The sequence below is a fragment of the Pollachius pollachius genome, assembly GCF_949987615.1.
Source record: "Pollachius pollachius genome assembly, chromosome: 5".
Lineage (NCBI taxonomy): Eukaryota > Metazoa > Chordata > Actinopteri > Gadiformes > Gadidae > Pollachius > Pollachius pollachius.
This window is the reverse complement of record NC_136938.1, coordinates 22,974,750-23,077,249: the sequence shown is the minus strand read 5'-3', so window position 1 is coordinate 23,077,249 and position 102,500 is coordinate 22,974,750. Positions and strand designations below refer to the sequence as shown.

General features: G+C 45.1%; 4 protein-coding genes across 6 annotated transcripts; 3 read left to right on the top strand and 1 right to left on the bottom strand.

Annotated features, from left to right (window-relative positions):
* The first annotated feature begins 17,936 nt into the window (after positions 1 to 17,936).
* Positions 17,937 to 25,300, top strand: hdgfl3 (HDGF like 3). Its single transcript, XM_079737297.1, has 6 exons — positions 17,937 to 18,117; positions 18,726 to 18,802; positions 19,523 to 19,661; positions 21,122 to 21,283; positions 22,619 to 22,753; positions 23,171 to 25,300. Exons 1-6 carry the CDS (start codon positions 18,034 to 18,036, stop codon positions 23,195 to 23,197), a joined length of 624 nt encoding a protein of 207 aa, XP_079593423.1. The 5' UTR covers positions 17,937 to 18,033; the 3' UTR covers positions 23,198 to 25,300.
* Positions 25,301 to 25,985: 685 nt separating this feature from the next.
* Positions 25,986 to 34,993, top strand: rbbp7 (RB binding protein 7, chromatin remodeling factor). 2 transcript variants are annotated; one of them, XM_079737295.1, is made up of 12 exons: positions 25,986 to 26,144; positions 26,313 to 26,460; positions 26,843 to 26,988; positions 27,735 to 27,908; positions 28,104 to 28,219; positions 28,498 to 28,658; positions 29,019 to 29,145; positions 29,489 to 29,566; positions 29,726 to 29,802; positions 30,153 to 30,210; positions 30,742 to 30,852; positions 31,208 to 34,993. In XM_079737295.1, exons 1-12 carry the CDS (start codon positions 26,129 to 26,131, stop codon positions 31,274 to 31,276), a joined length of 1,281 nt encoding a protein of 426 aa, XP_079593421.1. In that variant the 5' UTR covers positions 25,986 to 26,128; the 3' UTR covers positions 31,277 to 34,993. The 2 variants fall into 2 exon arrangements, with proteins under 2 accessions (XP_079593421.1, XP_079593420.1); XM_079737294.1 differs by having other exon boundaries at positions 27,732 to 27,908.
* Positions 31,957 to 42,837, bottom strand: txlng (taxilin gamma; the record flags this gene model as incomplete). Its single annotated transcript, XM_079737293.1, has 11 exons — positions 31,957 to 35,460; positions 36,063 to 36,158; positions 36,372 to 36,464; positions 36,812 to 36,886; positions 37,244 to 37,363; positions 37,793 to 37,987; positions 38,443 to 38,613; positions 40,372 to 40,463; positions 40,657 to 40,804; positions 41,465 to 41,578; positions 42,730 to 42,837. 11 exons carry the CDS (start codon positions 42,835 to 42,837, stop codon positions 35,041 to 35,043), a joined length of 1,632 nt encoding a protein of 543 aa, XP_079593419.1. The 3' UTR covers positions 31,957 to 35,040.
* Positions 42,838 to 44,280: 1,443 nt separating this feature from the next.
* ccdc102a (coiled-coil domain containing 102A) lies at positions 44,281 to 87,979 on the top strand. 2 transcript variants are annotated; one of them, XM_079737291.1, is made up of 10 exons: positions 44,281 to 44,399; positions 62,853 to 63,368; positions 64,094 to 64,510; positions 67,860 to 68,092; positions 68,478 to 68,586; positions 73,222 to 73,338; positions 74,629 to 74,838; positions 79,441 to 79,611; positions 80,707 to 80,810; positions 86,244 to 87,979. In XM_079737291.1, exons 2-10 carry the CDS (start codon positions 63,003 to 63,005, stop codon positions 86,371 to 86,373), a joined length of 1,857 nt encoding a protein of 618 aa, XP_079593417.1. In that variant the 5' UTR covers positions 44,281 to 44,399; positions 62,853 to 63,002; the 3' UTR covers positions 86,374 to 87,979. The 2 variants fall into 2 exon arrangements, with proteins under 2 accessions (XP_079593417.1, XP_079593418.1); XM_079737292.1 differs by having other exon boundaries at positions 44,290 to 44,394.
* Positions 87,980 to 102,500: the final 14,521 nt, after the last annotated feature.

Sequence of the window (102,500 nt, the reverse complement as noted above, 5' to 3'; positions counted from 1 at the left end):
GTAATTAAATCCTTTGTGTTATGCAATTATAATCTGTCCTCAAATAACTCGGTGCACTAGGTGTTGCAGTCTCTCTCCAGTCACCGGTTTATTCAACAAGTGAATGAGTCATTATCTAGATCCTCCACATGCTAAAATGACTAATTATGTGATCTAGAGTGTTGGTAGAATATGCAGAATAGTTTCAATTTATCCTGTTTTGAAGCCTTTAAATGTGAAATTTCACTGTCTAAGAGTAGCACATTTGTCTGATACTTTTTGGAATGACCAACTTCTAATTTGGAGTTCTTGAGGATCACGCTTGATCTTGCACACAAACTACATGTGTTTGCTCCTTTGTTGTGAAAGCAGTGTTCATCATAGACCAACCAACCCTGACCCCCACTTTCACTTTCAAACACATCCCCCACCCCCTGCCCCCCGACACACACACACACACAAACACGCACAGACACACACCGAACACGTGGCTTGGCCAGACCTGTTTCCTGTCCAGTTCTTCCTATCAACTCTGCCATCACAGGCTGACACCCAAGCACTTCAAAGCGGGAAGGGGGGGGGGGAGGGGGGTGTACGTTTGATGCCTAACATCAATATGCATTTCATCCTGCATCACTTTCACCACACCACTCCGCTCCCTCTGCACTCCTTCTCCTCGCACTAATTGCCTTCAGGGTCAATTAGTGCAAATTATTTGCGACCTTCCCGGAGGTTAACAATCAGCTGGTCGTCGAGCGCGCCCCCCCCCCCCCCCCCCCCCCCCCGCCCCCCTTCTCCCCCTCCCACACAATCCCCCCAGCACCCCTCCGGACACCAGAGCCCATACATATGAGCTCTGTGCCTTGGATTCTTCTAGAAGCTCTCTGGCTTTAATGGCGGTGCAACTCAAGGCACGCCAACGCTCACAGGCCTGCATTAACCATCAAATGCACTGTGTGTGTGTGTGTTTGTGTGTTTGTTTGTGTGTGTGTGTGTGTGTGTGTTTTTGAGAGCGTGTGTGTGTGCGTGCGTGTTTGTGTGTGTGTGTTTGGTGTGTCTGTGAATACATTCCTGAGGTTTGGTGGTGGTGGTAGTGGTGATGGTAGTGGTGATGGTGGTGGTGGTGGTGGTGGTGATGTGGTCGTGGATTTGGTGGTGATGTGGTCGTGGATTTGGTGGTGATGTGGTCGTGGATTTGGCGGTGACGTTGGTGATAGCAGTGGCGGTGATGGTTGTGGAGGTGGCGGTGGTGGTGAATGGGGATAATATTACAAATCCATTGTACTTAGCGCTTTTCGAGGCACTCAAAGGGCTGGTGGTAGTAGCGGCGGGGGTGGTTGAAGTGTTGGCAGGGGTGGTGGAGGTGGTGGTGGGGGCGGGGGTTGTGGTACTGGAGGTGGTGGGGTTGGTGGTGTTACTGCTGCTTGTAGTGGTGATTGTGAGCGGGGGTGGGGGGGGAGGGCAGCAGGGGGACTGCTGGTAAATATGTTATTCTAATTTGTCAGGCTGTGTGTGTAAATGTGCGTGTGTGAGAGTGCGTGTGTGTGTGTGTGTGTGTGTGTGATGTTTGGTTAATGCTGCCAGGGCCATTTCACCACGCTTCCCCCCGTGTGGAGCAGGCATCTCGCCGTCCGCCAGGCAGATCAAAGCGGCCGCGGCCCCCGGATCAAAGCTCCATATCGGGCCGCTTTTGGTCACATCAGCGTTGTTTACATGAATGCTAAAGGGCAACTCGTATCCAATATTACCCACTTTGGGAGATATATGTGTTGAATCAAAGTATTTTGATGTCACTTTTGAAGTGGATCTTTGCATTCGGACGGACGGACGGACGGACGGGGGGGGACGGGTGATTTTTTAAATCGCCTCGTATTTTTTTTTGTAAGCTCTTTAATAAGATAGCGGAGCCGCCGCCTAATAGAGGATGCATCTGTTTGCATCCGAATGCTTTCCCTGTCCGCCCTGTATCAAACCGCGGCAGCAGCCTGCAGGTATACATGTGTCTGCACGGAGCTTATCCCCAGCGAACCAGGCCCCCACCCCCACCGACACAACCTCACCCCCCAGCCGTTTCTCCACAGGGTCCACGGTACACTTTCCCAACAGCTCTTTCTCAAGACTTATTCTAATCAAAATAGAACTGAAGACAGGGATATGGGAGGTTTAACGGGATCACTCCCAGGGCTTCAATACCCGACACCCCCCACGCACACACACACGCACACACACACACGCACACGCACACACACACGCGCACACACACACACACACACACACATTCAAACACACACAGACTCATTCACTGCTCACACATATGCATGCCTCTACAACACACACACACACACGCACGCACACACACACGCACGCACACACACACAAACGCACACACACACACACGCACACACACACACACACACACACACACACATACCAAATGAATATGGAGGAGAAAGTGCATTGGTGTGTTTGTTTGTCTGTGTGCATGTTGTGTGTGTTAGTGTGCTAGTGTGTGTGTGCGTGTGCGTGCGTGTGTGTGTGTGTGCAGACGCTGGTGGGGTTTCAATGACCTGTGAGCTTGCCTGCTGTTGGGCTGGAGGCTAAACCAGCCCGCCCCCACCCTCTCCACCATCACCCCCCCCCCCCGCCCCTCTCCAATTCTAACTGGATTATGGAGCCTGTTGTCCCGCCATGCACCGGCGGACGACCCCAGACCAGCCCTCCCCCCCACGCCGACCCCCATCAAGCCCTGGTTTACCTCACTTTCATTAAATGGAGCGGAGCCAGGGACAGTCAAATGACAGGCGGGTCACCCCTTTTCTTTAAGTGACCTCGTGGTTTTCAAGATTATCATTTACAGAGGTGATTTCTAATAGACGTCCACAACCCTTAGCTCACCGCGTCTGAAAGAGACTGACAGGGATTTTAAACACTTTTCAAACTACCTCCTTCTTATTGGCAGTGACCGCACCACAGGGCAGTTTATGAGGAAGGGGGGGGGGGCCTGGATTAGACCCCCTCATGTTCCAAGCATCATGAGGTGGTCTGTAGAGGTCAGCCAGGTGTATATGAGTATGTTTGCATGTCTGGCCCCTCCCCTGGTCTGGTATCTTCAGCAGAAAGGGCTGGGATCTGTCCAACTGGAGATCTTCTCTCACCCGTCAGCACCTACACTCAGACTAGGGTTCTATGGAGCCAGGGGTGGGGGGGAGCTGTAAACGAGGGGTGCAATGTGGAGTGTAGCAATACCATCTCTCTCCCATTTGACATGGATTCCCTCTTTGTCCATCTCTATTCAACCCTATTTCTTAATCTCGGTCTCTGTGTTATTTTCATCGTCTTTTAGTCCAGCCATTTCTCTCTCAATATCTCTCTCTTTCTCATTCTATCCCCCTATTTCTAGATTCAAGATTGAAAGGGCTATAATGGCGAAAGAGTACACTGAGCTTGCCAAGGAACAAAAAGTGAAACCCTCATCCTCATTCTCTTGACTTCTCTCTCCCCCTCTCACTATCACACTGTCTCTCTCTTCTCTCCCTCTTGCTCTTTACTTCTCTCTCCCCCTCTCTCTGCCACTCTGTCTCTCTCTTCCCTCCCCTCATTCGTCCACCAGAAGCTGACCCCTGACAGGAAGCTATGAGTGCAGATAAGTCTGCCAGGACTCTGCAGGAATGTGGGGGTCCAGTGAGTTTTTCTTGGGGTTGGCAGGGTGATTATGTGTCTGTGTGTGTGTGTGTGTGCGTGTGTGTGTGTGTGTGCGTGTGTTTGTGGGTGCATGTGTGCGTGCATGCGTGCGTGCGTGCTTGTGTGTGTGTGTGTGTGTGTTAGTATGTGTATGTATGTGTGTGTTTAGTAAACTACATCTCACTCTATCTCCTCAGGAACTCGCAGCATTGCGCCACATCCACATGCACACACACACGCACACACACACTAACACACGCACACACACACACACACACACACACACACACACACACACACACACACACACACACACACACAGAAGCATGGTCCAAGAGACAGACGGCCATCCTCTCTCTCTCTCTGTCTCTCGCTCTCTTTCTCTGTCTGTTGGACTTCATGACCGACAGACCATAATAATGGGCAGAAAGCCTTCCAGTGGAAAACCCTCGTGCCTTCTCAGGTTTTCCACAGTCCCCCCATACAAGGTAGTGGACCGCTAAACATCTTCCCCTCCACAGCCTTTAAACTACAAGTCCTAATTGGTTTATCGACGGCGTTCTGCACCACAATATTTAAGTCATGTTTTCTGTTTAATTCTCGCTGGAATAGTTTAAACAGGCTACAATGGACACAATATGGAACTGTGTTTGTGTTTAACATTAGAACATAAGATTTGACTCCTGAAAAAACTGATAAATCTAAGTTTTTGTTTTTTTATTTTTGCATTTTTATGCTTTATTATAGAGTGAGATAGCCAGGGAGGTATGGGAGACAGAGAGGAGGACATGCAGCAAAGGACCACGCGCAGGAATTGAACTTGGGTCGCCGCGAGCAGGACTAAGCTTTAATGGTACGCCCTCTACACGGTGAGCCACCGGGGAAAATCTACTCCAGGAATTTGTGCGTTACAGCAACAGAGTGCGACAGGAAATAACAAAATATTGCCAAAATAAAGATAAAAAAATAAATGCACTGACAAAAAGGACAGATAGTTTACATGTAATATAAATAAATACACTTTACTATGAATTCACCATTATTCATCAAACTGGAACAAAGAAACTGCTTTTCTGGTCTTATTTCTAGGATGGACCACCTCCATCTATTCATCCCATGATGGCCTGTTGTGAAGACTGGAATCCCATAATGTCTGGTATGACTCACCATGCCATTAGTGCCACTCAGAGGCTTATGTCAACAGGAAATGACAAACCGGCCCGATTCCACTTCCACTTCAATGGCTCCTAATCAAATTAATACGATTGTTATCTTATCTATATATCGTCTGGAGATTTGATGCACAGTAAGCATGTAAGCAATTTCAAAATTTGTCATAGATATATTCAAATTATTGCACTTTTCAAATGAAATGAAATGAAAATGAAATGAAAGTTTTACTTGTAAGATGTTGGAAGGGTATTTACAGTACTTGCTATACTAATTAGGTAGGAGTATAGTATGACTCAATATTATACTGATTTTGTTGTCTAATGTCATTAAGTTAAACCAATTGTAAATGAAAGAATGGAACTTGGTTATCGCAAAATGATACCAGAGTAATCTCACTTGCATCAACCCTGTTAAAGGGCTCGATCCACCAGCAGATTTAAAATCTGACCTTATACTGTCCGAAACGACTGTGTATTGGACTGGTATTCTGATATCTCCAACCACTGTAGATAATAGCATGCTTGGTGTGGAATTGCGTTACCTTTACACACATCCAGTCCATACCTATATAAAGGCATGAGCACGTTGTATACATGCAGACCTTCGCTCCCAGAAGCTTTAGCCGTGGTAAACCTCGGCTTAGAGTTCACTTCGGCATTTCAAGGTCCCGTGTCCGCTGACTGACAGCGCTTGCTCTGGAGGGCTCGAGTGGCCCGGGCGCTTCGGAGTGTAAAACCGTAAAGGCTACACCGGCATTTGCCCGGCTGGTTTCAGATGTCATGAAGAGAGTTGGCCACGCAGAAAAGCCACCCACAGATGCAGTCTGACGGCCTCACAACCGCCCCCAAGCAAAACACGCACACGGGAATGCCTGCTCGCGCAACCGGAAGAGGTGACAAAACACATCAGGTAACGGCTTACCCTTTTTACTGCCGCGCCGATACCCGAGCACCCGTGTCACAGATGCGCGATGCGTTTGCATCACGTGTAATTGGTCATCGGAGGTGACGGGCATCTGCTTGTTTTCCTGTAGGCGGGAAAGCGGAGCGGGTGAGAACGTGTTAACGAGAGGGAGGTGGCGCTCACTGGTCTTTTAGATTGCGTGACAGATGCCCGAGCCGCCAGCACAACGGAGACGAACCTGTGAGGGGAAACCGAGCTGTAAATATTGGCCTTTCTGAACGGGACGTCGCCCCTCATTCTCGGTGGCCATTAAAACAATTAGGTGTTCATGCGGATGATTGACAGATGTTGATGAGGAAACACGAGTAGTGTAAATGTTTTGATGAACTCATTTGTGGTTTTTTGTCCGGTACATTTTAATCATGGCAGAAACAAGTCAGAAAACGTTTAAAGATAGCCTTGAAGTAATTAACTCAATCAAAACGGTACTCAACCAAAACAGTTGCAAAAAAAAAGCAGCCACCGGTGTAGTGACATGATCAAAAAAGGTTTTGGACTGGTACAAAAAAAAAAAAAAAAGCACTTCAAAGAACATGACGGGATTTATGCGGTTACATTTACACAAATCCTTCAAATGCTGACAAGAATATTGAACCAACTGTCACCTGGATTCAAATGCACCCGAGCGGCATTGATCAACTGAAGAGGGATAAAGAGCGAAAGAGAGAAACAGGCGTAAAGGTATTATAATCAGCTACAGTTTTGTTCTCTAGGCACACGTCCTTGAGATTTCTAATGGGGAGGGTTATTTGAGGGGAGGAGAGGGAGGGGGGAGGATACAGGGACAGCACACAGTCATTAAATCTGCAGTCCGATCGAAATCTCACATCACAGCCAGGGTCACGGCCGTCGCCAAACTCCCTTTGCTTTCGCAATCGGTGACATTACGCTGAAATATTAAACACTCGTGCGCTCGTCTGCCTCTTTTTTATCCGTTTTCTTTTTTTTCTCTCTCCACGTTTCGATGTAGTGCTCGGGAATATTAAAGCATAATTTATATTTCAGGAGCTTGACACCTTGACATTTTTGGCACCCTTGTTTTGAATTTCAGCATGCGGTTTGACATGTTTGTATTAATAACATTGTGATCTCGGAGGGCCATGCCCGGGGGCTACTTGAACAAGACTGCTAAAGAAGGGGGGATTTCAAAAGGAATTCTAGAGCAGCCCAGGGACTTGTCAAAATCAGCCCTGATACTATCGCCCCTGATCCATTCCATTACGCCTCAACGTGAGGGGGTGGGGGCGATGGGGGGTGCCGGGCGGTTGTAGGGGCCGGTGGGTGTGGAGCTGGGGGACCGCGGCTGCTGTGCGCCTGCGTGCTAGTCCTGTGTGCGTTCGCTGGAGGATCAGGTGTGTTGATGGTTTGTTGGGGAATATATCTGCCGGAGTGGGGGGAAGGAGTTGCGCTTGTGGTGACCGTGGAGGATGGTCCGGTACAGGCCGCTGGCTCTAGATCCATCCGGAACATGATGAACAGAATCAGACCCTGCAAGCCCCCCCCCACCCCCCCTCCCGAAACAGGGAAAGGCCTCTCGCGCCCTCCCAAGGCACCACTATGGCGGAGTATCATCTGACAGCCACAAAGGCAGAATCTCTGTTTATCCCCTTTTCCAAACGGCTGAAGGCACATCTTTTTCCACGGTTACACCATCCCAGACGCGAGCTGGGCATTGAGCGAGCTCTGCCTTGTAGTGGCCTTCACCCCTCGCTGTACCCCTTGCAATGAGTTTTTCTTAGCCAGCTTAGCGGCTGAACTAGATAAAGTACGGTAAAGTACTGTGTAGTAAAGTGGGTTTGAACATGGCCTTTGAGACACTTTGGAAACAAATGTAAAAACCACCCTATAGGTCTCCCTTTTTATGGCCTCCTATTTTATAATCAACTCAAATAAATACTCCCACTAAATCAATCCTGCTTCACGGAGCCAGTTCTGTCCACTCATTAGTGGAAACGTTTGTGTCCTCACTGCCAAATCCATACGGTTTACTCCCAAATCCCGGGACAGACTTTTACCCTCTGAACCTGGAACGCCCAACTCTGGCACATGCTATCAACATCATCTCTGCATCACATTTTCTACATTCCCCCTGTTGAGCATCCTGACACGGCAGTAATGCCCAACACGTTATCTCCTGGTTATCCATTTACCGGCACGAGCCAGTAGGTGGCACGGGGCAAAATGCAATCATTTAATCTTAAGGGATGAAATACGAGTGTTGATGCGCTATTAGTATCACACGGACTGGCAAGGAACAAAGCACAGGGTTGAGTGCCAATCAAACACTATTGGGTTATGGAGACTTGACCCACTCTGCTGGTGAGTCTACTGTTACTGTTGCCTATTTCCTTGAGGCAGACATTTTACAGCATCCTGTGTCCTTGCTTTATGTTTTGTGTTTCAGAGTCTTCTGCGCAGCGGTGTAAATCGGGTTCGGTATGTCAGGAAACCATGGGCAATCTAGAAATTTGTAGAATGAAAAGAGGGAAGAAATAAGAAAATTCCGGCTTTTCTTTCCATATGAAGCTACACATGCACTCTGAACCTCTGGCAGGGGGAAGATGTAGATTCCCATTGTGCATCAGTTTCTCTTATTGGTTACCGACCTTCACATATCTTCGTTGTCTCCTTCCTCCTCTCCACTACCCTCTACATATTAAAGGACAAGGCAAGCGTGGATTTGTCTCATGCCAAAATATAATTCTGGAATTGTATGAAATATTTAAAGGACGAGGCCAAGCCACAGGACAGCCATGATAGTTAAGTATTAATGGACAACAATGGAGTATAGATAGGTAGAAAGATAGATTGATAGATAGATAGATAGATAGATAGATAGATAGATAGATAGATAGATAGATAGATAGATAGATATTCCTCCTCCTACCATTCCAGTGAACGATAAATGTAGTTGTTTTGCAAAATGTGTGTCAGCAAACGACAACATCCAAACATAAAGTGAGTCACATTGCTGAATCATTATTACAGACATAGATGGAAAATGCCATATTTTTGTGTTATTAAAATTGGATTTACTCCCAATCTATAGATCCCTTAAAAATAAAAAAATGTGTTTGCCACATCTGCAATCGAACTGCGTTTACATCTCATCCATCCATCATCAAGCCGAATCCCCAATCCTCATTTATTACTATCCTCTACAGATTGCCGCAACACCTCATATGACGTTTTGACTGAGACAGGCCAACGCCAACACGCTCTCCACATCCACCGCGCGAGCAAGAGCTTTTTTTTTGCGTTTTTACATAGATTGGTTGAATTGAATTTCCGAGAGTCCTCCAGTGGGAGTCACCAGAGGAGAGCTAATTCTCTTATCCACATCGATGCAGAGCCCACTGCTGGGCTCACTGAACAGGGCCGTGGACCTGCTGTTCCCTGGCAGGATCCGCCACAATCAATTACACAAGCCTTGTTAAATACCCCCGTCAGTCTCCGGATCCTCCCCGCTCCACGCTCACACAGAAACAAAGTTTACACAGAAAAAAAATAAAGGTCCAATAAAAGAGAGAAGCGACGCTGAACGCCGGCTGAAGAGGAACCGAACCTCGGTGGGATTCTGTTGTTCAGGTTTGCGCGGGGTGAAAAAACGGGACAGGCTTCTAATAAGGCGGGTGTATTGCAAAGTGGTGCCGCGAGCCATCGGTGGCTTGGTGAGCAGTTAACCAGGCGGTGGGAAGGTGGTAATGATGGGGCGTGTGTTGGATGGTTGAGCGCTCGCCTGAGCTCCCCTCCGCAGCGGGAACCACATAGCTGTGCTGCTCCCTTTCATCCTGACCGTTCAGCCGGCATCCCCGGCCCCCCGTTACACGCACACACACACGCACACACACACACACACGCACACACACACACACACACACACACGTGCACGCGCACGCACACACGCACAGACACATAAACCTAGGCTTTGTGTGTTCGCCTGGTCTCACACACATACGCGCGCACGTACACACACACACACACTCATACATACATGCACATACACACACACAAGTACATACACACACAAGTACACACACACATACGCACACACAAACACATGCACGACACACAGGCTCTTAAACACATGCATGTACTCATGTACACATGCACTCACATGTATGCAAGTATTTGTAACATGCACATAAACACCTATCAGAATCAGAAATACACATTGATCCCTGGGGACCATTGGGAAATATGCACAACCGAGTGCAAACACATGCGTACAGTATCGCACACACAAACACCCACTGCCTGGATGTACATTCAACATACATGCATATATGAATGCATGTACACACATACAGATGGATGTAATTAATATGCATTTACATTTTCTGCTGTATACTATGTTCGCCGCAGAAAAGTTTTTTGCAAATGCTTGATAATTGGGTGATACTTTACAATAATAAACCATTACTTACGATAGCTAATGGAGTAATAAACATTATCATAGTATAAGCAAAAGGGTTAGCGTTAGTTGGTTTCCTTAACATGAACACCATGATCTAACATAAACACCATTAGTGAATGATAACTAGACCATTAGTTAACTGTTCATTAACTCTTAGTTATTGCTTATCTTTTAACTTACTGCGGTAATTAATATTCAATTGATATACCCTTATTGTAAAGTTTCTACCAACAACATTTATTGTCATAAAACATTTGTTTAGATAGCCAAATAATATGTTCAGCTTACCTTAAAGCTAAACATAAAAAGTTCCGTTTTGATAAATATATATTCACAATGAAACATGTTGTTTATGAACTGCCAGTCCTATTTTATCTTACAACACAAATGTAATGGAAGGAGCTTTTAAAGAAAACTATCTGGTGCCAAACAGGCAGCCAGTGATGAAATTCTTTCAAAAAGCTTTGAGTCTTATAAGTGCAATTTCGTTTGGACTCCACTTTGGACGGGCTGCTGCATTGTGGGTACTTCACTCTGTGTCACCGTGTTTTCTTGCGGGGGAGAAAATGAACTTTTGTGCAGCGGCAGTGCCTGGGAGATGAAGAGACGCCTTGTCTTTCACCATGTTCTGTAAAGCCGTCCACAGACACGGCCCTTTGGGTTTTGTACGTAGCGGAGATGGTTGTTTTTCTTTTTTTTCTGTGTTGTGGACAGCGGCGTTGAGACTGGTTTAAGTGGCTGAGTGGAACTCCCTATTCATGGCCATGCTCAACGCTCTCCCAGCCCACCCCCCATCCCCATACTCCCCCCACCCCACCTCCCAATGGCCTCTGCTCAATCTCGGGCTCCCGGTGAAAAAGAAACAAAAAAGGGAAGAAACAAAAAAAGAAAAACGTTGTCATGGGGACCCCTGACCCACGCCCGCTCCGCATCCACTCTGCGCCGGGCCAGCCAAGCACATGCCTGAACAATTAACTCCTGCACCGCCATCAATCCAGCCCCCCGAAGCGAAGAAAAGATGAAGTCACCAAGGTTCAAGCGAAAGAGACGTGTAAAAACATAAGGAGAAAAGGTTTTCTGAAGAAAGAGGGAGAGAAATGCTGTGGGTAGGGTGGGTAGGGTGGGTAGGGAGGGGGGTTGGTTTTCCGTCACTCCAGAGTAACTGTCGCTGGCGTGACAGGACACGCTATTGAGAAGCCTTCATTCATCGGTGGGTCGGTGAGTGGGAGCGCGGCGGCGGAGACAATGGCCGGGAGTCACCGGGGTTATGTTTATCCTCAGACCGGAGCGCCGGGAGATTTATTTAGAAGTAGAAAAAGCCACGGTGGATTTAAGACGCGGCAAGTACATCTGCTTCACAAACCCGCCGCAGAGCAGGGGAGCAAGAGTCTCGGTATTGATTACTGTCATGCGGTATACGGCGGTGGATGGTTAGCGAGGGGGGGGGGGGGGGGGGGGAGAAGGACCCGGGCTTTTGTCTGGAGCTCACTTCTCCGAACCAAAGAGTGGCTGAGATTTTCTCTGGTCCCTAATGGTGCCTGAAAGTTTCCCTTAAAAAAACACACCTGCTGGAGAACTTCTTTAAGTAACTGTGAGGCGAGATTGACGGAGGAGAAGGACAGCAGCACCGAAAAGTATACACAGAGGGGAAAAATGGGTAAAGTTAGGATGGAAAATGGATTGTCTTATTGCCCTTTTCCGTGTAAGCAGGCTAGCAGGGAGTCTTCAAGGTCGCTGCTACTTGGTTTGAAACCGTGTCTCCAGGAGGCTTTTCCGTCCAAACAACACCGCCCATTCAGCCTTTCTAGCCAGGCGCGGTTTTACTAGCCTTTCTATCTTTTTCAGACATATTCATTCATTCATCCAACCAACTCTCCGTCTATCCTTGTTGTTACCCCTCCGTTTACTCTCCATCCATCCATCCGTCCCTCCATCCATCCGTCCATCCTTTTTTAACCGTCCATCCTCTTGCAGTCCATCAATCCATCTATCCATCCATCCATGCTTTCACAAGTCAGTTGTGTGTGTGCGTGTGTGTGTGTGTGTGTGTGTGTGTGTGTGTGTGTGTGTGTGTGTGTGTGTGTGTGTGTGTGTGTGTGTGGGGGCATGTATGTTGGGAAAAGGGGATAGTGGTGTGTGTGTGTGTGTGCGTGGGGTGGATGGGAAGGGTTGGGGGGGTGGGTTGGGACAAGGGGATAGTGGTTGGTGTGTGTGTGTGTCTGTGTGTGTGTGTGTGTGTGTGGGGAGGGCGAGGCGAGGGTGTTAGCTGCCAATTAATGCCAATCAGGCCAGCGGTGAGCTGATGTGGCGGCAGCGATGCGGAAGGGTGTGGGAGCCAGGGACCACCTGGCTGGGGCCTCACAGCGGGCCCCTACTGCTGTACCTGTCAGTGCTGCCTCCCACCACCTCATGTTCTCCACACCGAGGAGCTCGCCCAACTATACTGCCAGGCCCTGTGTCCTCTATGGTTTATTAATGCAAGGGCGGTGTGTGTGTGTGTGTGTGTGTGTGTGTGTGTGTGTGTGTGTGTGTGTGTGTGTGTGTGTGTGTGTGTGAGAGAGTGTGTGTGTGTGGGATGGAGTGATCCTCCCCCCAAAGTACAGTGTGTCTAAAAGAAAGACGAAGGTAGGAGAAAAAGTAAGCGCGCACGATGCTGTCACGCCCCCCCCCCCCCCCCCCCCCCCCAAGCTCAAGATCTTGCCTGAAATTAGGCCTGATCTCCGGGCTAAATAATGCAACAGCTTTTTTTTTTTTCTTCTTCTTCTTCTTCTTCTTCTTCTTATGTGAAAAAAAGTTGCCTCTTAGCGCTGCCGCCGCTGCTGCCACTGGTTGGTACCGGGACAATAATGCCACCTGACAATCACTCCCTGCAGGCCCGCCTGTGGCCCCGTGGAAAGAAGACCGGCACGCTGCGAGTGATTGACAAGGACAAAAAAAAAGAAAGAGAGACGGAGCGCTCCTGTTTCCGTTTTTTTTTTTTTTTTTTTTTGTCAACCGCCGTCGTGGGATTTGAGAGCCAAGGATGAAACCGTGACTTTGACTACAAGAGAGCAGAGGACTTAAAGCATGACAAGTGTGATTACAATATCCGGGGAAGTCGTTTAAATGGGAGTGCAAAGGTAAGCGCGCACGCGAGTCTCAACAGGACATTCAATTATTTATCACGGCAGGGAGAGAGAGAGAGAGAGAGAGAGAGAGAGAGAGAGAGAGAGAGAGAGAGAGAAGAAGATAGAAAGAGAGAGAGAGAGAGAGAGAGAGAGAGAGAGAGAGAGAGAGAGAGAGAGAGAGAGAGAGAGAGAGAGAGATAAGATAGAAGAGAGAGAGAGAGAGAGAGAGAGAGAGAGAGAGAGAGAGAGAGAGAGAGAGAGAGAGAGAGAGAGAGTGAGAGTGTGTGTGTGCGGGGCCGGCTCATCTCAAGGCCAAACTGCTGCATGTCTTCAAGGGTGGTTGGATGGTGAGGGGGGGGGAGACAGCGGGGGGTTGCACACAGACCCTCCGAGCAACGTGCCGACATCCCTGTTTAAGCACAAACACATCGCTTCTGAAAGGCAAGAGTGACAAGCCACTCGGCTGCTGGATCCACTTAAGCCACATCCTCAACTTATGACACTTTGCCTGGTGCGAGGTTTCCCCCCCACAGACGTCTCAAAGTTATTCCGTCTCTCTCTCTGCCGTGTTAGAAACAGGCAATCACAAGCCAAGTAAGCTGTGATTAATGCCACTCTTATGCATATCAATGCATACTGTGTGTCCATTGGGACTTCATGTGTGTGTGTCTATCTGTGAGTGGGTGAGTGTGTTTGTGTGTGTGTGTGTGTGTGTGTGTGTGTGTGTGTGTGTGTGTGTGTGTGTGTGTGTTGGTATATGTGCATATATAAGTGTGGGTGTGTGTGCGTATGTGTGCAATTTTGTGTGTCGCGCTCCCATGAGTTCCTTGATTATTATGCCTAAGTTGATTGTTCAAATAGACTGTCATGTGTTCTCTGGGCGGAATATGATCTAGGTGCAAATGAAGAATTACAAATGTATCCATTAAGAGAGTCAGATAACTGGTGTGTGCAGCCACCTGCGCTAAAAGCATTCTTACACACACATTACACACACATTGTCCCATTGAATCCTTTAACTCCTATAAATGTGTCTTCACTGTGGCCATTTGTCTTCTATCCTAATTTACAATGAATGCAGAGAAGAAGAACTGTACGCAGCTCTAAACACTAATGAGTTCTTGAGAGGGATGATGCTTGCAGGGAACTTTGGTTTGAGGCTCTCAATGAGAACATATTTTGACCTCCCTTCTTTTGCTAGATCGTAACAATGTTCATAGTTTAAAAAAAGGCCCAAAACAAAACCAGGGACATGTCGGGTCCTCCGAGTTGTATCTTAGAGCAAAAAGGGGCAACGGTCATGAAATGAAAATGGAACGGACCCTGCCTGTGATGCCATCCTACCTGTATACATATCATTCCCTGGATGCACACAGAACCACCAAAACCCATGTGCCCACATGTGCACAGCCAATGTACCAGATGTGCCGGGCGGCCAAGCTCAGTGGGCCGTGGGTACCAAGGGAGTATCACTGGGGTATCGTTGCACACACACACACACACACACACACACACACACACACACACACACACACACACACACACACACACACACACACATGAACACACACGCGGTGGCGAGCGGACACACACACCAGATGCTGCACACACGTGTGTGTGTGTGTGTGTGTGTGTGTGTGTGTGCGTGTGTGTACGTGTGTGTGTGTGCACCCACGTGCACTCTCAGGCGTCTCTACCAGGGGTGGGTGGGGGGGATGGGGTGAGGTTGGGTGGAGTGGAGGGGTAGTGCTGCGGGGAAATAAGCACCTGTCATGTGCCAAGTGAAGTGTTAAGTGCACAAATTGTGGAGGCGAGGGTGATGTTTCCGGAAGGGTGACAGCTCTGGGTCCGGGGTGCCATGTCAGGCCCTGGCATATCATGGCGAGCCCTACCCCCCCCACCACCACCACCACCACTACCACCACACACACACACACACACACACACACACACACACACACACACACACACACCCCAACCCCTGCTGCCGCTGCTGCTGTGGGGCACAATGGCAACTATTATTTACTGGCTGTCTGCCTCATTTCCCCACATATACCCTGGCTGGGACATCACACGGGACATGAGAGAGGGAGAGAGAGAGAGAGAGAGAGAGAGCTGGTGGGCCCATAGCGCTGTGAGCCAGTGTCATCGCTGAGGGGGTGGGGGGGGGGGGGGGGGGGCAGCAGTGGCAAAAACAATCTCATCCGAAGCGTTTACATCGTTTATTCAGTGTCAGCCGCAAACCAAATCCGCTGTTGTTTCACCGCTAACCCGACCCCCCTCAGGTGGGGTGGGGGTGTGGGGGTGTGGGGTGTGAAGGGGGCACAAGCGGGGGCGCTGTGGGAAGGTACGACGCACCCAGGGGTGTCAAAGGGTGTCACCTCCCGGACTAACGCTAACGCCACGCGAAGGCCTATCTGTGGCTCGTGTGAATCGGGGAGATGTATGATAAATTGCTCCAGCCGTAGGGATGGGGTCGGGGGGGCGCTGTGTGACTGGTCGCGCGGGCATTGTTATGACCCCGCCACCCTGAAGGATCATGGGAGCTGACAGTCCACTGCTAGCAGCCGCGCAACTCAAATGTATCTGCATTTTTTTGCATCGGTGAACATTAGTCACAAGGCAATCAGAGAACACAACAAACCGAGTTCGACAAATAATTTTCACTTTTCAAATGTGACAAACATTTCAAGGACATTCGGGGAATAAAAAATGCCAAAACTAACAATGGTTCGGGGTCTCAGGCAAAATGCATTGCAGACATGAATAAAAAAGGAAGCACGAAGAATTTGTAACGCTTCCAAACCTTCCACATGCTTGTCACTGGGTCCACCGCCAAATTTGTTGGAATTATTTTTCACGGCACACAAGGCCAAGACAAGGGAAAGCCATACTTAGACAACCGAACAGATCAGCAAACATCTGTTTTCCGGATCCCAACGTTACGTCTCTCCCTCTCCAATTCAAAACACATGTGGCTTCAAAACATACGCAGGTGTGCATATGTTTTGAATAGGGTCAAAGTAGTTTTCTTTCTGTGACAAGTGCCGATGCTTTGCAGTGGGGATTCTATAGGCGCTCTTACAGGAAATACTTCTAGGCCGAGAGCTTTTCAATAGTGGCCTGACCTATTGTGGACAAGGTGTAATGGCCTGCATTGAAAAGTGTGTAAGCAGAATCCACCTTGGTTCATTCATACCAACAGACCCACATATAGAATGAGAGTAATGTCTGTATTCATGTTTTTATTTTCCTCATTCTGGAAGGCTGAATGGCTCAATGTGACAGGCATCCGCAGTGTAAGCAGCGGAGAAGAAACATCTGTTCGGGAGAGATGAGAATCACATGTGCTGGTGACAGAAAGACATGCCCTTCAGTTTTACCATGCGTTTGCTACCACCTACAGCACGGGATTATATAGTAAATCTGCTTACATTGTAAAGGGTCTTAAAAGACTTCAGAAATTTTCATTTTTTACTGCCATCTGCGGGTAGACAGTATGAAATAAAACATCGATTTTAAGCACGGCTAAGAAATAGTAGGTCGTGTGCTGCCATCTATTGGTGCACCATTTAAGATACAAGGCGTTATTGTCTTAACAATTATTGCATATAAAAAGAATGGACTTCATAAGTAAGAGAATAAAATATAGAGTCAAGAAAGAAAATTCAGAATTTAAAAAAACATATTACCAAGTCAATAAAAACATAGCAAGTCCCCACTTTGTAATGATGTAATTGATATGTTTACACAGGGCTCCTCCTAAGACAAACACAGGTGTCACTAATATAAATATTTATGTAGTAGACTTAACTAGTGAATTTAACACTCATTGGCCATTGCTGGTGCTTTGACACACATACATTTCAAACCTTTCGACCTATCCAATGTTAATCTTTCGGGCAATACCTGCTTTTGCACTGCTATTACACCTCAGTGAATAAGGTCAAGGTGTATTGACCAGACATTGGTGAGGTCCCAGAGGAAAGGCTGGTGGGCTGATGTTATTCAGTGTCAAAGCCTGGGTCTGTGGAAAAATATCAAGCATCCATTGCTACATCCTCCATGAAAGGTTTTTAGAGATGAACTGGTGAGAGAAAGACGTATGTCAGAGAGGGGATGAGGATAGGTGTGCTCGATGAAAAGCAGACAGAGCTAATATAATAATTGTACTTACATGATTATTTACATGATTACTGCTTCTCAAATGTATAATGATGATAGTCATAATGATCTCAATTATAAAATAATCAAATGATTACAATTATCATCATCATTCATCCTCATTATCAAAGTTAAGTCTTTACTCATTTGAATTTCTTGTCTAAAATAGCGAATCTGGCCTATTTTTCAACAAACCTAATCATTCTGTCCAGAACATTCTGGGCAGTAGTTGTCTAGGAGTAACATTTGTCATATTGTTATAATTTCCGAGAGACCTGCCAAGGCTTCAGGTTTCAGAGCCCTGATGACAGATGTCGCAGGCTACGGCCATTCAAGGACACGTTTACGCACGTTTCTGTGCGCAGGATGATCGCCTTTTTTTTCCCAGGCCCTTTCCGCGTCTTTTTTTATTATTTATTTCCGTGTAAACTGCAGCCTTGATATAAAAACATTGATGGTCGATAATTTACTCCGGTTTTGAGGGCCAAGGACAAGTGCGAGAATCTTTCAAATACAACCCCTGAAACCCTTGGATCACTAATCGACTACATGGCTCGACCACGGCCGCGGGAATACAAGGCAGGAGATTTGGTTTTTGCCAAAATGAAAGGATACCCACACTGGCCGGCGAGGGTGAGTATGCACCGCAGCCTGGCCGAGGGGAAGGGAGGCGGGGTTGCCTGAGACAGTCTCATCGCCGACGATGTTTGAATACATGGATGCTACTGGATTTGCCTAGCGTTGTTTTACGACCCATTTCGAAGTAATATATCGTTGATGTAGACACACCACTTTATGCCTTTTTTATGGACGTTGTGTTTATGGGGAAGGGCTAGAATGACAACAGTTTGAGGCAGCATCGTTCGACACTGTGCAACACAACATTTCGTATTCAATCTTTCTCTATTAAGTATCCATAGTCAAGATATGTTTTTATTCTGCCATTTTATATATGTGGACCTAGAATATGCATGCACATTTTTAATGCATGGAAATCTCCACAAGTAACCCCTGTCGTTAACATGTGCAACATTGTATGATAAAATATACTATCATTCTGCTACTTCTACCCCATTAATAATCCTGTCGGCATAATAAAGTCAGTTTCTCACAATGCATTTTGGACCATTGCCCACAACAGGATCCTCTCCTCCACTGTCCCCCTTGCTTCCACTTAAGCACCATGGTCCCCCTCTTTCTCCCCCATTTTCATGTATCCCCCACCCTCTTCTGCCTGTCAGATTGATGAGCTTCCAGAAGGGGCTGTCAAACCACCTGCCAACAAGTACCCCATTTTCTTCTTCGGCACGCATGAAACGTAAGTTCTAAAAACTGCATCTAAACAGGTGAAAATGAACGTGAAGGTGTATGTAGCAGCAAGCTACCAATGTATATGGAACGATTTTAAGACGCTGTTTGGTACAAAAGCATGCTATTACCTTTGGGTCCCTGAGCTTTTCTCCAACTTACAGTGATTTAACCAGGTTTAAAAAACGGGTTGTTATTATTGTTGAGCAGGTTGCTTGAGGATGCCTACAAAATGTGGATGCTGAAATGTGGACACTTTTTTCAGGTCCATTAACCTAAACACTAGGCTATCCTGTTCTGTGCTACTGCTTCCAATATCATTCATTAATGCCAAGATTCACCATTACACCATTACCATAACAAAGCGACGATTGCTGCACATGCTAGGATCTGCTTGCATTTAGCCCAGTTTAAACTCAACAACACTGTTTCATTAGCCCAGTACATACTCAACAACACTGTTTCATTAGCCCAGTAGATACTCAACAACATTGTGTCATTAGCCCAGTACATACTCAACAACACTGTGTCATTAGCCCAGTAGATACTCAACAACATTGTGTCATTAGCCCAGTAGATACTCAACAACATTGTGTCATTAGCCCAGTACATACTCAACAACACTGTGTCATTAGCCCAGTACATACTCAACAACATTGTGTCATTAGTGTCAGACTAGAGCAACACACAGATTTAACACCACTATTCTTATTTGACCCTCTCATCCCAGTGCGTTCCTGGGCCCAAAGGACCTGCTGCCCTACAAGGAGTACAAAGACAAGTTTGGCAAGTCCAACAAGAGGAAGGGTTTCAACGAGGGCCTATGGGAGATTGAGAACAACCCCGGAGTCAAGTTCACCGGCTACCAGGTCTGCCGGGGGCCCGCTATGTCTCTGATTGAGAGAGCAAAGACATGGGGGAGTTAGAGGCAAAGAACGAGAGCTAGTGCCAGAAGGGGAGAGAGAGACCGACCACTGGGAGGATAAATGCTAACTGAACTGTTGACTACAGCCAGAAGTTTATTTTCATTCACAAAGGGGTCCCTATATAGCAGTGATTGTGTTTATGAGATTATCAGGAATTCGATTTAACTCTCTTCTTTGAGTTTTAAATGCCAGAGTTTTCGGTTAGGTGGAAGCTAACCAAGAGGACTCAAAGCTAAATATGCACCATTCCCTAGCTAGGGAAATCGTTTGTCTATTTTTATCCCTGACCCTAAACTTGATTTACTCCTGCTATATGTAAATGTTTGGCTACTTCCACATACTTAACTAAATTGCTTTCTGTTGCATTCATTTGGTGGCAGGAAGATCTTCTGTGTTTAATTTAGTGGTCACTCTCTTCAAAAGAAAAGACTAGCTGTTAGATCAGTTTATTTCAGTTAAGGTTAATAGTTGGATGTTGTTAGGTTTGCGTTTATATAACTGCAATCACATAACTCTAGTGTTACGTCTACGATGTACGATGTTGGTTGGTGCTTACTGTGCTGCTGCCAGATCCTCTAGCCCAAGGTCAATAGAGGTTGGATTGTAATCTAGTTATGTACTCATATGAACTCGGTCAATATAGATAGTGGCTGTGTCCCAAACAGAAGTCAGCTGCATGCAGCCTTGCTGTCTAAAGAGTCAGTGTCCTTTGGAGGTAGTGTTTTAGTGTGAAGTAACCTGTAAGGGGGGGTTCTGGATTGAGACAGACTTTCAAGGCAGCAATGCATCAGAATGTTATGACGTTGCCAAAATACCATCAGTTACAACGGTTATACTACCACCTGTTTGTCATTTGGACTAAGTGCTTATTTCTTTACTGAGGTTTTTCCCGTTTTATTAGAGTAGCATTATTCATTTTTGAAGCATTAGTCTAAAAGTCAATATAACTTTCATTTGTACACAAGCTTGAGGCTATTGCTGGCTTTTGTTTTCTTTTTGTCTGAGCAGTGGAGCAGGCGCAGGGGATTGTGGGATATCTTGACCAACAAAGGATACATCTACGCTGCCTTCCAAACATGCCTAGTCAGAGGCCCATGACTTGATGCTTCCTTGACTCCGAATGCTTCCAGAATAAGCAGCATCTGGTTCACAGCATATATGTGCATTTCAACAAGCGTACACATGCAACCAATCATGTAGGTGATGAGACAGACCAACACTGGCTTGAGCTCATCCTTGTTCCCCAGTCACCTCCTTAAGGGCTTTCACTGAACCAATCTTTGACGCGTCTACGAAACTGTCCGCAAACGTAAGATCTCAGCTGTTTGGTTGTGTGTCTGCTTGTCTGTCCACATTATAAACTAAAAACATGCACACACGTGCACACTCTCACACACACACAGGCCATGCAGCAGAGCTCGTCCGAGACGGAAGAAGGGGTGAACGCAGTGGACGGCAGCAGTGAGGGAGAAGAGGGGGATTCTGTGGAGGAGGAAGACGACAAGGAGAAGCTCAAGGGAACAGACAAGGCCGGGTCCAAACGGAAAAAGACAGCCGGATCAAAGGTACACACAGCTCCGCCGCCCTCCCCACTTCCAAGCCATGTGACCCATAATGCACCAGGAGGCACTCAGATGGAATCAGCTGGTCTTAGGCCAGAGGGCTGGTGGATACAGCCTCTACATTATTTTCATGTTTTGTCAATGTTTGTTATGCTGTTAATATATGGTATTGTAGCTATTATCCTACAAGCTGAATGACAAAGGGAAAAGAAGGCTGGTAGAAAAAAAGGCTTCCTCAAAGACATTATTATCAGAGGGACAAATCCAGACCAACCCTAGTGTCATGTCCCATTGATAACAATACATCTCCTACAGAGGCATCTCAACATGTGGGATCCAAAAGATGAGGGAACGATTAGTCTATTTCCATTTTAACCAAAGCTTGATAGACACAGAGTGGCTTTCAAGCTTGGTGTGGCTCAACAGGAAGGTGGTGAATTTTCATTTAGTTTCAATCCTCTTCATCACCAGGCACCAGCTTATCGATTGTGGTCCTGTAGCCTGCCTCTGCTTCACCTTGACAACACTGAAAGCCCTTTAGATTAAGAAGGGAAAAGGGGGCTTGCAGTGCCATAGTTGGTGGCTGCCAGCATTAACGACGGCGCCACAGCCGACCGCTGTAACTGGGAGCCGGCTGGAGAACTCACCCACATCACATTCTGCTCTCTGCTTAGCAACCACTGTTGCTTAGCAACTGGGTCCCATCAGGCACAGTACATGTGGCGCATATGAAGGAATGTGGCTTTTCTCCTATTTGTGTTTGTCTGTGTGTGTGTGTGTGTGTGTGGGGGGGGGGTTACTGTAGAATTCTACAGATTTCTACATATTTTCAAACGTCATAACTAGCTGATTCGCCTAAAGAGGTGTGTGTGTGTGTGTGTGTGTGTGTGTGTGTGTGTGTGTGGGTTCATAAAGTACAATACGAGGGTACATATTGCTCATCACATGAGTAGGTTTCCCTTCTCTCCGTTCTGGGTGTGTCTATGCATAGCGTACTCTGTAGTACATGTCCCCTTTTTGTGGTTGCATGCCACCAATGAATTCCAATGAATTAGATTGGATAGAAGGAACCCCTTCCCACCAGCATGATGTTCTCCTTCCTAGAAGGCGGAAGCAACATTTTGACCTGCGGTCATCTGCGGTCAACCTCAGGCATGGAGAACCCCCGAAGGACCCATGTTCCAAACAAAGACCGGCTCCATGTGTGGACATGGAACCGGTCTACTATGGTTCCATGTTCACACATGGTCTACTATGGTCTACTATGAACAACACTGACCAAGTGCATGCTTCGACCCTCCGTCCTGTGGTAATGTCCTGCGCCCCTCTCTGTGGCAGAAGTCTTCCAAGCTGTCGCGCGTGTCGTCCGGCGAGGACGACCTGGAGAAGGACGGGAAGGAGGGCGACCAGAGGAGCAACTCTGCGGGCGGGGAAATGGACGGGGGCCTCATCCAGAGCGCCACTGACAATAAGGTGGGCTGCCAGGCCATAGGTATCGACTAATAGGTCTCAGGTCATAGGTATCCCCTCAAAGGACCAGGACCCTGGTTTGGTGGGTATGCACTACTTATTTCATTTAGGAATAGTTAATTTACAACGTTTCCAGAATGACAATATAAGTTATGTGTATGTAACACAATAACTCAATAGTCATAGCACACTCTTGATTTTAGATTATTTGTATTCATCTATTCGTTAGTATGCATCCTGCTATTTTGCATAATTGGGTGTAATTATCTGTTATTGAATCAATGTTTCAGATATTTGTATCGAAGATGTGCATATAATTAACAATGGAAAGAATATGATCTGGTTGTAATTCATGATGATTGGCCAAAATGTTCATTGTAATTATTGTTAATTCATGTCTATCTTCTGCGCATTTCACAGAACCAGTTGCTCAGAGAAGAACATTAGACACTCAGAGGACAACACCTGAGAATTCATTCTTTGTACAAGTAGTATTGGAATGGGATGATATACACACTGTTTGTTCCATAAGCACCATCTGCTGGCCGTTGACACTAACACATGCGCGTTGGACTTGTGGATTTCATCCAAAAAAACTAAACAGAAAGATGGGGTCAAGGCCAGGATAAACAAATATATAATTTTTCATCAAAGACCAAACTGTTAGAGTTCAATTTATATTAAGTTAAGTGGCCACTAGCAACGCAAAATCCACTGTTACTGTACTAGGTAATTGGTAATCATTTGATGTAGGATTGTTGTTTGCTGGCTGCAAATCGTAACTTGTAAGTCTATTAAACCAAATGAAAGAATGTGGCTCCAGGGTATTAGCACAAATAACTTCTCCTGTCATCTCTGAGGTTTCTGTTTTTGTGTCAGCCTCCAGATACCAAGACTTAAGGAGCCAACTGTTTCAAAAGAGTGCTGACACACTGGAGCAATTTAGTATGTTTGCTGTCATTCAAACATTTAAAACCGTACTATTTTGCAATATTGACAATGATATTGATATTGACCCTTATAGGCTATTATTATACCATATAGGAACAATTGAATGCCTTTACTTTATGAAAAAAACATTATGAACACACCATAATGTTGACCAGTTGCATGCTACAACATCACTTCCTGTCCTAGAATCTATGATTCCATGACTGATTGTCCACCTAGACTGCGAAATTGATTTCTCGCCATGACACTCATCGGGAGATCGTCATGTGGAAACGATGTGTCTCACAACTTTATCTTCAATCTGCTCCATGTCCACTCCAAATAAACGGAACAGAAAAACTGCATCCCAGACAGAAAAATCTGCTTTCAATCAAAGGCAGCAAACTCTCAAATGAATTCTAGTGTGTCGTAACTCTTGACTTATTTAACCACATTTGTAATATAAACTCAACTCAGCCTTCATGCCGGCCCCATCACGAATCTCCATTCACCCATCTGTCATCACACCCTCACTGTGTGCAAACATGTTTCAAATGTCCTCCGGTATGAATATATACAATATTATAGACAATATCACAGTTATATACGTTGGTTTTCGCAGTGTACTGACACTCTAGTTGTAGCTTGGAGTTCCTTTTTTTTCACATGATTAAAAATGTAAGGGTCTTTCTTCTACTATTACTGTCATATCATTACAGTGTCCATCCCACATTACTATCCTTCATGTAACCAGAAAAAAACGAATGGAAAAGTACATAGATTAATGTATTATGAAGTGTTGTGCACAACCGGGTTACACATTGTAACTCAAAGAAATTTAAATATACCGGTATATTTTACCTTTGTTGTAGAATAGAGGACTTCTATTTTACTCAGACTGCTCTAGGCATCATCTCATCTTTTTAACAAATGTTATATATATAAATATTATATATGTTCTTCTGTGTAGCTGTGGAATATGTCACTGTATATTGATGATTATAATGATTTTTATAGTGGCATGCTGAAAAAGGGGGTTCATTTTTGATGGTGGCTGTTGACATTGTCCTAAGTCAGGCGTTACGATTTTGTAAGAATTAGAAAACGTGTATTACATTTTCTTTCTCATCGCAAAAATCCCACATCAGACGACCAACATATAGTGGTTTTAGTTGCTCACAAGTGTCGTCTATCTACAAAACACAGATATATCCATGGCTGGATCTAGAAGCCACAGGGCCCCCGGTGGCCCTTTAGGCTAGGGTCTCCCCACTGGGGTTAATGTATTCACTTAGTACAAAACAAGTGTGTGTCCATCTAAGAGATGTAATAATGCACTAGGAAATGCAGGCAGACTGACCCATCAAATGGAAAAAAATTGGACACCTCTAGGTGATGCACAATGCACTAGTGAGTTTGGACATCTGTACTATTGCAAAATGTTGTTTATTTTGTCTTTTTATTGCAAGCATTGATTTAAAGATAATTTGTTTAAGATGATGCTGATGCTCCATCTTTAACAAAAGAAAGATGCCTTTATTTGCCTCCATTGCTTTTCAAAAAGGAAACTGCTCTTTTTCATTGATTTATTTATATATTTTTTATGATAGTTAAAACATTGTGTGGTTGTACCATACATTTTCAGTTCATTATTTGTTATGCTGTATTTGAAACATGATTTACATTTCAAAAGTTTGTAGTTGACTGTTTTTGCTGTTTCTGGACAAGATTTTTACAGAATAAACTCATTGGAATGCATCATGGTTATGTTGTTTTGGTATTTTTATATTTTTAGTTTATTGACATTAGGAATCCACTATATCACTACTTCAGAAGAGATTACAGAAATGTTTATATATATATATGTATAAAATAATAATAATAATAATAATAATAATAATAATAATAATAATAATAATAATAATAATAATAATGACCTATAAATAAACTATTATTTACTTGAAATAGGTTTAGTTAAAGAGAAAGAGGGTATAGTCAATAAAGGAGGTCTTTCTATTGGCTAATAGAGAGCTGTGTATACAGTATATATAAATAAATATGGCAACAATTCCAATAAAATGCATAAATTCGAACTTCATTGATTTTTATGTATTTAATTATATTTTTTTATCGTCAAAAATGTAAATTACTTAATTACTTGAAATAATCATAAAATTATGATGTTTCGCACCAAATTTGTTTTAAGGGCTGAAAACAGCTTTTTGCGTTCAGTCTGCGCAAGAAGTACGCAGTTCTGAGCCTTGCTGGGTTCCATACACACGCATGCGCAGTCATCTAGTCCAAATACGCGCTGAAAAGGAAAGGCGAGTTTTACTACGAAACCATCGAACGATAACTGGATAATTACGTTTTTAGCCCTTTTATCTGGTTGTTACTTTGCTTTCGGGCATCGTAAAATACTCCCCAAACAGACGCTGAGCGAGGAACATGGCGGATAAAGAAGGTGCGTTTGGCGAGAGCTTCATGGCCCATGTCTCCATGCGTGCCGCTTTGTGCACCACAATGGTGTGATGTGATGTTGTTAGCGTCGCATGCTAACTGGCGTTATCGAAGGCTGCTCCCGCATACTGTACATAAAACTACAACCCCTTGTTCTACCTCCGTTCCACAGCAGTGTACGATGATGCGGTGGAGGAGAGGGTCATCAACGAAGAGTACAAGATATGGAAGAAAAACACACCGTTCCTCTACGACCTGGTCATGACGCATGCGCTGGAGTGGCCCAGTCTCACCGTCCAATGGCTGCCTGACGTCAACAGGTATGTGTACTGTACCTGTGGTCACCTGAAGCCCTCACCTGTCGTCACTAGACAAGGTCGGATGTGTAATGCTGGCTATACTGACGCACCAATGAATAAGGGAGTCTAAAAGACAAACCACCACAACATAGTCCCATTCATCGAGGCCAAGGTGACTTGACCCTGTCTATCTATAATCGATCTATTATTGATAGTAGGCCTTAAGGTTTCTTTTTCATCTTAACCATAACATGTTCTATATACTGCAGTCTTGTCTGTGGGGTTCAAGCAGAACTGTTGACACACACACACACACACACACACACACACACACACACACACACACACACACACACACACACACAAACACACACCAGTCTGAGTTGTGTTGGTACCTCTGCAGGCCGGAGGGGAAGGACTACGCGGTCCACAGGCTGGTTCTGGGGACCCACACATCGGATGAGCAGAACCACCTGGTGATCGCCAGCGTTCAGGTCCCCAACGACGACGCCCAGTTTGACGCGTCGCACTATGACAGCGAGAAAGGAGGTGACTATTGCGCAACATCATCGCATAGTAGGAATAACTCAACTTTTGAATTTACTTAACATGGGTTTGATTAGCATGCAATTATAACAGGTGGAGCTGGTTAGCTATTTATTTCCCAGAATTATTATATGTTTAGAGAAGGTTAAGTCCATCACAGTCGACTACCAGTGAGTTGTATAAACTTGTCTTTGAGGCTAGTTAATATGTAAACACGGAGTAACAGTTGGTTATGGAGTGTTGTTGTTAAAGTGTTTTTCATCTTCTGTTTCTCAGCAGGTATGTTGAAAGTTCTCCTACCGTTTCACACGGGTTGCTGGTGGCTGCACTGAAGTTCCCATGATGCCGTTGGTGATGGTCCCTAGAGGAGCCATTTGTTTAGATGGGCTTTGGAATACAACTCAATGAAAGGCAAAAATAAACCCAGGTTGAGGTTCAAAAGGTGGAGAAAGGTTTTTCTAATTGACCTTGTGATTAGCTGACACCATCTTTTCTAGTCACAAAATGTTCTCTATGGGGTTTTATATTTCTGTTCGACAATTTTGTTGGATGAATAAAAAACGTTGGTGCCTCTTCAAAACCAATTGCACATCATTTTAGAAACATTACTCATGAACTATTTACTATTTAAGTGAATTAATATAACTGATGACTGAATACTAACAGTTAAATTAGTGAGAGTCGTTTTCACCATGACCAATAGACTGGAAGGGGTTGATTGTTCCTTCTCCTCTGCCCTTCTTCCCCAGAGTTCGGCGGCTTCGGCTCGGTCAGCGGGAAGATTGAGATCGAGATCAAGATCAACCATGAGGGCGAGGTGAACCGCGCCCGCTACATGCCCCAGAACCCCTGCATCATCGCCACCAAGACACCCACCTCAGACGTGCTGGTCTTCGACTACACCAAGCACCCGTCCAAACCAGGTCCGCGCACGCACTCACGCACGCACGCACGCACGCGGTAGGGTGCAAACCTGCTGTTGCTGATCAGCCTTATACCCTGGTACCAAGGGCTGTCCCTTGCCATAGGACAGCCAGCCAAAGGAAACGTTTTTGGGCAGTGCTGACATCTTCATGTTTCTGAGGGGCATGCATGCCGTAACGCCTAACTTCTTCCAGATCCCAGTGGGGAGTGCAGCCCGGACCTCAGGCTCCGGGGCCATCAGAAGGAGGGCTATGGTCTGTCCTGGAACCCCAACCTCAGCGGGAACCTGCTGAGTGCCTCTGACGACCATGTGAGTCAATACCCCCCCACACACAATATAATTTGTGTAATAATGTGTGTAAAATACATTGTTATAAACAGATCCTTTGAGGCTACAGATATTGTAGGTAAACTCACACATAATTGTACCCTCAATTCCTGTTCGGGACTTACAGTGTACATCTTATAACATGAGGATGGATAGGTCAGGTCAGTGATCAGCCAGAAAGGTCACAATCTCAAACTAGCTTTCCTTGCTCCCAGACCTGTGCTGTGGGCTAAATAAATAACCCCGCCTTGTCTCGTCAGACCATCTGCCTGTGGGACATCGGCGCCGGGCCCAAGGAGGGCAAGATCGTCGACGCCAAGACCATCTTCACGGGCCACACGGCGGTGGTGGAGGACGTCTCCTGGCACCTGCTGCACGAGTCGCTGTTCGGCTCGGTGGCCGATGACCAGAAGCTCATGATGTAAGTGGAGTCCAGAGGGAGTAAATGAGCCCCCCTGACTGACAACAAGAGGGGTTGGAAACAGTGTCTACAGGTTCAAAGATACATTTTGCATCATGCACAAGGATCTCAAACACATTGAGATAAAATAATGAGAGGTGGGGCTTGATATAGGGGGGCGTGGTCTCAAAGGCGCCGGTACAAAGTTTGAATCTCCAATTCTACCCGTCGGCATCCCCGGGCAAGATGTATAATCCCTTCCCGCTTTTTCATGACGCGTGTCTGAATTCAATATCACTTGAGAGCCTGATAAATCAAAGAATAGTAAATAGCCGTGGTTCCTGATTTTTTTAATACGCTAAAGCCTGTTCTTGTGTACAGCTGGGACACGCGCTCAAACAACACCTCCAAGCCCAGCCACTCTGTGGACGCCCACACGGCGGAGGTCAACTGCCTGAGCTTCAACCCCTACAGCGAGTTCATCCTTGCCACTGGATCTGCCGACAAGGTAGGATCACAATGCTTGAGTACGGCGGCCCCCTCGGGTCTGATCAGATGAGCAGGGTGGTAGCAAGCAAAGTGTTTCTATATCTGCAACGTTTATCGTTTGACTAAAGTTAGTGACGGTAGACATTTCGTTATGTTCATCAGTAATATGCTGAACGCTTAATCATTTGAAGGTTACGCGATCGAAGCCGTCCCGCCACCTTACTCTGAATAATAGTCGGTTCAAGCATTCATATTGTAAACTAATAAATAATGCACGGTGGTATTCTGTGTCTTATTTCCGTGCATGGGTGAGCGGTTGAGCGTGCATATGACACTGATTTGCATCGCGTTTCTCCTCTCAGACCGTGGCGCTGTGGGATCTGAGGAACCTCAAGCTGAAGCTCCACTCCTTCGAGTCGCACAAAGACGAGATCTTCCAGGTAATGCGAACACACCCCCCAGTGGGACCCACTGCAAGCGGCCCGATCTCTGGGTTTGTGCCCTGGCTTCGGGAACCCTGTAGCCTTGTGGTCGGCAACACCAGTCCTCTGGGCTCCGGACAGGTGGAATGATGTGTCTTCTCCTGCTGTGGTTTGTAGGTCCAGTGGTCCCCCCATAACGAGACCATCCTGGCGTCCAGCGGCACCGACAGGCGCCTCAACGTCTGGGACCTCAGGTAGGAACGACCTGAAGGCCAGAGTCTGCTCAGAGTTTCAACAGAAATTAGGATTACATACAGATCTCTTAAGGCTTCAGTTAATATAGTCAATTAGTCAACTTAGTACTTTTATAACTTTCAAAAATACAGTATATGAATAATTGGGAAGTTAGCATTAGCTTCCCAATTATTAAAGCTAGCAAAATGTAGTGTTTATTTTAACATTTCTCTACTAACTGTACAATGGTAGTTGTAATAAAACTGATGTCCCTCCCCACCTTGAAGAGGCTAACGGAGTGACCCCTTTGGGTTGTGTCTGAGCACGGAGAGCCTAGTACTGATGCTGTATATTTGCATTGCTTCCCCAGTAAAATTGGAGAGGAGCAGTCTGCCGATGATGCAGAGGATGGACCCCCTGAGCTGCTGGTACGTCCCTCGGGCCAACACACTGCACCCCAGGGCTGTATTCAACCACAGAAAATAGATGGATTAAGAAGAGCTCATCTCCTTTATGAAAGCCACACCGGTGTTGGTTTGACTAATGACCATTTGGGAGAGCGACAGCATATCGACGGACCAATCGACCAGAAGGTGTCAGCCCTTCTGCACACCAGGAGCTCACAATAGACTACTCCACCTTTAACCCCGTCGTGAAGGGGCAAGAGTCTCCATTGATGGACCTTTAATAGTTTTTCCCCTCATTGATTTAGGTTGTAAAATACAGTGTTATCTCCCCATCCATCAAAACCTAAGTAAATATTCACATTTCTACCTCAAGTTTATTTTCCACACATTTGAACAGTGGTGCTCGTGAGCAATGCTTACATTTCTTATCCTGGCTGTGGTCCCCGTTCAAGAGTAAATGGTAATATCGAGCCATTCCTCTGCTGCAGTCAGGGCCTTCAGTGGTGTCGCTTTTTTTCATGAATCCTAAGAGCACTTCTGTCTGTCCTGCAGTTCATCCACGGAGGTCACACGGCCAAGATCTCCGACTTCTCCTGGAACCCCAACGAGCCCTGGGTGATCTGCTCTGTGTCTGAGGACAACATCATGCAGGTTTGGCAGATGGTAAGGACGCTCGTTTCTTAACACGCATTCACACACGTACAAGGCCTTCCGATCCAAGCAATTTAGGAAGACCAATCCTGCTCAAATCTGAAAAAAAGGGAAAGCCCTGTATGTTGGACTTGATTGCAAGACATTTGGGAGGTTAAGACACAGTTGTAGTATCATGTTGTCTTAGTTCGCCGCAGAAAGGCCAACCGGCTGTAATTACACTGGATTCGATATTGTGGAACTTGCTTTGTTGAGTGCCGATAGTCACTGGTCACTCGTCAGTTGGGACGCTCCTGAAGATCGTTTTTGTTTGACTGTGGTTGGGACGTTATCCCTGAACCTTCATCTGATGGCCTCCTCTCCGCAGGCGGAGAACATCTACAACGATGAGGAGCCAGACACCCCAGTGTCGGAGCTGGAGGGACAGGGCTCCTAACCCCGCCCTGGGGTCAGGAGCTTCCAGTCCAGACGCAAAACACCCCTGCCTCTAGAAGGATGTGTGAATCGTAATGAATCTAGGGCACATTTGGAAGATGCCATACCTTTCCCTTTTTTTTTTTGTTGCTTATGTACATAGTGAGGGCGGCTTCCTCAAAAAGCGCCTTGGAACGATAAGTCATCTACGTTGCCAAGGTGACCGGAGCACTAAAAAAATGCTTTTTTTTGAAAACCAGACTGAGCTTAATTTCCTTTTTATACTCCCTTCATAATATTCACCTTTTCTTTCCTTCTTCCTTCCCTTTGGTGGGTGCAGCCACACGACGACCAGTTTCTCTTAATACCATTTGTTGATCCGTTGATTTGTTAGCATTTCATACTAATTTAATGCCCCTGAGGTAGATGCATGTTTTGTAAAAGTTTCCATTTACAGTGGTCGTGGCACATTTTCCCCTGCAGCATCTTTATCAGTGTGGGTGCATCGCAATAAGAAACTAACTTTTATTGTGATTTATAAAAGCTATGTTTTTGTTGGACTAAACACTTGCTTTCTTATCTGGACATCTAAGCATTGGCAATCAATTTGTTCATAAAGAAATTAAGGGATGCCGATGCAGCACTTGTCTGTTTCTACAAAGCCCATTAATGTTACAAGATGAAAATAAATCCACGATTGCAAATTCTACAAAATGTTTATTGAAAAGCAAGACAGGACTATAAGAACATTGTACAATCTCCATGTGAGTAGTGAAAGTGGGGTGGGAGGGGTTTGACAATTTTCCGTTTTCTTTTTTTTAATTAAATAAAATAAAGCTTTCTGAAGCCATGGTGAGTTGAGCCTCCTTGTTCACAGTTGCATCTCGCCTGCAGAGGTAGATTCTGACTTTACCTGAGAGTCAATCTGGGACAAAGGAAGATGGATGCCAAAATAAACCCCTTTTTCAAAAAGACAATCCCCATTTTTTTGTACCAGGATACATTTAACGTTCAAACGTCTTATCCTACTTCCAAAATAAGAGAATGGCCCTCCTAGGTAAATGCCAAAAAAAAAAAAATAATTGCCCATCAAATCACTTTCTTAACCAACAGAACAGGTGGAACTAATTCACTTTGCAGGGAATGTTTTTAAAGACCAGAGGTCAAAACGACAGCATTTTTCATGATTGCACGTTGGGAGATACGACAACCAATCCTTTAAGTCGTTAACAGTTCAGACTTCAGACCTGTTGAACGTGTTCATTTAAATAACCAACGATTAACGACTACACTTCCAACTCAAACAGTATCTCTAGAGATGAGTTGGTTCAAACAACTACCCAGGTATGTAGCTTACATCCTACAGAAATGATAAACTGCTGCAGTTTGAGAAGTAATGAAGCAAATGAGCTGGGGGGGCGCACTGCAATACAAAAACGGTAGTAGCCATTCCTATTTCACAGGTAGTACAAACAGGTCAATTTGAGAAGGAAGGTAACTATCGGTGTTAAATCAATTCAAACAAAACAAGTGAACTAGTGGTTGGGGAAACTGCAACAATCTTAACCCGTTTAAACAGCATCACCTCCTATATTCCTGAAGTGTATAAGCACACTCAACATGTAGCCCTAGGAGCATTCATCTGCAGACAGGATACATGAAAAGTCCTAATGGGTGATCACTCAGGATCATGAACATGATAACAGAAATACTGTGCTTGAATAAAACTTTAATCAAACATTGCTGGTCGGTCTTACTAAGTGCAAACTGGGGAGCTGTTTTGGAATGTCTGAAACAGTGATTGGATGCAGGCATTCTGGCTAACAGTTGAGCTACGTTGAGTGTTTGGGAGACTGGCTCTTCTCAGGTGCATAGCTCTATGTTGCAGAAGCATCGATTGGATTGAAACCTCATGAAAGGGGTTGTGTTGTTCGGGGAATGCATGCTCTACCAGAGGAGAGGCCAGTAAAATATGTGGTGGGCCCATCATGTTTAAATCTAGGCATCTCAATCTTTAGCATCCAGACTTCCATACAGGACAGGTTATTTGGAAACTGGTGATGTCCCTTTATAACTGACCAGTGCCTCGGACATAACCAGACATTCACTGAAATCGAACCCTGATTCGAACTGCATGGTCTTACATTCACCACATATCTGTCAAAAAGGTTCCCCATAATAATAGTTCCTCTACGAAAAACAATCAAACCATTCCGGCCTATAATAAATCCTATAAAAACTTTGATTTTGATACTAATTTGAAGTAAAGAAAAATCCACACTCTGCTTTCCCTCAGTATAAATATCAAAGGTGACAAAGCTGCCTCGTCAGATATAAAATAGGTTTTGAACCAGATTATATTTATTCTTATACTTTCCGTAGATGTCCGACATACATTCTTTTCCTTCTCCCTTTGCCCAGTAACTACATATACTGTTCAGTCCGGCAGGAATGAACAAATGACGCAGTTGAGCATGAGAGAAAGGTTAACACAACAGGTTTACAATAACTGGCAGAAAGGCACAGACGGTTAATCTCTCACTCTGGGGCGGGGAATGGGGCTTGAAAAATGACTCCCAAACAAGAGGACAACACATGGCGCTTCAGCGACCGAGCAAACAATAGAAGGAGAAACTAAAGCCCGTCATCAGCTTTCAGAAGGAGGCTTGCCGCTCCAACCGACATTGGAGCGGCATGAAGCCTGACGGGGACTAAAGACGAGACGCCAAAGGACCCAGCCTCACATAAGATACACTATGTCCTCCACTGGAGTTGGCTTGCGATATTGTCTTAAAACTCTGGGATTTTTTAAGATGCTAACTCTGCATCGAGTTTGAGGGATTCACACGTTGGGAGCAATCCTGAACAGACAACACTAAAAACGGGTTCAGAACCACAAGCAGCACCCAGGTCCAGAAAGCCTAGATCTGAAGTGTCTGCAGTGGGGGACACCATGGGGAATGTTAAACTTTAGCCCTTGACATTTTATATTACCGTGTTTGAAAGGCTGATTGGATTTGCATTCACACAATGATGGAATTTGCCCTGATGGCAGCCACACACACACACACACACACACACACACACACACACACACACACACACACACACACACACACAAAGACTGAAGTATTGGAAAAATAGTCTGAGTGGTGGGGGGGAAGGGGTAGCCTGTGGTGATTTTTGATGAAAATAAACCCGGCTCTACCATGAACCAGGGGGAAATTCTGTAAATGCTACATGGCGCAATTTCCCTCAGGATTATACATATTAGAAAAAAACTGGCTACACTTGTAATGGAAATCCCCCTCAAACAAAACACCCAAATTATAATCATGACTATAATTGTCCAAAAGACCCTAAGAAAATATGAAAAAAATAAAATGCTGATTAGCGTAAGAATCAAAGTGCAGCTTCCCTCCGGCTGCCACAGAGTCCTAGGTAAATACGGTTGACTGAAAAAAAAATAGTAATCAGGAGGTACCAAGTGCTTGCTACAAAGCTAATTATCTTAAACCAACGGAAAGCCGGGGGACAAAGAAATGGAAAAGAATAACTGATGCAATTGCTTTACTCTTAAAATGTTTCAAAAAAGAAAATCGGGAAAAAAAACCAAAGGTTCCCTCCAAGGAAACATGGAGAATGCAAGTTCTAGGGACAGACCTAACCAAACAAGTTAATAACTCAACTGAAGATCTGGTGTTTAACCATCTAGGTAGCAGATTCTAAAAGGGACCCATCGTATTACACTGCTCCCCCCCCCTCCTTCACACACAGACCAGCCTCTCAGTCCTGTGCTTGCTGTGTTGCCGCAGTGTGGCCGCACGCAGCAGTAGTATCCGTTCCATCCGCCGTGGCCGATCCGTCCGCTGGGGGTTCCTGCTGCTGTTCCTCCAGTCCAAGAGGCCCGGACGTTGGGCAGGGAGCTTCCTCCTCCCCTTCCCCTTCCCCGAGGCCAGGCGCCCGGGTCTCCGGCGTGTCCTCGGGCGCAGAGTCCTCGTCTCCCCCGGCAGAGGGCTCCGCGGGGCTGGCCTCCGCGGGGCTGGGCTCGGGCAGCGTGGAGACGTCCTCGCCGCCCTGCTCCTCCTGCAGGACGCCGATGCGGGTGTTGAGGTCGTTCCTCTCCTTCTGCAGCGCGCGGCACAGCCTCTCCAGGAGCTCCAGCTTCCCGTGCAGGGCCTTGAAGTGGCCGTCACGCAGGGTTTTCTATCGGAGAGGACCGGGAGAACAAAGACCCTGATGTTTGACATTGTGGGCTCGGCGCAGAGTTCCACTGAGGCAGGAGTTGCGTAGCGTCTTAGCCTAGCTATCTTGTTGCGTACGGGGAATGTGTTAACCAAGCAACTGTAAATGCTTAGCCCTTGTTTCTAGGAATATCTTTACCGTACCACCAGCGATATATTGTTCCTCTTTTTTTCAGACAAATGTACTTTTTGTAAGTCGTTCCGGATAAAAGTGTCTGCTGAATACCCTAAATGTAAAATGTGTTAAAACTAGAGATGGGAGGCAATAGCGTTCAGCGCTAATGCACAGGCATCTCAAGTAACCGATGTTATTTGCACCGATGTTAAATATACACGTCGCCAACTCGCAGCATACACCATAAGGCTGCTTGCTGTGGACGTATCGAGAAGCAAAACAAACTTTAAGGGCTGGTTACCCTACAGTTAAGGCTTGTTACCCTACAGTATAACTTTAGGCTTGTTAGCCAACAGTTAAGGCTTGTTACCCTACAGTATCACTTTAGGCTTGTTAGCCTACAGTTAAGGCTTGTTAGCCTACAGTATGACTTTAGGCTGGGCGCTCACCTCCTCTGCCATGTGCAGCAGGGCGTGGTTGTTGCTCTCCCATTTGGCCCTCCATTGGGTGGTCTCCTTCTCCAGTTTCTTGATCTTCTTGGTCATCTGATGAGGAACAGAACAGTATAACATTGATGTGAAATCAAATTTTTGTTTTTCTATGGTGAGCCTAATTAATTAAGCTTAATCTGAAGCATTTGTATTTTTGGCCGCGAGTCAATTCAGACAAAGCACTGGTTGATGATCCAATTTGAGCATGTTTCCAACACAAATACAGGGGGTGCTGTCGCAGGCTGATGGATCCGACTCGTCTCTTACCTTCTCCATCTCTTGTCTGAACGTTGTGAACACCTCATTGCTTTTGGCCAGCGTGCTCTGGAACTCTTCAAACTTGTCCATGTACAAAGACAGCTGGGAAACATTCTCGCAGAGGTCATTAACAAATACCAGAGAGACTTCATGAGCAATGACCAAGAAGAATATCCTTTTATACTGAACTAGTGCTGTGCGATTCGGCCCACAATTTTTTATCTAGATTATTTTTAATCAACAGATTTAAACCGATTCGACCACTGTTTGCAGCATCTAAATAAATGTTTCTACTGTACAAACAGGGCCCATATCTTTTTGCGACGTAATATGTCACCGCATCTGTGATCGCCTGTGAAAATTGCATTACTTTTGAACTGTTTATCTTTGCAGAGTCTGGTCAGAGGTTGGGTGTGGCACACGATAAGACGTTTGGCCAGACAGCTTACCTGCTGCTTGAGCTGGGTCTCCTGCTCTCTCATCAGCTCACACTTGTGTCTGGATTCTGTGGCATCCTTCAGCAGCTGGTGGCATAACAGGATGCTCAGTTACATGCATGTTGACCGAACTAAGCTAGGCTAACTAGAACTATGTATGTTTTACCTACATAGTTAAGACATACGTTGCCGTTTTCAGCAACACACCTTTAGATAAATTGCTGCATGACAATTCCCATAGATTATAAAAAACATAAAACACCTTGAGCATTCCGACTCATTTTGTATTAAAAAAACATCTGTGTCATATTAGCAATCACCAGCATACATGTCAAATTATGTGTGTACAATTACAAATATATTCAGTTGATCCATAACCTTAGTTGTAATCTCCATGACATGGAAAAATCACACAGACACAGAAAAAGACAGCTTTGGACTTACAAAGTCTCTCTCCCTCTGTTGCTTCTCCTCCACTTCCCTCATCATCTCCGTGATTCTCTGCAGCTTGGCGTCCATCAGCTGCTGCTGGACTTCCTTGTGCTTGAACACTTTATCAATGTGCTGCGAGGGGGACATGCGCAACATGAGTACAGCCGACACCGATCGAGTACAAACAGTGTTTTGGGGGATCTGGGCTTTGCTGCCTGGCTACCTTTTCAAAAGATGTGGAACAATGTTTAAGGGATTAGAGATATTTTCTACGTAGGAAAAAACTATGACATCCATGACATCCATCTGCAGTTCTTTGTGAGACAATACCACACACAATCGTTTGTGTGTTCCCTGCTTAAATATCCTCCCACTTCCAAATCACACGAGCCAACCCCAGCATCCACAATTTAAAAAGGGCAACAAGGCACAGCTTGATGTTAAAGAGTACTCAAACCCTTTGGACCAATGACTGAAATCTGCCCAGACGTTTGGTCTTCTTAGGAATCCCGCTAGAACCCAGCCCCGGCGGTCCGACCCATGGCAGACCGAGAGACGCACCTCCTCGCGGAGCTCGTACTGCTCGATGAGCTTCTTCAGCTTGTCCGCCAGCTCCATGTTCTCCTGCCGCAGCTTGCCGTTGTGGGAGCTGTGCTGCTCCATCTGCATCTCGATGTCGTTCAGGGTCAGCTGGAAGTGCTGCATGGCCTCCTTGCGCTGTTCGTCGTACTCCCGGGAGCGCTGGCCGTTCTCCTCCTGCGGGGGGGGGGGGGGGGGGGGGGGGGTCAATTTACTCACGGAGATGGGTAGGCTTTCCCTGCCAGCCGGGAATGGCTGGCGCTATGTCAAAAGAAGGCATGGTATTCTTGCGTTAAGTGTTTCATATTAAGGAAATCCAGGTCAATATACTATAAAGGCTGGCACATTATTTTATTTCCAGTTCAAATAATGGAGCTCAGTATCCGTATTCACAAAATTATACCCCTGTGTGTTCGGGGGTGTGCTGTTTGCAGGTTCTAATTGCAACATCATCTGCAACATCATGACTCACTAAATGTAGTGAGATCAGGAAACCTATGGAAAATGCCCCGTCTCCACTGTAGCTCCAATATTTATGCTCTGTCTCAGGCAAGGCCCTCCAGATAAATATAAAAGTAAATATATCAAGCGGAGCAGGAGGCAGTGTCTGGGCAGGGCAGCCAGAAGCATACCTTCAGTGTCTTGTTGTGTCTCTGCAGCTCCCGACAGAGGCTCTCCAGCTTGCTGCGCGCCAGGATGGCCTTGCTGTGTTCGCCCTGCAGGTGCAGCTTCTCCTTCACTATCTGGGACTGCTTCTTCTGCAGGACCTTCACCTGCTTCTGGATGCAGCGGCTTTCCTCCAGCTGGAGAGGGCGGAGGAAGCGTGTTACAACGCACGCGCAATACACCAATAATAGACCACTCTTGCCACTGGTCTCACAAATATGGTGGAAAATGTAGACCTTTTTGCCAAACCGGTGTGGTTCTGACCAGCGGTCATATGCTACATGTCAAATAGATCTAACATAACAATCCAGTCAGAATATACATCTCAATTAGGTGTTATTTTGTTGCAAAAAAAAAACTTTAAAAAAAAAGCAGCATATTCTCTCAGACAGTGATGGAAAATGTCAGGTCGAGGGTCAGGCACCATTTTGACTCAATAAAAGTAGTGTGATTTAGGGCTGGACCCGACTTTTCCAGTCAAATCTCATTTGCCCTCGCAACCGATTATTCAAACGATTCGTGGCAAACAAAACACTGATCTGTTTTCCAGTTTTACATGTTTAGTGGTAACCAGATTATAGAAGGAAGTAACAGGTGTGATAAATCCATAGGCTAAATCTGGCACTATATCAGGTGAGGACCGATCGGGATACGATGGAACCAGCGTGGATGTTAAACCAATATTCATGTGATGAATCCAAAGCTGGAAGCAAAAGGCTGTGTCCCTCTGGGTCTAGCGTGTTGAATGCTGGAACCGGGCCGGGCTCACCTCTCTTTTTACCCTGTTTCAACGCCATTGCTTCGGCCTTTAGGATTTAACATCGCTAGACCCACCGCATACTTTCCCATATTGTTCCCTTCTTAAACAGGTAGTGAAATCGTATATATATATATATATATATATATATATATATATAGTAATGTTGTATATGATATTAAACACTGTAATCAATGTGATTTTATCACTGTAAGTGAAATAACACATTCATTAGTCAACTCAAGAAAAGTCTCTTTTTGTCACTGTCTGGCACTTCAATTTAATCCACCAAGGGACACAAGTGGCGAGTTTAAATTGATTGCCATATCCGAGAGTAGATTAAGTTTATCGGACACATAGTTTAACGCTGTGGTGTGTATAGAGCTCTGTCTAGGCAGCGGTCTATTTTGATGTCCACGTCCGAGAGAGGGTTAATTTAAACTGACTCTTATCGTATTACGCCACGGTGTGGCGCATTTCATGAACAACATCCCTCATTATAACCCTCCTACGCAACAGGGGAACAAAAAATGTTCACCAAATTCCTTCTGGGACTCTCAAAAAAAAGACTTTCTTTTAATTCTCAGTGAATGAAAACCGTAAATAGATGCATAGTGTTCTATTTATGCAACATTTTGTTCCTAGAATGCCAATAGAAATTATATACAAAGATTAAATTATTATTAAATGATCTTGATTATCTTGCATAATTTTGTCCTAGGTTGTATATAATGCCTGTATGGCAGCCCTGGTTTTATGAACCTGGCTGCCCCAGTTTTAAATGAAAGCTGGACAATTCTGGCCTATATATTGACCTCAAAAGATGTTAGAAAAGATCTGTGGTTGCTATGGGCCTAAAAATATCTGATTGATGCTTCACTACTAGTAATAATTAATTTCTCTTACTCTGGATTAATATGGAATGAAATTTGGGTTTCTTACTGCACTGAAATATATGATACATATTTTTGCGGTTCTTATAATGCACAGAAAATAAAATAGAAAACCTGGATTACCCGGGGCTCTCTGGGAGGATTCAACTAGTCCACTTTTAGGGTACAGCCCTAGTGTCATTTAGAGACACCAGATGGTTCACTTCTAACTACCTGGTGGTTCGAGCTCTCATCCCAGATCTTACCAGGTCAGCGTACTTCTTGCACAAGGCGGCTAGTTTCTCCTCTGGCGTGGCCAGTGAGTTCAGGGCCTGCATCAGCAGGATAGCTTCTTTACCTGGGGAAAAATATGAAGATAACAACTGTCAGTACCACTTCATTTAAAAGAATGACGACATTTTAAAAAAATTAATAAAAGCTGGTTGACTGGAATTTTGACCAAAACTACAAATGAATCCGTCTCCAGACAAAGAAATAAGTTGAATGTTGACTTGCATTACAACGACTGATAACAGTCCAGGCCAGCCTACCAAAGCCCTTCTCGTCCCTGGTCTTGGCATCTCCTCCGGGGTCCAGCTCGGGCTCGCGCAGGTCGCTCGGGCTGTCCTCTCTTCCCGGGGTCTCCCCCCTCAGCTCCTTGGAGCAGCACACCCCCAGGCTGAACTCACCAGCATCCTCCTGAACACACACACACACACACACACACACACACACACACACACACACACACACACACACACACACACACACACACACACACACACACACACACACACACACACTGAAATATCCCAGGTCAAGAGGGAAACAGGAATGGACCTGCTTGTTTTAAACTTGTGTGTCTGTACATTAAAGTGCTGTGTTAGTTAAAATGCTTGTAGTTTCATTGCACCACAGTCTTAGTGAATACCATTTCATATCTATGGCAGAGTGTTACAAACATTCGCAGTTTGTACTTCCTTCTTCAGCAGCAGAGAGGCAGGGCTTCTCTGATCGGCATGGCAAGACTCATTAGAACAGTAGCGGCCATTACAGAAAGCAGTGGTGTGTAATCCCTTCCTCCTCTGTAGGCGTAGCAGAAGCTATTCAAATTTAGTTTACTCAATTTCCACAAACCCAGAGTTTACACAACTGAGAATTCACACTTGCTAGTCACCACCGCATCAAATTCAAGGGGATTATGGAAATTAGCAATCTGAGTGCAACTATCAGGACTGACACGCATTGAGCATTGCAGTTACCACCACCTGTTGTTATCACGTACAGTAACCGCTACCTTTAAAATCATACAATGTTGTACGCAGTAAGTCTAGCCAAGCTAATGTGACTGAAGCTTACCTGGCAGGGGCTGTCCAGCTCAGGCGGTGAATCATTGCCTCCGACTATTCGTCTGGACGCCACATCAAGTTCACACACACCAGTCGCCTCCATTAGTAATCCAATGTTAATATGCTAAGAGTTCAAAATAGACACAAAGAAGTACACACAGTGTTATGTCTGCTGGGAAAACAAGTACCAAAAGCAGTACAATACCATTCAAATTACACACGCAGTATTACACATACATACTGTCTTACACCGCGAAATTTATTTGGTCTTCAGTGCTTTGACACAAACGGTCAAATACTTTTTTTGAATTGAGTTGGGTTATTAGAAATGTTGTCATACACAAAAAAATACAAACATAAAAATGACACCAACGTGTCCATGCAACAAGTAAAGAATGTACGACACACGGGACTCGTGTTTAGCGATCACGTTACAAACCTGTCCTGCGCCTTCATTGTACACAACACCCCAACACATTTCATTTTCTTTTAAAGCTAATTATGTAATGCTCTTTCTGTCTGAGGCCTGAGGATAACACGAATATCACTAGATACGAATATCACACATTGAACGTCACTTTCCCGTGCATGACAACACAACGGTCGCTTAACGCCTCGAAAGATGACCAAAGACTGTGAAACAGTTTCACAAAACCGAAACTAATCAAGTGAATCCACCAACACTGACAAACTCCCTGCACGGTGCGGAAGTTGAGGACGAGTTAACCTTGGCTGAGTTCAGACTGATGACCAATGTTCAGGGAAGTTTGAACATCAGCCAACATAACCATCCCGAGTGGGATCACGTCCACTGTGGGATCCACTGTGGCGATAACAGGAACCTCGTAATGCATAATGTGTCTCTACTCTCATGTGTTGAGTTGTGCCCACAGCTAACAGCTAACAGCACATCATCTGTTGATGGAAAGGATGTCATGGCTCACTCCATGCTTCATTCTCGCATACGACTAACCCTGGCATTGGCCCAGATGTCACAATGAAAAGTTCCTATTTTAACGTGTGTTATAATAAAAGAGCAAAGCTTTCCCACATGTGCTAGACCTGGCAGCGTGTTGAAGCTGACAGTGCTAAGCCCCTAGCCGCTAGGTGGTGGCTAACAGAGCAGAGCTACACACATACACTATCACTTTCGTAACATTTACGTCGCTGACGACACAGCGAGTTGAAGCCCAGTGGGATGTATGCCCCAGGGCAACATGGTTGTTTTGTATATACGACAGAAATCAAGTGAATACTGCCGGAATGAAGCCTTACCTGCGAGTTGATCTGCCTGGGATCAGAGTCGCTTTTACACTGTGGAGCGAAAACACTTAGGCTCCTCCTCTTCCGGGTGACGTCAAAAGTCGAGACCACAGGTGCCATCGTATTAGAAAAGGTTCCCCCTCGCACACACACACACACACACACACACACACACACACACGCACACACACGCACACGCACACGCGCGCGCGCACACACACACAAAATATATCTTTTTAAATATATATATATGTGTGCAGATACGTACATAATACATATAAATCATACAAAACGTAAAAGTGCAAACCTAACCTACCGGCATCGGTATTATAGGAATATTACACAGAGATAAACAATATACAAAGTGCACAGTGGCCTAATCGGCTATAAATCATCATTAAACATAATTTATAATATGATATTGCCGTTTGCATGCAATTGATATATAAAATTAAACAACACAAGTTTTTGGAATATAGGCTATTACCAACGGAAAGCCCCCTCGTTACTGCCTATTTCATTAATTCCTGTTCAGAAATATGGGGGTGAACAAGATGGATAGTTTTTCCCGTTTAGAGTTTGAATTGTGTGCTTTGGGTCAACAGCTGCTGTACTGCACAAACATTGTGATTTCAAATTATCACCAATAGGAGACAGCAATGTCAATGGAAAGCGATGGAAACGCCAACTCTGTATCCCCGTTTTTACACAAACATGCAGGTGTGAGAAACAGTGGGTCTGCCATGAGAAGGTGTAGGAGGTCGGTTGGCACCCATGCTTTTTTAGAACACCTCAAAAAGATCATGCATATTCCCCCTTAGGGATTTTTTAAAATGTTAAATGAAAATTGTCCGTCAAAGATTTTCTGATTCCAAGATAATGCAACAACAAAGCATCGTTATCTTCGTTTGCGTACGCTCGACTGACATTTGAAATGAAAATCCCTACAGAGAAAGTCTCTGTATAAGTTGCTGGAAATTGTAGAGGCATTGATTCATTAATCATTTATCTCCTATGCATTTGATCTTCTTATCGTTGGAACCCGCGAATTGAATTAAATAATAAGGCTACAGAAACATGGGCAGATCAAACACACACACGCACGCACACACACACACACACACACACACACACACACACACACACACACACACACACACACACACACACACACATTCTTCGTTTTTGGTATGGACTGAGGAGGATTTTATTATTTTTTTGGAATTCCCCATTTTCAATAAATCAAACGTCGCTGAAAGCAATCTTGTACGGGGAGAGACCTGTCCCTCTGCAGCCATCGAGATAGAACAAAGGGTCGGGGTTCCCTCTTTCACCCGGGCACAACTCATCTGCGAGGTGAAGTGAAGCCACCTCCACTTTTACAGTAGTATTTTACACGGGGAGAATCCATGGGTGCTTAGCAAATCACTGAACACCCATTGGCTTTTCCAGCCACTTGTTCCAGCGCTGACAGCTGATTGGAAGGGCTGCCTTGAGAGACCCGCCCATTTTCGCTCCTCTCGGTGAAGCTTCGACTTCTACCCTGAAAAGAAAAAAATCATTCGAGAAGGAGAGCAAACGCCGGGCGACACTAAGAAAAAACCCTTTTCCTATTTCAGCGAGATTCAAGGATTGAAACATCAAGGAAATAAGCGACGGGTTTCAGTCAGGATTCTGGTAAGGTACGTCTTCGTTGTTGTATTCTGTAGCCCCATCTCGGCGAAGTGTGTCGGTACAAAGACACTGCTTGAAACCCTGGTGTCAAATAGCAACACAGCAGAATGTAGGGGACCGTGGTGTCTCTCTTCTCTACGTCCTTGTGTGTGAGCCTCAAACAAGCCTTGTGTACAAAATGACAGACGTGTTTGTACTGTAAAACTGGACCGAGAAACGGTGATTATAACGGGATAGGAACAACATCACTTTCTGAATGCAGCCACACATTGCTTGACCTGAAGTTCTATATTGGACCCTGTTCACTGACTCTATACCAAGTGTATTTACCGTTGAATGGCAAACCAGGACTTAAAATGTATATTTGCGTGTGCGGGCCTATGCTACAAAGTTATTATCCTCCCTGGAATGTCCAAGTAGACAACTACAGACCAACTAATTATCATGATAAGGTGTGTGTGTGTGTGTGTGTGTGTGTGTGTGTGTGTGTGTGTGTGTGTGTGTGTGTGTGTGTGTGTGTGACATATGCTTTCATTGTAAGGGTAACATGCTGGAGATCCCATTGTGTTTATTATTCACATTTTCTTAGTCAATCTCATCAATCTCTCTGGTGTCTGCACATCACCGATGCAAGTGCACCTTATCCAGAGGGGTGTCGTGTGTGGTGTTGTCATGGCAACAAATAGTTTTTGAAGAGGAAAAACATCTGCCAATGAGCTACATTGCTTGAAGTGCAGGCACTGTGTGTGTGTGTGTGTGTGTGTGTGTGTGTGTGTGTGTGTGTGTTTAAATTTGGATGAACCCTTATGCTTTTGTTTTAAACAATTCATTTTCATATACCTGTGTGTGGCAGTAATGCCTTCTGTTGACTCAAATTCACACAGCACTAAGAGCCGCTACCAAATTGTTCTTTGTTTCCCATCCTGTGGGGAATATCAACATCCTGCTTATTCTCAGCAACTCAATTCAGGCCACATCTCTCTAACGAATTGACTTTGTTAGGACCCAACCCCCCTCATCGCACTCTTTTTCCCTTCGTCAACACGTCTCTCTCATTTCCTTCTATTTCTATACTGGCTCGTGTCACTCACTCCCTTGGGCATATTAACACTTAATAAACTTGACTGGTGCATGTACAGCAGCACAAATACTGATTTTTTTTCCCCCCTAACAAACTTTGCTGTCTATTTGTTTTCAGCACCAGTTGTTTGATGGGAGGGGGAGGGGGGGAGGGGTAAACTGTCCAACTGACAGCGTGCCTCTAATCTATATGGGACTCAGTGAATTCCATTAACTACAACCGCTACACACCTACTCCATTCTTTCCAACGTCCAATCTGCAAGCTTCTTGCAGCCCTGATGCATTTCTTAGCACCCTTTACCTTTCTCAGTATCTCTCTCTCCCTCTCTTCCCGTTCCACACTCCTGACATGTATCCCTTCAGCGCCTTAACCTGCAGCCTCCCGAGAGACCTGTAAGTCAAGTGGCTGTCGGTGGTCACAGGGCTTTGCCTGATTTAAATGTGTCTTGTCTCAGGGCGGCGTACGACTTTGTTCTGTGTGTGTGTGTGCGTGCGTGTGTGTGTGTGTGCGTGTGTGTGTGTATGTGACTGAGAAGACCGTGTAACAGTGCACTCTCTCACCTCACATAGTGTCCTCCATTTAACATTGCCAGAAGCAACCTCCTGTGTCTGTGGTGGAGTCTCTTTAAAACGAGGCTGAACGTGATGCACTGTGAGTCCTGTTTAATGCTCTCCTTCAACAGAGTTCAAATCTAGCTTTCATATCCAGGCTTGTTTGTCAGAGGTATTGATTTTCCTCTGTGTTTGTCTCAGCAGCTTAATTATATGACTCTTGTGAATCTGAGCTGAGGTGAGACAATTTCATGGAAAGTGGCGCACCATCGATTAAGGGAAAGGCCAGCAAAGGGTGAACTGTGCGGGTGTCTCCTGTATTGTATACTTGGTTGGAGTGGACGTTGGTCATAGTTAAATTTAGCTTGAGTTTATATGGGACTCCGTAATTATGGCCAGCAGCAGTTTGCTTCTGAGCCGGCAGAGGAATGCTTTTGGTCTACGGTTCTTGTAATTGGGCCCGCACTATCAGGATTTCCCAATGGCTCTTCTATATTACTCTCTTACTCTTTAACTTGTGCTTTTCTTGAAAAGCTGTACTTTTGTGTGTGTGTATGTGTGTGTGTGTGTTTGTGTGTGTGTGTGTGTGTGTGTGTGTGTGTGTGTGTGTGTGTGTGTGTGTGCATACTGGGATATTTGTTTTGTTTTGCCTTCTACTTGAGCTGGCAGATCTCACACATGGTAATTGTTGACTTTTGAATCCTCTCACAGACTTCCTCATTCCAAGCTAGGAGGTTCTCCGTCTAGATGTGTATAGGAACTGGTCCACACACACACACGCACATGCACGCACACGCACACGCACACGCACACACACACACACACACACACACACACACACACACACACACACACACACACACAGTCACAGTCCCACACTCACACACCCTTCCTGTCCCGTTGGAGCTGCTGTGTTACGTCATTGACCTGTTCTGGTGACCTCTTGTTGAGCGATCCTCCAGATGTGGCCAATGGGAGCAGGCACAGATGCCTGTGGTGGGTGGAGCCAATTGGCTTCTGGTTAGAAGTCAAAGTCCTTCCTGAAGTACTTCTCTCTCTGTCTTTAACCTCTCTGTCGTTAATGCACTCTCCCAACGGTTTCCTCTATAGTATTTCCAGGAGATGGATGGAACTAACATCCATAACCTGACATCCATCTTCTTTCCACTAGCATTGGTTTTGGAGTTTAGCTCTTTGCTTATTGCTCATGGCATGATGACATATCTTGGATGGATGTTCTTGTAAACCATATTCCATTATCCCGTGTAAGTTAGAAGAGTGTATGTTAGAAGAGTTATAAATCGCCGCATTATAAAAAAAAAGTAGATCCTGCTTCCCTCAGAACAATTTTAGATTAACCAGTATGGGACAGAGCCGAGGAACACATTTAGGTTTCCAAAATATATTCTGGTCTTTATGAGAGCTTTATGAAAATGCCTTTTTAATAATTTTGTCAATTGTAAAACCAATTAAGTTTGAATAATATTGATGCCATAAAGGTAACTTCCAACACTTTGACAATAACTATGCATATGGGGTTTCAGCAGACCCTTCTCTATTCTTAGAGTGTACGTGCATATTGGGAGGAGTAAGGGAACAGTAGATTTAATCAGGCGTCAGCAGGCCTCAGTTATGGCTGATTTACGACTGATATGTTCGCAGGCCATGTTTCAGCCAGCTGCCTACCATGTCTCTTCTGTGGAACTGTGCGCTAACCTTAGGCTAACAGCAATGCTGTTCCTAGTAGCACTCTTGAAAGAAAGGCAGCATTTCCATAAATGATGAGACTTCACATTGGCGTATCGTCATATTGTGTCAATTAAATATTTGGGCGATCATGCTGAATCTAGATGATTTGCTGCCAACTTGTTTCCCACCTTGCATTTTGTTTCTCTGCTGGGCCATCTGGAGCTCAAGTTGTACCTACCCATTGGAAATCAGAAATCGGTCACAGACCCAAAGGCAGCCTCTTTGTCGGCAGACCAGCGACAGCCAGGGTTATTGACTGCTGCTGTGTTAAGCCTGGCCCTTTTCTCGTTAGGGTTAACCAGAAAGTGTCAGGGCACTGCAAGAGTCGGTGGAGCAACGTCCATGCAAGATTCTTATAGTATCTCTAAGTAAGAACAGTAGACAAAGAGAATAGCACTTATTCCTCTGACTAGATTTTGACCTCCTTGGTCTGGACTTCTTTTGTGGGAAGAAGCAACACAAAATTGAGGAGCATAATCAGGGCAAGGACATTGATTTTTTAGGCCTTCTTTTCAGAGGCATCAGAGCGATCTGTCATGTACCGTCTGCTTTCACTAGACATATTGACAAAAGCTTTGTCAATATGCCACCAGTAGAATATTTTTGGAGTGTCATTTGAAATAGAGTGTGCTTTTTGCTGCATCAAAGCACTGTGCCTGCCACCGGATGATTGGAAGAAATACCTTACTTTTCAATAAAGTGGAGACTAGAAAGGTGGCGGAATTGGGCTTGTTTGAGAGCATGAGACATTTATCTGGGTGGATATTTCCGTGTGAAGTTGGGTGCTATTACTTTTTTGGCACTTTCTTCCAACCTGTCCAGGGCCATAGACCATCTAAAGTCCAGTTGTCTATTGGTACGAATGGTGCCTATTGGTGCCCCCTACGGTGTGCTAGCAGACAGATTTACTAGGCTTTAACGCTCAATTGCCTCTTGTGTTGAACCGACAACACAAGATCCAAGGACCCTCGTGTGGATGCACTTTATATGCCTGAAATATCACACAAACGGCCCGTTATACCCTTTTTCAGTCGCTGCTTCTGAAAGGATTTAAAGTCTGCGGAGGAGGAGAAGATGAGGAGGAAGGTTTACCAGGTATTTCTTTTGCTATATCCAGGTCGGCCGTGTTTTATTCTGGACGTGCTGCTTCATTGTCTCTCTATCCCCTCATTGCCTGCCTGCTGCCGTAACAATGAACTGACCCACTTGGCTGCATGTGAATAATTTGTACTAATATGTTGCTTATGTGCAACACAGATTCAGCATAATCATACATACACAGATGAGCATACGATTCAAACTTTGTCACCATTAAGCTGCCACTTTTAGTGAAATCAGAGACATACATAAATACAATAAATCATAAAAAAACGATCATCATAAAACTAGTCAGCTTACCCAAGGAGGCCTACAGGTAGCCTGTGGGGGATCTCAACCCAGAACCTTTCGGCTGAGGAGTCATACGCCCTAACCAGGAAACCTGTATACCACCCTCGCTATCCTTTCCTTTGTTTCCAAATACTCTTCTTGCACTCTAAATCTTCTTTGCAGTGGTTTGGTCTCATCAGGAGTATTCTCCATCAAGCATTGGCTTACATCTTTCTCCTAAAGCCCCTTTAAACAAGTCAGAGCTGTGCTGTTTCTCTGATCTGCAGAATTACACCTCACAACAAATGCAGGCATCAAACATCTGCTCTAGGCAAAAAAAGAGGCAGAGGAAATAAACAAAGAACTGAATTGCGCAGTATCACCGTTTCATGCAAAGCCGCTTCACTGTTCATTTGAATGTTGTAACACTAGCTGATTACTCTGCAGTTAAAAACTATTGTGCTTTCCATTAGGGCTTACCCCCTTCCACTAAATCACCATTTCCCTCTTAGCCTGTCAAACACAGACAGAGTGGGCTTTGAACTGAGTTTCCTTGTGGGAATAGATTAGGCTAGTAGAGAACAATGTTCACCCTTCAAACATTGGCACGTTTCTTTCAAGCCATCCTGTCAAACACAGCCTGTGGTCACTCAAGCGAAATACACCATGGTTGACCGACAGGAAGTTTTGTGGCAATGGACAAAAAGTTCGATAATCGTTACTCCGGAAGTAATGGTAATCCTTGTATCGTTTGTATCGTTTTACATCCCCTTGGTGGTCTTGATGCGTTTTTTCTCTGTACAAGAGGAAGAAGAGAAGAGAAGAGAAACCCTCAACTTCTTGAATCATCCCTACGGGCAGGCGGTGGGCTAACCACGGCAGCATCCGCCTGCTGCTTTGAAGCTGACGGCAGGCCTGTGGAGCTCTTCCATATTTAGCCCTCCTGTATCAACAGCTGAGCCTCGCCTAGCACGTCACATCACCTGCACGTGCAAATAAAGCCCAGGGGGTGGATCTCAGTGCCACTTGCGCTGCGATTTATTTTAAAGACAAACGAACATGGCAAGGCCAGGGTCAACTGTTTTACCTCTGTGACTCAAAGGAGGCAGAGCATTCTGACAAAGTGTAGAGAGTTTAAGTATCCATATCCTACCCTGACAATAAAGATGCACTAGGGACGATAGCATGGACAAAATCGAAAGATATCTTTGGGACCTGGCTTCATGCAGAGAAAAGGGATTATTTATTGAGACCTCGGATCAGTATTTACAAATTAGTCTCAGACCCTTTAATCCAAAGGGATTTAGTGAATTACCTTGAGATTCATACTATATCATGAGCCCAGAACAGATGGGGGTCAAACAATGTTACCAATTGCCTTTCATACCACCTTCCTCTGAAAGTGCAAATACCTTCTAGTGCTACTAACCTATCCTATCATTCCTTTCTAAGCAATCAGTTTGTTTTCTTGGGCCGGCCAGCACTTTATCATCAGTGACACACTTTTTATCTCTCCCCCATCCCCTCTCTTCATCTTCTCCTTTTCTCTTTCGCTTTCCATCTATCTCTTTCATTCACTCTCTCCCTCTTTTGAATAAATGATGGCTACTTGATACGCCATATTTATTGCTGCGCTGGGCAACAGGGCACAGCTGAAAAACTTGACACCAGTGCGACAAAGAACTGTGCATGAACATTCACATGCAAAGGCGACGCACCCCTCTGCACACACTCTCATGCACTTTCCTCCTTCTCTCTCTATCTTTCTCCCAGAAAAGGCTTTGTTCTCACCTCTTAAAAATGCATGATAAAATCATTATTCCAAACTTTGTGGCTCTGCAGGCTATTCTTAAATGTTAACTGTGTAGAGTCAGGGAAGTAGAAGAGAGGAATAGACGGTAGATTAGGAGGGAAAATGCTCTCTGGGCGGTCTGTTGCATAACATCTGGACGAGAGAAAACAAAACGTAGGTTGGGTGAAAATAGCTACGGTGTGTGTGGCCTGTGTACCGTATTGTCTATTGTCTGTGTTTGACTTGGGATTACGTACAGACATGCAGGGTGTATGCTTTCCTTGTGTGTTTGTGTCAGTGAGCGCGCCTATTCTGTGAGTGAGTAATGACACAGGAATGTACTGTATAATGTTCTTCAGCGCAACCTTTTTCTGCATTACTCCACACCTGGGGGCCCCATGGGAGATGGAGTTCTTTTATTGTCAAAGACTCTACAGACAGACAAACATGGTAACAATCAAGTCAGATAGAAGCAAAAAGAAGATATATTTCATTGCATTGTCGTTGGGACAGCCATGGTAAATATATAGGGTTGGCCAATGATTGACATGGCCAATATCAGTCCTGAATGGCACCGATTTTACAAGCCGATGCTCTGTGTGTTTGACTTCAAACATTGGCATGCCAGCCAACTTCTCCATGGTAACCATACACGCTGGTATGCACAGCACTGCAGGAGACATGGGCCACAGTCTCTGAGGCCGATGCCTGATTGTTAAAGAAAAGTAACAATGATGGGACATTTTATAGGTTTTACAAGCAGGATTAATTTGTGAGTCACATAATGTAACAGAGCAGCAAGTGTAGCAAAATAAGCTTTGGAGGGAGCGATGGATTGCTGTCTGTGAGAGGTCTGTTGCTCTGTGTCATTGTCCACCAATACTTGCTTTCCCACGAGTCTCACCAAGAGAATAGCAGAAACGAATACCGTAGTCTCTGTACGATTATTTCATTCTGTGTCTCTGCTTTATTTTAGATAGTTTTATATAAATAGCAATGTTCATGGAGGTGATACAACATATGTTTTAGCAGTTGGCCAGTAAAGGAAATGGATTGCAATAGTGTCTGTGTGAATCTTGTATTCAGTAGTATAATTCGTTTTTTCCCAGAGCTAGACCTTCTCGATGATGGTGGTGCGTGCCTGTGTGGGAAGTGTGTAGAACAAAGTAGTTGTGAAGGGAACCACCTTTTTTCTTTCATCAGAGATTAAATTGGGTCAGTCTAATTTTAGGAATTCTAATCTTCTCCTTCTTTTCCGTTTTTTTAAATCGACTAATCTAATGAATTGGATTTTGTCTTTTGGATTTCTTTTGATGTCTGAGAAAACTTCCCTGTGATTCTGTCTCTGAGAACTCTTCACCCTGAAGATGATGTCTTTTATTTTGGTTAACGGCAAAGTTGGAGCATGAGCTAAAGTGATGGAGTGTGCTTTTTCAAAGTGAAACATCAGCATTTTTCCCCATATCCAAGGTTATCATTCCTCTATAGCCACTTATTGAACACAAGAAGTTACAGCTTGTTAGAAACATAAACGCCAGGAAGATAACAGTGTAAACGGGGGAAATAATTTCTCATTGCTCAGAGCAAGTTAACTGTTGTGACAAGTCCACAACATTCCAACAGAAATCCGTTGATTTGCGCTGCTTTGACTTTATTTTAATGCAATCAATTGAGGGAAATCAACCCTTTATGAGCAGCTACGGAATTCTACTGAAGGTGAAAAAGATCTTAGTTCTTGTGACTGATTAGTTACAGTGCTTGCCCATTGATTGTCCCTGTAGCTCAAGGTGACTATATTAATTATGGAGGAATAGACCATGACGCAAAACAGAGACAACGTAGCATGATTTCCCAAAATGTACATGCAGCAACATAGAATGCAATCATTTATTGAAAACAAATAATCATTCTTCTGCCAAGCAATATAGTTACTCAAGACAGCAAAATTGTTGCCAAGCAACACAGGCTAGCGAACTTGGTGATTTGCAGCACATTCACCCTAAAAATGAATTGTTATGTGGTCACATGTATGTTTATAGAGTATGGCTTCGAACCAATCAGAACCAAGGATCAGTACTATAAGTTTTAATATGTTTAATAGGAGTTGAACTAAAAGTAGTATGACTGCAAGGGTAGGCTGTGGTGTGTGTGTGAGTGTGCCTGTGTTGGGTGTGGTTGGGGGGATTTATGTTCTGACAACAGCCAACATCAATTCGACTTCAGCCAACATCACATCGACTACAGACCAAAAGAGAAAACAAAATGGCTACCATGTCTGTGTAAGATTGTAAACAGATGATTTGTTACGTTCTTCACAGCGGAAAGGATTAGGTTGTTTAACATCAGTTGACCAAGTTATGTTTGAACTGCAAGAGTAGAAGCAGAGATGCATTCTGTAAAGCCTGCCCCACACCACGCAGGGAGATGGCATCATGGCAAGAAAGATGTATTCCCACTACTGAGGTCTACAGTGTTTGAATTATGTGTAAGCGAAACCTCTGAGAGGACACACACACACACACACACACACACACACACACACACACACACACACACACACACACACACACACACACACACACACACACACACACACACACACACACACACACACACACACAGAGCAGTATAATTGCCTTATTTTTTACTGTGTGGTTGAACCTCTTTAAGACCCAGCCAGCCCCATAGCGTTGGAGAGTTCCATGGACCTGGTTCTCATTTAGACAGTGGATCAGACATAAACACACACACACACACACACACACACACACACTCACACGCACACGCACACGCACACGCACACGCGCACGCACATGCACACACAAACTTGAACACACAAACACAGTCAAAAACCACACACCATCACTCACACACACAGACACACATGATTCCTACTCTGGCAGTTGTTGGGGGAAATCCTTGGAGCAGCTCGTCAGTCCCGTCTCCTCCCCATGTTCGCATCCACATAAATCTACACCGCAAACAAAACATTCTGTCGCCTTTTCAGACTTTCAGGCAGGCGGGCGCATCTGCCGGCTTTCACTCGCAGACTGTGTGCATGTGTGTTTTTGTGTATATTTGAGTGTGCAAGCGCCGATTATTGACCCCTTACATCCTCCCTTTTCTCGCTCCTTCACATTGGGTCATGAGTCAGACGAGCAGACCGTTGCAGCAACAAGCACAAGGAAAAACGTGTGTGTGTGTGTGTGTTGGTCGCTACACTTATGAGGACCAACCCCTGACTTGTGCGTAGACCAGGGTGCATAGTGCAGACATCGGATGGTCGGCGTACGTCGTTGGGTCTGTGCTGATGGTTTTGCGGTGGTGTATGAACAGGAGTTTCAAAGTGCAACACAAGTCATGAGGGTGACCTACATACCAGCGGGTCGGCGGGGACAGATGTTCTGTTCTAAGAGTTTTATTGCCCCGTGGGCCTGCACGTCTGTGTGGGGGTTGCTGCTCTTTATTGCGCCCTCTGATGACACAAGGATGGAGAATGGGTTGCGAGGATGAATGGGAGAGACCGGGACGAGTGAAATCAGCAGAAGGGTGGGCTTCAAAATGAAAACAAACAAAAGCTGGAAGACATAAGCACCAGCCGACTTCGAGACAAAGTGTCACATGTCGCTAGGGAGAGGGCTTGCCCGACAGTCCTTCCAAACCCCCCCCCCCCAAAAAAAAAACACCCCCCACATCCTATACGTGTGATACATGGTGTGAATCGGATTGGGATTTCAAGCTGTACTAAGAAATGTGAAATGACACAATTTGTTATCTCCCAAAACCATCAACAGCAAGCGGTAACTTGCTGTTGATGGTTAAAATAAACATGACCATGGATGGTGGTATTCTGGACACGTAAACTATGCACTGTTGCTTCACCCTAAAGTAAACCTTGGAAACTGGAGCTCAAATATAGTTGTAAACTTCTCTCTTTCAAGCTGAAACACAATCAGATAACCATGTCGACTCTGCAGTGGCGTGTTCCTTCGTAGGTGTGTTAGTACAGTGAAGTGTCTTCATGTGATGTATAGCATACCTAATGCCTTGGATTGACTGGGTGTAAATATAGGCCTGTGGGCTATTCCGCCCCCAGGCTGCTGTCAGCTCTATGTCAACATGCTATTTAGAGCATTTGACGCTCTTGGGGAATTGGTGAAGGCCAATGTCCATCAAAAATACCTTCATTCTTACAGTGGACAAGTCATTGCATGCTGGAGTGTGAACAAATACTGCATGGCAAATATTGGTGCTGTGGATGCCCATAAGCTGTCCGTAAACACAAGGCTTCCTTCCTCCGAAAGCTTGAATACACTTCAGCTCTTTCCAGCTCTGCCCTCTTTCTTTGAGTAGCTTTCACGTTTCATCAGGGACTCTTATTCTAACAGTCATGACAATATCGTAATCCACATCAAAGTCATGTGGCTCCAAATTGAACTCTGCAAGTCCTACTTATTCAAGACCCTCAGGAACTTATTTTATTCTCTCGTTTCTATTTTGGTTCTCCTCCCAAAGGTGAAAGGAGAACCACAGCTTCTACAGAAGCACATAAAGCTGCTTCTTTCATTCCCGTCCCGACTCGTGCCGTGCACACTCCCCGACCTCGCTCGGCCAGACGGGAATGCCATCCATCAGCCAGGAGATCAGCCAATCGATGGGCCATCGGTGTCTTCATTACCCACCCGGAGGCATCGTTAACTAGGCTGGTTGAGGGGAAGGAAGACTGCAGCGAGAGGGGCAACAGGAAAAGAGATGTTCGTGGTGGGATTTGCCCTCACAAACAATTTGTTCAAAACTTTTGGGACAAAATCTTGAGAATAAATTTGTGATTAATGTGTTCACACGAGTTTTGCTTGGTTTGGGTCCAAACGTTTTGACATGGATCTGCATTTGGAACTGGCTTATTGAACAGACCCAGTGATTTGAGATAAAACAGCTGTAATCCGCTGAGAAGGCCTCATCATCACGAGATCTCACAAATGCTAAATAATTTGGTACAGAGTAGACTCAGATATCGTCTATCACAGGCTGAACATCGAAACGAACAACATTGCGCTTGAAGTGGTGTTTAGCTTTCCACCATTTCACAATCCCCTGAAAGCAACGGAAATAAAAAATAATGTGTTTTTCCCAACCAATGCAACGTTGATAATGTTTAAAACAGCATTTCACATTTCAGATCACACACACACACACACACAAATGTGCACACACACGTGCACACGGGCATAATACATATCAAATCATCCAATTACATGACTCATAATTAATAGGCTAAAGATCTATTTTCTTATCTGTAGAGCAAGTGTTGGAAAATTGTTCGGGGAAGAAGGAGCAATCCTTCTTCCCCGAGCAAAAGCTAAATGAACATAAGCTAAATGGACAGATCCGATGTGCTTAAATCTCCAGGCCCCAACCCCATGTACACAGGCTCTCTATCCCATGACTATGTCTCTTTCTCTCACTCTCTCTCTCTCTCGCTCTCGCTCTCTCTGTCTGTTTTTGTAACTGTTGGTCACTATCATGCTCTCTCTCTCTCATCATGAGAGAGTTAGGAGTCTATGTTCATCAAAGTTCTCTCTCTCTCTCTCTTCTTTCATACATGGAGTGCTCGCTGGCTGAGAAGTTCAGTGGTTTATTGTTGTGGTTGGCATGGGGCAGGTGGTCTCTTGGCTGTAAATCATATGTGTCTTATGCCTGCATGAGTTTACAACCAGTGGGGCAGAAGCTGTCATTGGAACCTCTCCCCCTTTACCATCTGCTGTCAGACACACACGCGCACACACACACACACACACACACACACACACACACACACACACACACACACACACACACACACACACACACACACACACACACACACACACACACACACACACACACACACACACACACACACACACACACACACACACAATGTCATTCAGGAGTCAACTATCAGCCAAGTACAGCCAGGTATCCTTATTGGTGTCTCTCAGAACTGAATCAGTTTTTACTGTTGAGACCAATTCTAAGCTGATACCGAGTTGATGAAATCTGACTTTGATCTTTGGTTCATAGTTGTGAATCTAGCAAGATGATGGTTCATCTGAAAAAAATTATGAGGATGTGATCAAAGTAAGGGAACCCTAAAGGTACATTTTGAGAAAATAACACAGACTCCTGGTGATTGTTTAGCTGGGATTATCTGTAAAGGCACAATGCAAATGACATTGTAATATCATGGAATTCTTTCAATTTTCTTTATAAATATTTGTGTCACACCCTCTCCCTCTCTCTCCCTCTCGCTCTGTCAGCAGCGCGCCCTAATAAGCTATTTCTTTGTGATTGTGCCAGATGGGCTGGAGGAGCTACAAAGTGTGTGACACGTGTTAGTGTGTGTGTGTGTAACACACACCCTCTCACGTCTGGCTGGATCAGCAAACATTTGCTGTCTGTGTGAAAATAACTGGCGCTTCAGGCTATCTCTCAAGTCGTCCACGTTCGAGGCCTCGGTGTACCGTATAGTTTCCGATGAATATTGCAGTTCTACCTTGTAAGAACATTTTTACATGCGCTCGAACATACGTGCACACACTTGTGAATGATCTCTGCAGTTTGAAGTGGCTTGACCCTACGGTTTGAAATGGGACCTAACAAGCATAGCAACATGATGCGCTCAGACCGTGTTTCTGATCTTGAAGGATGTCTTTGGGCTTCGCAGCGTCCCTGATGACCATCGCTATGCATCACTACGTGGTTACGGATCGCTGCTGCTCTTCATTATCGCCGCTGAATAGGCGCTCTTCAAACACTCATGAAGTCACATCTTGGCCTTGGTATTTCCCCCCAGGCCTGTCTGAGCGGCGGGTTCTGTTTTGATCAGTTGTGATTCATTGAGGTCTGCATGTTATGCGTTAAGTCATTTGTCTTTCGGTCTGCCGGCCCGTCCTGTTCGCTCAGCGTTCCTGTCTTGGACTTTCTGTGTGGTTTCCCCAGTGAGCCAACGTGTTTCTGTGCAGTTGTCTTGTTTGTTTTTTGGTCCGTTGCATGCTGTGCTCCATTTATTTGTGCACGTGTGCGCGTAGTGTGACTAAATAGTCATTCTCAACAATTTTCTGCAGCAGGACAAACTCTCAAAAATTTGAAAAGGCAGGTGCCAGAAAGACTTTTTATGCATTAAAACTTTACACTATTTAGTGTTGGAACAATAATCCCATGCAACACTGGGAGTAAACACACCTTTGCAGAGCTGTACATCATAGCTGTAACTTATGTTTCATTAAAGTCCTGTAGGACCTGTACATCGTGACACCTCACCGCAACTACCACCGCCATTTTGGAAGCATAGGAGCATGGCAATTTTAGTTATTAATATTATATTGATATTAATGTTTTTCTGCTCGTTTGTTTTGTAATTAATTGTGAAATTATTTTACATAATGGAGAGACATTGCTATGTTTGAAACAGACTCGTTTGAGTGTTTCTTATGCGAGATGTGTCAAAGTAAAGTATTCACGTTGACTTTTAAAGCACCACAACTCTACTCTGAGTATGGTAGAGCATAGCCAACAAAAACTTGGATTATTTTGTTGGCTATAAAAGCCCTATTATATGTGGCAGATAGTTAACACATTCTACAGTCCATGCCATTGCCTGTTAATTCAAGAATAAACAGTGGTTTTATGTAGAAGCTTACATTTTCCAACTTCCCTCCCTAAGTTTGCAGTTATTGCAAGCAAGTCCTCCAGATTTCATATTGGCTTTTATTCACCACTCATTTAAATGCCATGTCTTTGATTAGCCAACTGCCTGGTACAATAAGACATTAGCTGGCTATTACATTACATCACTGGCTGGCTACATCCATCCCTCCACCACCCAGTGCTGTTGTACAAATTGTCCTCTAGATTGATGTTTAATCTCTAACTCTGGGAAGATGCGTGCAAATGATGAATTGGCTGAATGGTTTCCAACCGCAAGCGATGAATTCTTGGCATGTAACTTTTTCATCTCCTCAAAGTCAACGAAGGCTGTAACAATCATTTTAGTGACTATACTTATAATGTTTAGTCTATTGGGATTTTTTGAGAATCTCAAGCCATGGATTGGCAATAATTTGTTGTGTGCCTAAAGCAAAGTCTGTGAGCAAATGGCATCATTGATTGGTTGATATTTATTCATTTAGATTTTTCCAACACATGGGCCAACATACAAGCCATTTAGATTTGTTGCGTTGTATCTGCCATATTGTACATATTTCAAATGTAAAACATGTTGCACGACTTAGTAGGTAATGCATGTCTTCCATTTCTAACACATAATCATTGTATGCACTTCCTGATTCTCTTTTGACATTTAATGACCCGACTTAATTAGAACTCTCATTTATTTTCTCTTAAGTTGGATCATTTAGGGTGTACAAACTTCAATAGGAACAAAGTGACAGTCATACCATAATTGTATTTGCCAATTTGACAACGAGAGAACGCAGATAAGAGTGGTTTTAAGCATTTGCATTTTCAGTTAACACTCAAGGCTAGGATTGAGCTAAACGGTTCACTCTACAGTTAGAACACACACACCTTCTGTTTCTCTTAAACTTCATGTGCTCTGAAAAGCAGTTGACATAAAGGCTATCTGGGCATGCACATGGGAATAACACAGCAAGACAACGTCAGAGCCCGTTTCCAAGGATCAAACAGTTATTTTTCTAGTGCTAGATGTTAATCTCACAATTCTAGTCAAATATGTATGTTAACTTGCCAGTTTCCATAGAGACTGAAGATGAAACTGAAGAAAGTTGTCCCGATTTGAAGGATCTTGAATTGAAGTGCAATCCTGTTAGAGGTGGCGTGTTGTTGACAGTACGGTGTGTGTGTTGGTGTGTGTCTCTTTCCTCACCACACACACACACAAGCATACTTACAGATGGAACTCGTTTGAGAAGGAGATTGATCAAAATGTAACAATATCCTGTTTTTCCCCTTTCATTTCCAGAATTATTTTTGGGCTCGGCCATTCATGACGCCGTCATCTTCGCTGTAATTGTGTTCCGCGCAGTGATAGATCTTATTTTCCTTTCTGCCGTCCCACCCACTCACTCGGCCAACAGACAAAAACATATTGCTCGGAGTGTAACAGCTTCCCCGAGTCCCCATCGTTTCCCCATACCCACCACCAGTCCTTAAGAGCTATAATCATTGTCTGTTCTCTCTTTAGTCCAGGTTTCTTTCCTCTATGACCCACCATGATTGTGGTGTGTGTTTGCATGTGCGTGAGTGTGTCGTGAGCTACAAGTCAGGCATCAGACCCATGACAGATCCATTTGGAATAGTCCACACCATCACAGGTTTTGGGACTTTCCATTTTTGGTTTGGATATTCAATTTTCGGAGTACCGTGTAAATGTAAATGCATTTGGCTGGATGTGGGATGAACCCGGACTCTTTTTGTAGTCCGTTTCTGCCTCATTTTAGGCTCTTGGATTCCAGCAAACTGAACAAAAAGAGGTTTGTTGGGATGAAGCCAGCCATACATAAACCATCACCTACCCATGTCGACTTACCCCACCTCGAAGCTCCATTTCACCCTAACCTTTTGGTCTGAGTCCGGTAAAGGCTCCAGTTATGCTGCTAAGTGGAACCATAGTCCTGCTTCTGTTTCTCTTCACAGCACCCTCCCCACTTTCTTTTCCCTTTTTTGCTCTATATTTCAATATGTGCCTCCTCTTATATTTCCTCCATCTCCTTTTCACCCCATATTCACCCCTCTCCATATTTATGTTGCTTATCGGTGAAAAAATTATGGTAGCTCTCTGAAATAACGACCCCCCCATAGGATACTGCAGGGCTGTATATCACAGATGTGCTTTGAACCGACGACACAGAGGACTTGTTCCCACCAAATCGCTACGGTTTTGTTGAAATATATGCAATATTCAAATATTCCGTAGTAGCTACCTAGCGTTTATTTTTTTTGTATTAGTATCCACTTCAGATATTAAGTGAATACAGGCTTCTTTGTTGTCTTTAACCTTACTTTCCACGTCTGTGCACATGACATATGAGAACTAAGCCTACAGCATATTAAAGCTGGATTTCTGGACGATTTTATAGGGTATTTCAAGGTTTAGCCTCGTAGCCGGGGCCTTAAATAACGACCAAAGTCAAGAGACTCAGACAGGGCGGGGTGAACCGGCATACCTTGTGTTGTATTAGGGGGAATTGATACAATGATTAAACACGGGTGACCGAAGTTTTGCATCTTAGAGTGTAGTTCTAGGATGGCTTCCATGCAGTTGAACTGCGACCTAAATTTGTGTTCCTTCGCTCCGTCTCAACACACAACCTCTTTGTGAGCTTTTCCCTTCCTCACGGTACAGTTCTGCTCACCGTTTTTCTTCCTAAATGGGAGGATGGAGTGACATTCCTGAACTTCCTCTACATCCTCTACATGGCCCGAGAGGAAGGAGAAGCCGGGGACGGAATGGGGGACTACTTAGGGAGGTGAAAATGAACTGATTTGAATTAAACCGACAAAATAAATCATATTCCCCCCAAAAATTGTATTTGGGGGGAAATGTTGTTGATTTAAATTGTATATATTCACAGTCTTTTAGACCGAATGTTACAGAACCAAAGACATTCAAGTGCTGTTTAGGTTACTGGGCATCAGATGAGTTCTGAGAGGAGAAAGAGGAGGAGAGAGAGACACATGTTATAGCCCAGAATTTAAATTGAACTTAATAAACCTTTTAAGCTAGTTTATTTAAGTTAAGTTAACTTGTAATTTAATTGTTAGATGGATGGATACTTTATTAATCCCCCGTAGGATATTATTTGTTGTGTAGGGGTTACACCAACGGTGTAACTCTTACAGGACGAGAGAAAAAATAGAATATGCAAGAGAGTCGGGATATCATGAGGAATACCAGATGGGGAGAATGGGAGAGAATGGCTAGAGAGGGAAGGCGCGTGTTGAGAGGGACAGGGGAGGAAACGGGGCTCGTGACTAATGAGATAACAGGAAGACGGTCCCGAAGATCTAGGCCACGTTGAAAAAAAGACTATCAGGAGAACACAGGAAAGGAGACACGTTTCCTTACCCGAAGGACATCTCTCTCCGATTCAGGAAACACTGGGGTGGTAATCGCCTTTCCCCATCCGCAGTCCCGCCCACCAGAGCTGTCTGTCTGCTGCAAACCCACTGTCTGAAGTCTTGACATTGTTCTGGGAAGATTGGCTTACATGTGTTGCGTCTGTTTATTTGTGGGGCCCTACCGAACAGAAAGCTTTGGATTTTTGGGGGTAAGCAGATCGCCCTGAGGCTTAATGATTTGCTTTTATTGCGGTCGGAAACACTGATTGGTCGACAAAGGAAGCCGTATCTAGTTTAACTTGGAATTAAAAAAAGAGAACCCTGCCAATGAAAGCGAACAATCAGGGGAACTGAGGAGAATAAATAACGATTTGGACTGTGTTTTTAGTACGGACTTGTCTGAGCAATGCTTCAGGCTTCCCACAATCCTGTACATGATCACATTCCAGCTGCTGCTCCAGGCTTCCGCCAATACTGCTTCTGTTGCTATAAGTTGTTGAAATAAACTAGGGAACATGCTATCTAGTACTGACCTTCCTGGTCTATCACTGCTCCTAGATGTTGCATGTCTTAGAGAGATAGAGACCCAGCTTGCATTGTGTGAACAGCTTCAACTGAAATTCCTCAAATGTCTGGGCCCAGTTACCTGTTTGTGTGTTGTAATTTATTCTGGTTGGTTCATCTCTTTGTGTTCTATTGAATTTCCTCCGCTTAACCAAGAACAGACAACGCAGCCTTTCGTGCGTCATGTCATGTCTACCCTCAGTGATCACTTGCCCCACGCTCTCACTTGGATGACTTGAGTTAACTCGCTCTATGTTCTCTGTTTTTCTTCAGGTGTTTGTGAGCGAGACTGAAGATGCTCCCCTGAATTAAGGACAGCCCCCTCTCCTCCTCTCCTCCTCCCCCCTCCTTCCTGCTGAACACGGCCCCTCACCCCCCCACCCTCCCCTCCCCCCCCCTGGTCAGTGTGCCCTTCCCCTCATCATGAACCACACACCCAGCCCCCACCACCTGTCAGAGAGCGGTAAGTCGGTCAGCGCAGGGCTCCTGTGCGGCCTGGGCCTGGGGCCCGACCGAGGGGTCCGCTCGCCCGACAGCCTGGCGCACACCCCCAGCCCCACCGGGGGCACGCCCAGCTCCAGCCCGCCGCTGCTGCTGTCCCCGGGCTTCGGGGGGCTCAGCCTGGGCTCCCTAGGGCCCATGGGGGACCTGGCGGGGGCCGACTGGGAGAGCCGCGAGGAGCTGAGACTGCGGGAGCTGGAGGAGGCGCGAGCGCGGGCCGCCCAGATGGAGAAGACCATGCGCTGGTGGTCGGACTGCACGGCCAACTGGAGGGAGAAGTGGAGCAAGGTGGGGATGTGGATGGAGCAGAGTGTGTGGTGCTCTGGTGGATGTAGCTCGAGTGGATAGAGAGCTGGACCGGTCCGCACACAGGGGGATTTCTTGGCAGTCGTTAAGGGATGGGGCGGCTGAACCGTAATGACTTAAACTAACACACACCCACACACATACGCCCAAATCTACATTTTTTTCCCAACCCAGGCTTCAATAGCGGCGCTCTCCATTACCTAAGACACACACCGTAGCCTGATCCTGTGTTTGGGTTTAAATGGTTGCCAGTTCAGCCCAGTGGTTTTAAGTGTACTTTTCGGTGATGCGTACCTTTTGCACTTTCGGGTGTGTATCGAAATGACTCGTAAGCAGTTTTTCTTGCATTTTTATAGCCTTCTATTATTTTTATTGTTTTTACAGTTTTAAACACTGAGGTACATATTAGTTGAAGTGGTAGTTCAGTTGATTTTATTACACACATGGTAGTGATATACAAAACTGGTGCAGATTCAGGCCTTTCATAGTATCCTGACCGTGTATAAAAAGTAAACCACCACCTCAAACATATTGCTTTTATAAATCACTTACATTCCACCCCAGAGGGCAAAAATCTGGATTGGTTAGCAACTGTGTTGTAGATTTTGCTCTCTGGGGTGGAATGTAAGTGATTTATCAACAGTGTTGCTTCCCTATCAACGTTAGCTTAGCAAAAGCTAACCCCCAGCGTGCTGTGTTGTGGGCAGGTGCGAGCCGAGCGCAACCGGGCCCGTGACGAGGTGCGTCAGCTGCGCCAGCGGCTGGACGCCCTGACTAAGGAGCTGAGCGGCGCGCGGCGCGAACGCCAGGAGCTGGCCACCGACAACGAGGTCCTGCGCCAGGAGGCCCTCCGCCTCCGCGAAGACCCCGTCTCCTCCTCCTCCCCTCTCCCGACTCCTCCTTCTCCTTCGCAACCGCCCGCCGCCTCCTCGCCCGCCTCCTCCTCGCCGTCCCGCGCCCCGGCCCGCGCCGCCTCGTCGTCGCAGCCCTCCTCCCCGGCCGCCCGCTCCTGCTCCTCGTCCGTCTCCGCTCAGAGCCTCGCCGACGGGAAGGAGGGCCCGCCGAGGTCCCCGGAGCCGGAGCCCGTGAGGGACGTGGACGCGGAGAACCTGAGCGCGGCCAAGGTGGGTCCCGCGGTGAAGAGCGGCGCAGGGCGTGGTCGCCGGGACGCTGCGGCTCCTGTAGCTCAAGGGAAGAGCTTCTTGTTAAATAGCTTCCGGGCTAAAGTGTTTGGTTAATGGGGGTTAGCGGTTCACAATGAGGCGGGAGAATGTTCCGAAGCACTGATGGGTTGACGAATGTTCCGAAGCACTGATTGGCTGACGAAGGAAGGCGTATCTCGTTATAAAGAAATAATCAGTTTTGGTATTTTAAAAGAGCTCTCTTCGCAGGAACCTGGCTAAAAATATATAGATAAATGGATTAAATGTATAGTATAGTAAATGTAAAAATATATAAATATGGGTTTTGTGTACCATTAAGATCTTTCTGAAAGAATGAAACACATGTGTGAATGTGAAGTAACACGTAATGTTACCTCATATTCACTGTGAACTTAAGAAACTACATGAACACATGCATTTTGGATGGTATCTCCAGGCACTGTTGAAAGCAGGCCAAGGGACAACCCAAAGGACTGAATTCATTGTGTGTGTGTGTTTGTGTAGTGAGCGGCAATGCATGCTTTGTGTATTTTCACACCTTTCTATCTATCTACACACTCACACAGCCTCTGGTTCAGTTGGCACCTGGCAAGTGCCAGAAATAGAATTCCCCATGTCCCCCTCTCTCTCACACACACACACACACACACACACACACACACACACACACACACACACACACACACACACACACACACACACACACACACACACACACACACACACACACACACACACAATGTACCCCTAGGGGAGCTGAGATGCAGTGGTACTTAGTCTCTATCAAGCTGTTTTTGCCAGACCTACTAACAGAGAAACAAGGATACTACACCCCTGTTCTCCAGCAGTCAGAATAACTACCTTTTGTGCTTCGGTAACTTTCCCCCATGTGCAGTGTGGGGAGGATGGATTCATTAGGTGAAGAATGTATAGAAGACAGGGTAGTCGAGTGGTCGTTATCCAAAACTAATGTTCTGGTTTCAATCCCCAAAAGTCTGCAGTCTACCTATAGGGCACCCCTACCTGCTTGTTAATGGTATGAATGTCACGTTTTAAAACGGAGTGGCTTCATTGTAAGTCGGACAACAGCCTCTGCTAAACGAATAGTAAATCGATGGCCAACTGCCAGTGTCTGTTTCATGAACCCAGTTCTCCAACAGCAGATGAAGCCTTCCTCAGGACTGTGGGAGAAGTATTACTGCACGCAGAACTAATACACAGATTGTTTAATAAATCGCTGATCTCGTCTCTTCTCGTAAAACATCCCCCGTGCGGTTCATCATGGTGCCTGGCTGACAGCACCGCAACCTATAGGATTAAAGTTCTGTCAAACTGGCATAAATCTCGTTGAAATCCAATTTTTGGTCGAAACAGGATTCATAACAGGGCCTAACGCGGTGCCGTAGACGTAAATCTGTCGACTGAAACGCCCCGAACACTAGCTCAGGAGAATATGTCTGAGATGTGTTTGTTAGCATGTGAGCACTGCTAAGAGCTAGCGTGGTAAAACCTGAACGTTTCCGGAGGAAAGACATGGCGAAGACACCGACCTGCATGCCCACTGTATTACTATTGCATCGCGTCGTCCTGTTGGCACAGCAACAATAGCAATGCTATATGTTGTTCTGGATATAATAAGCTCCTAGACATGCAGACAAGTAGACATGCACCATGGTGAATAGGATTCGATACACTTTATCAATCCCTTGAAGGGGGATTGAGACCACAAGCTTGAGACAGTAGTGAGGGAGGACAGAAACATGTGTCTGAGAGCTGGTGTACTGCTGGACTCTTGGGATACGGGATGGTGTATGTTCTGCCACGCCTAGCTGGTGCTGGGAGAGGTTCACTTCCTGGCCAACAAACGTGACGTAACACACACATGAACAAAGCTTTGAGAAAAGCGTGAATACACTGGCATTACCGCGTAGCAGACCACAACAGTCAACCAGGGACGTGCAAGCGGGCCAGAACACCGTTTGCTTTTGTTTGGGGCGTATATATCACGGTAATGCCCAACATCTGTTCCATCAGCCTTTCCTATTGTCCCTGGAACGGTACAAAAAAAAGATACATATCGTATTTGCTTCTAACTAAGCCCAGATTTTCATTGGGCTGGGCAAACATTTGCTCTTGATTTTGGAAATAAAGCCTCTTACCTCCTTAAGACAATGACAGACAACCCAGCCAGACTGTTCTCTCAACCCTTTGAGTGTGAGCTACGATAAGGCTAGTCGGATGTAGTCTGTAGTGTGTGTTTTAAAACCCGAGCACAATAACCCAAGCAGCTCTCGTAAACACACAAAGCAGGCGCATGAATGCAAGAGTGTGCAAAGTGGACGCGCACACACGCACAAACACACAAATAAACAGTCCTTAAAATAATATGTTAACCTCATAATGAGTATGTTGCTGCAAAATGCCTTGAAATACAGAGCAGCTTCACTGCCCATCACTCTTGACCTTCATGCAGCCCCGGCCTGGTTTCCTTGGTAACGCACCCGCAAGCACACACACACACACACGCACACACACACACACACACACACACACACACACACACACACACACACACACACACACACACACACACACACACACACTTGCGTACACACTCACATACTCACACACACTCACATACACACACACATACACCCACACACCCACACACACACACACACACACACACACACACACACACACACACACACACACACACACACACACACACACACACACACACACACAGAAAGAATGGACTGTTTGAAGTTCCCCCTGATTTTTCATTTGTAATAGCCGGGGAGGTCTCTGAAGGAATGCCAAATTACGGCCGTTTCCTGTCTCCCTCCATTTTTCTGTCATGCTCACACAAGTAGAGACACATGTGGCCAGCTGAGCCATGTGTGGGACTCACACTCCCTCTGCTGGCCGTTAGTGGTGACTGCTAAATATTGTACAGTGCTTACTTTGACTGTTTTGATTGAACGTGAACTATGCCTGTTTTGATATGGTTGTCAACTATGCATATGACCTTATGGGATATCCTACACTGACCAAGAACCTATCCCATGCATGCTTGAAATGTTGCAAAATGGAGGTACCTAGTTAATGAATAGGGTCTGCCTAACGAATTGGGCCTTTCGTACGCTGCTGTATTAACTATATTTGACCCGGATGTAGGGAGCATGGTCGCAGTTGAGCCACAGTCATGGATTCTGTGAAAATGACATTTTGGCATGAATTTTAACATTGGATTAAAATACACAATAACCCTCCCCTTTATTTCGTACCCCTCCTCCTCCTCTTGTAGGACCTTGAACTATTGGAGTCGTCGTCGGAGTCCCGGGACCACCCACGCTCCTCCTCCTCATCTTCCACGTCGACCCCAGTCGCGTTGGCAGCGGGGGGGCCGGCGGTACGCCAGGACCGCAGCAGGCAGCAGCTGTGGGAGGAGATCTCCTGCGCAGAGGAGGACACCGGAAAGCTGACCGCTCTGCAGCTACGCCTGGACGAATCCCAGAAGGTCCTGGTGAAGGAGAGAGAGTAAGGAGACGGAGTGCCCGTGTCAGTTTATTGCGTTGTGAGAGAGACAGACGGAAAGGTGGTGATTGAAGTGGAAGGCCGGGGAAGCGATATGATGACTGACACTTAGGTATTTAAGGTTCACAATAAATCAATCCAAGGAGCATCTGCTCTGACACGCATCTGACTCAAGAGCGACCTCTTTGGTCACAGAAGGCTACTACAAGATGATGTGAAAGGTCATTCATATATTCCCTGTAGAAAATGCACTCTTGGCAAGCATCTGTGGGCACCCACACGGAAACTGTCAGCAATAAATCTATTCCATCACCGTCATCGAGCCAAACGTTTTGAGACACCCAGAGGTTTTTAACCACGCTAATGCTAATGCTGCCCGCTCTCCCAGGGATAAGCTGACTGTGAGCAAGAGCATCCAGCGGCTGGAGGGAGAGCTGAGCCAGTGGAAGCTGAAGTACGAGGAGCTGAACAAGAGCAAGCAGGAGGCCCAGAAACAGGTGAGACTCAGGCCCATTTTCTCAATGGTTATTCCTGATATTACATGTCTTTTATTAATCCCGGATGGGATGTACAGGTATCAAGTCAAAAAGTACAGAACAGCGTTAATTAACTCATGGTGAATAAAGAGACGGATTTTATCCATTTTTATCTTATTTTTATATGCTTTCTTTTGTACAAAGAATATATTTTGGTCAGAGTCATATATCACCTATACCGACGATATGTTAAACGTAGATATTACAGTCCACAATATTGATTTTCAATGTGATCTGCATGCAGCTCTTTCAAGGCTGTTTGACTTTTGGAATATGGTGCATTCTGTAGGTCAAGTAAGAAAGAAAGTTAGACTTTTTCTTGCCGCTTTTCTTTATTTTATTCATTATATTCTGCAAGCAACAACAAACAAACAAAAAAAATGCATTCAATAAATAATGTATTGGAATTTAGCAGTTTCATTAGATTGGATGCGCTGCAGTTAATGCATTCCAAGTGTGGCTCCTACTGTGGATGGTGTTGTGCTTGTGGGATTCATACTTTATCACAAAACATTCATTATTAATGCCATGTATAACATTATTCATGGGAACTGTTTCGGTTATTCATGTTCCGATAATATAGAGAACCAACAACACTGCCGAATAAATTTGCCTTAACAAGCCTTCCTACATGATCATTAATTCCAATACTCTGCCGAGATTCATTAATCAAATACCCATTTGCTATTTCCAGCATTGTAATCGTTCTTGTTTGTCTATGAGTGTTTGGACTATGACCTCAAACATAACAATCTACTCTAGGAAAGAACGTTGTTTCCAACGGTACTAGAACTGAAAATAGTGCAGTTCCTGCCACCACCTCTAGATGGGGCCATCGCTATCTTTGGAAACAAGACACAAGCCAAGAGATCATTTATAAAGGTGTGAGAGGGCCTGCTGACATTCCCCATCATTTCTTGTCTGAACATTCCCAAGGGCCTTTACAATTGGCTGTATATCATTTGCTGTGCATCAACCTGCAGTATTCGAGCAATGGCAGCCAGACACACATTTCTCCAGCTGTGTCGTGCTGTTCAGAAGATTAGTTTGTGTCCAGGCACGGCCAAGATAAACAGAGTTTAGTGTACGGCAAAGAAATCAAGATGTCACAGAAGATACATATTCATTTTCGGGCTTGGTCGGCCATTAAACTTCATGTGGAGGGTTGCCATACAAACGTCACAGGCTCAGTGGCTAAACAAGCCGCGAGGGACGGTGTGTGTGTGTGTGTGTGTGTGTGTGTGTGTGTGTGTGTGTGTGCGTGTGGGGGGGAGGCGGGGGGCTTGTTCGCTGTGTTTTTAGGTTGCACGCAATGTCTGGAAAAAGGGTCGAAAGGCTGAGTAGGGTAAGCCACCAAAAAACAACCTTCTCTGATCTCTCACGTCGCAGTAGCCCTAGATAGAGAAAACAGCAGCCACCATGACAAGCATTTAAGAAGAGGCCATCTGGAGCAGATTCTCTCGTCTACGACGTTCTCGAATTTGCATAACAAATCATGTCCAAATAGGTTTTACAGATGTCTAAGTTCCCATTAGCAGCGCCCGCGCCCCAGTTAAAGGACCTAAATGAAGTTGTAATTGCTTGAGAAAACAGAGGCGCTGAAGGAAAAACTTTGATAACGAGCTGTGTGTTTTTAGCCCAGTTGTTGTTTTTGCACCGTCCACATTTAGGGGGATTATGGTTTGCCATCAACAGATGCCTTAACAGGAGGCTCAACATTTAAAATATGACTACTTTAATTATCGGATGGATCGTGTTGTTATGGTGCCGAGCTGCTGGGTAGTGCTTGACTGACACCTGTCATACTGTGGGCGAGTGCTTTGTGTACTGGCTTTCCTTGCTTGTCTGTCATGGGTGACCCCGCCCCCTCTCCTCTCTATCCACCTCCTACGTTTGCTCTGGCACTAGTGACAGACCATCTCATTCCATCTTTCCTTGTTTTTGATTAAACCTGCCACACGTGTCTTTGTACGAAGAGTCAGCAGACAGCCCGATTTCTGAGATGTGTGTTGTCCTTGCCCACCCACCTGTTTGTGAAGCAGGGTTTCATCCTGGCGGTAGGCCAAGAGCATCGCTGGAAACCAATCTTGATCTCCATTGATCTGTTGCTAACCCCAAAATGTTTTCTGTATTCTTCTAAGCGTTTCCCGGAATTAATCTGGGCTTTTTCCTCTTGGAAGTGTTTTGCAATGGCTGTATTTTCAGTGGAATGTGCCATTGTCGGCTCCACTTCAAGCAATTAATGTAAGCCATTGTGTAAGTGTTTCTGCGGTTTACCTTTCCCACAAGGGAGTATATCTGGCCAGGCACTCTGTCGCTTACAGCCCAGCCACTTAATGTTCAGTGCCGCCGAGAGCAGCAGAGACACAACATAGCCGTGGGACCGTAACAAGTCACAATTAATTCCGGCGCGCAAACACATTTTTCCACGTTTATTGGTGTTCTTTGTAATCAGGAATTCTTTATTGCCAAGATAAACCAGTGATTCGAGGAGAATACAACAGTAGGAAATACAAAAGTAAAGTAAAATAAAAAACAGGGACACTGTAAAGGCAAGTTATTCACTCGGTGGAGAGAATAAGTGTGTCTAATTTGTTCTCATGTGACCTGTAGACAGTGGTTACTCGCTCACATTAATAAGCTGAACTGCCTCTGCGCGATGCCTCTATTTTAGAATTTTCTCGCAAATTACTTTTCCATCCAAAAAGTATTTCTTTGCTTTTTCTCCACGCTCGCCGACGGCTGTTTGGTTGTCTGGCAACCGTCCGGCTTTGTATAAATTAGCTTCTGCCTCACTTTGATCTCTCTCCCTGACTGCCACTTAGAATTCAATGACACCACATTGATTAGCTAAATAAAGGCTGCCGCCCCCATGGGTCCAACATGCCGACTGCTCAGGTCTCCGGACGGACGCCTTGTCTGTAAAAGTCAGGCATCCCCCACGGGCAACAACCCCATTGTGACTGACCCATTGTTATTCTCTCTGCAAAGTGTGGGATGAGACGAGTGGCAACAAGCATGGCCACTTCAATTGGATGCAAGCGAGTCCATGCATGCGCCTAGCCTTGTGAATCTATATTTATATTAGGGGCCCACAAAAAAGTAGCCTTTTCCTCTTTCTTTCCTGAGAACTGTGTGTCTTTGGTACACATTGTAGAAGAACTCGCTGGGATTCAAGGTCAATGTCATTTGCGTCAGTACAGAGCGTTCCAGGGTCTGATTTCACAAAGTGTATAGTACTCAAACACAAAAAGGGTTTCAGGGAGTAGAACTTGAGATTGGGGTGGTATTATGGCATTATGCATGGCAATAAACATAAAAATGGCCTCGTCAAATATTTTCCAGCTGACTGCATGGCTGGTATATGAGGAAAGGGGTTTGAAAGTCATCTTTTGAAGGGATGGCACTTCAAAGGGGAGTAGGGCTTCTGAACAACAGGTGGTTTTAAAAAAAGCTGATCAGAAATACATCACCACACTCTCCTCAGATTTTGCCCTCTACGTCTTTCACACAGAACTTCACGGATTCACACACTCACACCATGAAGAGTGGAGCTATTTTCTTTTTTTCCTTTTATCCCTGGTTCTGTTGCTTGCTCAATGCTTTTGTTTTTCACAGATGTACCTTCAGAGATAAGAGCCAGTAATACCAAATATCCAGGACTTGAAAGCCCTGGGGTAGTAGACACACATGCGCACACACATACACATATGCTCACACACCCGCACACACACACGTAAATCATTGGCGGACACAAATAACGTTTTAGTCTCTTGTGAAGATCTCGTAGGGACACAAGAACACACACACACACCGCAGTCATTAATGGACAAACAAGCATGTTTTAGTCATTAGTATGGATCTTGTAAATGTTGTGTTGGCATTGTTCCACCACATTGGGGCAGTGATTGGATGAAGAAAGAGAGAGTGAGAGGGAGATAGAGAGAGAGAGGTTGAGATGGGATCAACAGTGGGAACCTTAGAGGTCAGTGTCTTGAAGATGGAACAGGTTTAATGAAGGTCAGCCAGATGGGAGGAGGAGAATGGACAGAAAGAAAGAGATGGGAGGAGAGGTAGGTGGGATAGTTTGCGGTATCTTTTGATGTGAAAGGGGCCAGCGAAACTGCTCCCGTTGCCATTTATATCAGGAACAAATGTATTTATAGTTCACATTAAGAGATGAGAATATAGAACTCTGGATCTTTTAAATCAAATTGTACAATGCGGCAAAATTGGATTGCTTTTCAGTCGTCCCACCTTGTGATGCAGACATCCTATGCATTTATTTGAACTAAATGGATTTGGGACACACAAGCAGCACCTCCTCCATATAAGACCTGATTTCTGGGTGTACTTATTGTGAGTTTTTGCCCCCTCTCTCCTTCCTCCCCTCACAATCCAACACAAACCCAACCCAACTACCACCACTACACAAACCATCCACCGCCCCAACCACCACCACATCTACACCCAACCAACCACCACCCCATCCCCAAACGAACTCAACCACACCCAACCACCACCCCCAACCACCACCACCACCCCCAACCAAACCCAACCACCCCCAACCCCAACCCCACCCCACCACCTCTGCAGCTGAACCTGCTGAAGGAGCTCCACCAGGACGAACTGGGCCGAATCTCAGAGGACCTGGAGGATGAGCTGGGGGCGCGCACCAGCATGGACAAGAAGCTGGCTGATCTGAGGGCTGAGGTGAGACGCCGACAGCCCTCAGCTGATCGCCGATAGAAACTTCACTATTAACCCGGGCAAAGTATGACAAGAGGTGCACTGCAAAAAGGGGGGGGGGGCGGGGATTTGTCAATCTTGACAGTGAAATGATTTTGAAATGCCGGCCATTATTTGACGCGCTAAGCGCCGTGCACTTTCTCTGACCCATTCCGCTCGCGAGCTAAACGGGAACCACGGTGTCAGCAGTTCTGCATGAGGTGGTTCTCACTTTCACTCTTTTGACACCCCCCCCCCCCAATTCCACTGCATTTATCATCCAATCACCCACATCTACCTCACCCCATCGCACGCGCACGCACACACACGCACACCCACACACCCACACACACACACACACACACACGCACACGCACACACGCACGCACGCACGCACGCACGCACACACACACACGCACACCCATACACCCATCCCCTCAAACATACACCCAATCAAACACACCCAACACACCCACCCACCTCTGAACATCTACCTGACTCTACTACACACATTCACCCGACCCAACTCCACACACACCCAACACACCCACCCACCTCTGATCATTCACCTACCACACCCAACACACCCACCCACCTCTGATCATTCACCTACCACACACACACCCACCCACCTCTGAACACTCACCTACCACACACACACCCACCCACCTCTGAACACTTACCTACCACACACACACCCACCCACCTCTGATCATTCGCCTACCACACACACACCCACCCACCTCTGAACATTCACCTACGACACACACACCCACCCACCTCTGAACATTCACCTACGACACACACACCCACCCACCTCTGAACATTCACCTACGACACACACACCCACCCACCTCTGAACATTCACCTACCACACACACACCCACCCACCTCTGAACATTCACCTACGACACACACACCCACCCACCTCTGAACATTCACCTACCACACACACACCCACCCACCTCTGAACATTCACCTACCACACACACACCCACCCACCTCTGATCATTCACCTACCACACACACACCCACCCACCTCTGAACATTCACCTACCACACACACACCCACCCACCTCTGATCATTCACCTACCACACACACACCCACCCACCTCTGAACATTCACCTACCACACACACACCCACCCACCTCTGAACATTCACCTACCACACACACACCCACCCACCTCTGAACATTCACCTACCACACACACACCCACCCACCTCTGAACACTCACCTGCCACCCACACACCCGCCCGGCCCGGCCCATGCAGATGGAGCGCCTGCAGGTGGAGAACGCGGCCGAGTGGGGCCGGCGGGAGCGTCTGGAGACGGAGAAGCTGGCTCTGGAGCGGGATAACAAGAAGCTGAAGGCGCAGACGGAGGACCTGGAGGAGCAGCTGGCCAAGAAGAGGCGGCAGGCGGCCTCCGCCCTGGACACGGACCTCAAGGCCATCCAGGTGGAGCTGTTTGAGAGGAACAAGGTGGGCGGGTCGCACCACACACGCAGAGTGTGTGTGTGCGATTGTGCGTGCGTGCGTGCGTTTCTTTGTGTGTGTGTGTGTGTGTGTGTGTGTGTGTGTGTGTGCGCGTGTGTGTGTGTGTGTGTGTGCGTGCATCTAGGTTGAGCTGTTCGAAGGGACGAGGTGGGTCTCACATTATACATGCAGAGTGTGTGTGTGTGTGTGTTGTGTGGGTTTGTTAGAAAGAGGGATTGATACGTCTGTGTGGTGTTGAAACTACAGTATTGATCTGGCCGGTGAAGGAATAGCATGCCAAGCATTTAAGACACTGGATACACACACAGACACAGACACGCACACACACACACACACACACACACACACACACACACACACACACACACACACACACACACACACTAGACACACACACACTAGACACTCATGTGATTGATTGTAGATTCATCCCAAGCACAGCCAGGGCCTTGGGCGCCCTTTCTACCAAACTTATTGATGCTCCATCCCACTTCAACACACACACATGTTGTAGTGTATAGTAGAAGTGGGTAGTTTGTGTGTGTGTGGGTGTATAAACGCTTTGGTGTGTGTGTGTGTGTGTGTGTGTGTGTGTGTGTGCGTGTGTGTATTAACGGCTATGTCTGTGATTGTGTGTGCTACTGCTATCTATCTTCTGGGCTGGTTATAGATGAAAGTTATCAAACACCTCAAGCACATCAGACAATTATGGTTTGTGTGTGTGTGTGTATGTGTGTGTGTGTGTGTGGCTGTGTGTGGCTGTGACTCTTGGGTCAATTTGTGTGAGCTTTACCCAAAAGGCTGTAGAAAGAAGCAACACACACACACACACATGCACGCACACAGGCACACAGACAGACACAAGCAACCTCAAGGGACTACTTTATCTCCACGCAGGCATGTGCTGTTGTGCGTGTGTGTGGGTGTGTGTGTGTGTGTGTGTGGTTGGGGGAGGAGAGGTGGAGAGGGGTTGGGGGGTAAAACATCTGGGGAGAGAAGCTGTGAAATGATTTTCTCCCTCCATGGAAGCTTTTTCCACATATGTGCACATTGTTTGTGCGTGTGTGTGTGTTAGTGTGTGTATTTGTGTCTGTGGTTGGGTGGGTGGGTTTTTATTGTATGTGTGTGTGTGTTAGTGCGTGTGAGTGTGAGTTTGTGTATTCATTAGTTTGACGATTCAAAGTCTGTTCAAATAGCCCTATTAGTGTCACGTTTTGCACGTTTCGGCGCATTTGTGTGTCCGTGTGCTCCATGGCGATGGACACGCACTGTGTTGTTCACGTGCATCGTGCGTGTGTGTCCATTGGAGTGTGTGCGCACACGCGTTCAGGCGTGTTCGTCAGGGTAAGTGGCACCATTACCACCTGTCCCCCGGTTTATTTATGAGGCTCTCAGGTTCATTCAACATCACAGAAGGCAACAAACAAACCCGCACACACACACACACACACACACACACACACACACACACACACACACACACACACACACACACACAGGGGAAAAGAGAGTTATGAGGAAGGTGAATGGAGGGAGCGAATAGGTAATCTAGGAGGTACTTTTGAGGGGCTTAGATGATTTCATCCCTCTTCTGAGGAGAGAAGGTGAACCAGGGATGTGAGAGCTGAGGAAGTCCCACTGGGCCAATGAATTATCACAGGCCTGACTCTCTCTCTCTTCCACTCTCTCTGGCTGTCTGTCTGTCTGTCTCTTCCATTCACCTCTTCTCTCCCGTTCCCTTCTCTCTGTCTCCCTGTCTGTCTGCCTCTTTCTCTGTCTTTTTGTCCCTCTCTCCCTCTCCCTCTCTCTCTCTCTCTCTCTCTCTCTCTCTCTCTCTCTCTCTCTCTCTCTCTCTCTCTCTCTCTCTCTCTCTCTCTCTCTCTCTCCGAGTGTTAGGAGGAGAGTGGATTCAGAATTCTGAATTATGGGCAGCATATCAGCAGGAAGGGTAGGCTCTCTCTGCGTACACGATAATGAGTGTAGTTTCAACATGCCCCCTCTCTCCTTCCTCCCCTCACAATCCAACACAAACCCAACCCAACTACCACCACTACACAAACCATCCACCGCCCCAACCACCACCACATCTACACCCAACCAACCACCACCCCCAACCCCACCACCACAACCCCCAAAACCCAACCACCACCCCCAACCCCAACACCACGACCCCCCAAACCCAACCACCACCCCCAACCCCAACACCACGACCCCCCAAACCCAACCACCACCCCCACCCCACGGCACCACCACCCCCGAGACCGGGGGAAAACGCTTCTCCCTGCTGAATTGTTGGAGAACAGAGGAAGTGCACGTGTACGGTTGGCTGTATTCAGCGGGAGGCTCTGTCACACTGTGCGGCTTCCCCGCTATGTCCTACGTGGTCTCGGCCGTGGTCCGTTGTCAACGGGAACACGCCACAGAGCACGGGTGCTGACAGACTTTAGGTTCACTCCAGTCAAGTAGAAACATTTAACAGGCAGGCTGGTAATGTCGCTCACACACACGCACGCACGCACGCACGCACGCACGCACGCACGCACGCACGCGCACACATACAAATGCACACATGCGCACACAGATGCACGCAGACACATACGTAGAACCGAATGACTAAAACGCAAATGGCGGCATACACACACATCCTCACTGTTACATATATATATACACAGAGATGAATGCACACATAAACACCCAGATGGGTACAGATGGAGGGACATTGCCACTAACAGGCACACCACCATTATGCTCACAGCGGCAACTAGCTGAAAATGCTAATGCACACACACAAGATACACTCCCAGAGACAATTGTAAAGAATACATTTCCCAAAACTACACATGACTTGCATAGGTCCGCACGCACGCACGCACGCACGCACGCACACACGCACACACGCACACACGCACACACACAAACTCTCAAAGCAATCTGAGTACATACACTAACAAATGCTATTTTGCAGCCGCTTTTATCCAAATGGTGTAAAATAAAAAAAGAATGTTGTTTTGAGAAAGTTTTCTTGATGCTCCCGTATGTTTTTCTCTCACTGGACTGTACACAGGGATGGGCCGTGATTGGCTTGTGAGTTTGTGCACGTTAAGCGGGGGCCCACTGCCTCTCCACATCCGCCCACACTTTCTCCTCCCCAGATTATCAAGTTGAATTATTGACTAGGATGACCCCACCCCCCCCCCCCCCCTCCCTTCCTCTTCCTAAGCACTCTCAGATCATCAAACTCTGCCAGCATTAAAAAAAAGAAAAAGACCCATCAAAAAATCAGAACACTTATGGTACTTAAGAATGAGCAGTAAAAGCAACTAAAAGCGTATGATGTTGTTTTAATAATACACCTGTGGCATGCTTCCCAGCGCTGCCTCTACCCTTTTCCGTCTAATGGGGGGATAATGGGAAGCCATATCCAACCGAAAGCCTACTGAAAAACAACATGTTAGCATTTCTGCTCTCGCTTTCGGCATTCAGAGAGCAACGCATCAAAACACATCGGAACACTTTTCTGTTATCGGGTGTTTGACCTACACGTCTTTTAATCACTTGATACAGTGATGTCTAATCTCTCCTTTATTCTCAATGTGTTTCCCTGTACTAACATTTGTATATCGACCTATTTGGCCTCAGAGTAGCACATTGAAATTTGTGTTATTGATATTTCCGGTGTATTTGTGTATTGATGGAATGTATTTGATGAATGCAATTTTTGGTTCTTGTGGATATACTGTGTTTATCATTCGTCCAAAGCAACCTAAATTGATTTAGACATATGTTATTGAGGAGCAGGTCGGGAGTAAAGGCTTCTGCCCACTTTTTGCCCCTACGTCTGACTCTTAAAGTCAGGCCACGACCTTGACAATATACGACCAATCTTGACTATCAGTCTTACCTTACCGTCTGGTCGGCGGTCCAAACTAGGCGACTGGGAAAATGCTGGGGGGTTCACACATCTCTGTTAGATTATCCGCGTCTTCTCCGAAAGCTCGACAAATCACGGGGAACACGCCCACTCACGTAGACGCTACTGAGGTCTGCACGGTATATTTGTATAATTGCCGCCGGATTGATTGACACCTCTAATGAACGACTGAGTAGTCTCTGCTGAAACTGACGTTTCAAGCCAGCGTTTATTGCAGGTTAGACAGAAGGGCTTGTTCTGTCTACCTCTGGTACATAGTTCAGCAGCAGTTAAAACCATCTCAAATTAACAAGGAAGGAAATCATGGCTTTCTATCTGATTGTCAGCATTCACATTCGTTATGACGAATGAGAAATGGGCTGTTTGATTCTTTCCATCGCTTATTGCCACCGTTATCGCAAGAGGCAAAACCAGATGTCTCGAAGACTCCCTGCACTGCACAACAATCAGAGCTGACCTCAGACCCCATCCCATCCCTTCGCCCGCCTATAATGAGCAGATCAGACTCATTATCGGCAGGATTGTAGCCTAATGGGAAGGGGCCCTAAGGCACCTTTGCTCCGGGCTTTATACTCTCAAGCCCGAACCCAAGCCTCCCGCCGTGTGTAATGTCTTCCGGATCCGTCCTCCCCCTGTTTCTGTTTCTCCTCTGACAGGAGCTGGCAGACCTTCGACACGTGCACACCAAGATGAAGAAGCAGTACCAGGAGAAGATGGCCGAGCTGGCCCACGCCAACCGCAGGGTGGAAGGCCACGAGGGGGAGGTGAAGAAGCTGAGGATGAGAGTGGAGGAGCTCAAGAAGGAGCTGGGCCAGGCTGAGGACGAGGTAATGTGGAGTGCCAGATATAAAGACACACATGCCTGGAGCTAAGCCGTCCCCACATTAGGGTCGGCTTAGCTCAGGAGGTAGAACAGTTGTCTTGTAACCGAAAGGTTGGTGGTTAGATCTCCAGCTCCTCCTAGCTGAGTGTTGATGTGTCCCTGAGCAAGACACTTAACCCTATCTGCTCCTGACGAGCTGGGTGCCGCCTTGCATGGTTGACTCTGCCGTCGGTGTGTCAATTTGTGTATTAACCGATGCAAGTCGCTTTGGATAAAAGCGTCTGCTAATTGTAATTGGTTGCCTTTAGGTGTTGGAGATGGGGTTCGTAGGTTGGGCTTGTGTTATGATATCTACGGGGGTTGACTATGGGGTTAAAGTCAGTTCTGTCTTGTGGTAAACCAGTGTTTTGAATCTGCCCTTCTCTTCAGTTATGAAGTGTTCAATGCTGAAAGTTCACAGATCGTATGTGTGTTTTTCGGGAGCAAAACACCACCCAAACAAGATGACTCTCGTGTCAGTAGCTAACTCAAACTGTAAAGGCTGAAATGCTAGTAGGAAAGGTTTTGCTAGGAGAACGAAGCTTCCAAATCCTTTCTGATCCACGGCAAAGGAAAATAAATAGGGTCAAAATGTTTGCTAAACTTCTAAGACATTTTCTAATAAACACTCATATGGCCAGAAGGCCTCAAACTTCTTTCAGGGAAAAATTGCTTATTAAAATCATTTCCACAGATGGTAAGGGATTCATGAAACAATTAACAAGACACGATTTATCTAAAATAATGAATAAACCCCATTAAATCAAAAAAGTCCATGATAGAGGGAACTTTTCTTATTAAACCAACCAATACAGCTAATTACATTTTAAGTAAATGTATTGAATCAAAGTCTCTTCCCTTATATCATATATCTAAACGTAATGGCTTCCTTCAAGTAGCATACATAGTACATGACTTGAATACACAAACATTGGCATTACTAAAAAATGCTATGCTGAAAAAGCATCAAGTATGATTATGTATCGTGGATTACAGCGTCCTCACAAGTAGGCACGTCGGTTGAGGAATAACTAGACTTAATGTATTTTCTGCCCGGTAGCTGGATGAATCTCACAACCAGACCAGGAAACTGCAGAGGTCCCTGGACGAACAGGTGGAGCAGACGGAAAACCTGCAGGTGCAAGTGGAACATTTGCAGACCAGGTGAGAGTTGGTTATTGTCTCTCTCTCTCTCTCTCTCTCTCTCTCTCTCTCTCTCTCTCTCTCCCTGTCTGTCTGTCTGTCTGTCTGTCTGTCTGTCTGTCTGTCTGTCTGTCTGTCTCTGTTTGACTCCGTCTCTGTCTGTCTCAGTCTATCTGTGTCTATATGTCTCTCTCTCTAAATCTATCTATGTCTCTCTCTCTCAGTCTATCTTGGTCCCTATGTCTCTCTCTCTCAGTCTATCTTGGTCTCTATGTCTCTCTCTCTCAGTCTATCTTGGTCACTCTCAGTTGGTCTCTTTTAGTGACTAGACTCACTTACTTGCTCTACACTGCTTGTTTGGTGTGACAGGAACATTCTCATATTGCCCATGCATGATCCTCAAAGTAATACAGGGAATATATTTGCCTGTCAGCGAGAGATATCACCCCGTTATTTTACACATAGTCACACATGGCTCCCTCAAAGTTAGCGATGTTCTTAGCATTCTATTGTTATTCGTGTTTTTAAGTGGAGCGTTTTTGTTTTCGACAGAAGCATTACGTCAGCCCACATTTCAGGACTTTGCACTCCGGCGCGTTGTTTTTTTGCAGTGATCGACTACTGGCCGTTTCACGAGAGAAAGAAATATGGAGATGGCAATTCGCTGAAACACACGATGGGACATCCATGAGAGCGCAGCATCCGGCCTCTCTGCCGAGTGGTTCATCATTGGAAAATCGTTATTCAATGAACCCTCCGTTCTCTGAGCTATCAACTCACAAAGAAAATAATATTGTTCCCGGCAAGAGCATTGATCACTTTCGTACAGGAAGTGGCCGTCAATTATCAGATATATGGCTCAGAATTCAGGAGGGAGCCATCGCCTTTCCTCGCTCAAAAATAAAAGTAAAGTGTGTGGTCAGCACTAGGAGATATTTGATGGCTTTCTCTATTGAACTGGGACCCATGAGCCGTAGACAGGGATGTCATTTTAGTTGATTCTGAATCGACGAGAACACAGAAAGTCATCGGAATTGGCGTTGCCTTTCCGGTTCAGCCAATAAATGTGACTATCTTTATAGGCTCAGCCCTGTGAGGCTTGCCCAAATAATCCCTGTTTTGTCCCCATGGGCTAGTAGCCAACGCCTCAATGAGAATGGAGACTGTGGTTTTAATGAATATAAATAAATTCAGCTCCATTGATTTTCCATCCATCAATAGTACGATTTATCAAATAGGTGGCCGTTTCTTTCAGACGAATGCTGTGTCCTTCACCGCTTGCAGTAGCATTGATTTTTATCAAAGACGAGAAACAGCTTACGTTGAGGGAGGTCATCCTTTGACCATTTGTAGTTGGTCCTTCAGAAATAGTTTCTCCAGTTGCTTGCTGCCTTGTCCATTCAATGTACTCCACTCAAACAACAACATCCACTCGTGATTCAGCAGAAGGTCTGCAGAGTTCATATCTGATGCAATCTCTGCCTCAGAGGTAAGGATTAAGGAAAAGAGTTTTAAGAAAAACTTTTGTGAATACAGTAGCAAGACTTTGTTGAAATGAGTCTACTCTATACTTTGGCTGATTCACTCTTTAAACTCTTGACTTGTTTAGAGCTACCCTACTGCATTGATATAGCTTCCTTCCATGGGACACTGGAATCCATCCAGGGATAGTATGGTTCTGAACGGGCCACGAAACAAGCAACAACACACCTTGTGTACCCTTTTGAAATAGGTTGCAAGCAGCTAGTAAAACTGTCAATCATGGACACAGAAGCCCATGGTCTTGTTAGTGTACTGTGAGAAAAGTAAACTTAAAGGAACAGCGGATGTAGTTGTGAACCTAGTTAGTATCATAGACAAGCACAAAACCATGCAACCAGGCAATTCGTTTGTGTCTGTGTGTATGTCTGTGTGTGTGTGTCTGTGTGTGTTGATGCTAAGCTGACAGGCTACTTGTAACTGTCAGGCTGACTGTGCATTTTAGCCCCTCACAGTTATCCCGTTGCTAGAGATTAGCTACATGTATATGTGTGTGTGTCTGTGTGTACACACGCTTGCATTTGAATGTGCATGTGCTATTGCCTGTCACTCAGTTCTGCAACTCATTTTATCCGCTTAGCACATTCCTTACTTCCCTACTCATTTGCTTTGTCCCTCTCTCTCTCTCTCTCTCTCTCTCTCTCTCTCTCTCTCTCTCTCTCTCTCTCTCTCTCTCTATCTCTATCTCCCGGTCTCTCTCTTTCCCTCTTCGTCTCTTCATTATTTGGTCTGCTCTGCCAACCACCAGCCAATCACAGTGCTCCCAGCCGCAGGTTACCGTAGTAACAGAGAGCTCTCTGGTTGCAGTGCTCCTTGAAGGAGTGACAACGATGTCGGCATGGCAACGGCATTGGACACTGACATAGGTGTGTGTGTGTGTGGGGGGGGTAGTGTTTCTACTGATCTGCTTCTTATGTCCTCTGACTTCACTGGCATGACATATTATTATGTAGTGCTACTTTTATTTGCTAATTTATGGATTTGCTCTGCTCAAATGCACTCTTATTAAGTAAGAGTGTGCGTTTGGCTCGCTTTATATGATCCATGCGTATATGTGGGAGTGGGTCCACGTTTAACATACTGTTGTAGTCGTGTTAATAAGACATAAACCATACACACAGAGACACACAGGTTTTCAAATTACATTGTACACGCAATGTTGAGAAGTTGTTTAAGAACACAGATATATATATATATAACAGCTGCGGGGGATACATTTCACGGAGAGAAGTAATTTTTGTGCAACCTGGCAACCATTGATCTGATTTCATTTACTTAGAGAAACTTTGAGTTAATTCAGAATCATAAAACAGATTTTGATGGCTTAATGGATTGGCAACTTCAGATTCTGTAGGCACTTTTCAGTGGTTGGTCCACAGCATCCTCTCCCAGTAGAGAGAGAGAGAGAGAGAGAGAGAGAGAGAGAGAGAGAGAGAGAGAGAGAGAGAGAGAGAGAGAGAGAGAGAGAGAGAGAGAGAGAGAGAGAGAGAGAGAGAGAGAGAGAGAGAGAGACACGGAACAAAGTTAACGAGAGAATCAGATTGAAAACCTAAAGCGACTTGCTTCCTTGTTTCCATCCGAGTCCTCCATCTTCTCAGGGCCCATTAACAAACAAACACACATACACACCCACTGGACTGCCTTTTATGCATGAAGATAAATCCAGGCTAAATCCCTCAGGCGGGAGGAACACATTAAAGATAGACAGACCCCATGTCCCTCCTATTCTCCTCCCCGCTCTTTTCCATACAGAAACGTTTAGACTGCATGCCCTTCAAACTAAAAGTACGCTGTCCTGTATGTCCCTGTCCTAACTTCGGGAAATCGGGTCTATCCAGAGAAAAAGCTGAATATCTGTTATTAAGCAAAATGCCTAGGGCTGTGGTTATAATGCTGAATATTTTTTGGCAGAACTCTGATTACTTGGAAACTTCCCATTACTCTGAAAGTTCAGTTCAGTTCGGATGGCTTATTCCAAACTTGCATTCCTTATCTGTTATTATTTTAAAAGAATCACGCAAACTGCCAATACAGCCGCTATCTCAGAACACAGGTGATTCCACAGGGAAGGGAAAAACAGCAGCAGCAAAATATGACAAAAATAAAAATGATTAAAACAAGAAATGGATGGAAGGTAGCGCACCAACCCTGGCGCGTCAGCGTGCGATGTGTAATACGTGGGTACCGGGAAGCGGGCCTGGTTCAAAGTCAACTTGCAGCTGTCTCTCTGCCCGTCGGCTCCAGCGCAGAAAAGGCTGCGCCTCACTTTGTGGATCTAATTAGACCTTTTTTGTCCCACCGTGCAAAAGGAACAAGGAACATCGGCTGCCTGGCGACAGGATCCAGCTTGATTTGTTTTCCTAAAGTCACCGCTACTCGTCCAATATAGTGGGCTTTGTGATTTGGTAATTGCCGCTTGCCGAAGGACACGGTAGGCATAAATGTTGTTTGTTTTTGCTCGTTTTTGTTTTTCCCTCACCCAGTTCCAGTCAATTGATCAAAAGCAAACCTGGTTCTCCTCCAGCTCACAGGTGTCTCCGGCGACGGCGAAATATATGGCCAATAGTGGAGAATAGAGATATCAAATCACAGAGCCCACCTGTGGCTCTATGATCATCTACTGGGATTTTTTATTCAGCGACTGCGATTTCACAGTGAATGCTCTGGGCTGAGTGTCACTGCCGTCAACACTGTGATCGCTCAACATGGGTGTTATTAGACTGCACCGGGAAATTGGGGAGCCACACAAACAAACACTTTTTGCAGCACGCCACAGCTCTGCTGACGAGGAAACCGGTCCGAACAAGCCTCATCCCGCTTTGACTTGTCTCGTTGGATTGAAACGTGAAAATGGACTTGTGAAGTGGCCAGAACTTCCGGTTTTTTAAACTCTTTTAATAAATCCACTGTGATTCAACGTCAGCAATGTTCCCCCTGTCTGGTGTACCAGTGGATAATGACCCGATGGTCGTACCTCATTTGTATGGCTGTGTGTACTCCCTTGTGTATGTGTGTGTCCTTACCCCGTACACAACAACACAGCTATGGATGAGTAATGAAGATTGAATAATGAAGACTGATGGGACCGTTGGCAGCATATGTTCACAATTCAATCCCTCACATTTAATACGAAGGACAAAGAAATTCTTATGACAGCTTATTTCCCAATTTCTCATTCTTAGCCGAGCTATGAGCTACGGCCAAACCGCAGTAGCATCAAGCCCGGTATATATGACTTAATACCGCTGTCTAACAATGTGGGGCTGATCCTCTGTAGTCAGCGACGTCTGTTAGCCTCTGTAGTGGAGCACGGCTAGCTGACACTGGCTGGGCGAGATGTGACCACGCCCTTACTGCTGCCAAGTGTTGACCTTTTAGAAATGTTAAATGTGGACTTGTAGTGGACACGCACACACACACGCAATCTGTCACACAACCTGTCTCACACAATCTGTCTACCACTCGTTCACTACAGGTGCAAAAAGGAAATTTTATGAGCTTTAGGATGTGTGTGTGCATAGAATACAGGCATGTATACTATACAAGGAGAGACCGAATAAACAAGAGCTTTGTAGTAATAAGGAAATGTTTTGCATTGGGATTTTTTTTTGAAGGCCTTAAGATACTCACGACACAAAGAAATTCAACACATTTTTAAATCACATTTTAAAACACAGGGAAAAAAGAGATTAATGAAGCATGAAATTAAATCTCAGAATAAAAGAAAGAGTTTGGGGAGAGCTCAACATCCAACGCTGTTTCTGAAAGGGGTTTCTGTGTTTCAAGAAAAGGCTTCCTAATAAGTTCAATGTCCATCATTATAAAAATGGAAATGGAGAGGGGCCCGGCTGCTACGGCCCCTCATTAGAACGTCGTTAGGCTCACATGCGCTGCTTCCTGTACCCCCGCCCGCAGGTTGCGGCGGCAGCAGCAGAACCCGGGACTGTTCGGGAAGATCCGCTCGTCCCGCTTCTGCCAGGACAACCCGGACGGAGCCCACAGCGACCCGGACGAGGAGGAGGAGGAGCAGCTGCAGATCCCATAATACACACAAAACACACACACAAACATACACACGGAACACACACGCACACACACACACATACACAGTGCAGACATGCCCACACACTGACATGCACGTCGACGCACGTACACACATACACAAACACACAAGCGCGCTCATGCAGACACACAAACACACACACACGTATACATAGTGCACACCTTCACGCACATACACACACCTGTGTGCATATATGCACACGTACACCAACACACACAAGGAAGCTCATGCACAAACAGATGCAAATAGGTGCACACATACATATACATACACGCACACATTTATACACCTATGCACACACACACGCGCACGCACACACACACACAAACACACACATTGATCCACCTCCACAGGAAGGCCCACATCAGCAACACACACAAACACATAAGGGCACCAATCCAACTGCACACACACACACACACACACACACACCTTTATTTCAGCAAACAGGCTAAACCCTCCGTGGGTCCTGACACGCCTCCGTTGAGTGTTAAAGCATTTAAAAGATGTCTCATGAAAGAAAAATGCGATGTTCAAGTGAGCAGAGATGCGCACGCGAAGGGTATTCCAACGGGTGGCTTTCTAACGGACACGTAGATGGACGCGGACAGGACAGCCACTGTAGAAGAAGACATTCCTGGCCAGAGCAGACACAGGGTCACTCATGTACATACTCCTTCGTACCTCATCAGTATCACCATGCACACACCTGTCTGGACACCTGTCTGCTGCTGTGTCTCAAAGACACAGTAGCACCCTGTCCCCCCCCCCCTGCCATCTCCACCTCCTCCTCCACATCACTCATCGGCACAAACGACGACAGAGAGAAATCAGCCTTTTTTCCCCCCGCTGAGATTCATCGTCCAGGCCTCCAAAACCAATGACGTTGTGTCCTCCTCCTCGTAGACCCCATCCTTCAGGAGCGGAGACACAGGAGCTATTTGGGTGGGTTTTCGTCCCTCTCTTGCCCACCCCCAAACCCTGCTCTATCAATTATCTATGACTCTGATGAAAATAATTAGTTCTCCAAACTAGAACAATAATAGTAATGAAAAAATCGGTTGGATGTGATTTAGTATGCATCATCGCTAACAGGGATGCAGCTGTTTGCTCCATGCAGCATTTAGCGGTGAAAAACATTTGCACCAGGGCTATCATAAAACCATCAAGATAACGGATCATACAATGTCAGTTTCTCATCTTGTCGCCTCATTCGGAGATAGGTTTCTGCTGTCTTATAATGAAAATGCTTGGATTTCATTTGATTATCTTTTATGATAAACAACAGCAGCGAAATGGCTTCGACGGAATCAAAAAAGGACAAATGGCTCCAAGTTTGATATGTGAAAAGAATTGAATTAAAATGGCAGACATTTGCCTGTGTATGTGTGGTGGCAGGGCGGGGCATTGGCCTTCATTCTCTCAGCCTCAAATCTCGTGAAGAGGACCAAGATTTTATACTGTGTAGGACATTGTACACTATTTATGTTACTGTTCATTTTGTTATTATCATAGTTTTTATAAATGATATGCACCACAGTTGTGTTTCTTGTTGTTGTAATATCTCTATAAATCTTGATTGTAGAAATTGATGGCCATGCGTGATGTTTATCTGTGTGTGGCGTGCTTATCAGGGGTGTGTGTGTGTGTGTGTGTGTGTGTGTGCGTGTGCGTGCGCGCCGGAACCAAAGCCAGTCAGATGAAAGAGTTTCAACCTCTGACCAATGTAGACAGCCTTGCAACACACACATGCTTTTAGTGCAACACTATAATGATTTTGGGCTCAACTTTGGATTGAATCTCCCAGTCTGCAACCTTCCTCCTTAAGACTTAAAGATCAACTTTGAAGGATTTAGTGGCATCAAGTGGTGAGGTTGCAGATTACAGCATATTACAGTAATGCTATATCCCACAATATGCTACACCATGCATTTTAAGTCATAAGCTATGCTCCTGTGTGGGTGGAAATGTGTCGGTAAACACACCATCAATATAACACTTGATAGACACTGACAATATAATGCATTGTGTAGCGTCCATTCAGTGCAATCAGGACCGGAAAACTCAGTGCTGTCTTGTACCTGCTGCTCTGCTGGCCTCTTGCCCGGAGTTTAGACAGAATACTTACCTGCTGAACAGGCAACCAAACCGCTCCGTACACAAGCTGGAATCAGTGTGTGTGTGTGTAAGCTGAGGGTAATTCCCCTGGGTACAGTTACGATTATTGAGGACGCTGGTGGGTGGGCAGAGCACGTCTTGCAGTGTGTTTGTGTGTGTCCCCATAGATGTGTGTGTAGCCCAGAGGCTAGTTCATTATGCTAATGTCCTTGGCGGTGGTAATGTGTGTGTGTGTCTGTGTTCTCATTAGGGCCAGTAATGGCTGACAGCAGGATGACTACATTGATCCCTCTGTAATTGTATTCCCGTTGATTTCGCAGAAGCCTCACTCTCTTTGAGTGTTTCAACTTATTTTAAATGGAGAAATAAATGCAAGTCTGTTTTTTACTCCTAAAATATATCTAAATGACATGCATTTTCTGGCCATTTCAAATCAATGGGTGGTTTAAAGATATTGCTAAACTCATGTGGTTCTCAATATTGGTGGCTTGTGTGTGTGTGTGTGTGTGTGTGTGGATGTATATGTGCCTTTCTCTTTTCTTTTAGTGTTGACTGCTCATAAACAAGGGGCTCGGCGACAGACCCATTACAATTAAATCAAGCAGAGTTGAGAGAACGGAGGGTCATTTTGACACACAGCGATAAAACAAACAGCCCCTATTATGGGGCCGCCCTTGATGACAGCTCTAGGAACGAGCTACGACTCTCTGGGAGCCGTGAGTGTGTGTGTGTGTGTGTGTGTGTGTGTGTGTGTGCATGTGTGTGTGTGTGGGCTAATTGTGTGTGTATGCGTGTGTTTGTGTATCTAGTGTGTGTGGGTGTGTGTGCGAGGGTGTGTGTGTGTGTGGGTGTGTGTTTTCACAAGGGTTCTGTCGTTCGCGGTAGCGAAGTCCATCACTGTAAACCTGTTTTTCTATCTCTGAGTCAATTTACCATTTTCATGGGAATATTCCTCCGCTTTCCAGATGTTTCTGTGAGGTAATGACGTTATTGCTCTCCCACTGTGGAGAGGGTGGGAGAGTGTGAAGAGAGTTTCTATAACTGTATGACAATAATAATTTGGAATTTATTCTAGTCTCGCGTGTTCAACACTCTCGAATCCTTCCAAGACTTCCGATAAGCAGTTGACACACAGACACGGCGTTGCTATGGTTGTTGTCATAGCGATCATTGTCATAACACAGCAATTCAGACGTGGGACATCAGGGGTCCTCTGGTGTCCCGTCAGGATGATGTACACTTGCCCAAGGGTGTGTGTGTGTGTGTTTGTTTGTGTGTGTCTGTGTGTGTGTGTGTGTGTGTGTGTTTGTGTATGTGTGTGTGGGCATGCGTGTGTGTGTGTGTGTGTGTGTGTATGTGGTTGTTTGTCTCCTTGTGTGTGGATTTTGTTGTCTGCGGGTGTGTGTTTTTGTCTGTCTATGTTTAGTTGTGCGTCTGTGTGTGTCTGTTTGTGTGTGTGTGTTTGGGTGTTTGTGTGTCTGTGTTTGGTTATCTGTGTATGTGTGTGTGCGTGTATGTTTGTTTGGGTCTGTGTGTCTGTGTTAGTGTGTGTTGTGGGGGGTGTGGGTCTGTTTCTTTGCAGAGTCGTACTTGCCAAACTTAATTTCTCCAGAGTGCTTTCTTTAATAGAAGCATAGAATGCAAAAAATACAAATAAAACTTCAGACTCACATCGACGCATTTCCACAACCGGCTGTAACACCAGGAAGGCAATAACAAGAGGTTTACTGTTGCTAATAACAATATAATTAAACATACTATTCATAACTGATACCGAACCAGTGTTATCATGTCAGATGATAATGGTCATTTCCATACAGCACATACACACAAACACACAGGCAAACACACACACACACACGCACGCACGCACGAACGCACGCACACGCAAACGCACACAGACATACACACACACAGAGACACACTCACTGATTGTATACGTTCCATAAAAACCTGTTCAACCAGTACAAAAGCGTTACTCAGCTTGTTCTTTTCCTTTGCCAGCGTTGTCATTTTCTTGTCTCCCTAGTCTCTCTGTCCTGTTGTTTGGCGAGCCATAGACGACAGGTAGTCTGCCTGCAGTGGCTGTAATTACAGACCCTGTCACCTGGCTCCGCTACCCCGCAATTACAGACATGCACCCAAGTGATGCCTTTCAAAACCTTGTTGTGAATTGTGATATAAATATATACTTATTCCGGCTTCCAGCAACACGTTTTCAATTGAGCAGAGGTTTTGCCATGGTGTTTGGAGTTGAGATTTAGAAGAAGAGCTTTGAATAGAGAGCAGCGCTTTACTGAGTGTTTTGATTGGAACTCAGAGAAGAGATTTGAATGATACTTTGGGCTTTTCCCCCTTTTGGTTGTCCGGCTGGTTTTGTTTTGTTGTGTTCAGATTTGGACGGATGGCTTTGACTTGCCTTTGGAATGTCTCTTATTTCATTTGCTGACAGATTGTTGGTGACACCTTGTCTTTATTCATTCACAACTGCTAGATCTGAATCCAGCCAGGACTTGGACACTGTACTTTGTGTGTTATCTCGTTCATCTTCCAGCCCTTCAGTCCCGCCCCTGGTTACTAAATGTACAACTTCATCTATCTGCTAGCTAACAATAGAACCGGGCACCTGCAGTCAGGATCCCTTAAATTACAACGCTTGAATAATTGATAGAATCCTAGAAATAAAAATAAGGTTATTTTAGTCTTGATGACGAGGTCATTACTAATCTTTATGGTACATTTCAGGGTAATTACTTTTTTATGCATGTACACGCAAATGTGGAAACACTCATTTGCACGCACACACATACACAAACACACACACGCGCGCACACACACACACACACACACACACACACACACATACTAAATTCTTGGTTTTCTGTCGCTGTCAATGCATGTCCATTGTCAATGCATATGTCTGTTTTCAGGAGTGCTTTGCTGGGGTCAGGCTGTGTCCAGCTCTCACCATGATGTGTCTGTCTAACTTGTTGGACCAAGCGAACCACTTATCAGATAACACTTAGCCCGGGGGGAGGCACGAATGGCTAAACCCGACCTGAGGCACGCAACGTTAGAGAGAGATCGACATACAGATAGACACAGAGAAGATACAGAGAGAGAGAGAGAGAGTGAGAGAGAGAGAGAGAGAGAGAGAGTGGAGCATGGCTATAAACACTGGATGGAAATGAACTGGAAAATATAAATAGGCAGGAAGGATGTCTGTGAAAAAACAAAATAAGTGTGTGTACGAGGGGGAGGAGGGGGGTATTTGGGTTAGGGTTAGAAACAGGGAGACAGGAGTCTGAGAGAAACGAAAGCATGCTGTTAGAATACCATCCAATTATTTGAAGGCTCGAGGCTTCATGGAAGGCACCAGAGATCAAGAGGCCTCCAGCCAGCCTAAGTAGCCTGTCGTATGTCTTCTATTCAGGCTAACTGCTCTGTTCTCATTCTCTCTCTCTCTGTCTCTTTCTGTCTATCTCTGTCTCGTCTCTATCCCTCCCTCTGTCTCGTCTCTATCCCTCCCTCTCTCTCTCTCTCTCTCTCTCTCTCTCTCTCTCTCTCTCTCTCTCTCTCTCAGTTTATATATGTAAGCCATTTCAATTTTGAAACATCTCTTCCACAGATCGTGATTCTGAACATCTCACCAAATAGTGCTGAAAACACAATCTTTAATTACCCTCCTAGAGACACATAGATCAGATACCAGCTTTGGATGTGATGGCGACTCAAGCCAGCACAAGCAACAACCTGCTCTGTATATTGTGCTTTTATGTGTGAGTCTCTAAACTACAGACACACTGACTATACTATATTAATGTGTTACCATGGACTCAAGACCCAAGAGGGTGGTTTGTTGAGCGGTTTTAGTTCAGGTCTGGGTGTTTTGAGTTCCTAAGCTAATTAACCTGACCACAGTGATGGCTGCAAACCCAAGTCCCAAAACACAGCTTATCTTTTATTTACCAGACCAAGGAAACTTGTTTTGATCCCTGCTTTTCTAACATCTTTGGAAGTTATATGGACTATTTCACTTCACCTTGTTTAGCCCAAATACCCAGCATTTTGCAATTCACATTAAAACCTTATGACTTTTGATTGACCTATTGTAAAAACATAGATTGTTTTAAAGCGAAATGGGCTTGCACTCGTCCAGTGCCTTATGGACAAACCAACTGACATATTTGTGTTGCATCTGTACTTCTGTTTAGTCTCTGAGGAGGTTAAACTGAATCTACCTTGAAAGAACACAATGCAGGTTTGTAAGTAGGTTTTCAGTTCTGGCAAAAAGGTTGAGGAAGTTGGTGAAACAAAAAGTACACAAAGGAAGTGGAATGTGTTTCTTTTATGGAACCAAACAATAGCCTATATTTCCATAAAAGTTACAATGACATTTAGGATAGATTATCATTTTTTGTTATTCATTACCTAATATATATACAATAACGTCCACATTCACTGACAGATTCTAACATAAAATTACAATAGGCCAATTTGCCATTTCGGTTTATTTATATTTATGCTTTCTTTCTTTCTTTTGCGATTTAGAATCTCCAGCAGCCTACAGGTAAATCGGTTGCACAACTTTGTTCTGCTCCACTAGTCCTTCCATCCAAAGTTCAGGCATTTTTCCACTAAAGAGAATAAATGTCTGAACTTTGGATACAAGGTCATTTTAATAACAGCCTTTAGCTTATCAGCTCGGAGCAAAATAAACAGCAACTTAAAAGCATCCTAGTGAACAGAAATCATTGATAACTGATTTAGGCTAATTCCTGCTAATCAATAGTGTTTTGTTTGATGAGACCTTGCTTCCTCTCTCCCTCCCTCCCTCCGTCCATTCCTCCCTTTCTCCATGGCAACACTCTTCTAGTCTAAAGAAGTTCATTAGCGAGTTAGGCCAGGGACCAGAAGTTGACCAGCATTATACAGATGTCTGGACGGGGGCCTGCTGTTACCCACAGTCAATGAAGATGCTGAGCGTTGATTGACTGCTGGAGAAGATAACGGGAATTCAACAGGAATTTAGTTTAGATCTCTTATAAAGCAATCTTACTTTGTGTCTTACAAGAGTGCAGCTAAATGTAGAAATGCATAACTTTTGGTTATGCATTACTTTTTCGGTTACTTTTTTCGACAGTTTCGTCTAAACCTAAGGGAGAAACTTGTAATATGTTTAGACAGTTTCCCCAAAATTGTACAATGATGAACATAGATATATGTCATTAGCATTATCACTTTCATTTCACATCCATCTAACTCTCTCCCCCCCCCTTGCTCTTGACAGAGGGACAGCATTGAGGGACAGCTCCATATCTGTCGCTCTGCCTCTACATTTGTCTCTATAATTGTCTTTCTCTTTCTTGCTCTTTTGCTCTCTCTCCACAATAGTGTCCTGCACACACACACACACACACACACACACACACACTCATTCAACCCCCCCTCCCCCCACCCAACACACACTCTCACACACACACACACACACACACACACACACACACACACACACATGCTTAATGCTGAAAACAACAAGTCAGGTGTCTCTCAATGTTCCCTAGACAGAGTCAACAACACTGTAAACCGGCACCGATGAGTATCGACTACACGGCCGCCGTCACCTGCTGGGGTCCACGAATGTCACATGATCAGCCAAGCATTCATGCAGGAGGAAGCGGGCTAGCAAATTTCTGGGTGTGTGTGTGTGTGTGTGTGTGTGTGTGTGTGCGCGTGCGTGCGTGTGCATAAACACGCGTGTTGTTGTGTGCGGCTGGTGGCGGTTCAACGTGCTGGCGTGTTCGCGCCGGCTAAGCAGAGTTGACTGCGGTCCCAGACCATTAGGCTAAGGTTTGGCCTCAGCACTTACAGATGGCGTGGGCCGCGTTGTGTGTGTAGGCCGTTTGTTACACGCACAGAAATCCACATGGAAAAACATTACATGTGTATAGATATATATATATATGTATTTTTTTTTATTTATATAGCAGTTAAGTGTATTGGAAAAAATCTGTTAAATGGTGCTCAGAGGCACTGGGTGATGGTGTGTGTGTGTATTTGTGTGTGTGTGTGTGTGTGTGTGTGTGTGTGTGTGTGTGTGTGTGTGCGTGCGCGTGTGTGTGTGTGTCTTTTGGCATGTGTATGTGTAAGTGTGTTTGTATGTGTGTGTTTTGGCAGCAGGGGACTGTGTGTGTGTGTTTTGCCAGCGGGAGGTTATGTGTGTGTGTGTGTGTGTGTGTGTGTGTGGGGGGGGGGGAGGGGGACGTGATGGGGGGTAATGGCTGGCCAGGGCTCATGCTGAACATGGAAAGGCAGGCGAGGTAATAACAGTGAATGGAGCGCAGAGTGGCTTTAATGGAGTCAGACACATCCGGGATTCGCCTCCTATCGTTTCTCCTAAGAGCTGGCATCTTTTTCACTCGTTTTTTATGAGGAGATGCGGTTCCAGAAGAGCTCCTATCACAACAGAAGAAAAAAAATGCTTGCAAAAATAAAAATGAAAGGTGGAACTTTCATCAGTTGTGAATTTTTTATTTTCCCTCTTACCTTATACCTTTATAATAAACTACACTTAAAATGATGGCATTGTGTTGTTTGTTTTTACCCTGCACAGCCTAATTTCAGATAAGAAACCGCCTGGGGTTAGCAAGAACCATTAGCAGGCATTGGATGTTCCAAATACTTTCTGTTTAATACACAGATTGTAAAATGTTGTTGTGTCGTCTTTCCCCTTCTCCACGTGTGAACTATTAACGATCTGCTACTGATGTTAACTGCAAAATGTAATTACCTCATTGTCTCTGGCTAATGGAAGACAGGTGGAAATGGCACACAATTAGCTCTCATTTAGCTCACACCCTATGGCCTGTGTGTGTGTTTGTGTGTGTGTGTGTGTGTGTGTGTGTGTGTGTGTGTGTGTGTGTGTGTGTGTGTGTGTGTGTGTGTGTTTGTGTGTGTGTGTCCAGAAGGCTCTTCATTTGTTTCTTCTCTTAATTTGTCTGAAAATTGCAGGTGGCAACGTGAAATATTAAGTTATCAAAAAATGTCTGAAAACGTCTCGATAATCGTACAACTTAATTTAAGATAAGATATGTAAAACACATTTACTGGACAGGAAGTCATTTAATTGGGAAGGCTTTATTCGTCAGCTTCAGGACTGATGACTTGACAGAATTAGAATGTGGTCTGAACTATTATAGTCACCACTTATAGCCTGAAACTATAAATAAAAAAATGAATTAAGCTCATTTTACCCTATCTGAAATATTTAAAATGTATTATTGTATTATAGGAGATATGCTGCAATAATCAGAGAAATCATTCAAAAGATATAAGCACAGTTGAATCCATATGTGAATGAAATAGGTCAATTAGTCAATTAGTAAAAAAGTAGTCTCAGTGTCCGGATTTTGAAAGCGTACATGTTGTAAGGCCGCAGATAACCATGCGGGAGTTTGGCTCCGATATGGCTAACGGGGGGAGGCGCTTAATTCTACTCACCCCAATGACTCCAGAAGGTGGGTCTTAAAATAGACGCTGTGATTCAAACAGGATTTGAAGCGGTGCATGTGTGTAACCATCATGTTACCATAGCGTTATCAAACGGTTTATTATCAATTACATTATAGACACACACTCGACAGTCTGCTTGTGAATAATGTCAGCGTGGCTGGCTTGGATCCCAGGGTGCACAAAACACTCCACTAAAAAAGATTCATGGGCATTGCGGTTGCTGAGTACAGATATAAAAATACCCTAAATATTCAATATTTCAGGAGGAAAAATGTCTCTGCAAAACGTCGTAAGCCCACAAACACGTTAGTGGAGACGGGGGAGAGTGATGTGCTAACAACAGTGGTATCATTTAGCTAGCATAAATATAGGCTACCTAAGCTTGTTTAGTCGTCTTGAATCTTAAAATATCGCTTTTTGTTTAGAATGTAGCTAGCTTTTGGAGCCTGAATGCTGAAATACTGATGTATTATATATAGTCTATAGTCAACAGTCATGAATGTTAAAATATTTGATAGCTTGGAAGTCAAAAAGTCTTATTGTGTTTTGAGTTTTTCAAATGTAATCGATTTTATGATTTTGCCAGCTCAAGACCAAGAGGCTTTGTGGATTTATGATGCTCAGCACGAAAAGTTTTCTCAGAAATAATTGAAGAGTTCCACTTCAATAGAATGAACTTGATATGAGTGACATGGTCTAACCTGTATCAGTGGTGAAAGAAAAAGGTGAAATAGTGGTAACTGATGTGACACTACCGAGGGAAAGACATGTTCGTTCTGTAAACACTGGGAGAGAGAGAGGTCACCTTCAACACACACACACACGCACACACACACACACACACACACACACACACACACACACACACACACACACACGTGTACTTTGGACTGCTTTTGATTATATTGGAGGGTAAGATATTTTGCTGACACGGTTAAGAAAAGCTCCAGTGTGGCGAATCCTGACTTCAGCTCAGCGCAACTTGTGATTCTAAAGGTTAATTGCAGAAGGTAACCTCTCGCCTTCCCACACACCTCCACACACTCTGCACTCGCCACGCTATACTCTCTTCTCTCCCATCAATGGTTCTGGTGTCTTCCTCTCATCTTTCTCTTTCTCACTGGCTTTCTTTGCTCTTTTTCAGGAAATCTTTATGGCATTGTTCAACCACTCCGCACACATGCGCACAAACCAGCACACACAAACACTCACACTGACACACAAACGCACACGCCTACATAGACACACACACTCACACAAACAGACAGACACACAGACACACACTCGATGGGCCAAAACTCTTTGTTCCAGAGGAATGTTTCCATGCCTCTTTTGCCAATCTTCATCTCTTGAATCGTTTTTCCACGTCTCCCCTCCCTTCATCTCTTGTCTTCCTTCGTTAATTCTGATTCATTTTTACTCTCTTCCCATTTGTCATTTAAGAAAATATATTTTTACCCAAATGAGTTCAGTCATCCTTACCAAGAACATTAACATGTGCGTGGGTTTGTGTGCGTGTGAATGTGTGTGAGTTTGTGCGTGTGTGTGTGTGTGTGTGTGTGTGTGTGTGTGTGTGTGAGTGTGTGTGTGTGTGTTTGTTTGTGCACATCCATTTTGATCCATCCATCCATTTTGGCAGGTGTGTTGGGGAAGGTGTTTGTCGCAATGCTCCAAATGACTTTCAGCTTGGTACTAAAGCACTGCATTTAATCTGCTCCTCATGCCCATACTCTGCTCCATCTCTCACTGTGTCTCTGTCTCCCTCCCTGTCTCTCCCTCTCTCTACCTCACCTCCACCTCCCACTGTCTCTCAGTCTCTCTCTCTCTCTCTCTCTCTCAATGCATTTCTCTGCACATCTCTTTTCTCTCCATTGAGTTATATGTTATTGAACTTAATGATAGAGACATGCAAAGTGTAGAGGAGTTGATAAAAATTTAACTCAACTATCTATTATCACCCCAGCGTAATTATGCCTTTCGTTTAAAATTTTATCTCGAGGTTTGGCCAACAATTTTATTTAGAATTTAACACTGCAGATACGCTTTTTTACACGATAGAAAATAAGCCTTTGTGTTTTCTCATAATTATGTAAATTTAAAATGTGCCTGAAAGTAATTATAGATGAAACACAGCGTATTTAATATCACTCCAGCAAGTTTGTTCCGGGTTTCAATCCCAATTTGTTCAAATTAGTGTTGTATTCCAGCATCACCCTGTTTGGTAAATACCTATGTAGAATATCGTAACATGAATTATATTTTATGAAACAAATAAATATGCTTCCTTTTTTCCTTGTCCAAAACAAATAAGGGAAGCATAGCATTATAAGCCTTGTGTAAACTCCTCATAAGCCAGTGTTCTTCTAGCCTTTCCTATTCACAACATTTTGTCATGGCTGAACAAAGATAAGCTTTCATTTTCAGAGAACACTAGTTCCAAAACAAAGTTCCTCAACCTCATCTCTTTCTAGGGATCTGTGCTTGAGAAGAATCCTTGGTCTTCTTTTCTTCTGGACTTTAGTTTTATATGCCTTTGCTTTGCAAAAAAAAAGAAACATAAAACATACTTTGCTTTTCACCTAGTTTTGTAAAAATGCGGATCTGCACTGGCACATTTGTTGTTTTACCATCATCTATTTTGTCTCACATTTCAGTTTTAAACGATTGCCTCATACCAGTTGTCCGGTAAACGTTTAACATGCAATCTCTTCCAACGTAAAACCCTCTCCAGGACCTTTGTGTTGCGAGGTGCGCCCGATTAATAAGCTTGTCTTGCCTTGCCTGGCTCGTGCCCTCGCTGGGTTTGCTACAAGGAAGCACCGCCGCTCTGAGTGCTGTGCTTCGTGTCCTCTGGTGGGATCCCCCATGGCTCCGGCGGAGGAAATCGTCCTTCTTTTACTGCCAGAGTAGAAGAAGAGGCGCACATTCGCACCCCATGGATTTGGCTCCCTGCCAGATCCAAACCCTCACATATTGTGTCACACAGCAACCGCCAGCAAGCCACCATCTGTTCCTGAAGAATGGGTTTCTCTTCCAAGCAGGAAGCTCTTGAACGGCGTCTGCGAATGGAGTCATCCCGGTGATGACTCCCCTGGTTGGTGAGAACTCCCCGCCTGGTGCGAGTCCAAAGTCTAGATCTATTTGGTTGGGCGATTAATTGCCAAAAATGCTCTTTGCTCATACAAAAATGTATTTGTCGCTTTCTTGACAATTTCTTTTCCCATAATACCAGTAAACGAATCGTGTAAACAAAAGGAAAGTGTGTCAATCGAGGCAGTTCCTTGATGTGCCTTCAAGCACCTACATTTCCACACAGTGGTTTCACCAAAAAATAGCAGTAGTGGTAGTGACACGCAAGAGATTGAAGTATAATGGCTGTCATGGTTGACTTGTAGCCTGAAGATGACAACATTTTGTGAGCGGTGCCTGTGGAGAACGAAGCCTCCTATTGAGTCTCCCATCAGAGGAAGTGATGTGTGCCAAAGCCTTAGAGAATATTCAACCCCAACACATGCAGCCAGATGTCACACTATTTACAGAGCGGAAAATGTATCTTTATCTAGCTCTTCCCCAAAAGCTTTTTCTGATTTCAAATACCATAGGCATTTTGCTCTATGTCTAACTAATGCCATCAGGTAGACTTGGATCCTCAATCTGAAACCAGCTGACTGGATATCAAACCCTTTCATCCAACGCAACTTCTTTATCCAAAGTGAATTCAGAAGCAGGCAACATCATAAGGGAGCGGGAGGCTAGGTTCGGCATCTTTACAGGGAGGCTGGGAACGTACGATCTACAACCTCTTGGCTGGCTGTCGACCTAAAGTGAATTCAGGAGCAGTAAATGTCATATGGGAGTCGAGTTAGGCATCTTTCTCTTTGCCTTAAGGTAGGCTGTGGACAGTGTAAGCGGACTCTCCAGCTATTACATTATCAACAGCGCTCTCCTGACATGACTCAGCGGCCACGTAAAGCCCGGCCATAACGTTTTACTGTAAGTTGTAATGTTTGTGCGTTTTCCCTTTCTGAGACAATCAAATGAGTCTGTCATTCTTTACGACAACAGTCTGATTCCATTAAGTACGCTTTGGCAATTCTTTCTCTTCTCCCAACCCTCCACCCCTCCCCCCCCCCCCTGTTCTCGCCGGGATTCCAATCCTGGAATACTGTGTGTATTCCGTCTGTAGTTGGAGGAGGGCTTGCTGCAGATGTGGACCCGATGAAATATTCTCTCTTCTTGAAATAGTCTCTTTCTTGCTTCCGGAAAACTATTTTCCTAAACCTCTATGCCGATAAACTGGTTCCCTTCTTTGAGACTGGTCTTCAGGCCCTAGGCTGCCAAAAGATGCTAGAGGGAAATTGTATTTTTTCTGACTGACACAACCTAAAACAGCATTCATTGTCACTCCCGTCAGTTTTTTCTATAAACGGACCCTAGCTGTGGCCTTTTTTTCATTTATTGTTTTTCCAATATGACTGAAACCAGTCCCCAATATTAAAGGCTATTGTTTCTCACAGTGATGTAAAACTTTAGCAGGATATTGCCTTCCATTCTATATTATATATATTTATATATATATATATTTATAGTGATCATGTGGCAGTTACCTGTTTATGTGTTGCATTGTTATTAAACAGGGACAGATAATTCTGTCTGAAGAGACTTGTGGTGTTGAACAAAACACATTTTCCCCACTAGAGAGGGCTGAATTAGCATCCTTTGTTTGTTGTTTTGCTGTCCGTTTGTTGATTGTTGTCTTGATTTATTGATTTGTTCATTTGTTCTTGGTCCTCTGTGATATTATAACTATATGGATGTTAGAGGGAGAGTTTATGTATGTTCAGACAATTTCAGTTGCTGGGCTTTTGAGTTAGCAATGGCCATTCATCCTTTCTTTCTATTAAATGCTTAAATGGGTTCATTTCGTGTTCAAAGCAGAACTTGGCAAAAGGAACATCCCTGGTAGACCCTGTCTCCATCATACCTGGCCATCGTGCCACTCACTTCACCTCCTTTACCAAACCATGACCAAGTTTCTCTATTACAATTACTTCTGTCATTTAGCAGACACTTTTATCCAAAGTGACTTTACATGCATAAGCAGGGAGGGGGTCAGGGCACCTTGCTCAAGGATGCCCACAGGTAATTTGCCGACATGGAGGTTCAAACCCAGGGCCTTTCAGCTTGAAGTCGCACAACCTAACCACATCACCATCCTACTCCTTTTAACTCAGATGGGAGAATTGTGAAAATATCCATTTCGATGGCATGAGGGATCCTGTTGTGCTTTTCATGTATTAAACAGCAGGATCTCATCTTATCGCCCGCTTGTATCTGCACACTCTGTCATCCAGCGGCGACCTAAAGCTTGGGGACCGCGGAGAAGGTAACGATGCATTTCAAGCAGTGCCTTTTCCCTTCCGGCTCAGATTTGTCTTTAATACTGTGCTCTCTGTGGTCAGCCTCACGGCCCTTTTTACCCTACCTCATGGAAAAATGATTTTTTTCATTATATGGCCTTAAAGATTGGTGGATAAGTGGTGAAGCTTAAGTGTTTAAGCTGTTGTGACTCCCAGACGGAAGGTTCTAGGTCCGAATCCAAAGGTTCATAGTCTACTATAGACCTCCTCCACATTAAAACATTGATTCTGTCTTTCAAGTAATAACCATCCACAACATAAGGCCAAAAATCTTAAAACTGCTCACCAGAACAGTAGGTCAATAACTCTGTAGAAGAACACTAGGAGAATGCGCATTGACAGGCTTTTCTTGAGAGGGCAATACAACAAAAACACAGCACTGCGGTGGGACGATGGAGTGACGCTAGGTTAACTTGTAAACATGTCATTAAACCAAAGAGTTCCAGCCACGCATTCACACTGATAGTCCACCCATTTTTTGTAGGTTTTCTGGCACATGGTCAATATGTGAAACCTTGTGTTATTCGAGTTTATGATGTCATCATTTTGCGAAACCTCTGCTTCAGCCTATGCTTCAACGAATACAGAATTTTTATAATTCTGTAGTTTTTCAAGAGCTTTGTTTTCAGTGACCTGAAATGTCATTTTGGTGAAAATGGGATGTCAAATTGCAGAGAAAAAATTATAGAAATATTCATATACATATATATATTCATTATTTCTTTCTCTTTGCCATTTCTTTTTTGACCGAGCGTGTAATTGGCCATTAACAGCGAACAAAAAATTTGTCATCACTCGTAAAGTGTAAAAAAGTAAACGCAAAGGCTTCTACAACACTGTGTAAACTCACAACTTTAGAAATACACTTAAAACACGCATTCAATTCCCCATCTGAAAGCTCAAAAAGGTTAATTTAGTCTAACTTGATAGATTAACTTGTATGTTCATGTAAACAGATTAGTATTCATTAGTTTGTACCTTGACCTGTACCTTGACGGCCATCCTGCCTCTTCTGGCGGGACGGCTGGTGCTCTGGTCCATATAACATCAGCTGACACA

Excerpts from the sequence above, each read along its gene's own strand:
- hdgfl3 (XM_079737297.1), top strand. The coding sequence starts at position 18,034 with ATGGCTCGACCACGGCCGCGGGAATACAAGGCAGGAGATTTGGTTTTT. Across the intron at positions 18,118-18,725 it reads ACCCACACTGGCCGGCGAGG|ATTGATGAGCTTCCAGAAGG; the intron begins GTGAGTATGCAC and ends TCTGCCTGTCAG. Across the intron at positions 18,803-19,522 it reads TTCTTCGGCACGCATGAAAC|TGCGTTCCTGGGCCCAAAGG; the intron begins GTAAGTTCTAAA and ends CTCTCATCCCAG.
- ccdc102a (XM_079737291.1), top strand. The coding sequence starts at position 63,003 with ATGAACCACACACCCAGCCCCCACCACCTGTCAGAGAGCGGTAAGTCG. Across the intron at positions 64,511-67,859 it reads AGAACCTGAGCGCGGCCAAG|GACCTTGAACTATTGGAGTC; the intron begins GTGGGTCCCGCG and ends CTCCTCTTGTAG. Across the intron at positions 68,093-68,477 it reads GTCCTGGTGAAGGAGAGAGA|GGATAAGCTGACTGTGAGCA; the intron begins GTAAGGAGACGG and ends CCGCTCTCCCAG.
- rbbp7 (XM_079737294.1), top strand. Across the intron at positions 27,909-28,103 it reads CAAGCACCCGTCCAAACCAG|ATCCCAGTGGGGAGTGCAGC; the intron begins GTCCGCGCACGC and ends AACTTCTTCCAG. Across the intron at positions 29,146-29,488 it reads CCACTGGATCTGCCGACAAG|ACCGTGGCGCTGTGGGATCT; the intron begins GTAGGATCACAA and ends TTCTCCTCTCAG.